The sequence below is a fragment of the Pholcus phalangioides genome, unplaced genomic scaffold, assembly GCF_987345545.1.
Source record: "Pholcus phalangioides strain wild (caught in Gottingen) unplaced genomic scaffold, Ppha-v1.0 ptg000014l_1, whole genome shotgun sequence".
Lineage (NCBI taxonomy): Eukaryota > Metazoa > Arthropoda > Arachnida > Araneae > Pholcidae > Pholcus > Pholcus phalangioides.
Window position 1 is genome coordinate 7,471,209 of NW_028301607.1, and position 144,179 is coordinate 7,615,387.

Below are 144,179 nucleotides of genomic sequence, written 5' to 3' on the forward strand. Positions count from 1 at the left end.
AATTTTTCCTACATTGTGTATTTTCCTGTAATTAATTTTCCTACATTACATGTACTTTTCTGTTTTTATTTTTCCTTCATATCAAGTACATTTTCTTGTAATTATATTTTCTGCAGTAAGTATACTTTCCTGCAAAGAAAGATAAAAAATCTGAAACACACCCCCCCCCCCTTCCTCGAAAAAATTCTACGTATGCCCATGCTTTCTTGTAATTATGTTTAATTTCTGTCAACCCCTTTTAAATATGAATCAATAGAATTAAAGAAATCTTTGGGATGAAATAAAATAGCATTTACAATGTCTAAGTCTCTTCACGCATGCCGGTTCCATGTTTCCACATTTATTCAATGTGGGGAAAAAAAAAAGAACCAAAAAAATAAATAAATAAAGCTGTCTAAATTCATTAACATTCGAGCACTTTCAAAGTGGTTTACTACAATTTCTGCTTGTATCGCTGAACTTTTGTGACAATCTTATTACTTTTGAATTTAGGAAAAACTCTAATTTCCAAAACCCTTAAGGTTTTTCTTGACTTGGTACTATGGATACAACACATCCTCAGACCGATACTTTGGGATTAGCTCATGATTAGTGGTAAGTTATTGAAAGTTGTTTTAGCCCCACTGTTTGGGATGGTCAGCTCAAGTTGGTTTTTCAATTTTAAGGTGCAAATCTAAGCCAAACTCCCATTTAACCCTTTAAGTGGCTCAAAATTTTCCTGATTAACATTGTAATTGCCACATTTGAAATTGCAAAACCTTGCCATTACATGTGTGGCTTTGTATGAAGAGAAATCTTTTTGTATTATTTGTATTGAGCATATTCTTCTTCTTATCTAACCTAGAACAATAGCTAACTCCACCCACTGACAGTTGATTGGTTGGAGGGGAATGGAAAACAGTTTCACTGCATTTTCATAGAAGACAAAATATTTCGGGGTGACAGAAATAAAGCAGATCAGGTTTGACAAGATATCTCCGGATTGCCGCTGAAAGGGTAAAAAAGGTATCTTTGGGCAGAGCAACATGGTCTATAATATTAAAAATTTAATGCATGATCAGGTTTATTTTTAATATTGTAGAATCGTGTCTGCAATGTCTTATTGATGGCCTTATCCTCTCGGCTGTTAGAATAATTGTTTATTCTACAGTTTATATCTGTTCATCTACTGTATATATATGTTTATCTTCAATGTTATAGAATGTCTGATATCATATTGATTTTGATGGTCTGATCCTCTCTGCTATATCAGGAAATTGCTTATTCTATAATGTATAAAAATTCAAAACACCACGTACATCTGCACAGTATTACAGAATACTATGAAAAATAGCATTTTCAACCTATGGAAATACAAGCAGCAATTAAAAAGAAAATTTAAATTTCAAAATATATAAAATCATGTTTATTTCTAATTGCCTTTGGGACTATGACATAGTGTGTGCAACTTTGTTTATTTATGTTAAACGTCATTCAATAACATATGACTTAATAAAAAATTTTGTGTTCAAAAATTTTTTCCCTCTCACTGTGTATAATTATTTGTACATTTCTATTATTCTCACAACCGCTCAAATATTACGTAAGCACCAATAGGGAAAAATAGGGTTTTGTATTTGCTTTTAATAGCTAGGAAGGGCGGGATTGTAATGAAGATTATCTAAGCATTTGGATAAGAACATATTGGCATGGCTTTATTCAAATCGGGTTTGAAGACAAAATCGAATATATTATCAGTTTATTGAGGACATATAACTACATTACCTTAGCTAACATTTTTTTTTTTCATAGTTTTTCTGCCTTGGCTAACGGATGCAATTAATGAACATTTTCTTTGATACAAATGCAAGCAACGACACAAATCAGCTGCATCATGAGTTGAATTTAAGCTAATCATTGTCAGAATGTCACTCGAGTATTGATTTACTCGCATCCCAAGCCCAGCTTTTGAAAATACACTAAAAATGGTATATATATATATATATATACACACATTGAGTACATGTGCTTTGCCCCCCCCCCCCTGGAAAAAGTTGAAATGATGGCCCTGTCGCATCCCATTTTTGTAATCTTTTCTCCAGATGTACCAAAACACAAACGGATGAGGGACACCTACACACTCGACTGTGTTAACACTGGCTTAAGCAGAATAAAGCTGGTGTTTGTGTGCATAGTTTAAAATAAAAAGATCTATCTCATACTCCTATAAGTTCTCATCCATTCCAATTTCAAAGCTATTCATTTTAGCGTTTGGTCAGTTTTTATCGTCTTTACATATAACATTCCTTGGTATTTTAAAAAACTTTTCTTTAAATTTTGAGCCATACCTGGAATAAATTAAACAATATTCCGTAGAAACTTATGGGAAATTGTGTTTCAACAAACAAAAGTGATTCTGGAGCGAATTTCTTCTTACAGTACTGTATCCTCATTCAGAGCCGCAGCTAGATACTTTGTCACCCAAGGCAAGCCAGAATTTTGGCGCCCCTTGCATGCAGAGGAAGCAGTTAAGGGTGAATTCGGCGCCCCTTCTGGTTCAGCACCATACCCGCCTGCCCCCCAGTTGCAGCCCTGTCCTCATTTCCAACCAAATCTAATACAGTATCTCATACAACTAGACATAATTATCAAAAATTTCCTTTTAATTGAGCATTCATCGCACTGATATAGATTTGTAATAGAATCATTCTTCACCCTTTTAATCAAAGCATTGATACGTTATTTTGGAAAATGATGCGTCAGTAAGTGGACCAGATCAAGGTGATAGCCACATTTGACATTTTAATGAAACTCACAGGGCACTAAGATATGCTACACATATTAGTGAACAGCTCAGTAAACCATGCATTGAAGATTATTGTTTAGATGAAAGGGGTTTTGAAACCAACTTGATCGATGCTCTTCTGGGCATTCAAAATGTACATGCACTATTATGGAATCAAAAAGATTTTTTTAGTTTTGCTGGCACGATGTTAGTAAAATATTATAAAGCACAATGGCAATTGATGGTTGATTCGTAGAGGTGCTCACCTCAGCAGTGCAATGTCCTGAAATCCCGATCTATTCTCCTAGGTTGCTTCAGATCAACAAGAGAAGTAACGAGGGCCCGGGGACTTACACAGGACCTACCTTTAAAGGGGGGGGGGGCACAGGTTAAAATATTTCCTCTCAACACAAGGTTTCAAAAAACATTTTAAATTTACACAAATTAATGAAAACAGTATATATTTTTCTATGATATTTCATTTTAAAAAAAATTATTTGAATTTAAATTTTTATCTCTTGGAGGCCACGAGGGGGGGGGGGTTTATACATTATGCAATTATATTATTATATTCCCCCACCCGCGTATCTCTCGAGAACGGGGAGGGCAGCCGAAGCCCCTTTGGTTAATAACGGTACTAATCTAAAATGTTTTGGCCCAGTTTACTTAATTTTGCTGACAAGTGGGGTTGGGGGAAGAGGTAAAAAAACCCATAATTTTGCTTAAAGTAATACTTGAACGGTCTATAGTTACGGCCCAACCGCTTCCTTTTAGAACTATTTTAAATTTTCTCCAGCTCTGTAGGTTTCAATCTCTTGTTTACACTTCTCTTACAGTGTTTACATCGCTTAATTCACGGTTCGAGAGTAACTCATTCCCGCTCCTCTGTGATTGGCCGAGTTCACTTAAGAATGTCGGATTTTTAGCCGCTAGTCAGTAATATAAGCTCGATGCAAGCCTCAGAATCTGTCGTCTGCTTCTCTCAGGTTACTTATTTTGGACGTCTCCTTATGTTCTAAGAAAATTACTGAACTGGCAGTTCAAACTTCCAGTTCTGTTTGTAAGCTTAGCTTGTAGGGAACCGAACAAACCGACTTCTTCTCTGTCGTCTGCTCATTGAGGGTTCTTCGTTCTCGACGTCTCCTTATGCTTAGGCTGACCATATTTCCTCAAGAGAAATACGGGACATTGGGATTCAAAATACGGGAAAATACGGGACATCGCCAATTATTGCCAAAAATGACGCCAAAACCGAACAAAGTCGCCAAATATTGTTGAAATAATGGAGAAATTACAACGACGGGAAATGCAGCATTACTGCTAATTGCAGTGGATTAAAATGAATTCCACGAGAAAAAAATTTCACTAAGACAAATGTGGGAGATTCATATACTCATTTATAGTTGTAGTTATCATAATATAATTTATAACTTGAAAATAATTTCAATCTTTGACTTCAATAAAGAATAAAAATTCAAGTAGGCTTCGTGTAAAATACGGTAAAAACCGGGACACTTTTGCTAAAAAGTCGGGACAGCCAAAAAAACAGAAAATACCGGGACTGTCCCGGGAAATACGGGACGTATGGTCACCCTACCTATAACCCTTAGTTTGCTCCTGCTGAAAATGGGAAGAAAGCTTACTTCATTAAACAATATATATATGGCATTTTTTTTCAAGGGAGATTTAGTGATTTCTAATTGTTGTTTAAACTGTTAAAAAATCACTGTGATGGGGGCGGGGGGAGGGTTGCTTTATCCCAACCTGCGGGGCTCAAATTATTATTCTTTTTTCAAAAAAAAAAGAAATTACTGCTAATTACTTCTACTCATGTTCTGTGTGATAATTTTACGAGAAATATCAGATGTCATCGACATTAGAAATGTGATACTTGGAAATACTCATTTCCCATCATTTCCAGCAGTTTTCTTTCCTATGACTCATAAAAATGTGTGAAAATTGAACATGTCCAATGTATCGTGACATGACCATTTTATTATATATTATTACTTTTTTCTTCCTTTTAACTTTTTTCCCCTACTCTTCAGTTGAATATGAAATGAGAACCTCACATTGACTTATAGATTTTCAAGGTCTTTTCTGTGGACGATTGGCATCGTGCAGTCTAGGCTTTGATTGCCTTGCTGATTGGGCAGTCGCTTAATGTTCTTTTTGTTGTTGAGACGTCTTGATCGATGTGATAATAACCCGGAAAACTTTACATTTATGTAGGAATGGGTTCATTTTGTCACTTTCGACAGGGTCACCAGTTCGCAAAGTCAACAGTCATCCAATGCTGAATATTTTTTAGAAGCATTTCAAACGCGTCGCTTTTTGAGAGACTTGAACATATGTGACCGGATTAACAGTTATATATCACCATCATTTCTAATGTCCCGTACGTTCGTGTTCGGTGTTTTCGTGCTTTTGTGTTGTGCGTCCGTCGTGACTTCGGATGAGAATGTGGACACGCCCGACGGAGGACACCCAACGGCAGTACCTTACGTGGCCACGGGTATCGCCGATGTAGCACACAATTACCAAATCTTGGACAAGGAAGCGAAGGATCTGTTGAAGAAAGTAGTCCGGAAATTGATGCCGGTCGTGATGGACGAAGTGTACAGGGCCGATCTGTCAGTCGATTGCCTCAACGGTCTTCTTAAAACCGTTTCGGGGATTAAAAAGCTCAAAACTTGGGCCCTGTCCAGTGAGTAAGAATATTGTGTGTTCTGAGAAATATATAATCATGTTTTTTTATAACTTCTAGTACAGTATTTCCATATCTTCTAGTACAGTATTTCCATATCTTCTAGTACAGTATTTCCATATCTTCTAGTACAGTATTTCCATATCTTATGCAACAGTGTACCCGATGATAATCAGTGGGTATACATAAACTTATGTATAAAAGAGATACATAAACTTCTCAGCAGCATTGACGAAACATGCCTTTCCTTTTTAACCCTTTTAGCGGCAAAGCGGAAATCAATAAACCCTGCACAAAATGACGCATCTTTTTTTTAATCGAGTAGGCTTCCTCCCGAATTTCAAAGTAAGGGGTGTATGGAAAAGGGTTCCATTGAGAAATGAACTTTACAAAATATCTTTGTGCTTTTCAAACATAGGGGCGCGGTAGCCCAGGGCGATAAGATGCTCGCCTAAAGTACCAAAGGACGTTTAGAGGTGTCGCGAGTTCGATACCCGGTTCGTCCCTTGTCAGAAAACTTTCCTGACACAGGGGTATGACAAAAAACGGCGACTTGACCCAGCACCTCCTAGAGATAGAAGGCCTCTGCAGTGTTTTCCATAAACGTCATTCAGATCGCCTAGCAAGTTTGCCACATTTTGAAACACAGACTCCTATTTCGTTTCTTCTTATTTTGGCGTACAATCTTCCTGATTGGCTGACAAATGCCGCATAGTGATTGTATGTGGGGCTTTGAAATCGCCAATTCTGAGCCCGATCATTCCTTTTCCTCGCAACGATGATACTGGCACGAGCAGGGAGTTTTTTTCCCCTGAATATTATGAGGTAAAATGGACTACTTACTGACGTCACAAGCAGACTGCGGAGGCCTTCTATCTCTAGGAGGTGTTGCTTGACCGCAGCAAAATAATTGCTACCGCAGGGAGTTTCCCCCATCGAGGAGTTAGCGCACCAACCTCTCGATGAGTATTAAAAAACGAGCCTGCCGTTCGGAATCGGCAATAAATTGTAGGTTCCGGTCTAATTAGCTCTCGCGTGCAGAAAATGACCGTGGTACGACAAAAATGATCAAATGATCAAACATAACATAAGCGGCCTGCAAGCGGTGAGATATCGTCAATGCCGCTTCAAGAGCAATAAAAGTCTTTCTTTAGCAATGATAAGCCCAGATATTTTGTATAGAGCTGGTTTTACTCAAGTAGAGCACATTTCCTTATACCTCTTACTTTGCTCCGGCTCACAGTCGCCCTTAGGGGTGTACGACAGGTGGAGGAAGGACACCGCACTTGCTGCAATAGAAGTAAACCATTTCAAACACGTCACATTTGAGAGACCTTTAAAGCTTCACTCGTATATCTTGGTGCCGTAGGTGATACTTTAACACCTCATACCCCCCATGTTCGTTTTAGCTCGTGATCGCTTGGCCAATTAAATGCATTGAAGCCATGGTTGCGATAATAGTTTAAAAGACTGGAATTATATGTGACCGAACAACAATAACGTCACTATTGTTAAACATTTGACTTTTAAGTCATTAAAGGAAAAGCTTTCGGAAAGTTTTCTTCTGTTTCCCAATTAGTTTATCAAAACCCTCAAAAAATTGTTAACCCTCGAGTGGGTTTGGTCTGTGAGACCCATGGACATGTATTTTCTCTCATTTACCGACAGGTAGCAAGAGCAATTTTCTTGAGGTTCCCGATAATTTCCTATGATTATACGCATCCTACTGCACATTTGGAGATCTTTAAGTGACGCAAGGCACAGTTCCAGAGCACACTTGACTCCTTTCTAGTGCACTTAAATGTCCAGAAACACATATCCAGATCACTTGAAGGATTCCTTGAACATTTAGAGATCACTAACGCGGTTCTATAGAGGAGAATGTTAAGGCCCGTTTACACGAGGCAAGCGTTTTAGTTGGTAACTTAATTTTTAGTTGCCAAGTACGATACAATGTATGCAGACGATAAGGGCCGTTTACACGGCTTTAGTTGGCAAGTGGTACTCCACAAACTAGGGGTTATTCAAGTATTACGTCAGCATCGATGGGGGTGGGGAGGAGGGGGTTTCCGATTTGCTGACTTTTGATGACAAGGGGGGGGGGGGTTTGGATGATGCTTACGTCATCAACCATCCTTTATGAAGATATGAAATATTCTTAATGGCATCTTATTTGGTGAGCCAAAAACGGAAAAAAAACTTTCGATAGTTATTGGGCACCTGAACTAACATTCCACCTATTGGTAAGTCCCCTACACAGCCACTTTAATTATCTGTAAATGTTTCACAGATCCTTCAAGTGCTCTGGAAATGTTTCCGGGCCGCTTAAGTGTTCTGGAATTGTGCCACGCATCACTCAAGTGATTCGTAATTATGCCGCGGATCACTTAAGTAATCTGGGAAATGTTCCGCGGGTAACTTGAGTGATGTAGAACCGCACTGGGGGCCACTTAAGTGCTCTAAAACAGTGTCGCATGTCACTCAAGGGATCTCTAAATGTGCCACGAATCGTTTACGTGTTCTGTGAAAGTGATCTTTGAGGCCTACTTCAGTGATCTGAAAATGTGCCACGGGCCACTTAAATGCTCTGGAATTGTGCCGCGGGTCATTTAAGCAATTTGTAAATGTGCCGTAGTGAATTTTTACAAAATTCGGTTTGAGAGGGGCAAGCCACATCAGATAACCTTCAGGGCCACATTTGGTCTGCGGGTCAACGGTTTACTATATATGGCTTAAAGGGTGGGTCGCAATGAATTTCTTAAAGAGAAATTCTGAGTTCTAACCACCGTTCAAATAGCATTGAAGTTAACAGAAATCGATTATAATAAAATATAAATGCATTTTTTTCGAAATTTCAATTTTTTTTAAGTGTTTGTTACATTAAAAAAATATTTCTTCTGAGGAAGGGAGGCGCACGAGCCCCCTATGCCCCCCCCTCCTCCACCCGCGTACGTTTCTGATCCCACCAATATACGTTAGGAGGTAGAGGGCAGTGATGACGAAATTTTGCTGACAGGGAGGGCGGGGGTCAAAAATGGCTGAAAATTTGCTGACGTAATACTCGAACGGCCTTGAAAGGTTTTTCTCGATTTTGGCACGCCGAGTAAGATGTCATTAAAAATATTTCGTATTTTTTTAAAGGGTGGCTGATGACGTAGGCATCATTCAACCCCCCTCCCCCTTGTCATCAAACAAGTCAACAAACCCGAACCTCTCTTCTCATCGATGCTGACGTAATACTTGAATGACCCCTTTATGCTATAGATGTTTTTGTCCTCGGGCAGAGATCATATTCCGACAAATGCGTTGTGTTGAATCTTCTGAAGAAACAACTTATTCCAAATATCTCTCGTTCACGTGTTACGCATTTCAATTGAGAATTGCATTGCGCTTCTCTTTTCTCTCTCCATCAATGGAGGAAAAATGCATTCAATTTAAATTCTATAACTTTGAGCGGGAAAAAAACTAAGAAATCAGAATTTTTCCTTATTGATATCTTTCAACTAATTCCCAATTCCATTGTTCTCTTAACCGTCGGACGATTTAGCCGATGTTATCTTATTATCGAATCGAAAACCTCGTTGGAAAATCAAACTCGTTTACCTACGAGTAAAGTAAGATGTAAATTGGCGCTGATGGACTGATAAAATTACTCTTGAACGTAGGAAATTATGTTAATGGTTCACCAAATCGATTGTGGCTTAAAAAAATGAGGAAAAAAACTGTTTCGAAAACGTTCGAATACAATCGATATCATGTAGCACCAGGAAATACAAACTTATCATGGATTAATATTGCAGTGGAGTCTCGATAATCTCCGACATATTGACGGGACTAATACAAGTTTCGGATTATCCGAAAACCAGTAGAAAAATTAATTACCTTCAGCTGAGATTGGGGGTGAAGATTTAAATATGTATACAGGATGTTCTGTTTAAATGGACCGACAAACTCAGAGGGTTGTTAGTAGGCATCAAAAGCAACAAAAATTGCAATGGAACATCGTGTCGCAAACCACGGTTGAGAGAGTGAAAATCGCGAAAAACGCTTGCAGGCATGCTTTTGATGTCTGTCGCAGCGACGAAAATCCACACTATGAGATCCTTCGGTTTGCCAACACAGGCGTCGCAGTACTAAGCGCCCATTGCCATCTGCTCGACCGTAAATCAGATGCATATCAACGTATTCCTCGTTGGTGTAGTCAGCCATCACGATACTCATTAAAACAGACAACTAACTGCTACGCGTGCTTACTACAGCAATAGCGCTAATTTACGTTGTCCGTACCGTGTGATCCTACCCCAGCGCATGCGTTTCGCAACGCTGTTACGTCAGATATGGTGAACGAACCCACGAATGCATTCAGTGATCAACTGACATCCACCTTTCGTCTCCTCTGGACTCAGAACCTGCACGCGTTTTTCGCAATATTTACCCTCCGAACGTGGTTTGCTACACCATGTTCCTTGCTCCTCTTGATGTCACAAGACTTTAGCCGCAGATACAGTTGTTTTGATCCAGGTGCACGCGCGTGCGCAATACGAGAGAGTTACTTTGCTTCGAGTTTAAAGTGTGCCCCCGGCTGTTACGTGCGGCAACTTATCGCCAAACACCAGGATGCATTAACGATTTCGCTTTTATTTTGTAGTGACTACTCGCGCGACAACATTACCATGATATATAATTTAATAGTAATTTAACATAATGATCATAATAATAATATGTAATACCGCAATGCAAAAAAAAAATCGTTTTTTGCATTGCTTTTTTCAATGCAAAAAAAGGACTACTTTATTAGTAAATACACCTGTAGGGCGAAATCCGTTCGGCGCGGTTCCAATAATGAGGTAATAGAGGTAATGAACCAAGTAGTGCGCATGCGCACAAAATAGGAGCAAGTAGTGATGTTGCCAGTGCGCATGCTTGGCATTGTGGATCAAAAATACTGTACCTGCGGCTATGTGCTACGCACTTGATGCCTACTAACAACCCTCTGAGTTTGTCGGTCCATTAACAGAACGTCTTTTATGTACAGGGTGCATAGCACGGATGACGGGGAACCGTCGATCCTAGAGATGTGATTGCAATTGGAAAAAGTTTCCAAATAACGTTTAGTAGTCAGATATGTCATTCATATTTCAAAGGTTTGTATAGTTATTAAAATAAAATGATAATATTGATGCTAAAAAAATCCATGTTTCAAAGTTGCAATATTGACTGAGATATTCGAATGCGAAAAACGGAGGGAAGTTGAGGAGGGGGGGGGGGGGCCCTAACAAGCCCCGTTCACCTGGGAAATAGAAAAAGCGGGTTTAAATCCCTCTTCAAGAATTTTCACCAACGACTGCTCTCCATTTGTTTCTTTACTGTTTACGAAGGAAAAAAAAGTCAAAAGCGGGTGCTAGAACTCCTAATGCTACCGCAATATTTGCACGTGTGAACGGGGCTTAAATGCGGAAAAATCGTTTTAACCACATATTTATCACTTTTTTTTTCTGTTTATTTTCATACTGCACACCAGTGCAACCAACCAATCAATCACCTTGTGTGACCAACAATCGATTTCACTTGTATATATATGTTACTGTAAATGTTATAAATCCGGTTATATATTATGCATAGCAAACTGGTTGTTACATGCATAATCACCGAGCGTTTTGGTAACTTTGATAAATTACCCTTTTACCTTTAATTATCACTTTTACCAGTGATTATGCATAGTACCCAAGCGTCGCGTCGTTGATAAAATATAATAAATCGTACCATATGATAATGGCTATATATAACGGTTAAATATAATAGATCGTAGTACACATGATAATTCATACCTGTATTGAGTCATTATATCGAGGCACGATCGTTAAATTCGTTATCATCATACGGGTTCCGACTGTATTCATTGCACTTACTAGACTTATTTAGAATTTTCTTCATATTTATCAAATTCACCAGTTATACTAGGGCAGCGGTTCTCAACCGGTGCTCACACGGAGCCCCAAGGACTCCGTGTGCACCTCTGTGCCGCTTTCCTGCGGCTCGAGGAAAATAAAAATGAATCAGTAAATTTGATAGATAAATAAATAAGAGAGGTCTACAGGGTTCTGCCATAAAAATTACGTACAAAAAACGGCTCCACGAATCAAACAGAGCTCCGCCATAGAAATTATATACTTAAAAGGGCTCCGCGAATCAAAAAAAGGTCGAGAACCGCTGCACTAGGGTATTATGCATAATCACAGATGAAGGCGATAAATTTCAACTATTTATCAAATTTACCAACGACGCTTGGGTAATGCAATTATGCATATTTGCCACTTTAAAAGTGATAAATTTATTAAATTTTCCAGGACTATTGGTAAGTATGCGCATAATCACAGTATACAGGGTGTTCTCTAAGTGTTAAAACAGCCTTTATCTCATCAACCGTCCGTCGTAGATGTATGATTCCAATTTAAAAAATTCTCAACGGGCGTTCAAAAATTACCCTGTACCAGTTTCCAGAATGGAAATAGAGTGTTTAACAAAACAAAAAAAGTCTAAATTGCTATACGGTCCCCCTGTGCTCTAACTTCCACTTAGAAAGTTGTTGCCCCATTTTTCCTGATGCCAACTGAAAAAAAAAATTCCATGTTTCTAAGTACGATATCCACAGAGATATTCGAATTCAAACAACGGAGGGAAGTTGGGAAAGAGCAGCGTTAAATGCGGGTAAAAACGGTATACCGAGGCCCATAGCTAAAGAATTCTTAGCTGTAAGCGTTTTTTTGTACTCGTGTCTAAGAAGCCCCCGTTAATCCAGTTTCAGTCGCGAGCCATAGCTCAAGAGACCCTGTTTCGAACGACCTATCTCGGAAGCTCCTACGGCCCATGGGTTAAGAACCCACTGCCCTGAACAGAAAGAAGAGTACGTGGTCTTCATCTTTTTGTTACAAACCGTCCACGGAACGCAAAAAGTTGAGAACCCCTCGCCCCTAAAAGGAAATAATGTTTTCTCATTGCATTTCTCTGTACATTAAATACCATATTTAAGAAAATCGTATCCATTTTCCTAGTACTCGATGCATCGGCAAAGATCCCGGAAGGATTTCTGTCTGGAACCCTGAGTGTGTTGGGTGACTACGAAGAGTGTCTGGGCGTAGACGTTGTCGAAGGCAGAATGCGGATCCAGGGTCAATACTGCACAGTCGTCGTGACCGTTCCACTGCCGGAGAAGAATCGGTTCATGTCCGCTCACATAAGGAGGCCCGAACTGTTCAACGTAACCGAGAGCGGGACGGTGAGTTTTGACACAACACTGCTATTTTTCTTATTGTTAGAATTTACAAAATCAAAAGCAATATTCAACTGAACGTAACATGTTGAGTTCGTCAGGTGGCAAAATGTCACAAAAGTCACTTTTTCCCAAAAAAAATTGAGTTGTTCGCATTCTGGTGTCTCGTTCGTCAAAATTTTGGAAGGTGGAAAAACTTCGTCCAGCTCTTTCGGTTCATGAAGAACCAACGGAGGCAAATTGCAATAAGTCACAAAAATCTACAAGGAATCACATTTTTGCAAAATATTGTTTCTAAATTTGCGCTCCTGAAATTTTGAAAAAGTGACTTATTACATTTTGCCATCTGAGCACAGATATAATTTGCCAATTCCAGATCATCATCTTCAGCTTATTCAAGTGCGATATGAGGTGCACGCAAATTTTCCAAAAAATACATTTTCGAATTTTTCAATATTCTCATATACGGTGGAACTTCGTAACGAACGTAATTCGTTCCACCGACGTGCTCGGTTATTCGAGTTAAACTTCCCCATAGGAAATGATGGAAACTCGGATAATTCGTTCCACAATTATTTATTCACATAAAGATGACTAATAAAAACGGCATTCAATCTATAATTAAACGCAATAATAATAGTATATAATACAAAATATATACAGGGTGATTATAAAAAAACTATCCCGACATATGGGCCCCTAACTATTATACCATTCACAGAAACTGAATGAAATTTTGGCATAAGGTATTTTGATGTATGCGCTCAAGAATGATATGGAAAACAACAGTGTCACTCTAACAGTTACGGTTACAGTTAGAAAATTTCGAAAATATCAAATGGCAACACCAAGTTTTTTGTATTGGAATGTGATCTCCATTGTGAAAAACCCTAAATAGCGTTCGAACGGCAACTGTAGCATGAAAATCACCGGCGGTAGATAATCTAAAAGTGAGGACAACCAATAAGGACAGAGAAGCAGCATAAAATAAAGCATTTTATTGTGTTTCCACATGACCTTGTGGAGGACTGATCAGTCTGGGATCACAGCCGAAGAAACGGTGTGACGAATGAAACGAACATTAATGCTCTGGTGCACGGCAAAGTCCTTTTTCCTTGCCTAGCTCCGGGGATTTTCGTGCTACAGGTGCCATTCCAACGCTATTTAGTGTTTTTCAGTATGGAGATCGCATTCCAATACAAAAAACTTGATGTTGCCCTTTGATATTTTCGAAATTTTCTCACTGTAACCGTAACTGTTAGAGTGACACTGTTGTTTCCCATATCATTCTTGAGCGCATACCTCAAAATACCTTATGCCAAAATTTCATTCAGTTTCTGTGAATGGTATGATAGTTAGGGGCCCATATGTCGGGATAGTTTTTTTTATAATCACCCCGTATATATATATAATGTAAATAACGCCGTAAATAAACATACAATACGGAAATTCAGTACTGTTATTTTCTTTTCCAACGATTTAAATACATTAACAACTGAATTAAATCAAGACCTGCGCTTAATCAGAAAATGGTTTCTAGGTGTAATGATTGACCCTAAATCTTTCAAAGACTAAAGTCATTCATTTCAACTTAATTTACTCCGAAATTGATTTTAATCTAAAATTCCATAGCCCAATATGTCTGTCTGATGAACCTCGACAGCCCCTGCCAAAAAAATTTCAGCAGGTACAAAATATCAAATGTCTCGGACTTTATATTAGTAGCAATTTGAAATGGAAACTTCATACACTGGAAATACCGTATATACAATACCCGTGTATAAGCCGACTCGTATATAAGCCCACCGATCCAAAAATCCTCAAATAGTCTTCGAAAGGCTTGTTGATACTCACATAAGGCTTTAAAATCGGTATTAGCCCACCTGGTACTAAAGCCAATGATATTTTCGATTTCTTTGCCTGGGCTTTTAAATTATCGGTTCTGTGGGGTTTGAACATATCCCACGCCAATATAATGCCGGTTTCTCGAACTCTGCTACAAAAGTGACTACTGATTTCTGGGGTCAATATTTTCTCATCAAAAACTGACCCGAGTATAAGGGTAGCTAAAAAACTACGTTTTATCGAATATAAATTCTATTATCTGAAACAAAAGGTAACGGCAGAATTTCTGAGAGAAATTTACTATGCGTGATTTTCTTCAATTGTCAATTATGGTATCGTCATCTGGGGAGGAGGTGATTACAAGACAAATCTACAGCCTATTTGTTCTATTCAAAACAGATGTTTCAAATCTATTTACAGTGCTCGCTCTCGAATCTCAATTTATATAATTGTAAATCTACTTCCCATCTACGACATAACGCCATCTACCGAATCATACTCTACATATATCGTAATAAATCAATATGCACACCCAAAGAGAGTCCATATCACTGAGAAGACCAAGCGAAATTTACTGCATACCCTCAATTAGAAAAGAAATATTTCGCAAACATGTTTACTACGTTGCTCCTAAACTATTTAATGCTTTACCGTTGGTAATACAGAATTTATCATTTCTCACCACTAGTTCTTGAATGCCATCCTCATGCACCTTCAGTCCCTGATCTTCCCCAAGCACACTATCTCTTCGACAAGTAGTGGCTCCTGTTCGTGAGCTACCCCCTCAAAGTCACGTTCAATAAGGCAATCAGTCCCCAGTTTTCTCAAAGCAGAATTAAAAAAAGAACCTTCAAGCGCACATACGCATGGCTGCTATGCTACATGTAGTTTCGTGTCGCAAATATTCACATTCGCACGCGTGTTGATTTTCCGAGTGAGGCACGCTTACCGGAGACTTTAGGGGCTAATATTACCCACAATTCCATAACGTGCGTCGGCGAAAGCAAAAGCCGTCAGCTCAGTTGTGATAACGTGAAAATAAATAAAGTATTAATGTCAAAATTTGTTCAAAATTCTTGCTCGTTAACCGAACCGCTCGCTAACCGAAGTTCCACTGTACTATGAAATTTCCTACATGTATTTTCAACATATATGGATGCATAACAAATAGGGGGTATAATGACATTTTATTGGTGGACCGTTGATCCTAGAGATCTACGTCCAATTAGAAAAAGTTTCCGAATAATGTGTAGTGCTCAGATATGTCATTCGTATTTCAAGGGGTTTTATATTTATTAAAATTTTAAAAAAAACTGCCTTTTTATCCCTTGTGCCCTGAAACCAATTTTTAAGTTTCTAATTCACTGAGATATTCGAAAAACGCAGGAAACTTGGGAAGAAAAAAACAGTTCTAAATGCAGAAACACCGCTTTTTTCCCCGAATTTCGTCTGTTTTTCCAATTCCAATATCTCAGTGAATATTTCACTTGGAAATATGGAATTTTGTCTGTTTGCCTCAAGAGAGAGAGATAGGGCAACAGCTTTTCAATTGGGTTTCGGGCACACGGGGACTCACAAATCATGTGGCCCTAAGGCTGGTCGTCCGCTGGCAGCGATTTGAGGCGATAAACCAGTCGCGCGCAGTTGTCCGTATTCACAAGACCTGATTCCATTGAACAGAAAGTAAGAGAAAACGTCATCCACTGCAAACGGTCTTGAGTAAGCGACATCAGCAGACGAATGAGGAACCGCGATGACTTCGGCTAGATTGGGAATATACGTGTCTTGTATTACCTGCGCATGCGCAGTATGGTTGTTTAAATTTTTCGCGCCATATCGCACCGGTTCTTTTCCTCTCCTTCGGCGAGTCTCTCTTCGTACAGGCCCGTAGAAAAAAAATTCGTTTATTGACGCAACCCCCTGTGGAGCGACCTACGGTTTGCGAGACCACTCGACCAGTGGTTCTCAACCGGGGGCCATAGGGCCCCCCAGTGGTACTGGGATATTTGAAGGGGACCACGGAAGAAAATGGTGAAAGGGGACTATGATAGGTGGTTTGGAGGGCTGCAGAGAGCTGAGAAGAAAAAATTAAGGTGTGAAGAAATAAAGCTTTTATGTTAGTGACTATACAATTACAGAATCCAACAAAACCATCCATAAAATCAAGGCTGTCTTAGGGCAAGGACCTACTCTGGCCTCACCGCCTGCATTTTGCAGCATGTTCCCTAGGATGGGGTTTTTCGCAGGTCCTAGCTAGATTTTTCACAGAGATCCCCTCCTCTATATAAAATTTATAGTGTGAAAAACAAAAAATTATAAAAACCATATCAAGCGAAGGGCTGCATCTCTGTCAGTCCCACTCTTATGAGGGGGCATGCACGGGGGGTCTCATGTCCATAAGCTTATGATATTTTGTATAGTATAATAAATTTTGAAAATAAGTAGGAAATATGTAGACTGTTTATTTCCAGCTAAGTATGGGACTACCATAGCATCACTTTGCCTAAGGGGCCCCATGATGTTGAGACGGTCCTGAATAAAACTCAGACTATTGGAGGAGCTCAATAAATTCTAGGCCAGTGGTCCGGAAGCCAATCTTCTTTGCAAAATTTTAGTTCAGTATAAATTCACTGAAAAAAATCAATTCAATACGTATATAAGATCTTCCTTCTGAAGATGAGGGTCGAAGACTCTGGATAAGACAGGGGAGCCGCGAGAAAAACAAATATATTTCAAAGGGGGTCACGGAGAAAAAAATGTTAAGAAACACCGCACTAGGCTACAAAGAAAACGGTTCTCAATCTTTCCTTAGAGCTCGTGTGCACTGAACGGGACCGCAAATGACAATGTCAGCAATCGTGTCGTCAAGAGTCTGGTCCGGCCGTCCATGTACGATTGTGCGGCTAGTCTTTCTAGATTATTTAACACTCGTCTGCATGAAGTGTAGTCGCGAATTCAGTAGCAAGTCGCTGACAGTGGACGACGTCAGACACCCTTTGTCGCCTCGACTCGATGTGGGCGGTTGCCACTCGAGTAGCCTGCTGCATGATGTCGCTTCCAATGGACGACCGACCTAATCATATCCCCTAGAAAACGCAACTTTTATATTTTCAACATAAAGGGGGTGCATAGCAAACAGGGGGTGTATGGCATATTACTGAGGAACTGTCGATCGTAGAGGTCTAATTCGAATTGGAAAAAGCTTCCAGGTAACGTATAGTAGTCAGATATGCCATTAATGTTTCAAATGTTTGTTTAGTTATTAAAATAAAATAGAAAATTAACTTTTTATACAGTTCCCGTGTTCGCTGAAACTCAATTAGAAAGCTATTGCCGTGTATCTTCTGATGCCAACAAAAAAATTCCATGTTCTAAGTGCAATATTCACTGAGATATTCGGAAAACTTGGGAAAAAAACAGTGTTAAATGCGGGTAAAACGGTTTATCCGCATTTTCCTTCACTGTTTTTTCCCCCAAATTTCCCCCTTTTACGAATTGAGATATCTTAATAAATACTACAACTATAAATATACAATTTTTTTACGGCAACAACTTTCTAGAGGGGTTTTGGGGTACACGTGAACTGTATAAAAAGTTATTTTTATTTTATTTTGATAACTATACAACCCATGCCTCTCCCCCCCCCCCACAAGGGCGGGGCTGACAGGGCTCTAGCTTTGGGGACCGGAACTATTCTCATCATTTTTCACGCTATAAAAGGACCCGTGAGGAACGCTTAAAATCCCAGCGTAGGGGCCCTGTTCCAGGTTGTGGGGGGCCGTGATACAACCCCTTGCAACATGAGTGAGTACCACACGGTATTTGGAAACTTTTTCTATTTTAAAAGTATACTACTAGGATCCACGGTTCGCCAGTAAAATGCCATACCCCGTTTGCTATGCACCCTATATAATTTACACATCAATAATTTGAACGAAATTTTCTGTAAATTTCTATTTTGAATGTAAAATGTTTTCATATCAACTCAATAGGTCATTGATTTTCTCTTGAACGTTATTCACAATGGGCACGTTGTTCCACCCAGGATGGGAGTTTGCATACCATCCCTGTGTACGGTTGACGATCTACAGAAGCTCGTACAGATCAGTGAGTATACATAAAAACTATTAGCAAGACACAATCATACATCTATGCATATTATAATAACATATCCTGACTGACTGATTCATCATCACCGAGCCGGGACCACTGAAGCTATAAATATCAAATTTGGTCAATAGCTTTGTTTCATGACGTAAAAACTCACTACGAAGGGTTTTTTCTGAAATTAGACCACTAAGGGGTGTCGAAAGGGGTGGTTCAAAAGTAACATATTGAAATATCCGAGCCAAAAGCACTATTATCATGAAATTTTTCCAGAAGTGTTATATCATGACGTAAAAAAAAGCCAAGAAGAAGCGGGTTTTCGAAATTCTTAAGAGGGTCATTAGGGGGTTCAAATGTTACATAGAAAAATCACGCTGAGCCGAAACTGCTGGACCTGTAATAATGAAATTCGGCCAAATTTGATTACGTAAAAACAAACTAAGACGGGGATTTTTTTTTTTGAAATTCGACGTCTAAGGCGGTCAAAAGGGGGTTCAATGGTAACATAGAGAAATCCCGCAAAGCTGAAATTGCTGGAGATATATGCATGAAATTTGGTCAGTAGTTTTATTTTATGAAGTAAAGACCCACTAAGAAAGGGTTTTTTGAAATTTGACCCCCTTTAAGGAGGTCATAAAGGGGGGGGGGGTTCAAAGGTTACTCAGAAATCTTGCCGAGTCGAAATCGTTTCATGGCGTAAAAACTCGCTGAGCAAAGGTCTTTCCAAAACTCGATCCCCCCCCCCCCCCCCAAAAGGGTCATAGGGTGTTCAAAGGTTATACTGAGATATCACGCCGAGTCAAAACCACGGAAGCTATTCATGAAATTGGATCAGACGTTTTGTTTCATGACGTAAAAACTCACTCAGAAGGAGTTTTTCAAAATTCGAATCTAAAGGGGTCATAAGGGGGTTCTACAGAGAAATCATGCAGAGCCAAAACCGCTGGAGCTATTTATATTTATGAAATTTGGCCGCTAGTTTTATTTGATGGCGTAATGACTCACCAACAGGGGTTTTTTTTTAGAAATTCGGCCCCTAAAGTGGTCATGAGAGGGGCTCAAAGGTTATATGAGGCAACAATTGCTGAGCCGTAATCGCCGAAGCTTCAAAATATAAAATTTCGACAGTAGTTTTAGTTTGTATTGTTAAAACTCACTAACGATGGATTCGTAAAAATTCATACCGTAAGGGGAATATGGGATGGGGGGTTCAAATGTTATATGGGGCAATCATCGCTGAAACCAAACCACTGGAAGCTATAAATAGGAAATTCGGTCAGTATTACCTATTTACATAAAACAAGTAAAAAGCTCTGCATAAAAACATCGTAGAAGCAGCAGTGATCACTTGGTGTGCCCGAGAAGAGATCTCTGGAAATGTCCGGCATCGACTTGAAAGAGCAGGGCCGCAACTAGTGGGGGGGGGCATGCGGGTCTCGTGCCCCGCGCGCTGGACCCGAGAGGCGCAAATTTCATTCTAAAATCTCTCCTTCAACATTACAAACATTACAAAGGGGGCGTCAAAATGCGCGCTTGCCCCTGGTGACCAAGCAACTAGTTGCGGCCCTGTGAGAGAGGATTGTTTCTCTCATGGACAGTTTTATGTCGCATGTTCCAGAGTGAGCTCTGCCAGCAGCCTGGTCATCGTGGCCCCAATGAATGAATGAATGAATGAACGCCAGAACTTTGCCACTGGACTTATCCCGTTGGACCTGCTTTTGAGTTGGACATTCATGCAATAACATTGATTTCAACTTTTTATTTATATCTTCTCAAGCATGAAAATTAATGTCTCCGTTTTGTGTCTTTTGATATTCAACTGCATAAATCCATGTAGGTTAGGATAGTTTAAAATTAATTATGAGCCCGTAAAAAGTGCATCGAAAAAATTCCACAGCTTTAATTAAGCCTTTTTGGCTGAAACAGGCAGAGATGGATAACTTGAAGTTCAGGGGGAGGGAATCGAAATACCCATCAATAAAAGGGTGGGGGGACTATTCATTTCCACGTTTCTTCAAATCTAGATTTGTTTATTTCATGAGTCGCGCAGGAAGTCGCCATATTGGTAAACTTAAGACACGGTTTGTATGTCCCTCAAAGAAAGAAGGAGATATCACGTGATCCACAAAGCCTCATTGAAGAAAACCCGGGCAACGCCGGGTATTATAGCTAGTAAAAAATATTTATGGTTATCTTATTCTAAGTATGGATAGCTTTTCGATTTACCCCAACATGTTTATCGTTCCTTTTTTTGTTTTTTAAGCGCGTCAATTGTGTTAACATTTACCATTCCCGGGGGTAAGCTATTCCATTTATTAACAACCGTATTGGAGAAAAATTCCCCGCGACACCACAACTTGGAGTTGTCCCTTAGCAATCGAGACTGGTGTCCTCTTGTCTCTATCGCTATCCTTTCTCTCAAGTACAACTCTATACACATTAAGTACGTTATGGGCTCCACACACACAGATTTGTTGGAAATTCTCCAGAGGAATGTGTACCACGTGCACGTACAGTTAAGTAGTAGCCTTTGCAGAGTGTCCAGGCACTTCCTTAACCAGCTCATCTCCCAGACCGCTTCCCAAACAAGAATCGGTGGGACGCAATCAGGCTCCAGCAATTAGGTCCCAAAACCAGAGGAAATGTAAAATCTCGTTAACATCACTTAGTCAGCAATATTTCATCAGCGGTCAGCGTACTACAGCGGAATGTTCGTCGAATCACTTCCATGTAGGGTTGTTGAATCAACAGCATATATTTAAAAAAAAAGAAAGAAAACCCTTACTCTCGGATCACCCTGTACTTTCGGCCGCCAGACGCATGTAAAACTTCAAAACAAAGATTAAATGCGCTAATCATGTTTCTCCGTCGTCTTTCGGATTCCGCGTTATTTCGTGAATCTTTTTTCCTCGTTTTAGATCATTATCTCCGACAGGTTGTCGTTTAAAGTAATCAAAATTGCGCTCAACAATCGGGGTTTCGTTTAGATACCTACATATTTAAAGTAGAAATTGCATGAAACAAAGTTAAATACAAATGTTTTGTCTATGAGAGGGGGGGGGGGGAAGAATGGAGTGTGTCACAAAACAATAAGTAGTTTGGAATTTCGATTTGTACAGGGTGATCATACTTAACACTTTCGGGTCTGACTGTTTGTCCTCCCTGTGAACTGAGGGTTTTTGGCAGTTTTCATGATTTGTTTTTTTAAATAACTTAGAATATATGCATCTCAACAGTTTTTTTTAACTAGAAATTTCAAACTCTTTTCTTTCATAATATAGTAATTATTTAAAGGTACTAATGATTAATTTTCAATGAGAAATAATTAAATAAAGTATGTTTTAGAGTTTTAAAAAAAAGTTCCGCTTAAGAAAACATCATTTTTTTGACATAAAATTTCAAACAATTCTGAATAAAAACTTCTCTGAATGTTGTACAAATATCTAAAAATGGTTTTTATTAAAAAAAAAATCATCTTGTCATCAACAAACATGGCTGCCTTACCTAGACAAATGTGTTTCAATTATGCTTATTTTTACATCATTTCATAAAGCTACATCCGTTTGGTGCTGCCATCTATAAGTATATATATCTATACATTATATATATACACTGAAGAGCCAGAAAAACTTGTACACCTGCCTAATATCGTGTAGGGCCCCCACGAGCACGCAGAAGTGCCGCAACACGACGTGGCATGGACTCGACTAATGTCTGAAGTAGTGCTGGAGGTAATTGACACCACGAATCCTGCAGGGCTGTCCATAAATCCGTAGGAGTAAGAGGGGGTGGAGATCTCTTCTGAACAGCACGTTGCAAGGCATCCCAGACATGTTCAATAATGTTCATGTCTGGGGATTTAGGTAGCCAGCGGAAGTGTCTAAAGTCAGAAGAGTGTTCCTGGAGCCACTTTGTAGCAATTCTGGACGTGTGGGGTGTCGCATTGTCCTGCTGAAATTGTCCAAGTCCGTCGGAATGCACAATGGACATTAATGGGTGCAGGTGATCAGACAGGATGCTTACGTACCTGTCACCTGTCAGAGTAATATCTAGACGTATCAGGGGTCCCATATCACGCCAACTGCACACGCACCATACCATCACAGAGCCGCCACCAGCTTGAACAGTCCCCTGTTGACATGTAGGGTCCATGGATTCATGAGGTTGTCTCCATACCCGTACACGTCCATCAGCTCGAAGCAATCGGAACCGAGACTCGTCAGACCAGGAAACGTGTTTCCAGTCCTGAACAGTCCAATGTCGGTGTTGTCGGGCCCAGGCGAGGCGTAAAGCTTTGTGTCGTGCAGTCATCAAGGGTACACGAGTGGGCCTTCTGCTCCGAAAGCCCATACCGATGATGTTTCGTTGAATGGTTCGGACGCTGACACTTGTTGATGGCCCAGCATTGAAATGTGCAGCAATTTGCGGAAGGGTTGCACGTCTGTCACGTTTAATGGTTCGCGTCAGTCCCGTTCTTGCATGATCTTTTCCCGGCAGCAGCGATGTCGTAGATTTAATTTTTTTACCGGATTCTCGATATTCACGGTACACTCGTGAAATGGTCGTACGTGAAAATCCAAATTTCATCGCTATTTCGGAGATGTCCCATCTCTCGTGCGCCGACTATAACACCACGTTCAAACTCACTTAAATCTCGATAACCTGCCATTGTAGCAGCAGTAACCGATCTAACAACTATGCCAGACACTTGTTGTGTTATATAGGCGTTGCCGACCGCAGCGCCGTACTCTGATTGGTTCCATATCTCTTTATTTACATACGCATGCCTGTACCAGTTTTTTTGGCTCTAATACATTTCATAGATTATGTTTAAAAACACTGGGAACATATATTTTCAGCCATTTTTTATAGCTACTAGAGTTAAAAGTTAAGCCCGAGTTTGACTCGGGCCTAGTCCCCTTGAAGAAAAATGGCATCCCGTGTCAAGCTCTGGCTTAGACCCGAAAGTGTTAATTACTCTTGCCGCATTTTACTGCCAACCGATGATCCTAGAAGCCAATTTCCAATAAGAAAAAGTATCCAAATAGAGCAGAGGTCTCCGAACTTTTTTTTTTTAGCCGCGAGCACTGCCTGTACCCACCATCAAAAGAAGAGCACCCTTACTGCGAGTTTGACATACGAATGCATGGAATCAGGATGATTGCAATCCCTCGATACACACAATTTGTACATTTGGGACATTGATCAATTGCTCACGAGCACGGAATCGGACAGGTGCATCGAGCACTCTGGGTGCTTCAGGGAGCACCGCGGTGCTCGAGAGCAACGGGTTGAAGATGCGTGAAATAGAGTGTAGACCGTGATACGTCACTCATGTTGCAAGAGTTTTGTGGTAACTGAAATAAAACTTTCTATACGGACACCCGGTCCTTAAAAACCCAAGTAGAAATTTTGTGCCCTGTCTCTTCTGAAGCCAACAAAAACAAAATTCCACGTTTCCGACTGCAATATTCACTGAGATATTTAATTTAAAAAATCGGGAAAGAACAGCGAAAATCGGACGGACAAGCTTCTTTTCCAAATTGTATGCTTTTATTTTGTAACTTGTATCGGAGATTTTTCCATTTAAAAGATATCCCAGGGAATATTGCACTTGGAAACATCGATTTTTTTCGTTCGCCTGAGGAGACACAGGGCAACAACTCCATAATTGGGTTTCCAAGCACACGCAAGGTTGCATATAATAAAAAGTAGTGTTTTTTTTTTTCATAACTGCGCAGCCCCTTGCAGCATGAATGCCGTATCCATAGGCGGAGATAGACTTGGAAGTCTGGGAGGGCGCAGTCATTATTGCTGGGGGGGGGGGGCACGATGATGAAAGCGATGTCAATTCATATATATAACATTAGATCTGTCCACTCAACTTTTTGACGCACCGTACCTCAGTTCTGGATGTTATTTGAATACTTTTTGTCTAACTGGAAGTGTGCCTCTTGGATCAGCGATTGGACAGTAAAATGCGGCAAGAGGAATGAAGCAGTCAACAAGAAACTTAATGCCGTAACTTGCATGCATTCAAAGAAAGTTAACAAATTAGTTTTGCTGCTATCGGGAAGATGATACTTCGGAGATCACTTCCAGTGCTTTACACATCTTATAAAATCCCATCTTACAGTTTCTTTTTGTATCTCTTAGTTCCTCAGCGAACAGGATTAGAGGTGGATTTCACTGTCAAAAGGTGCGAAGTCAAAACCGGGACTGTCCTGACAGATATCCAGAAAGCCATCTTGTAAGTGCTCAATTCCGTGTAATTTTGGAAAGGTGATATGAATGGGGGATCTGATAGGTCCTCGAAACATCTATCATACACTGAAGTGCCAAAAGTCTTTTTTTTTTAAACCGAGCACAACTCAGGTCTATCGCCATAGGCAATTTACTACCAAGTGAGTTGTGCCGGAAGTGTAAGCGTGTGTACCTAATAGTCTAGTGTGCGTATCTAGTGTTGTGTATGATTTTTCAGTGCTGCCATCTATATCCCAGAAGTGAAGTGAGTGATGTGTAGTGACTGAATATTTGTACTGTTTGTAGGGCTGTTGCTCTCTGTGGCGAGACTTTTTAACGGGGAGATCGGCTCGCGTTTGCCTCAAAGTTGGGAACAACAGAAAAACAACTTCAGCCGACCACCACTGTGGCGACGGTGGGGCCCAAACCCGGGTCCCCGCGATGCGAGTCCGTCACTATGACCACTCGACCACCACAGCGGCTGTGCCAAAAGTCATGGGATGCCTCTTAATATCGCTGCACTTCACCGGGTAAAAGGAGGACCCACACGATATTAAGAGGTATCCCATGACACTTTTTGGCACTTCAGTGTATTTACTAACACGAACTTACGATTAAGCATTTAATCTTAGTTGAGAATATGATAACGAAAGTGGCCGCCAACGGGGGAGTGAAACGCATTATAAAGCTCTATTCCACGGTATCGAAGGGGGGAAAAGTATCCGTTAAGGGAGGTTCCACTGTATGTTGAGATTGTGCTTTCCACTGTTGTGCGCAAGTGTGTATGGCCGCGAACAGAAACGATCCTTTAAACTGAGCATGGACCATTTCCGACATACTTGCAGCGCTTTGGACGATCATCTCACAATGCACAGAAGTGTGGTGCTACGTCTGCCAATGTCCACACACATCAGCGTTTCATTTCGGTCAGATGTCACAAAGTCAGATGACGACATTCAAAAGAAGAATACTAAAAAGTCCGATGAACTTCTCGCGCATTCAAAATTTGATTCAATTTTTAGACCGCAACCTATATTTGCTGCACGACAAGAAGGATGGACTACGGAAGAAGCAGGATGAATTTCAGCCTTCCAGACCAGTAAAGCTGATACCAGGGAGAGTCTACAACTTGCGGCCACGTAAGGGTACTGGAAATTCACGAAACTGATACGTTGTTGAACGGCGAACCTTATCGGAGATACTATAAACACTTAACATGTGAACGTGGTGAATCAATGCCACCCGTAATCCAGCTAGTCAGCCGAGGTAGCTTCGGGAATGATGAAAATCTCCTAATTGCCCAGGAGAATTAAGATGTAGAATACTTATGGAACAGGAATGTGCGCCTAGAATGAGCTAAAACACCTGGGTGTCCGAACATCGGCTGACTTGGACACTTGGACCAGGACATGTAACACGACATCGATTCGTCGTTGTACGGCCTACACGACTATAACGAACGCGGACGGACCGCCACCAACGGAACTTTGAATATCGAGTCCAGACGTGGCAAGGACGCTATAATATCAATTTAGACTTCGATTCTTAGACCATGATTTATCATAATTATTCCGTTGATTTATACTCCTGTAATTGGACTTGTTATTCTGTTATACAAATTTATATATATACATATGAATATTTAATAAAATTCCGGATGCACCCATCTTTCGGGAACGCTTCGATATCTCCTTCAGATTGGAAGCGGGGTGTGTCCGGTCCTTCAATGTTCAATGTATGTTGAGATTCATGTTAATCTGTTAACATGTCCTATGTTTTTATCTTTGTTCCAAGGATCACCTTCGGCGTCGTAGGTTTCCTTCTCGTTCTGGGGACCGCCGTTGGCATGTGGTCCAAGGAATGCACCAATGACGGAAATGGTAATGATCACCATCCAGTTTCCGATCTCCGTCGTAATTATGTCGATGATGTCACCGATAATTAATCACAATTATCGTTCTTTTTTTTGAAAGGAACCGTCGTTCAGGCACTGCGATGTTTCTCGATTACCTCGACGATCGAGAAATTGTTCACCTACGAGGCTCCGGATGACACGACGAGGTTCGTCTACGGCATCGTATTCCTTTCTTTCTTTTGGATCAACTGCGCGAACACCCTGTACTACATTAATTATGACGTCTTGGGTGAGTGTGAAGAGTGCATCACCGATTCAAATATTCTTTTATTTCTTGTACGCGTATATCCAAACACAAGTTTGGACCTCTTTACGTACAGGGGCGAGACATCTGGGTGCAGCGTGGATCGAAGAAAGACATCCTTGTCCCAAAACTCTCAACTCGCAACACTGAGAACAAGAAACGATTTTTTCCCCCTTTAACTTGGCATTACTCCACCCCCGCTACGGTTGGACGAGTAAAAAAAATATATGTGTTACGGTAAATGGGATAAATTGGTTATTATACATAATGACCTTTTTATTATTATGCATAATAACCGTTCATCATTTTTAAGCTCGATAAATTTATCACTTTTACCGGCGAATATGCATAATGCCTATGTTTTGGTAAATTTGATAAATACTTGGTAAATTCATTACCACTGACAATTATGCATAAGAACCAAGTGAAGCTAGTAAATTTGATAAACACCTTGGAAATTTTTCTGTGGTTATGCATAACGCCCTAGTGCAAGTGTTCTCAAACTGTGCGCCGCCAATTTTTGTCAGGGGGTGCCGTTTTTTGAAGAGAGTCATTGTTAAAGTGTTTTGGGGCGCCGCGGATAAACGTTGATTGGACAAAGCGCCGGGAATGCAAAAAGAATAAAAGGAGGAATAACCTATGGAATAAGTTCCAAATGAGTTTACTATGTGTGATGAATACAGTCGGACTCCGATATAATGATGCAATGCATGTATAAATTAACATGCATAGTATACCATATAGCACGATTAATCAAATTTCCCAACGACGCTTGGATACTATGCATAATCTCTGATAAATGTGATACAAATGTTGGTGCACGCAAATTTTACAAAAAACGCATTTTGCAATTTTTCAATTTTTAAATACTGTGAAATTTCCTGCGTCTAACTGTTTTTGTTCTACCAGTACTAAAAATACTTTTAAAATATTTTAATATAAACTGCTGGCAGGCATTATACACTCATGTCCATAAATTAAGAATAATTCAGAATCACACGGAAATCGAAATCTAAAGTCAAAATTTCACCTGTAGAATTATCACACACATCTGCAAGAATGATATGCAAATTTCAGGAAGCCACCAGGTGATGCCGACAGTACGTCACAATGACGAGAGTGTAAGAGGGGGGGGGGTATATAAGGAATGGAGGCAAAGAAGTAAAATTGTTCACAACAGTTCTGTAAGGCGCTCAGTGCCATAAGCGAATAGTTATGACACAGAGGACGCATGTGGATGATTTTTTACGTGGTAGAATTATCGGCCGCCTGGAATGTGGGCGTACTCAGATGGAAGTATCCGAGGGACTTGGAATTGCCCAAAGTGTCATCTCTAGGCTTTGGCAACGATTCCAAGATAACGGAAATGTCAGTAGACGTTACAGTACAGGTCGCCCCCGAGTTACAACGCCGAATGAAGACCGATATTTGGCAGAACAGATCTGCATGTTCAAACCGGAACCATGAAAGCCCAAATTTATCGGGACATCATTTTGGAACAACATGTACGTTTGTTTAGGGGTGCCATGGGCGCAGAATTTATGTTTATGGATGACAAAGCCCGTCCTCACCGAGCAAACATCGTAAACGAATGCCTTGAATCTGAGGGTATAACCCGTATGGAATGGCCAGCATTCTCACCCGACTTGAATCCGATAGAGCATGTGTGGGACATGCTTGGCCGACGAGTTGCAGCCCGTCAATCAGCTCCTACATGTGTACCGGAACTTCGGAGAGCATTGCTTGCTGAGTGGAGTGATCTTCCCCAAGATCAGACCGATAATTTGATACTCAGCATGCCTAGGCGTTGTACGGACTGTATTTCATCGCATGGGAGACATACAATGTATTAACCATCATACCAACCATGTAATAGCAAGTTTTTGTAAAGAAGATATTTTTTACACATAATCACCATTTTCGTTTCTTTACACGAAAAAAAAGGCAAAAAAAAAGTATGTCCATTTTAGGAAACGTTGTAAGCGGGAATTGTGGAAAAAAATTTAAGCGTTATATCCGGGAAAAGTTGGGGGGGGGGAATAAAATTCATGTAAAATAGTCGACTGTATATGTTAACAGTAATACTGGTCTTAGAGATTGTGCGCTGGTGCTTCAGCTGTATATCATCCGAATTTGTTGCCTGAAAAGGGGTTAAAGCTGATTTTTTCTCTCTGACTCTGTTCAATTTCAGCAAGCACGTTTAAATCCATAAGCTTCCTGAAGATGTATTTCTACGAGGTGGTGTCGAACGCACCCGCTGCGATACAGAATCTGTTTTTCGTCAGGTACGCTTTCAAGTTTATTCACACATAATGCAATATACATATTTATTGTGCATATATATATATATATATACAGGGTGTTCCATGCATTCGTAAATAGTTTAAAAATTCACAATTGAAGGAATTGGTATACGGGAATGCCATTCGCGCAAAAGGTATTTTCACGAAGTGGTGGAGGGAGAGGTTCTTACGGCACAGAAAAAAGAAATTTAGTTGAAATTTTTCGGTAGACGGCATACATATCGATCTGATTAAATATCCGAACCTTTCTTCAATCTGCTCTGGGTCTGTGACATTCGTACAGCTTCAGCCGGCGTCTCGTGCCTGAGGTAGAAGAACAACTTCACAGAAAGAGCTCTATCCAGCGGTGCTGGCATCATGATGAAAGAACTTTCATTATGTAAGCGCCAGTAATAGGAAAACTCAGAAATGAGATGTTACTCGTACAACCTGCATTTTATAGGACACTATGATTTGCACATTTCCAGTGATTTGCTTTCGCTGCACGAAAGCAAATCACTGGAAATCTCGTGCGTTGCTCCCTTATAGGCAAAAATTTGAACTATTTTTTCATGTTCCTTGAAAAAAAACCACCCACCGTGAGAATAACTTTTTTGCATTCGAATATACCGATTACTTCAATTTTTATGAATTTTCAAACGGCGAGTTTATGGGACACTCAGTATATATATAGTGGATGCTCGTTATAACGCCCCCACGTTACAGCATAGTGGCCATTTCACTGTAATGACCGGTAGGAGTGCCTTACTTAGTTACCAGTGTGGTAGAAGCACCTCATAAAGAGTACCTTACATCTTTTCCTTTCGATATAACATCCGTTTTCAAAGGAAGACGGAGAGTCATTATAACGAGCATCGACTGTATATACTGTGTATATAAAAGGGATGTTGTTTTAACAATTATGGAATAAATTTATACATGCCATGCAAAAAGTATTATATGTACGACTGGTTGGTTAATTATATTCCTACCCTTCTTCAGATTAAATGCACTTCCACTTACAAATACAAAGACCACAACAGGCAAATTCCCCGACGAGGTGGCTCATAAAAGATACCTATAAAAAATATGGATGTGAAATATAGAAAAATACAACCCAAAATAAGAGCAATCATTACTAAAAAAACAACTAAAAATTATGAGTTTATACACAATTATTATGGGCAGTTATGATATTAAACTGCCCATAAATAATCGTGGTTATCTAGTCCAAGTATGGATGATAGCTTGATTATCGATTCATTCTATTGTAAAAACATCGTATTTCTTTTTAAATGTGTCAGTTGCCTTAGAATTAACGACCCGCGTAGGTAAGTTATTCCATTTTTTTACAACCCTATTGGAGAAAGATCCCCTGCTACACCAACCTAGAGTTGTCCCTCACCAAACAGTAGTCTGCCCCCTCACCCCTTGTCGAAGTAGTCGATTGTCGGTGTATTAATCACTTATAATCCATCCTATCCATTCCGTTTAAAATTTTGAAAATTTCAATCATATCCCCATCGAGCCAAAGAATGACTTTACCAGAACGCGAAGACACCTTTTTAAGAATGAAACGGAGTACTCTATAATCGATTTTTTCACCACCGCTGGACGTTGTTCAGGAAATTTCAACCAATGAGAATCCCGTATCGGGTCCTAGTTTGCATCCAGAATAGTTTTAGCATTCAACTCTTAAGTGAACCGTAGGTTGTTCGAACCAAAATGAGCAACCATGCATTTGTCAACGTTAAAAAGTCATGCTCCCTTCATTAGCACTTGGTGCAATCATATTCAAGTTCTTCTGGAGCATCTCTCAATCGCTTGGATTCCTGACTACCCCCCCCCCATTAGTTTCACGTAATCTTCGAATTCGCTGACAATCCCATCTATACTCTGATCAAGTTTATCGATGAGAAATGAAGAATTATGAGCCCAAGGACACTTCCTTGAGGAACTCCGCTCTTCACAGCTGTCCAATCAAAAAACTCCCCGTTCACCAAACCCACTGTAACCTTTTTCTTAACTACGATTCTATCCAGTTCAACAAGTTTCCTGAAATGTCCATCTCATGCAAACACGTGAAGAGTTTATGATGTTAGACACGATCGAATTCTTTCTGGAAATCAAGATAAACAATGTCGACGTTTCTGCCTTCACCCAAAACCTTAATCACGTGATCAAGAAGCAAAGAAGGTTGATTGCATGACTTATCCTTCCAGAACCCATGCTGGTTTTCCTACAATACATCCTTCTCGTCTATCCACTTAACCAATTTTCTTTTGATGGTAATCTCCAAAATTTACGAGTACAATGGTTATATGCCGAGAGTATATTTCCTCAAGAATTCGTGTCCAAAATGCGCGGCATCGTCGCATGCAGCCAAAAAAAGTTGCCAAAAGCGAGAAAAGTTCTCATTTATTATTACAGTCGAATAGTAGGATGGGGGAATGGCAGAGCGCTTTCCAATCCACGCGAAATCAGATGCAGTTTGTGCTGCATGTGCCCGGATATTCATGAGCGTTCTTTCTGATGAGAAAGTTGAAGAATTTTACCATCATGCGATTGGTTTATAAGGTAATGGAGATGTCCCGTAACCCTGTTGGTGTCTATGGTGTCTGCACAATCTCTAAGGCAATCAGTTTGCATCCCCATCACTGCGTCTGTTTGGGAAAACGTCGTTATCGACTACGTTAGAACAACCTTGCTCATTGCTATTCTCGACAGTGGAAATTTAAATTCCGTTCGTTGTGTAGCAGGGTAAGTATGTAGATAACATGTGGTGGGGCTCCTTGAAATACCAGGCTGATTCGTTGGCCATCTTATCGTTATAGCCAATCGCTGTTTCCCATCATGCCTGGTTTTTTTTTCCAACGATGTCAGAGACATCACTTGGAGCGGCAAACCTGTTCGTGGAAACTCTTCTTTTATTGTATTAGGAATATTTTAATTTGCCCCCCTTCCCTCTCCTGCGGTATAAAATACGTCTTCGGACTCCGTTGCATGGCATTCTCAGTTTAGTGTTGCCACTATCAAAAAATTATTCTTGTGGGTTCGTAGATTGGTTTCCATTTTTCTTTTCAATGTATTCTTTTCTTTCTTTTCAGTGGGCTCATCAGTTCGTACAGAGTCATTAAAACCGACGAAGCTATTTGTGTTTGGAAATACATATTTTACCGCTTTTTGAGGTACGTTGATGGAGATTTCCTGTTTAAGATTTTCATTTACATACAGGGTGTTTCACTACAGACTCTGGAATGACTTAACTTGGAAACGGTAATAGATAGAAAGATGAAACAAGTTGTTGCGGTTCGTTTATCCCAGGGCTGGCCAACAGCCGGTGATTTGTGTGACCTGCGGCAAGATGAAAAATAATTCCAATTCACGAAATTTCGGTTAATGTAGGGGAAAAAAAATTCCCGATTTGAGACAAAAACAATTTTTGTTTTCAACACACGAACACGAAACCTCTTTAAACGCACAGGTCACGCGACTGATTTCGAAACCTACTGTGGAAGTCATGGAAGTAACAGCGGCAGATTTTCTTGCGAAATTATCTGAGGCCAGGGATGGTAATATCAACGAGCAAAATTTCTCAAAAAATTCTCTTTTTTCAAGTTCTCCCATAAAAATTCATAACAGATGTGCTGCCGTCTATTGGTAAAAGCATTCAGTAAAAGTAAGAAAAGCAAACCTGCAAAGCATTGCACGAAATTCATAATAGTAAACTCTTTTTTTTTTGCTCGATAAACGTTTCCCAAAGTGATGTTCTCCACTCTGGTTAGAGCATTAACATCCATAATTTGCCCAAAGAAAAGAAAGAGGGGAAAAAGTTTTCTTAGCAATTGAAAAAATGGTATTTCTGGAAATTATATTAATGTATAACCTGTGAGCATACGTCCTACATTACGCAGCTCCTGCCTGGACATTCCTAATGTTATTGATCTTGAACTTTCCAAAACACTTCGAAGTTTTACCAGGTCCCTCCCCCCCCCCTCCCCCGCCGGTTCATCAGAAATAGGCATTACGCAGAGATGGTACAAGAGGCTCTCCAGAAACTGTTCTCCACACAACTCTGACTATGAACATCTTCGTGAAATCTCCAATTATAATAACATCCATAATTTTAGACTTAAAAGCATAAAAATTTTTCTTGATATGTCCAGACCATATCCCCCGGTGTTTGACATGTAGTACTTGTATATGTTACTTCCAAAGCCTCTAAGCGCGGCCAATTCACGATGTGGCCGAGAGTGGCCAAAGTCCGATTTTCAGTAATGATTCGAACTTTAGAGGGTCAATCCGCAAAGTGGCCGCGGGTACCTGGCCAAACTGACTTAAGACGGCCCGGCATTTGCCAAATTCCTTTGCTTAATCGCCAATGTCTGATTACATGTCTATATATAGTAGCTGTATTGGATTGGTTCCATAAGAAGAGAGAAAATGATAATTTTCCCTCGTAATAGTGAGTAAGTGAAGTTTTGTTTCCGTGTAATGATTGTTGTGTATACTGCTGCCATCTGTCACGAATTTTTCTAACTATGCGTGAAGTGTAATGATTGTAGATTTATTTTTGACCGTTATAGGCCCGTTGCTTTCTCTGGCGAGACTTTTTAACGGGAGATCGACTCGCATTCGTGCCTCCACGTTGGGAACCACAGCAAACTAACTTCAGCCGACCACCACAACGGCCAATGCCTCTACTTTGTCTTTTCTTTCAAACCGAGCACAACTCAGGTCTATCACCATCTATGGGCGATTTACTACCTCGTGAGTTGTGCAGGAAGTGTAACTGTGCGTGTGCATCTAACAGTCTGAGTGCGTGTGTAGTATTGTGTTTGATTTTTCAGTGCTGACATCTAGAAGCGAAGTGAGTGATGTGTTATGATTGAATTACATTTGTACACTTTGTAGGTCTGTTGCTGTCTGTGGAGAGACTTTTTAACGGGAAGATCGGCTCGCATTCGCTCTTTGAAGTTGGGAACCACAGAAAACCAACTTCAGCCGACCACCACTATGGCGACGGTGGTGTTCGTACCCGGAACCGCAATGCCTCTACTGCAGTGGATGCAATGCCTTACTGACGAATTGTTCGAGATGATACAGTGTTTGAGTCGGGCGACTTTCGGGACCCGTGCCGCGACAAGGTGCGCAACTGTAGGAAAGGCGCCAGATTCCAGATGAAAAACAAAAAACGTTGTTTTCTTTGTTTTTTGGAATCGGGAGAAAGTAGGGTGTGCCAAAAAAAGGTCCCACACGAGTAGAGTGTATAGTAGAGTATATAGTAGAGTATTCTATGTCGAGTCGCCTTTACGTTTTAGGACTCGTAATGTAAACAATGACCTTCAACTGGCACCCACTAAAGAAGTCGTGAAATGAAACGACTGTGACGCCATCTGTGAGCTAAAATTGTTAATATTTTTTTAAGCCGGTGTATTTGAATCTCCAGGTCTCTTCCCATCAAACGTACCATATTGTTCATCTTTTTATCTCGAGAGAGGAGACGTGGCACAGCACCTCGGCTCGCCACAGCGAAACAGAGGGTTCAACCCAAGCCACCAAGCTGAGAAGAGTAGATGTGATAAAGGACCTGACACGGGAGAGGGCTCACTAGAGCCAACAAGCCAAGAGAGGAGATGTGGCCCAACTAATGGATCATTAGCTCACATTCGATTGTAGCATCGCACTGATAACGCGAAGATGGTGGGTTCGATCCCTCCCACATGCCATACTTTTTCTTGCCAGCATGGCCAAACCCACACGGGTAAAGAACCCGGAAGGGACAGAGCCAACGCCATCTATATCGATGGCCTCCGCGCGAAGCTCCTGACGTCACTGAAGAAGTTCATTTCACCTGCAGCCATTGGATATAGCAGTCCGGTGAATGCAATATCTTTACCCTTTTTTGCAATATAAAGCACTCGACGCCACCCAGCCCTTCATCAGGGGCAATAGCTAAAATTGGCAATTGCCGATAGGGCCTGGGCGGTGCACGGTATGAAATGAGGAAATTAGTCTTTCTATCTATCACTGTTTCCAAGTTAAGGGAGTTATTTCTGAAACACCTGGTACCCACACTGCGTAAAATACCGGGGCCCGGGATTTCAGTAAATTTCTGTTATATGGAATTTCTACAGGTACACGCCGGCTTATATAATGGCAATAGCGATGGTGATGTTGACACCCATATTCGGCTCCGGTCCCACGTGGGCCGATTACGTTCTTCCGATGTACACCAAATGTAGAGATTCGTGGTGGGCGAATGTCTTCTACGTAAACAACTTCATCGACCCTGAAACATCTGTGAGTATCAGCTTTATTCTAGAATTATTATTGATGATAATATTATAGATCATACACATGCTCAACCAGTGGCCTTTGGGCCAAATGTGGCCCTCGGAGTCACCTGATGTGGCCCGTGACCTCAGACCTGAATTTGTAGAAATGAAATAAGTTCCACATTATCAAATCATTTAAATGACATGCGATGCAGTCCCACGTAACTTAAGTGGTCCGCGGTCTTTTTTTACAAATCGATTGAGCGGCACGCGGCACAGTCCCAGAGCACTTACGTGACTGCTGCACATTTACAGATCACTTATGTGCCCCGCGAGGGGGTTCAACATCACTTAGGTAGTCCACGGCATATTCCCAGATAACTTCAATGGCCACAGAATATTAATAGATCGTTTAAGTGACGCCTCAGCCTATTATTAGATCATTAGAGGAACCCGCAGCACACTTACAGATTATTCAAGCGGACCGCGGCACAGTCCCAGATCACTCAATCCACCCGCAGCATATTTCCACATCACTGAAGTGAACCGCGGTGCAGTTTCACATCACTTAGGTTGCCCACGGCACATTCTCAGATGACTTTTAAATTATTTAGGAATGTGCCGTTCAGTGACCCGCAGCATATGAATAGATCATTTAAGTGACCTTCAGCATATTAGTAGATCATTTAAAAGTGATCCTCGGCATATTAGTAGATCCTTTCAGTGATCCTCGGCATATTAGTAGATCCTTTCAATGATCCGCAGCACAGTTCCAAATCATTCAAGCGCACCACAGCATATTTCAACTTCACTGACGTGAACCGCGGTGCAGTTTCACATCACTTAGGTGGCACGCGTCACATTCCCAGGTAATTTATGTGACCCGCAGCATATGAATAGATCATTTAAGTGACCCTCGGCATATTAGTAGATCCTTTCAATGACCCGCAGCACAGTTTCAAATCATTCAAGGGGACATGAGTGACCCACGGTCCTCTCATACCAATGAAGTGGTAAGCACTTTCCAAAAGCACCCTTGTTATAGACAGATATTTACATTGTACCTGGTATTCTCACTGAATTCGTAAACAGTTCAAAAATGCATAAGGATTGAAGGAATCGGTATATTTGAAAACAGTTATTCTCACGAAGGTGGATTATTTCTGTACAGGAAAAAGAAAATTAGTTCAAAGTTTTGTCGATAGAAGGCGACGCACGACAGCAAATCATTGCAAATATGCAAATCAGTCCTATAAAATTCAGGGTGTACGGTAAATAGTTCATTTTTGAGGTTTTCTTGTTACTTACATAAGGTTTTCATTGTTATGACAGATAAAGCACCATCGCTGAAGTTTTTTCCACCTCAGCCACGAATCACCGATTGAATCTTTACGAGCGTTTCGGACAGAGAGAAGAGATTGAAGGAAAGTTCAGGGCCAATCACTACTGTCGGACTGGCGGGCAGCGCCCTCTGTCGAGAAATTTCGACTAAATTTCCTCTTTTCCTGTTCCAAAAAAAAAAAAAATCCATATTATCGTGAGAACATTTTTTCTGCAAAAACCTCACTCAAATATACTAACTCCTGCACGCAATTTTTATGAGTTTTTAAACTATTTGCGAATTTATGGGACACCCTGTATTTCATTGAATATGACAATACGCCAATTGTTTTCCTGTTTTTACTCCGTAGTGTTTGGATAACACGTGGTTTTTCGCCGTCGACGCCCAATTGCACGTGCTGGGTTTGTTGGTGCTGATACCTTTGAAGAGGTAAACGTTACAAGTTCTGTTCACTTCGAGTTGCGTTTATTCTAAAAAATTACATGATGTGTATACCGGGAAGGTTTATAGGAAATTCACCGCCATGCAATTAAGTGAGTGAATGAACGAGTGGGTGAGTGAATGAATGAGAATGCGAATGAGTCAATGAATTAGAATCCGTGTCAATGAATGAGGATGCGAGTGAGTGATAATGTGAATGAGAATATGAGCGAGTCAATGAATGAGAAAGACTTTGATATTTTGAGCATTCAGAACAAAAGAGATGCTTTTTTAAATGAAAATTTAAAACTCCCAGTATTAATCTTCATCAGAAAGTTCGCTTCCAGCTCCATTTAAACGCGAATAAGTGATCAGAGAGATAGGGAACCTGGTGTGTTGCCATGAGAGTTAACTTTGCTTTGACCGGATGGTGTTAGACCAGCACCTCATAATGGAGACTGAAGGCCACTGCACACGCCATTTTGAAACACCTATTTCGTTTCTTCTTACTTTGGCGTAGAATCTTCTTGATTGGCTCGCAAATACCGCATAGTGATTGGATGTGGGGCATAGAAATCGCCAATTCTGAGCCCGATCATTTCTTTTCCTCACAAAGAGGGTGGATAAGCAGGGAATTTTTTTCCCTGAATATTCTGAAGGAAAATGGACAGCTTACTGACGTCACAAGCAGCGTGCGGAGGTCTTCTTAGCACCTCCTAAAGATCACCTAGAGATCACCTCCTCCTCCTCCGCACTCCCTGCTCGTGCCAGTATCATCGTTGTGTAAAAAAGAAATGATCGGGCTCAAAATTGGCGATTTCTATGCCTCACGTCCAATCACAATGCGGTATTTGTGAGCCAATCAGGAAAATTTCACGCCAAAACAAGAAGAAGCGAAATAGGATGCTGTGTTTCAAAATGTGGCAAACTTGTTAGGTTGCCATGAACGTCATTCAGTCTGAATGACGTTCATGGCAACACGTGCGGAGGTCCTCTATCTCTAGGAGGTGCTGGTTAGACGTGGTGTTTTCAGATGAACGCAGTTTATGTTAGAAAAGCAGAGAAAAATTAGAAGTTTGTTTTTCCGCACATGCTTCCCATGATGTGTCTCGCTCAGTGATTGAGCAGCATTGCATATGAGAGTGATCTCACTCTTCGCTATCCATGCAACGGTTTTCAACAGCCGGCTGATGCGAAGATACCACGTCTTTTCACGTGCCGGGTGAACACCCTAGATCACTAGACTACAGAGGCAACGGATATCTCAATCTTTCCTTGGAGCTCGTGTGCACTGAACGGGACCGTTCACGGACGGTCGGACCTAACTCAAGTCAAAGTTCACATTGAGATATTTTCGTTGCTTTTGTAGTCTAGTGGTCTAGGGCCCTGATTTAAAGGATTGTGGGAGTTAGGGATATGGTGAATATGGACTTTAGGAGTGGGGGGGAGCTTTCATCAGAGGGCAGCACTTAAAGTTGAACATTCAGGGAGTTTTTAAGATGGATTCCAGGAGAAAATGCCTCCGGGAAAAATGTGATTTATTACATCATATATATATTTTTTTTTTCCTGATTAGGAAACCGAAACTAGGATTGATCTTGTGTTTCGGAGTCATCGGAGCAAGTCTATTGGCCGTCGCATTGACTAATGTGTACTACGACTTGCCGCCGACAGCGTTGACCGCTTACATTCATCCAACGTGAGTTTATATACAGCTGTTGTTTTAATATTTGTATACGATGGAACGGATGAATTTTGCGGTATGGCTGGGTGTGTATCTGCTGTTAAATTACGTTTTAATGAATATTTGAGCGTTTTTATTGCACACTAGCTATAATACCCGGCGCTGCCCGGGTTTTCTTCAATGAGGCTTTTTTGGATCACGTGATATCTCCCTCTCTTTTTCTTGAGGGACAAACAAACCGTGTCCAAGTTAACCAATATGGCGACGTCCTGCGCGACTCATGAAATAAACAAATCTAAAGAAACGTAGAAATGAATAGTCCCCCCCCCTTTTTTTTATGGGTGTTAGGTATTTCGATTCCCTCCCCCCTGAACTTCAAGTTATCTATTTCTGCCTGTTTGAGCTTCCAAAAATGCTAAATTAATTTTAAATTAATTATTAAAGGAATTTTTTCGATGCACTTTACGGGGCCCATAACTAATTTTAAAAACATCCTAAACTATATGAATTTATGCAAATAAATATCAAAAGACAATACGGAGACATTAATTTTCATGCTTGAGAAGATATAAATAAAAAGGTGAAATCAATGTTATTACATGGATATCAAACTCAAAAGTAGATCCGGCAAGTTATTCATATTTTTAATTTTCTGGGCTTCGTATCTCCAAGTGAATTCAATATTTCAAAAATCGAGAATTAAATTTAATTTTTAAAATTATTGATGTGGCAGGAAACCCCCCCCCCCCACCACTAAATTTCCGTATTTATGCAGTTAAATCGGCAATTTTAATAGTGATTTCTGTGAGGATCACCCTTTTCCTGACCCTCAAAGCGATGATGGTGATGATTATGACGTCTATTCAAAAAGTCTCATTACTGAGAGTATATTGAAAATATGGCAAACCATTATAAAGGCATAAACTGTTATACATATACTAACAGGATTAAAGAAGTGACAAACCGTTGTAAAGGCATATACACGTCTGAAACGCATTGCTAGGGAACCACGGTAACCAAAGTAAACGTTCGGAAAGTGATTGTTGAGGCCCAAAAACCATTGTTGCCGGACAGTTTTTTGCCCATTTGGGGCACTTGCCCTGGTCTGACGAAATTTTAAAGTAGCCTATCGTTCAAGTCGGGTCCCATTTGGTATATATGCAAAATTTGGCGACGATCGATCTAAAATTGTAGATTTGTATAGAGAACATACACACACACAGACACACAGACACACAGAAAATCAATTTTATATATATAGAAGATAAGATAAGATAGATTCAGCGGTTTTTTGGTATCCATTTGAACGTTTTATTGAATATTTGAATGTTTTATTGAATATTTGAACGTTTTATTGAATATTTGAGCATTTTGATGAATATTTGAGGGTTTTTATTGCACATTTCAGCTGTGTTTTTTTGTTTTTTTTTGGTATCCATTTGAGCGTTTTATTGAATATTTGAAGGTTTTATTGAATATTTGAGCGTTTTAGTGCATATTTTGTCACATTTCAAGTGCATAGAATCCGGGCTCTAATAACAATTATCAATTCCATAACTTGTGCCTTAGAAACACGTTTTTAAGAAGAAAAAAAACATTCTCATAATCCCCGTACATACACATAACAGTGAGAGGTACAAATATATCATTCACAAAAACATTCAATTTTGTATAGTAATGTTGAACACGTACATATTTTAATAATAAACATAATAATAAACACGTACATAATTTAAAATACTTTCTACATAATCGTACGCTTGGATTTTATTGAAGGGATTATTTGTCACCTGAGGTTTCAATTGAAATTTATTCATTAATTTGGGAGGGCTCTAAAGGGTAAAAACTCTTTTGAAATAGATATTCATTCGTTCTTGGCACTTCAAAAACATGTTCAATCGCTGTTCTGCTTGTTTTCAAAGATAACCAGTCGGTGTTAATTATTTCATAAACATACAGGGTGTCCTATAAGTGCTTCATCTCATTAACCGTACGTCGTATAGGTATATAGTTTCAGTTTAAAAAATACTCAAGAGGCTTTCAAAAGTCACCACTTTTGTAGAGGGGAAATACAGTGCGTGACAAGATAAAGGATCTAAATTTTTAAACGGTCCCCTCGTCAACTAACTTCCATTTAGAAAGATGTTGCTGTCTCTCCCGAGGGCCAACAATAACATAAAAAATAAAAGTTTCTGAAGTGCACTATTCTCCGAGATATTCGAATTCAAAAAACGGACATAAGGTGGGAAAGGACATCTCAGCGAATGTAGTCCTCACGTACACGGCACAAGCTTTTTTCTAATTGGAAGTTAAAATATAAGGAGACCTATAAAAAAAAATTTAGATTTATTATTTTGGGACACACTGTATTTCCGCTATCGAGACTGGCGCAATCTAATTTTTGAATGCTTTCTTGAGCATTATTCAAACTGGAATCATACCCCTTACGTTGATGACGGTTGATGATATAAAGACCGCATCATCGCTCACAGGGGCACACCCTGTATAGCTGACGAATATTTAGAGCATGACACTGGATATTGCTGCTATTTTCACTGTCTATATCATCATATCCCTTATTTTACTGTAAATGTTGTTCAGCTATTGCTCTGATAGGCTCCACCCCTTGCACAACTTCATGTTATTTCAGCGTGAATCGTTTCTTCGTGATAATACTATGGGTTATCGTAATTTTAATATTTTCAACGTACAGTAATTCCTTGATCACTAAAGTAACGCGTGGCACATTCCCTGTTCACTCTAGTGATCTGCGACGCACAGTTCTATGTATATGCATCAAGCGGCCCGCGGCAAATTTACAAGATCGCATAAGTGACGCGCGGTACATTTCCACTGGACTAAAGTGACCCGCGATGCATTAGCATGCTACTTAAGTGACCCGCGGCCATTTCCACGTCTCCACCGCACGAGCCATACATACAAATCACTTAAGTAAACTGCAGCACTGTTCAAAATCACTGAAGAGTGTCGCAGTTCCAGTTCCTTCAAGCGGCCCGCGACATATTTACGGACCACTTAAGCGACTCGCGCGCATTTTCAGATATCTCTAGTAACCCGCGGCTTGTTTCCAGATGAATAAGTGGCCCGGGGTATATTTACAGACGCACAGAGGTGCATTTTCCGGACGCGAACCTGCACACGCACATTTGCATACCATGACTGAGTTCCCAGTCATTCTCTTTTAGACATAAAATTATGTGATATATGAAAATTATAATGATATATAATATTGATTATCAACTTATAGGGATCGAGCCTATTACTCGAGCCATTTCTCAAACAGGGTGTATACGCACTTATGCACGTACTGTTCTGGTATCATCGTCGGGTACCTCGTTGTCAAAAAGCCTTACATGAACATATCTAAGGTAAGTTTCAGTGGCAAAATAATTTCTATGTAGGTAAGACACGTGAATGCTCAGCTCATGGCCCGTGGATCCATGTGGTCCTTGGAGTCATCTGTTGTGGCCCACGAGCTCAAACTTAAACTTGTAAAAATGAATTTTGTGGTGCATAAACAGATGTCTTAGGTGACCAGCGGTGCAGTTCAAAATCACACACGAGTGACCAGCGATACAGTTCCACATCACTTAAGTGATTCGCGGTGTAGTTCCACATCACCTAAACGACTCACGATGCTGTTCCGTATCACTTAAATGACCTACAATGCTGGTCCATATCGCTTAAGTACCCCGCGACATATCACTGAAGTGACCCGCAGCACATTTCTTGATCACTTAAATGATCCGCGACACGGTTTCAGACGCATCAAGCGACGCGTGGCTTATTTACAGATGACTTAAGTGATTCGGCCCATTTCGACATCACTTAAGCCGCACGCGGCATATTTACAAATTACTTAAGTAACCTGAGACGCTGTTCCAAATCACCTAAGAGTGTCTCACATCACATTTCCGAATCACTTAAGTACCCCCGGCACAGTTCCTTCAAGCGGCCAGTCACTTTGCGGCCCTCTACTAGATTACTGAATTACCCAACGGCGCATTTTCAGATATCCCAAGTAACCCGCGGCACAGTTCCAGTTCACTTAAGCGGCCCGAGGTTGTGTCACAGGGTGTTCTGTTAATAATGGAACGACAAACTCAGAGGGTTGTTAGTAGGAACAGCAATTGCAATGGAACATCGGATCGCAAACCACGGTTAAGAGGGTGAAAATTGCGAAATACGCATGCAGGTTTCGACGTCGCGCTGGAACGACAAAAAGTACAATAACAACTACAAAAAGATTTATTTGATTAATTATTACAAGAGCTGTTGGAAGTGGCAACCGTTGACGTCATTGCGCGGTCTACAACGACGTAATTAACGATTTCCGGACGCGCTCGAAGATACCGGGTATGCTATTGATGTCTGCCGCAGCGACGACAATCCGCGCTACGAGATCCACAGGCGTCACATAAACGAATAATTTAAGGTGACTCCATAAGAAAAAGTCACACGGATTCAGATCCGGCGAACGGGGAAGCGAAAGTAGTATGGAGCAAACACGCCTCATCGGATATTGCTGTTGGTACATCCGCTGTGTTAAGCGTCCATTGCCATCTGCTCGACCGTAAATCAGATGCATATCGGCGTATTCCTCGTTCGTGTATTCAGCCATCACAATACTTATTGAAACAGACAAAACTAACTTAATACCACAATGGTGCTAATTTACGTCGTCCGCAGCGCATGATCCTACCCCAGCGCATGCGTTTTGCGACGCTGCTTACGTCAGATGTAGTGAGTGAACCCACGAACGCGTGCATTGATCAACTGGTGGCATCTACCTTTCGTCTCCTCTGGACTCAGAACCTGCATGCGATTTTCACCCTCTCAACGTAGTTTGCGACACCATGTTCCACTGCAAATTTTTGTTCCTCTTGATGTCTACTAACAACCCTCTGAGTTTGTCGGTCCATTAACAGAGAACACCCTGTATTTACAGATCATTCAAGTGACTGGCGGCGCAGTCTCAAATCACTTAATTAAATGGCCGGTGATCTGTTTTCAGACCAATGAAGTGGCCCCTTTCGTAAACGGTTGATCACACTTGATATGGGTTCTGGCATTGAAATGTCAGTAGCGATCAATTAACAATTATATCTAATGCAATAGCGACCTAAAAAAAATAATGTTGCTTTATAATCGTGATCAAGATGCCATTCCTGAAAATTGTTCGAAGAAAAAGCGCCACCTAGAAAATTATGCACCTCCAATATCAACACTTGTTCTGTTTATGTAAGCTGAATGAATGAATGAATGAATCATATTGTCATCGTTTATTTCCTTGAATTGTATAGAAAACGAGTCTTCTGGTATGGACGGTCCTGGCTCTCGGTTTTCTCGCTGTTCTGCTTTCGGTGCATCACTGGCGCATGGGCGAATACGTGTCCAATCCGCTCGGAGCAGCTCTTTACGCTGCCTTCAGCAAGGCGGCGGTGTCTGTTTCGCTTTCATGGACGGGATACATCTGCTGCACGGGCAAGGGAGGTAAGCTCGTTCCACAAACAATGTGTGTGCTCTTGTTTTTCCATCAATAATATCTTACATCGAGGTGCTGTTTAGTACAAATTTCTGTCGACAGAGGACGCAGCATGAAAGTGATTGGCCCTGTGAACCTTTCTTCAATCTCTTCTGCGTCTGAAACGTTTGTGACGCTTCAGCCGGCTATTTGTGGCTGAAGTGAAACAACTTCAACAATAGTGCTTTATGACGACCAATGTCAATCAACATCACAATGAAAACATTATATGAGTGCTAGCAACAGGGAAATTCAGAGAAATGAGCTGTTAATTGTAGAACCTGCGTTTTATACGATTCTGATTTGCATATATCTAGTGATTTGCTTTCGTGCAGCGCCTCCTATCGACAAAACCTTGAATTATTTTTTTTTTCCTTTAAAAGAAAAACTTTACCGTAAACCGCATTCAAATATAAATACCAATTCCTTCAGTTTTTATGAATTTCTAAACTATTTGCGAATTTATGACACGCCCTGTATCATACGCGTCACGGTGCCTTATACAGTCGACGCTCGTTATAACACCCATCCACGTTATAGTGACCATTCCATTACAACGACCGGTAGGATAATTCCCATACGTTTTCATATAACGACTATCCTATATGTTTTTCTTTCGATACGACGACCCTCCCAATATAACGTCCGTTTTCGACGGAACGAAAAAGAGTCGTTATATCGAGCGTTAACTGTGTAAGACAAATTAGTTACACGAAATTCTCGATATGAAAAACCTCAATTATTTGCTTAATGAATTTTGTGTGTGTATTTTGATCTAACCCTGAAATTGTATCTTGTGTCAAAGGTATGGTCAACAGCGTTTTAGGTTGGCGAGTTTTTCCAGGGATTTGCCGCTTGATGTTCATGGCCTTGCTCTTCAATCCAGTCGTGATAATCTTGATAAGTGCTTTCCAGAAGACTCAAATCAACGCCGATCATTTCCAAGTTGTAAGTAACTCGCATTACATCATTTGGAAATGAACATTAATATTTTACTTGGATTTTTCTTTTACTTTTGACACATGATTACGTTTTTTTAAACCATCTTTCTGATCAAACTAGGGGGCAGCCCCGTAATGAAAGAGAGGAGCGGAGACGGATCTAACCGCGGGGACACCGGGAGCGCGCCCTGAGCCTCGAACTCCTGAAAGACCCCGCTAAACCCCAACTTTACACTTTGAAGAGGACCCAATATTTTCTCTTTTGCGCATGCCCCCCAACCTCTCGCAAAGTGCGGGCCACTCCATTGATATGACGAGTTTTCTCCGTCACCTCGTTGAGCATTTTGTGCGGCCTTGTATTTGTCTTTGTATAAGTGTCGCGGGCCATTTAAGTGGTTTTCAACTATATCGCAAGTCGCTAAAGTTATCTGTAAATATGCGACGCGGATCATTCAAGATCGCTGGTAACATGTCGTGGCGCAGTTGAGTTATCTGGAACTGTGCCGCTGGTCCCTCAAGTGATCAGGAAACGCTCCTCTGTCCACTTTGAAGGTGTGGGAACTGCACGGCAGGCCACTTCATTAATTTGGAAATGTGTCACGGGTCCCGTAGCTGATGTGAAACTGTGCCGCGAGTCACATCAGTGAACTCGAAACTTGCCGCGGGCCGCGTGAGTGATCCGGAAATGTGTATCGCGAGTCACTTTATTTAGACATATATAATAACATGTCCTCACTGACTGATTCATCATCACCGAGCCGGAACTACTGAAGCTATCACTATCAAATTTGGTCAATAGTTTTGTTTCATGACGTGAAGACTCCCTAAGAAGGGTTTCTTTGAATTTCCACCGCCAAGGGGGATCAAAAGGGGGGGGGGTGTTCAAAGGTCGCATATCAGCCCCGTTTACATGTGCAATAAAATATCCCGGGAAGTTATCCGTAACAGGGATTCTCGCTACAACCCGTTTACATGGCGTTAAGTTTATGCCGGTATTCCCCCTGTTCTTTCCGGAAGTCGTCACTGGTTACGTACGTTGAACGGAAGTGGTTGGTTCAAGATGGCTGACGAAGGAGCTTAGAGTATTTTTCGCGGCAATGCGAGTCATTGCTCGTTAACCGAGTCCAACAATTTGTTAAGAATTTTTGCTCTTTAACTCCAAAATTTATGCTCGTAATGAAAATGTCTTTGCCTCTCATCGATTTAATAATTTATATGTGGTTTAATCAATTTACATCTTTCATCTTCATCATGTTTCAGATTTACCTCTCCACCAAATATCTGATCCCTACGTTTACAGTGGCGTGTATTTGCTACGTTGCTTTTGAAGGACCTGTCGTAGCCCTACACGAAATGATGAGGAGGAGAGGCAAACCTACAAGCCTAGGTGAAAGGTACAAAACTAAGGGACGTGAGCTCGACTGAGTCGGACAAACTGATGAAGTCTGAGAAGATCGGCCATCATCGGAGAATCATACCAAGTTCTGAAAACATGAGATTAAAAAAAAAAAAGAAAAAAACTTGTAAATTCTCTGAAACTATTACGTAAATTGTAAATGTGATAAATCCGACGATTATGCGTAATCACTGACCCTTTTGACAGATGATTACGCATAATCGCTGGATGAAACCTGGTGATCGACCAACAAGCATGTGTCATACTACGGTATCTAAATTCGCACAGTGTGTTGTTGTCTTGGCGAGTAGGCCCAACGCTCCGATTCCGTCCTGTATCACTGGAGAATTTTAGTTATTTTCTGAAATTATATTTTTTCATTAAATATGAAATTTGTATAAATTGTGAGAAATTGTTTTTGTCCATTAAATGCGAATTTTCATTATAAAATTGAAAATGGTTTCAAAAATATAAATTTTCATTAATTCTGAAATTGTTTTATATGAATTTTTACGAATTTGAATGACTAATTATTTAATTAATTATGATCTTAATTAGCATCAGGATCGTTGTGATGAATAAATGACAAGCTTTCAGATTTATGAAAATTAGGAGATTCGCATTTTTACTAATTTTCATGAAAGTTGCTAAATGTCAGCATTTAGGGAAGTTGCTTGGTGAAAGCCCGAAATGCATACGTTTACAAGCGTTTTTCGGGCTTTCACCAACTCGACTTTTACCTCCTATAAATAACCTCCTGTTATATGGGAGGTCGTGGGTTAGCACACCAACCTCTCGATATCTTGAAAACAGTAATAAATTTCGGACTACCTAAACGCCGTTTTTAATCGAAGTGTCATATTTATGTCAAATTGAAAGCAAAATTCATGTAATATTCCAAACATGATTGCAAAAAATTCCACGAATGAATCGTTTTGTTATTCTCTATGAAAGTGATAATTCCAGAATTAATAAAGAAAATTCCAGAATTAATGAAAAACGATTAATAAAAAATTAATGAAGATGATTCCAAAATTGATGAAAATGATAATTCCAGCATTTATGAAAGATAATTCCAGATTGATGAATATGATAATTCCAAAATGAATGACAAAGCGATAATTCTAGAATTAAGGAAAGAGATAATTTCAAAATTAATGGAATAAAAACTATAGAATTAATGAAAGAAAAATTCTAGAATTAATGAAAGAAAAATTCTAGAATTAATGAAAGAAAAATTCTAGAATTAATGAAAGAAAAATTCTAGAATTAATGAAAGAAAAATTCTAGAATTAATGAAAGAAAAAATTCTACAATTAATCAAAGAGAGTTTCAGTATTGATGAAGTGATAATTCCAAAATAAATGCAAGCGATAATTACAGCATTAATGAACGAGATAATTTCAGCATTGATGAAGTGATAATTCCAAAATAAATGCAAGCGATAATTACAGCATTAATGAACGAGATAATTTCAGCATTGATGAAAGTGATAATTCTAAAATTAATGAGAGAGATAATTTCAAAATCAATGAAAGATATAATTCTAAAAACAATAAAAGATAATTCCAGAATTAATGAAAGAGATAATTTGAATATTATTGGAAGATAATTCCAGAATTAATAAGTGATATTTCCAAAATTAATGAAAGAAAAAATTCTAGAATTAATGAAAGAAATAATTTCAAAATTAATGAAAGAGATATATTCAGAATTAATGAGCGATAATTTCAGAATTAATGAAAGAGATAATTTCAGAATTAATGAGAGATAATTCCAGAATTAATGAAAGAGATAATTCCAGAATTATTGAGATATAATTTCAGAATCAATGAAAAACATAATTCCAGCATTAATGAAAGAAATAACTTCAGTATTAATGAAAGAAATAATTTCAGCATTAATGAAAGAAATTATTCCACAAGTAATGAAAGAAATAATAATTAATAAAGGAAATAATTCCAGAATTAATGAAGGAAATAATTCCAGAAATAATGAAGGAAATAATTCCAGAAATAATGAAGGAAATAATTCCAGAAATAATGAAGGAAAATTCAAGAATTGATGAAAGAAATTTTTCAGCATTAACGAAAGAAGTAATTTAATTTGTTTTCATTTTTAGATGAGTTCTCTATCCTTTTTTTTAAATTTTTAAAACCCAAATTTAATTAAATAAAAAATTTAATAGCATAGGTGCTGCCATCTAATAGCAGATTTAAATGTAATACATGTTGTGAAGCTGAAGTTTAATGAAAAAAACTATATTCTTCATTCCATCCAGTTCCTTATAATCAAAGCTCATAAACTGAGCTGGATGTTTAAACTAAAAGTTCGGTTATTTTATCTGGGCATAAGGAGACATTCAAAACAAAGTACCTCGAGCAGACGACAGGGAGAAAGTCGCTTTGTTTGGTTCCTTACAAGCTAAGCTCATCAACTGAGCTGGCTATTGGAATTGAAAGTTCGGTTATTTTTTCAAAATAAAAGGAGACATCCAAAACAACCAACCTTGGAAGAGCAGACGACAGAGACGCTGAGGCTGAATTCAAACACTGTTTGTGCTGCCATCTAATCACAATATTTTCAACAACTCAAATGATGATGGAACAAAGAGCAGAGAGTTTTTGTTTTTTATATATTAACATCATTCACTTCGTAATAAATCTGAACCAAAAATAATCATTGATCATAATAGGGACAAAAAAGCTTTTACGATAATTTACTTACTCTTAAGTAAAATGTAAATTATCATGAACTTTTTTATGAGACGAAAATTTCGGCAATAAATAATTTTTAATAAATAATTATATTTTAACTACAAAAAAAATTGTTTTTTGTAGAAAGAATGTAATTATTTCTTTCCATAAAAAAATTCAGACAGTATGCATGATCGAACACATATGTGAAAATACGGATTATGTGGTCTTCCGATACTGTTACCAGATTCAAAACTGAACAAGGACGACACGTGGCACTCACCTTAGATAACGCTAATTTCCCTAGTTTTGGAAACAGATGGCGCCACACGCGACTGACGGTGAAAATCATATAAAAACGTAATTAAAGCCGGGTTTTCTTAGGCTTTTTGCGCCGCGTTGAATCGAACTGGATCATTTCGCGTCGGTAACTTTTGGTTGGTAACTTTTTGGTGACAGAAGTATTTGGCGATGGTTCATCAAAACTTTTGACGAACAATTTGCAATTTGTTTGACAAAAATTTGCGATGCTGGCGAGAAGTGGAAATTTTGTGTCGTATTTCCGACAAAATTATAATGGAAAATAGCATGCACATTTCTTATCACTTATAACTTTCACCGTCAAAGCCGTCCACATCGCTAATCGTGTTTCACAATAAAGCATAGGCTGACCATATTTCCTCCACAGAAATACGGGACATTGGAATTCCAAATACGGGACATTGCCAATTATCGCCAAGAATGACGCCAAAAGTGCACAAAGTTGCCAACTATAGCTGAAATTACAGAAAAATCGAAATGGCGGGAAACGAAGTGTTACTGCGAATTGCAGTGTGTTAAAATGAATTCCACGAAATAAAACGTTGAATAAGACAAATGAGGGAGATTAATGTTCTTATTTATAGTTGTAATTATCATAATATAATTTATGAGATGAAAAATAATTTCAATCGTTGACTTCAATGAAGGATAAAAATCCAAGTAGGCGTCATGCAAAAAACGGGAAAAACCGGGACAGTTTTGCAAAAAAGTCGGGACGGCCAGAAAAAGGAAAAAAACCGGGACTGTCCCGGGAAATACGGGACGTATGGTCACCCTAATAAAGCATCATCTTCGCTACAGGGAATAGCCTTAAATGCTGGAAACCCTGAATAATAAAGTCAAGGCAAGTCAAGACCACAAAGAGGGCCGAAGCTGTTACACTGCAACAAGTTGCAGTTGCAGTGTCTCAACGTTAAAGTTTATTGATATATATATTTATATTTTATTTATATATATATTTATATACACACACACATAATAGCATAGTAGTATTAATTGAAAAATAATTTTAAAAGTGCAATAAATGTGTTGAAGGCCACTTAATAACAACCATGGAAATGTTATCAAAAATATAAATCAGCGTTTTTTTCAACTTCTCAGGAAAAGTAAAATGTTTGAAACAATTCGACTGACCACCAAAATTCACAGCATGTTATCAGTAGGGTAACCATATGTCCCGTATTTTATAGGACATTCTCGTGCTTTCACGTAAAGTTGACTGTCCCGACTTCATTTATGCAATTTTCATGTTTATTACAACGAAGCTGATTTGAATTTAAAAATTTTACTCAAATCGTAAATGAAGGTGATTTTTATAAATCATAAAATATTTTGATAATTATGACTATAATTATTGAATTCTCATCCCGCGTGTTTGCCATGCTCAGCTATTTTTCGGTTAATTACAGTTCAATCCACCGCGATTTCCAGTATCCCGTCATTTCTCACCCCCGTTAATTTTTCAGAAATTTTAACACAGTGTGTAATTTTGCTAACATTCTCAGTGATGTCCCGTATTTTTCTTCATAACATTTTAATTTTCCATATTTTTTTAACGAAATATGATCATCATGCCGTGATGAGCGATTTTTTTTCTGTGATTTGTAGTTAGTAGCTGGAAATGTCAAAATTGAACGTGTCAATATTTTGAAATAATTGTATTTCATTAAATGTTTGATTAGGCGATGAGAAGAACCAACACATACAGATGTCGTGACAGTGATCAGTTAAAAACCGGGACGTCTGGCCACCTTTTATAAAACTAGCAAAAAACTTCTGTTTTGCACTGGATGATACGTTTTCAAATACGACCACTTATCGAAAATGCTATATATTGGTGCAGTGGAAACTCTCTTAACGGACACGGCACATTTACAGATCACTAAAATAACCCGAAGCACATTTATAGATCACTAAAATAACCCGAAGCACATTTACAGATCACTAAAATGACCCAAAGCACATTCACAGATCATTAAAAACGTCAACCCGGTTGTAACAACACCGTGGTTTTAATGGCAAAATTCCATATGTAATTCAATGTCGTTACAACCGAGTTTGACTGTATATAATTTTTTTAATATAATTTGAAAATTACGAACACCTCATCATTTAATCGCATCTAAAACACTGTAACCCAACAAGTTGAGTTACCTTCACATACGTTCGAGAGAAGAATCTTACTTGGATTACAATTTCTAATATTTTATTACATGTATATATAAAAATTCCCTTTTGACGTATCAAATGCTGATAATATTAATAAATCAGATATCTGTAATATTAATATTTTGAAATTAATATTTTTTGAAAAAAAATTTTGTTCGTGAATTATATTTTCTTATCACTCACTGATTCGGTTTTTTTACTTCAAAAAGTAAAACAATGATGTCTTTTAAGATGGCGCTTTTTTTTTTCTATCAAGAAATACTGTAATTTCCATGATTTAGCACTCGCTAATTTTTGAAAAAATGGGTAAATAATCATGTACAGGGTGTCATACTGATCACTCAGCATCAGATATCTTCAGACCCACGGACAAAAAAAATTCATCAATTCGCCGTCACGCAATTCACCGATATGACGATTCATCGATAAAGTTACATAGTAAGTGAGTGAATGATCAAGTCAGGGTTTTGCTGAATGAGTACATGAGCATTGTGCGTGAGCAAATGAGCCTGTGAGTGACCGTCTGAGCGAATTAGCGACTGTGTGAGGTAGTTGGTCATTGGGCAAGTTTAGTGAGCAGATGAGCAAATACATGAGTGAAGGAGCGGGTAAGCAAACACACGAGTAAGTGAGCAGGTGAGAAAATTCACGAATGAGTAAGCAGATGCATGAGTGAGTGAGCAGGTGAGAAAATTCACGAATGAGTAAGCAGATGCATGAGTGAGTGAGCAGGTCAGCACTTCACTCATACGGTCTGTCATAAAAATCACTTCTTTTTCTCACTCCGCAATTCATACGTTACTCACTCGTTCTGTAACTCACCTCCTCACTTGGCCATTCATACGGTCACTGACCCGCTCGCTCACTCATACAATCACTGTCTCCTAGAATCGCTTCTCAAACATTCATCTATTCGCGCATACGGTCGCTCAATCGCCCTCCTACTCACTGACTTTGTCACCCACATGGTCACTCACTCATTCTTCCGCTCTCTCGATCACTCATACGGTTATCCACTGATTCTGTCACTTACTTTATCACTATATGGTCACTCACTGCAATCAATTTGCAATAATTATTTTATATTATTACACTCGCTCGAATGTGAGAGTGAATTTTCCTATCGGTAAATTGTAAGGCGGATGATAATCTCTATCATAACGCTATATGGACATCCACGTCACATATCGAAATGCTTGAAATTATCTGTAATCCAAGGGTGCTTCCCCCGGCTCATTGGTTGAGCATGGATGCTCTAATCCAGGGGTTCTTAAACTCTCTCAGCAGCGACCCAAAATCAACAAGATCAACTTCGCGACCCATGGGACTGTTTTTTCGAAATGAATGAATCCTGTGACGCAATAAGTACACTTATAACAGGCTGTAAGCGGATTCGAATGACTCATATGCGGATCAGGGCTGGGTCGTGATTTTTAGCTCAAGAATCCCTGGCTATAAAAGGGTTTGTACGACCTTTTCTGGAATCCATTGCTAGTCAAGTTTGGATCGTTACCTACAGCTTGAGAACCCCGGGCTGTAAGAGGCTTTGTACGACCCATTTAAGAAGTCAAATTACGAATCAATTTTCGGTCATGACCCATAGCTAAAGAATCTCTGACGGAAATTATGTTTGTACGATTCATTTTGGAAAGACATTGCGAATAAAGTTTCCGTCGTGACATATAGCTCAAGACTACTCGGCAGTAAATGGGCTAATACGGCCCATCTCAGAAGCCCCTGCGACCCAAGTTTTGGTAGCGAGCCATGGGTTAAAAACCCCCTTGCTTTAAGACGGTAGCCGATGCTTAGGCAACAGTAACCCCGGCTGAGATACAAAAGATCGGCCAATGACTTTATTTACAATTCAAATTTACTTTATTTAATGCCGACATTCCACTATAAAAGTCTGATAAAAGTTCTTTTATAAAACTTGAAAAATGCAACCACTAAAATTATTGGTTGAGTGAACGTAACCGTTGGAATGAAACCGAATATGCTCGAATGTAGCCGATAACCTTATTGGATGGATTTTTCAAGTTTTATAAAAATAAATTTTCTAAAACGTTTATAGTGTAAGGATTACGGTATAGAAGTTTATTATAAGATCTTTTACAAAACTTGAAGAAAAAAAAACAACCAATAGGCCTGTTGGTTGCATTCACTCGAATGTAACCGATACGCTGACTGGTCGCATTTTTCCAGGTAACAGAATGTGGACATTCCAGTGAAAAATCTGGTACTAAAGACATAACACGAATCTTATTGTTTTTGAAAAGTCAAATTCAAAATTTTTGATCTGATCTATATACAGGAGCAATAGGCAATTTTCACCACCACACCCCCCCCCCCCCGTTTTCTTCATGGTGGCGCCTCTGATTTGACAATTCATTGGTTTGTATAATGTCTTGGAAGTTTTATGATACAACCACGTGTCTATGGCGTTTTCATGTGTCTGAATCACAATGTGTGTGTCAACTCATTTCCAATAATAAAATTCAATTAAAAAAAACAAATGAGTTTATTGGTGATGATGAAATCGAAAATTAAAAAGACATACAAAATAATAATAATAAATTCAACAATATCAAAATGATGAACAAGTTTTGAGAAAATGTCTAAAAAATTATAGTTTTTGCAGCAGCGAAATACCACTCTATACCATCATTTTTGCCTGTATTTGAAGCAGTTATGGAAGTCTATCACCAAGATGCCTTGATGTCCTAAATCAAATTTACAATAGATTTTTGTCAAAAAATTTGCAGATTAGTGTCGGGTAACATACCTTACACAAATATGTGACTATCTGAACTAATCCCACACGACAGGTCATCATTAGGTCTAAAACGTTGGTGCGGGCAGCGCAGAAACTAGTGGGGCAGCGAAAACTGCCCAGGATGGCAGTGAACACCATTATAAAATTACCAAATTTCAGAGTTTTGGGTGCAGCAAAATTATGTTTGCTCGGGGCAGCAAAAATCCTAGTTACTTAACCCTGGTTACGGGTGCTTAAAAATTTGGATAAGTGGTTAGACCCTGAGACGATAGCACTTAATTTTTGAGAAAAAGATTGGTAAGTCCACAAAAAAAGATTACTTTTAGTGATTTTTCTTTAAAAACTAATACACACGGTGGACGAGAAGTCCAGACGTTAAGTTTTCACTTTGCAGCGCGACCTGTGATAAAACATGAACTTAGCGCTACACACAAGTAACACGTCAGGATAAGAGACTTCCAGGATATTATGCGAATTTGAACTCAGGACAGGTTTGCTGTCTCCACTATGAATCAAACCCAGGACGTCTCGAAATTCTGGTCAAGCAACCTGACAATTATGGCCAACCGCTGAAGTTAAGAGAGGCTGCAATGCCTCTATTCAGGATTTCACTACCGTCTGTGTTTTAAGGGAGGAAAAGTCATGTCGCTAATATAATGTTTAGTGCACTTGCCCTGATTGCAAGAGATCCTGGGTGAAGAAAACAAGCTTTCTTGTCCCAAGTTCACCTCGGCTTACATGCAGAAATCCCTCGATTCAAAGAAAAGTTTGTTGGAAACAAAAGTAAAACATTTCAGTCTGTATACCTGTCTTATTTACTGAACATTAACATTGCACATGACTTTTTCTGTCTTGAAATGGCTCTGACAGGTAAATATTTTGATTCAGGACAAAAAGGCAGCCATGCTATACCAAGATACCCTCTAGACTTCTATACTGATTCAGACGCTGACAATAACAATGATGTAGATCAGTGTTCCTTAACTGCTGGTCCACAGACCAGTGGAAATTATCTGCCGGTCCATGAAAAAATTTCACTGAAACATTGCAGCTGCTACATGATTAAAGATTTAAAAAAATATGAAACTACGTCCCAGCGGGCAGAGACTGGGTGACTTTTCTTTTCAAGTTCACATTGGCATAACGTCCAGAAAATATCTGTTTCCTTGATATGTCTAAATTTGCTTTTTATTTCTTGCTGTCAGCAAATAATTTTTTCTCTCTGCATTTATTTATCCTTAGCTGCTCCGCAAAATATTTTTCCCCATTTATTTACCTTCTGCCAGTCCACAAATTATCTTTCATCATTTATCTTTGATCAGTCAGCAAATTATTTGTCCTATCCCTATTAATTTCTTTTTTGCTGGTCCGCAATTACATATGGGTCATTCTGACGAAATTGGACAAAAAAACGAGAAAAAAAATCAAAAACAAATTTCAACCAAAAAAAAAAAAAAAACTCTTACGGACACTTCTTTGTTTGGTGATAAATAAAATATAGTCAGCAGCGTAGTTTATTTGGCATTAATGGTGAAAAAATTCTTTCAAGTTTAGCCATGTTAAGAGATAGGCAAAATGCCAGGTCGGATTTGCCTATTTCGGGACTTGATTTCAATATTTGATATTTATGCTTGCCACTCATAACATGTTCCATATATTTTGGTAACTGGTTTTCAACTTGTGGACAAGCACTGATAATCTGCACAATTTTTTTTTTTAAATAAGAATGTTGAAAACATGCGCTTTTCAGAAATAACAGAAGTTTGTCTAAACTGAAATATGAAGTAAATACTGGAAATAATTTTCAGTTATATATTTCTCACACAAAAAAAGTAGCCAGAAGAAGAACATTTGATGAAGACACTCGCCTCTTTTTTCCCCCTTAATAAATCTAATTTGCGAAAGTAATTCATAATTCTAATTGATTTGAAGGACGTTCAAGTGATGGCTACTTCCTTTTCAACCTTCTCAATACAAAATCTGATAGGTAACAACAGGTGTTGTAGGACAATGTTTTCCAAATGTCACAAATGAGGAGGGGGATGCTATAGGAAATTTTCATTCGACTATAAACCATCGATAAAAAATATTAAAAATTATGAGAAAGTATACCAATCCCAATACTGTTGAAAAAAAAAGAATATATTTTTAAGATAGAAATTTATTTTAAAATTTGAAAAATGGGGGCTGGGGACAGCCACGAGAAAGATGTTTCCTTAACAAACTAAAAAAATCTGTTGACGAAAAAACTATAAATAGAGTGGGCGACACTTATCAGAAATAGAAATATAAATAAAATGTGACAAAAAAAGTAATAAATCTGCACCAAATATAAATATTAAATGAAAACTTCATTTGACACTATTTCGTGAGAATCACCCATAAGTTTCCTCTCTCCTCAAAAAAAGAAGTTCACAGTCTACCATTTTTGTACAGTGACACTCAGTGATGGTAACATCTTCCAGCAAAATATCCCTCTTGACTAAATTTATTCCCATGCATTCCGAAAAATGTGCTGCCATCTAGTGGCAAAAATACCTAATCAAGTATTTTACAGTAAAAAAGTATTACACTATTAATTTCTTCATATTTTTTCCAAAAAATTCTTTTGTTCAATGAACTCTCAAAATTTCCCACAAATGCTAAGAAACTTCCCACTCGGACAAATTATGGCCACTTTTTCCCTCGAATATGAGAAATTTCCCACGAGTTACCATCACTGGTGAGACTGCATGAAACATCAAGAGACTGAAATAACATTACATTTTATAAAGGTTCACACTGAAGAAGTAATCAACAGAGCGATCTTTTGATTCAGTTCAAGATTACTTCATTACACTATTATCCACTTAAAGCATTGAATACCATATCAAAATTATAACATTTATGTCAATTGAATCAGTGGTTTTGAAAACATGGGTTTGAAAGTAAAAAAAACGAAAGTTCGAGGATTGTTCAAACACTTTTCCAGGTAAAATTTAAAAATTCAAGGACATTCATAGTTGATATAACTCATGATTTTTTCAAAAAATGAAATGATAAGTTCTAAAGGTCTTGCTTAAAAAATACTATTATAATTTAGTGTACAAATCACATTTTAGCAGAAATCATTTTGGAAACAGTATTGAAACTTGCCTTCGATAAAAAAAATCAGAAAGCATTTAGTCATATTCGTAGGGTGACCATATGGCCCATATTTCACAGGAAATTCCTGTATTTTCATGTAATTTTGGCCATCCCGACTTTTTCATAAAAGTGGCCTGATATATATCCCTTGTATTTTCAACAAAGTTTATTTGAATTTCTACTCTTTACAGAAATTGTTTTCCCAACCCTATAAACTATATTATGGTAATTATGACCAGGGCCGCAACTAGATGCTTGGTCACCCGGGGCAAGCGCGCGTTTTGATGCCCCCTTGTAATGTTGAAAGAGAGGTTTCAGAATGAAATTTGCGCTCCCTCGGGTCTAGCGCTGCTCCCCCCCCCCCCCTAGCTGTGGCCCTGATTGACTTAAAATATGAATATTCATCTTATCATTTACCCATTTGTCTTGATGTTATTTTCCATAGAATTCATTTAAATCTACTGCTTCAACGCAATGGTGCTTCATTTCTGCCTTTGATGGTTTTTTTTTGCAATTTTAGCAATAATTAGTAGCTTTGCTTTTCTTTTGACAATTAGCAATTTTCCCGTACAGGAAATATGGTCAGCCTACATATATGCAACTGACATTCATTAATTCAATGGTTTAAAATATTTTGAAGCAATATCTTAAGCGCATAGGTGCCGGAACATAGGGTCTGAGGCCATTTGAGGCCCCCCTTCCAATAAATTTTGTAATGGGGACTAAGAGTCACCCTCCCCAATAATTTCTGGGGGGAAAACAATGGAATGTACCCTCCCTCTTATACGGATGCACTTGAGTTCAGTATATATGGGATGATCAGCAACTTTTGCCCCCCCCCCCCCAATTTGCCAAATTTTAAGGGGTTTTTTTTTTAAGCACAGGGATTCCTCAGGTATGTGTGACAGGCGGAGATAGACTTGGAAGTCTGGGGGGGGGGCACGATGATGATGTCAATTCATATATGCATGTATAAATTAGATCAGTCAACTTCACCTTTGATGCTGGGGTGGGGGCCCCCCACGCCCCCCGTATCTCCGCCCATGACGTGTGATCATATGTCATGTTTTGAACATTGGTTCATAGCTCAATGTTTTTTGCTCTACTCATTTCCGCTCCAGCGGCACATGGTTCAGGGAAATTTAGTTGAGGGACAAAAATCTATGAACAAAATTCACACCATTTTTTTTCAAGCACTTATAAAGCACTGACTATTATTAGAAAATGACTATTATTTTTTCAAGGACTTTTAAAGACTCAAAAATGAATTTTTTTTTTTTTCAAGGACTGTACACAGACCTTAGAAAAGGGCATCAGTCCTATGATTAACAGCATGGACTCCTCTCTTCTATAAACAACTGATTCAATCGTTCCAATTAATTTTTTCTCAACCACTGTTCAACCAACTCTAAGTCACTTAAACAATTTAATCTTTTTTCCTTTTCCCCTTTCATTTCAATTCTTCATATTACCCATTAATTTTAGAATAAACCATGTACTCACAATTATAACTTACTTTAACCAAAAAAGACTGCGCCATATCAATATACATAATAAGAAACAAAAAGAATATTTTATATGTTTTCTCGAAAAGACATCACGTGGAAAAAAAATAAAAACACAAATTCAAAACTTTGGTAGATATATCAAATCGCATTATGATGAAAACATAAACAATGGACAGGGTACAAGTCATATATATACACAAATGGGTACAAAAAATATTTATCATATTTTTAAATTTTGATGAGCGAACTGACATTTGCCAGGAGACACATACAAAGATATTCGATAGTGAAAAAATATTTTTTTTTATCCGAATTGCTTCTATTTAAAAATGGCCTATACAATGTCCAACTCAGTCTCGCTATAAAAAACGTCTTTTGTACATTTTTTTGGATATATGAATTGTTTTAAACATATTTCCACAACCACGACTTTATGACAAGCTAGGACATGACACCGAACATACTATTCCAATACACCAATAATCCACACGCTCTACCAGCACATAACAGCAATGAAGCAATAATAAAATAATAATAATAAAGAACCAGCAAAATAATAATTCTATACAAAATCATACACTCTGCAGTTTCAACAACTTAACAATTTCAATGGGAATTAAGTAATACAAGAGCATCTCATAAGTGTACAGACAGTATCAGACGGAAGCAACATCCAAAAATGTTTAACATCCAATTACAGTCTGAACCCGATTTAACAAACTGTGATTTGAAAAATTCCTTGATTTTTAATTAATTTTTCTGAAATTCTGGCAAAAATTAAGACTAAATCCTTATTTAATGAATGAAAAAGCCTCAATTTTTAAACTATCCAATTTCTTTTTCTTCTCATTTCTTGTCACCCAAAACCACAATCCAAAGATTTGACTTCTCAGAAATTGACCTTTAGTCCTTCTTTAGAGACAAATGAAAAAAAGAAAAGAAAAAAGGGACAGAAATATGTTGTTTTTTAGTGTTGAGACAGAAAAACAAATTCCGAATGTACGTGGGAAGGTTTCAGCAATTGGTATAACACCAATCTTATATATAAATGTGAAAGTATGTCTGTTCTTTATACAAATCTACAGTTTTAGACCGACCATCGCCAGATTTTGCATATATACCAAACAGGACCGTGATCGAGCCATAGGCTACTTTAAAAGCTCGTCAGAGCTAGGCAAATGCCCGAAAAACTTTTGGGCAACAATGATTTTGGGGCTTCAACAATCACTTCCAGAACGTTTACTTTGGTTACCGTGGTTTCCAACAATGCGTTTCAGACGTGTGTATATATGCCTTTACAATGGTTTCTCACACCTTTAATTCTGTTATTATAACAGTTTATTCCTTTATAACGGTTTGTAACTTTTCCAATCCACCCACTAATTGAAGAAAACCCGGGAAGCGCCGGGTATTATGGCTAGCCTATATACAGGGTGTCCTGTAAGTGCTAATGCAGCCTTTATCTTATCAACCGCCGATCGTAGAGGTACAGCTTCAATTTCAAAAATGCTTAAAAAGCGTTTAAATAATATTCGATGTGCAAGCTAGACATATCACGTCACTAACAATAGAGAACAACAACTACGATGGCAAAACTGAGAATAAAAATGTTCAACGCCAGCTGATGAACTGATTGCTTGCCTCACATCATCAACACTCTGGCACAAAGTTAAAAAATTATCATTATCTACCAACATGCGAGTTCAACTGCGAAATGATTCAGCGCTGCTATTATTTTCACATCAGTTGATCAAACTTGGCTATGGAGGAATTCCCGTAGACCCATGAACTGGACTGATTATGTTCCCAAATGGATATTGCCAGTTGTTAAACTGAGTTCAAGAACTTGCAGACAAAGTCTTCCCAAGTAATCAACAAAATCACAGAAACCATGAGTGGTTTTGTGAGAGAGCGATTCTGGCACCGAAAAATGAGTGTGAACAAGATCAACGAAAAAATCATAAAAAGTATATCCTTCGCAGTGGCAGGTATCAACCTACTTGAGCCCTGTTTTTCACACTGACAGCTTTTCGTCGCCTGTTCGCGTGTTAATAATTCCAAAAATGCATACATCTACACACTAGATGGAAAAACAAAAACTATTGTGCGATTGCCTCAAGTTTTTAATTAAAATATTTAAAAATAAAAGTAATTTTTTCTTACTTGATGCAGAAATTTTTTGATTAAGATATAATTAATAAGCTATACATATATAAATTTTTTACGGGGCGGGCAACATCGCCGGGTATCAGCTAATACCACATAAAACATTGTGCTATCTGCATGTTTAGATTGAAATAAAGAAATAGAATGCAAACTTGAAGTAACTGAAGTAACCCGCAAAGAATGGCAGGTCATTTGAAGAGAAGGCATTGTCACTTAGTGAAAAAATGACAATTTCGACAGAATTTGATAAAAATGTTATACGTATCAAACAAACTTCTATCAAGCAATTATTTCATGCATCTGGACATTATTTTGGTTTATGTGTGTTTTTTCCTTTCGATTACAATCAGAAATAATTTGTAACAGCAACCTTCAAACAAAGTAACCTTTAAAATTCGCCTTTTCAAGTGTGTTTATTTATTTACAATAATAATAATAATAACCCCAGAAGGCATGAAATGCACTTATACTGGAAGAAAAGGAAAAAAATAAAATAAAATAAATAAATAATAATAATAATAATAGTCAGTACGGGAAGCACTTCGCATACGGAGCCAGGTCGAAATCCCCAATATTGGAAGCAAATCTTGCGTAGGAGGCACATACAAGTTCTGATGGAAGACTGTTCCATATTCTTGCCACACGGCATCTATATCCGTGGAAAAAACAATCCCTTCTAGCCATTGGTACTCTTATTTGGAAGCGATGCCTACGTAGGTTAACTCGCCTGTCTATGATCTCAAAGAAAGGCTCTCTCGATGGTAGATAAACATTTTGGTGAACTAGTTTGTAGCACATCTTCAGATCCGCAGCGATTCTACGCCATTCCAGCGAGTGTAAACCCAGAAATTGAAGTCTCTGGCAATAAGATAGACCGCTCATGCCAGGTATTCGTTTAGTAATGCTCCTGATCAATTTCTGTATGATGTACGCTTGTTAGAATTTAGAAAATTATTCTTAAAAACGAATGGACTATTTTTAATCACAATTTTTTTTGGAAGAAAAAAAATGATGCTATACTTTTTTGAGACAGGACTTAGCTTTAAAATTTGTGAAGGTATTACATTATACATATTATGAAAGTCAAAATTATTACACAGGCATTTGTTGGTTATATGATTGTGTGTTGAAACTTCTTTGACTGCTGCTTCCATTCATATCTCATGCTTATTTTTTATAACAGTATTTTTAGAAAGGTGGTCTAGAGACCCCAGTGTCTGCAAGAGGTTGCTATAGGAAGGGGTTCTTAATCTATGGGTCATGACCAGGGGCTTCCAAGATGGGTCGTACAAATCCACTTACAGATAGGAATTTCCAAACTATGGGTTTCAATCCAAACATGTTTCAAGGGGCCTCCGAGATGAGTCGTAGAAATCCACTTACAGTCCTGTTATAAATGCACTGATTTTGAGAAACAAACAGTCTCATGAGTTGTGAAACTGATCTTGTTAATTTTGGATTGTAGCTGAAAAGGGGTTAAGAACCCCTGCTATAGAATCTGCAGAATGTCCCGGGTTCCCTCTGTATTTGATCAAGAAGCCCTCTGGTACATGTAAATCTAGAAAAAAAACACTGCTCTATATACTAATGAGATGCACTTATATATTGCACTACGAATTCTCCTGATTATGCTAAAACTCAATATACTTTTGAATGTTATAAAGCCTATTGTGGCACCCTTATTCCTGCTGCTAGGTTATTTAATTAAGAAAATCTACCTTTATGTAACTCACTACATAGCTGTAGGTAAATAATGTGGGGATACATCCAGTAATAAATAAATAAATAATATGAATAAATATATTGAATACAATACTTATTCATGTTGGATAAATAATGAATACACCCAATACATAACAGTGTAAAAGGCAGAATAGCACCAGACCTGACAAACAACTGACAAATTGAAAATAGCACAGGTTTCGCAAGTGAAACTTATGTTAATTAACAGATATTTTGACTACGATACAAAAAATTACAATACCAATGCAGCTGTAGGAGTTTGTGTAAAGTTGTATCGCAACTATACTTGATATCTTAGTTCAATATGGTATTATATCAAGTCAAACAATTTATTCACACAAGTATGTGTACATCCACATCTTTCTACAACTCAATTAAATAGCAAATAGTAGCAAAGTAAAATTAGATCCTAATAATTCTTTCTGCATCCATGGATGCCATATTTCATAACAAAAAGTTTCTGCACCAATCAAAAAAGGGTTCAATTGCTGAAGATGAGCACAATGAGAACGAGGACTCATTTGTGGTCCTGATACAAGACTATGGCAATAAGGTTAAGGATCACTGATCAGCAGCATTCATTAAAAATTATATGTAATTTTTTTTAGCATGGGATAAATTTACTGGTTCATGTAATCAGTAGTCACATCATGCTGAAATTTTTACAAGGAACAGATAAGCAATATACTGAACAGGGCTTGACAAAGTGACGAAAGAAATTTAGATATTAGTAAACTTGCTTGGGGAATAATCCTAGGTTTTTCCTAAGAAAAATTATCCAAAATCTGTTTTCTCCCCTGATTTTGTATTGGGGGAGCTTCCCATGTTGAAGTACAGGCTGACATGAATTTTGAAAATTTTGTATTGTCCTCAGACTTTAAATTTAGTGATCAGACATAGAAAATTTTAGGCACCAATACCTTTTAGTCCTTGTGGATGACCTAGCACATGTCAAACCCTGGAATTGACAGTAGCCATTTCACCTGATGTTACCAATTTCACATTGTTCACTTATGTTGTTGGTACCATATCTTTTGGTTTATCCACTGTGGCAATTACACTCTTAAAAATATAAAACTGGAGACTTATGTCACTTACACACTGATGCAACATCCATATTAATTTTTGTTTCGAGAAATTGTCTATGAACATTATGGTATAACATTCAAGTGTGAACAAATAAAATTTTATTCAAATTATTCAGCATTGGTTCAAAGGATCTCGCTTTTACAATCACAAGTATTTTCTAATGAATGTTTATTTATGGAATTTAAGAAGACTTTATTTTTCTCATGGAATTTATATTTTATTCTATAAAGGCATGGATGTGAGAGATGCATCGTTAACATCAAGCTCACAGATATATATATTTCACGTTTTAAGAAATATGGTATTTTTAGTGAACTATATATTTCTAAAAGTGTCCTTTTCAAAGTTTGGACATTTTCTTAGATTTAGAGAAGAATACCCAGCAAACCATTCGGAAATTTCTGTCACATGAACTCTATGCTTGTACTCACGATTTCTAGTGAAAATTTAATCACGAGTGTGTTTTATTTTGTTTTTTTCACAATTTAGGTACCAGAATAAAATGCGACCATATAATACGACTTATATAAAAATTTCAGTTGAATGTCATGAAAATTCAGAAACATATACACGGTATTGTGAGCTGTAATTTCAGTTACTGTCTGAGAGTATATGGATAAAAATTTTTTAACAAATATGTATTTTGATTATTTTCTGTCGCATGGTTATTTCATTGTTTCTTCATTTTGACATCATACACATGTGTTATGTTCAAGCATTTCTCTTATATAACGTTAGATACATGTCTTCGCTAAATAAGTTGTGAGCTTATTTTTGAAGTAATCAAATAACATAAAATAATCAAAATACTAATTTGTGGAAAATCCCTTATCATCCAGTAACATAAATAAATTACAGCTCACAATATCGCGCATATATCTTTCTGAATTTTCACGACATTCAACTGGAATTTTCATATAAGTTGCATTTTATATTTATATATATATATATATATCTGGCAAGCAAACTATGGAAATTGAAGTAGGTATTTCCTGTGTATGCCCAATTAAAAGTTACTTACTGAAAAGAATCATATTTCGTTCAATAAAGAATTATCAAATTCTGAATTTCTGCACATGGTATCTCATGTATAGTGCCAGATTTTCTGTGAAATACACAAAAATTTTTTGAAAACTCTGCATGTTATCAGCAAAAAAAACGTGATGGAAGTTTGATTTTTTTTATAGGAAATATTTATATCTTTGTGAATATGTGTGCTATCCTCACGAAAATGCACTAAGTTAGTATAATATTTTGTGAAAGTGAAAACCATTTACAGTTTTTTTAGCATACAAGGCTGATCGAAAACCTTTTCTTCTGATGTAATTTTTTGTCAGTCCCCTAAATGCACCCATGACTAAATTTTCACTGGGAATTGTGAATACAAGCATAGGGTTCACATGACGAAGATTTCAGAACGATTTGCCCAGTATTTTTCTAGAAATTCGAGAAAATGTCAAAACTCCAAAAAGAACACAGACTTTTGAAATATGGTTGCAGCTGTGTGGGGCAATATTCAAAGTAAAGGTAGCGTACACAAAATTTATCATTCGAATTAACATAGAGTATGTGCGTTGTATTTGTAAAAACTTACAAAGTGAAGAAGGCTGTGGCATTCAGCGGGCAATTTTTGAACTGGCTCAGTAAACAAAGATTTCAATGAAACATATAAAGACACTTGTGGTCTTAATCTTTAACAAGATAAAAGTTTCCTGGGCAGTTTACCATCATGTTTTGAAGTTTAATCGTTGAAAAACTAAATAGCCAAACACAGCCCAAGAAACTTTTAGAATTTTCAGTCTCAATATGCGTGTGGAATAAAAACTTAAATGATTGCTCCATTTTATTTGTATCAAAATATATTATATATATTTTTTGAAGAACGATCAATAAAAGACAAAATATGCTCTTCCCTTATTCTATACACAGTACACATTCAGTTAACTATTTTGGCAGTTATATAGTTTCAGGCGATTCACAACTTGAGCCAGACTGACCTTTTTTTGTGAAACGAGAGTTAGGGCAATGAAATTGTTAGTGATTACAGGGAAAGTTTTAAGAAAATCAAATTCACGTAACAGATCACAGTAATATCATACACACAACAACAATGGCAGTTTCATGCCAAAGAAAGAAAATCATCCGGGTGATTATTTACGTTTTTTTTCCCTTAGTATGAAACAAAGAAAAAAAATCCTGTACAAACTATAAACGGCATGGGTAAAATTCATGACAAAGGTTCCCATTGGATTAGATATTGTACTTTGCCACAGGAATCTATACGCTTTGCTACAACATCAAAATTTTCACACTTCACGATACGACTGGGAACAATGAAACCGTTTTTCGACGTGGAATCTGACGTGCGTGAGTTTTGGTCCCTTCTCGTCTTTGACGATACACTGATATTTTGGTTCATAAGGAACTTGGAATCCTGTGCACCGCTCGGACAAAAATCACCATTAATAACCCCATTCAATGAGAAATGCTTGCTACTACTTCGTGTGACGCGTTGATTTTGTTGGAGTTCAGACTTTCTAGTTCTCTTTCTAGAAATTTTGTTCGAAGACTCCTCACCTGACGAGGTCACTGATGCTGAACAAGATGTTGATGACTTACTGTTTGAAGACACAGAAGAGTCGTCCATCAAAAATGGGTTATTCGGCCCATCAAAACTGGAGGGCTGGGGAATGATGGTGTTCAGGCTGACACGAGATAAGGAAACATCTTCACTGTCCGAGAGATCTACATTTGCAGTTGGGGACTCTCTAGTGATTGTTTTTGATGCTCTTGGTCGAAGTCTTCTGTGATGAAGCTTTCTGCTTTGTTGCTCCTATTAAACAAAGACAATATTAGAAAAGTAGCCTGAATCTGATAAAACATTTAAATGCATTTCTGTGGCACAAATACATATGAATTCACAATTTAAGTTAACTTCTTAACTTGAGATCTTTGTAATCAAGAATAAAATTCAGTGACTTATGAGCAAACAATATGTGGCTATTCACCTACATGTATATGTTACGGCTAAAGTCTGAAGTGCGGCCACTTTGAGGAATCAGCGAGCCAAAGTGAAATGACCAGGGTATGCAAAATTCATAATATTTTAAAAAAAATCAGATTTTTTTCTATTAAAATTAACTGGCTGCTTATTAATTAAAACAAATCTTGTTAATCATTAAGAATGCATATTTTCAGTATCACCTAGCAGCTTTTTTCTCCTAATCGCTCAAATTTAATTAAGCATTAATGAATAATCTACAAACAAACTACAAGCAAAAAATACAAACACCAAAGAGCTGTGTTTATGTAACATGAAAGGTCACTGAGCCCAAATTAACTTCATAGGTTAACATCATAGAGTTCTTTTATCCAAGAGCCCCTCCCCCCATATTAAAGAGAATTAGTGGTGGCAACTCAATATCACATATATGGTGCAGACAACTCAATTCACTCGATGCACATCCAATGGGCCATTCTGCATCAAATAAATAAAACAAATTTTATTGGCAAGATTGTTTCATGCACAATTAATACGTGTGTTTGCCAACTTGCATGATGTTGCTTAAGTTGCTTATAGTTTACACATTTTCATTCTCTCACAGATGTAATGGGGTTTGGTAGACTCCATTTGCATAATCACATAAATGGTGGATATTTGAGTGTTTCAGTTCAAATAACTAGTGAACCATAGGTGATAGGAACATACTTTTTAAATAGAAAAGTTATTGAAATAATGTGTCCATTTTGCATTTCTCCTACTAGGGGATGTGTGTGTGTACAGAGATACAAAATGTAATTTTCTACATGTCCCTGTCATCAAACTCCCAATTAAAGAGTTGCTGGTCTTTTTACATGCGATATCAACTGAATATATTTGAATTTAAAAAATTGCTGAAAATGAGGGAAAGAGCTGCATCTGAAGCATATGAACAGCATAGCACAAGCTTAGCTTGACCCTTAGCATATGCTGTTCTTATGAATTCTTATTTTATTATTATATTATTCTCAGCTAGTATTGCATTTAGAAACATATGTTTGTTTGTTTTTTTTGGTGGTGGGGGAGGGGGGGAAGCAACAACTTCTTTCTAATTGGAAGTTAAAGGAAAGGGATGGGGAAGGAGGAAATTTAAAAAAATTACATTTTGTATCTCAGTACATATACAGGCCCTAGAAGAAGAAATGACATCGACATATCTAAAATGGGCACACTATTTGAATACATTTCCTAGTTGAGAGTGCGCTTTCATAACCAATGGTTAACAAATATTCAAGCTTAAACTAACAAGTTTTCACCCTGTATGTTGAGCAACATCAGTATGTTGAAATGTGTGAAGGAGATGACACATCACACTGGAATATTAGTGATTTTGTGTTTAATACATCAAGGATTACTGTAAGTCTAACGGCGGCGGAGCCGGGGATGCTGTGAATGCTCGAGCACCCACTGTAATTCATGGGACAGGTGTCTAAGCACCCACTAAATTCATTCAGAGAAATCAAAATTTCCTACGTAAAGAAAGACTGAGCACCTGCAAGTTCCAAACACTTCCTGAGGCCATTGTGTAAGTCATATGTTCCGCACAAACTGTGAGCCATTGTGAAAGGCAGATAAAGATGGTGTGAAATGAAAAATCAGATAAAAATTTATTACATAAACCCACGTATTTTTAGATAAAATTACCATAACAAATGCTCTGGTCATCTGAAACAAGAGAAAATCTGTAAAAATTGTAGCAAAACCACAACAAAAACACACAATGTAAAACGATGAAAAATGATTGAGGGATTGCAAGAACATTAAACCCTAGATAACTAAGCATTCGTCTAATAGACTACCTAATAGATCAGCTACAAAATAACACTAATTTAAGTTTAGTTATCTAGGGTTAATAAGCTATTTTAAAACCAGAACTAGTTTTTTGAACGCTGAGGTAAAGAGGCTTATTTTATATACGATGGTTAATCGTATAAAAGACAATATATATATCATAATGAGAGACAATCAAATCTTATAACAAAATAAAAATCCTGAATTTAAAATCAGCCTGTGATGAAATTAAAAAATGCTGTTTGATATTAGCGAAACACTTAATTTATGTAGCAGTTCACACTGCATTTCTTATGCATACCGTGCCAGACTTGGATTTTTGTTGCTGATGCTGCTCATCTATCTTCTTCTTTTTATCACTCTCCCTTATGCTGTTCTGTCCAGAAGTGTCACAATTTTCCACAGGAATATGAGGTGGCATTTTTCGTGCTTTCTTCAATGGTTTTTGTACCCTTTAAGAAAAACCATTCATGATAAGTAAAGGAATCATCTAAATGCCATTCATGAGACACAAAGGCATGAGTTCATGTGAACAAGTGCTTGATGAACTCTCAACTAATTTCAGCTTTAGAATCATACAAAAACCTACTGATCCGCTAAACAAAATCTGCTCTGAATAATAATTCATTTTCTCCTAAACATAATAATAGTATTATTAATATATTAAAAGTATTACTCCTAAATACATTACAAGAAATATATTACTTGTATTATTTCGAAGAACGAAGAATGTGTGAGTGATATACTACCAAAGGATGCAAAAAGCCATAAAAAAACAATTGGAAATGCAGTCAATCGTTTGGCGTATCAGTGATTCTCCCACATGAGATTCTTCTGAGATTGATGTATCATCCTGGAAGGGGAGGTGGCAAAAGCTTTCGCTAATGGTCCCGCAGACCACCACAATTCTTTTTTCTCTGTGGTCCAATTGTTTAATCAGTGGGCTTGAACCAGCGGACCACTAATGATTGAACATTGACTTGAATCATTTCTTAAACTACTTTGAAGAAAATTCTTGTCGTAGAAACAAATCGATGAAACAAACAACTCTGGAGATCAACTTGATTTTGTTGATATAGCTACATGATTACAGAAACCTATGGACAGTGTTTTTGATTGAAAGAGAGGTTCATAGACAAATTAGAATCTATTCAAAATAAATCTGCCCGTTTCATTCTTAACTGTTGGTTATCCTCTGCCTCCATCACTGAACTCAAGCGCCAACTCAATATGCAACCGCTTCTTACCCGTAGATATGTCTCTCGACTATCTTTCCTTTTTAAAATTCGCCAATGCCATTTTCATATTGATAATTCAAATTTTCTGATTCCAACTTCATACTTTTCAAAAAGAATTAACCATTCACAAAAATTGAAACCCATCTTTGCATCCACAGATTGTTTCAAATTTAGTTTTTTTTCTCGTACAATAACGGACTGGAACAACCTCCCGCCAAACATTATTGATTGTACAACAGTATCTGATTTTCTTTGCAACATCAATCGTTTCTGTCTAACTTCACCTCCGCATACCCATGTATAGGCTTCAGCCAACCAATATTGTATAAATAAATAAATAAAAATTCAGTATAAAATTTGATGCAAGATGTGTATGCAATCTGGTGTATTCTATCTAAAATAGATGTCAAGAAAAACGTGTGTCCCCAGTATAATTTTTATTTAAAAATGAATAAATAAAATAGACTTCTCAAAATATGTAAATGTTTGTATGACTAAAAAATTAGATAAAAACATCAAGAAGTACTTTGGAATTTTGTCTTTGACTTTGCACTTGTCTTTCTTTTTCTTTCTGCTGAGGAAATCGTCTAAGACTTGATCTGTCAATGGGCCTGTTTCCGGAACAGAAATGGCAGGAACTGGTGGAGGAACTCGTGAAATTAGACCCCAGATGAAAGTTTTCTTCTTCACTTCTTTGCCACACTTGAAACTGGAGCAAAAGCAATGAGGAAACGAAATGTAAGTTTGAATGAAACACGAACTGGAATTCTCCCCCTCCAATCAAATATAAATTGACATTAAGTAATTCAAAGATATTTAAACATGTTATAAATTTAAAGACAAATAATTTTTTTTCCTCTTATCAATAGTTTACACACATTTCTGCTCTACAATGGGGGGGGGGGGACATCTCAGGACACTGCAGTTAAAACCTACAAACAAATAAAACCGTCAGATGGAGGACTGTTGATGACAACTGTTTACTATTGGTCGTCTGGAAAGTTTGCATTTGTATTAATTGAGTCTGATTGGTGTGCCATCTGTTGTGTTCAGAACCTTGTCTCTGCTGTGATCGATAAAGTTTGCCCAAGTTGGTGATATATAGGTGGCGTATTTCTCCTATCGTTAATAAGAAAATCTTGTGGCACGTTCTGGTGAAATACCTCTCAAGAAAATTCAGATTAGAATAGTATGTTGCTTTTTTTGAGAATGGAAGCTTCCTCCGAATCAAAATTATGTGATGGTTGCCAACAATGTTGGACAATGACAGAACCATTTGTAAGTCCTTATTTGACATATTTTCTGTGTTGGCAATCCGCACATTGAGGTTCCTCCTCGTTTGACCTATATGACCAGTTTTGCATGGGATGAAATACAAGTATATATCAAGAGTCTTTGGCTGGCGAGGATAGGATCTTTGAATTGGGAAAGGTGAGTTTATGAACTAGTTGGACATGGAGGTCAAATTTCTTTAAAATGGATGAGAAGCTTGAAACTCAAAGAATGAAAAGGAAGAACAACAATGTTGAGGAACTTTTTTGAGTCAGCTTGAAGCAAGTTGGTGGTAATTTTTCTGAAGATTATGCCCATCCCCCACCCCCCAGCTTTAAAAAAAATCACTAAAAATGATATATATGAATACATACATATATTGAGTATATGTTCTTTGCCCCCCCCCCCCACCCCAGAAACAGTTGACATGATGGGCCTGGTCGCAAAGGATATTCAGCTCGTTCTGGGGAGAGACTGCATCACTGCAAAGTTTTGGTGCGTGATGAACGATAAGTGGAAGGGGAAAAAAAATTTTCACTTGTCTATAAAATGTATTAAAATATTTTTTAATTATAACCAGGCAGTTTCTTTCTGGATAATTAAATAATTATTCAATCAATTTAATTAATGTAGTTAATAAAATTATTATGAATTAGAGAGAGAAAGAGAACATACTATTATGAACACTGAATTAAATTTTAATGCATTGAAAAGTTTTTGCAGTTGGTGGAGAAAACCATGCAGCATATTTTCAACACAAAAAAACCCAAATTGCCAAAGTTGATTCAAACATCATTGAAAGAAATTACCGTATATAATCGTGTATAAGAGCCGAGTTTTTTTCTGGAAAAATTTGTTCCTCAAGTGGGGGGGGGGGGGGGTCAGCTTATACTTGGGTCAGTTATTGATGAGAAAATATCGACCCCACAATCAGTAGCCATTGTTGTAAAAGTGATCGAGAAACTGGCATTATTGGTATGGGATATGTTCAAACCCCACAGAACCGATAATGTCAAAGCCGAGGCAAAGAAATTGAAAACATCATTGGCTTTGATACCAGGTGGGCTAACGTTGAATGTGCGGCCTTTAGATATGAGCATCAACAAGCCTCTCAAAGACTATTTGAGGAATTTGTGGATTGAATGGATGAGTTCCGATGATAAAGAAACTACAAAAAGTGGTGCCTTGAAGAAACCTCATATTGGCCTAGTGTGCCAATGGGTACAAGCGCCGTGCAATTCTGTTTCCACCAAAATTATCATCCGATCCTTCAAAAAGTGTTGCATCAGCAATGCGATGGACGGAACTGAAGATGATATCCTCTTTGAAAGAGACAATGGCGATGACAGCCCAAATAAGGATAAAAACGAAGATGCCGCACCCCCTATGATTTTTTTTCACTGAAATGCATGGATTTTTTTGGGGTTGGCTTATGCACGGGTTTTCAATTTATTGCGGTTTTGGTGGTCCTGAAGTGGTGGGAGTCGGCTTATACACGAGTATATACGGTAAGTCTTTTTCAAATAACTTAAATCACGCACCGACTTTTGCTGCCTTGTAATATTTCTAGCATTTTTTGTTTCTTCTCATCTATTGATGATCGTGTCAACTCCTGAAAAATACCAGTTAGTAGCTAAATAAAAATTCATTAATCATATTTATAGTTCAAAACTTTTCCCCGATTCTGCAAACATTATTTATACATACAAAGTTCCCTCTAATTTTTACCTTTCATCACATTTAATTCCAATGAGTACAGTGATACCTCTACTAATGAATGGCTCAGCCTACAAACTTTTTGAGTGACAAAGATTTTCTTTCACAGATGTTTTCTACCTCGGCTAACAAATGTTTTACTTCATATATATGGATGCATGCACTGGCATAAAACAGCAGCGCCGCAAGATAAATTTCCATGCCAATCAAAATTAATCCAATGAGTAACTGTGTGGGTTTGTCGCATTACTTTATTTTTACATCAGAATCACTCTCCAGATATACCTGTTTTTCACTTTCAAAGATATCGAGCCATTTCATGTAAGATGAATGATCAAGCTTAGAGAAAATGCATTAAAAAAATAGCCTCAGACTTGAATAATTTTAGTGGATTCTGTATGACTCTTAATACCAAACTGAAGAATGTGGATTCTAAGAACTTATATTTTTCATCTGTGTGTTTGTGGGAGAGAAATGAGCTGACTATATCGCACAGCACATCACCTCACACACTTTTTTTTCCACTATGGCTAAGCGAACCCAAATGCATAGCATACATGTCAGATAAAAAGGCGTTACGTTTTTCATCTCCCTTTAAATTCTCCTTCACAAAATAGTGTGGAGTGGTTTATCAAGGCCTTCAGTCAGTAGTTGTATATTTTGCAGAATTTTTTAATGTTTCATGAAACTTATCTTCAATTTTTAAGCTGTCACTGGAACAAATTAAGCTGGAAAATTATGCTTTAGTTAATAAATGTGACTCACAAATTATTTTTTTTAGCCAAGGTATCACTGTACTTCAATTGAATTGAATGAATACTTATGAATTCAAATAATTTTGAGCACTGAACAAAAAGAAAGACTATTAAAGGGTGATTATACCTCTCCTTTCACTTGCAACTGAGACCACTTGTCTTTCAAGAAATTCATGATTGTCGAATCCAACTCAAAATACTTCTTATTGTGAATAATAGTCAGATTGAAAAGCACCAAATGTGCAACATCTTGCCTAAATGATAAAAGTTAAGATATAAGAAAGAGGAGAGCCAAATATATTTTATTACATTACATCACAACACACTTGAAAAAAAACTTTTTCTTTTCTCAATGCAAGCCAATCCATCAAAACAGATGATATGACAAACAGCACAAATTATACAAGCCTTCCCAAATCATTTGCGCAGCAGATATCTCTGCAACTGGTGACTTCAGAAACATACTTTCAATTACAAAAAGTTTTTAAATGAGGTACAGTTACTTAAAATCTCAAAATTTGTTTGAGGAACTATATTTTCCTCAAACCTCCTTAGGGGTCATATACATAAAAAAATAAAAATTCATGTTTTAAATGCATTATTTATTGAGATATCAAACATAAAATCACTAATGTTTTGGCAACTTATCACTGTGATGGTAAGTAATTATCTGTTTTGATAATTGCAGATTTACAACTTTGAATTCAAAATTAATGTTTACCAATTTGTGAACAACAATCTGTTTCAACTATTGTGAAAAATGCTGAAAACTTCAAACTCGAATATTTCTGTAAATATTGCATTTAAAAATATGTAATTTTTTTTTAAATGACTTTCTTGAACTGCATTTATATTTCACTAACTGGACGTTTTAGCACACAGGCTCTGCATAAAAAGTTGATTTTTCTATTTCTTCATGTATACGGCACATTGGAAAATTTTAAACATTGATACATTGGACATTTTGAATAACTGCATGTGATTTGAAAACTTTTTGTAATGGAAAGCATGTTTCTAAAGTCAACTGTTGCAGAGCCATCTGCTGGCGCAAACAATTTGGTGTATACCGTAATTGCTGACCACTTTGGGACTAAAAAATATATGCAGATATTTGTGTGAAATAAAAATTTGGTTTTTTTCTTAAATTTTGAAAATTTTCAATATACAAGTAGAACACCTCTTTTATAGCCAAATAATAATAATACCTTTTTTAAATTTTCTCAATAGTAACCCCCTTCTTTTACAGAAGAGTTTTTCTGTCTCGCTGGTGTCCGCAAAAGAGATGTTTTACTGTAGTATCTCTGCAATATATTAAATGTATATATAACTGTATGATAAAAAAAAATATTGACATACCAACGAAGCGGAAGGCGCCTAATAAACTCAGTTCCTTTATTACAGATAGCACAGACAAAAACGTAAAACCTGTCACCATAAAGAAGTGGCTCATCGAGACATTGCAAACAACCTGAAGAATCAACAAAAAAATAAGAACCAATTACTATAAATGCTGTAATCCAGTGCTGAACAAATCACAAAAGCTAAGTGTCAGAACAATATTTTAGGCACCAAAAAAAATTTTTACCCAAAGATCCAAAATAATGCTTGTTTTGACTTTTTTCAGGACATAGCACCCCAAAGCAGAATGTTTTGCATTTTTCTGCAATGAGCTCTCGGCTGACTGGAAATGCTCTGCAGTAAAAATCACCATAATAGTGTTTTCTACACTTTTCCAGACTGTTCTGCACAGTAGTAATGATTTCCAACATGTACCAATTTGTTAGAATGTGTGCTTTAGTAGTAATAGCACTGATTGTTCTGCAACATCTCTGCAGATTTCAGCATATTCTGCTTTGGGGCATAGTAACCCTCTTTCATGTTGGCAGATATATGCTGCTAGAAATTCCAAATATTTTGTGCCACTCTCAGCCTGCAATTTAGTAATAAGTAACAACACAAAGAAAATTTTAGGCGCCTCCAAATACCAATTTTCTAGCAACCATGACAACCTGGCGCCTGGAATTTGCCCAGCCCAGCAATAATCTATGAAAAAATTTTATACTGTAGTATAATTCCATATACAATCAGAAGATGATGATTTCAAGGCTTCATGATGTGTTTCCAATTTGCACAATGTTACTTATTGTTTTTCATGGTACAGTCGTAGTCCAATTTTATGATCCAACACATTTTTACTAATTAGTCTTCAGTCCTAAACAATATGCCATTTCTTTGGCAACACCTTTCACACTTACAGAATTTTCATTTGAAGCAGGTTCAAGTCTGCTTGGGTTCATGGAAAACAAACATCAAGTATCACACTTCATGATATTTGTATTACAGTAAACTTTTGATAATCTGATCATGTGTTAATCCGCCCATCTGGTATTTTTTAGGCAGATTTTCTTCGAGTATAGAAGAGGGAAACATGTCATTGTATGTCTGTGCGCAGAAGTTTATACTGTGTGAATGGGCTTTCTCAACTGACTTCAAGTAATCAGGCGATTTCAATAATTCAGCACACCCTGACCTGTTACGTGCCAGATTAGCAAGTCTACTGTACTTTGCAGGAAATTTGTTTTCTGCCTTCAAAACTTTCGAAGTACACTTTATAAGAAAGAGTTTGAGAAAGGCAACAGATGAAAAATGAGATACTGTACAAACTCATAACACTTAATTCATAATACATGAAGGATAAACTACACTATATTACAAAACCTACTCACCTTCGTGGAACCATTGCTTACACCTCAGACATTGCAGCATTTTTGAATGCCACCTAAAATTAAAATAAAGAAACAAACAATTTTTGCAATGCTTACAACACACAAAGACGAGCACAGTTAAAATTAAACCCTCATATAAGGATATATCGATAGGTGTAAAGAGATAGAAAATAATGCATGGGGGTGGAGAATCAGCCTCAATTGAAGACAATTTTGCGCTTATGGGATACATAAGTATTATAGTTACATACTAGCTAGTAGCTAATGTGAGAGGAGTATAATCATTTTTCCCCCCACAACTTTTTTTTTTAATTTTCTCCCTACTTACTCTCCGGGACCTCCACAATAACAATATGTCTGCTGATAGTTCACTCTGTGCTGAGTATCCCATGTCAAGGACTGCATCTAATGAACAAATGAAACATTTGTAAATAAAACTAATTATTCTTAATTACAATGAACATCCATTGCACAAACAAGCATGCTATTCATATAAATTACTACACGTATATGACAAAAGAAGCAATGTACACTTGAAATCAAATATCTTGACTTCACTTTTTTTTTGTCACTGACCCGAACTTTTTAAATAATTTAAAAAGTTTGACAAAGTTTACAAAGGTTCTACTGTAAATGAAATTTAAAATTTCATTTACAGTAGAACCTTTGTAACTGAACATTTATTATTCCCATGGTTGGCAGAATACTCAATTCAATGGGGAAGAAAACTTTTTTAGCTTGACACAAGATAGGTATTCCCCACTTAAGTTGACTATGATTCTTACTGCATCATCACAACTAATTTTTAAAAAATTGTTCATGCGTTGGCCTGTCAATAAATTTTCATCACATTATTCTATGATGACTTTTATTTCAACATCTTTCCATTGGTTGAAGATTCTCCTTTACACATTGGGATAGGGTCACTTCTCAATGTTTTGGAATCAGAAAATTCGACCCGAGGACTACAAAAAAATCACAGATAGCTGTACATGAATCTGCGTGAATGATATCTGCAATTTTTGATTGAGGGATGGTTGAGTGAGCTAGATTGAAATTTTCAAGTTCAAAAAAAATTTCCCTTATTTTCGAAAAATGCACTGCTCATTCAAAAGAGAGAGAGTATCAGATATTTCAACACATTATACTTTTTTCACTCCTGAGATTATTTGGAAAGATCTCATAAAAAACTGCAAATAACTGTTTTTTTTTTTGTTTTCTTGTTTTTTTTTTTGCTAATTAACAGATAATGAAATAGAATTGTTCAACTACATATAAGAATGCAAGAATTCTGCACTAACCAAGGATTATTAACAAACAAAAACTTACTGATTAAATAGAAACACCTGATTAAAGTATACGTGTGGTCTATTGCACTATATACAGTAGATCAGAGACCTGGACCATAAAAAAGAGAGATACAAAATGATTCGAAGCACTGGAGATGTGGTGCTGGAAGCAAATAAGCTGGACATTAACAAGGTCAGCTTCACAAGTAGCAACACAGGTTGGAGAAAATCGCCATAATGTTTTCTGGCACAGGGGATTGCTGTGAGACGTGATGGAACACAGAATTGAAGGGAGAAGGTCCAGAGTCACCTGGTTCTCAACTCTACACAATGGACCAGTTATAACCAACCAAAGAGCAAAGCCCAAGACAAAGATGAGTGGCAGCTGCTCAACATGGGGTGAACAAGTCTTAGGACTGATGTACCATTGGTGATGATGATGACATGCACAAATATTTGAAAACTGTGACAAGTGAGATTAAATGAAACCTTGCTAATTTGACATCCACTTAAAGTTAACATTTTCATAGATAGTTTTGGGGTGTCGAGTTATTGAGGTTCCACTGTATTTAGTGCTATAGGCAGACATGCCAACATTGGCTTGAAGCTTGCTCAATAATTATGAATATTCAGCTTTGCCATGGGGGGGAGGGGGCTGGTACCCCTCTAGTACAACATAATCATAGTACAATAAAAAATAATCACTCAAAAATTTATTTTTTTTAATTTTAATTGAAAGTTTATTTTATTAAAGCACCTCATTGGCATTAGAGAGCTCAGGCCATGAGAGCCCCCCCCCCTCTCCTGAAGCCATTTCCGAGGTCACTGAGTCCCTTAATAACTCATGAATATTCAATCCAATCACGACCTGCATACACCCTTGTGGGCCATATATACGGACGTCTAGAAACCTCAGACCCCTCTCTCCATCCCCGTTTTCTTTGTGTCAGAGCTCCTGCGGCACTTCCCGTGTTGCAGCCGTCCGTATAAACTACAGACAATCTGTAGCAGTTAGCAACTCTGCCATGAATCTAAGCCATGGTGTTGCGATCGGGGTTGTAGATTTATTATCGTTCACTAGTATATTTTTGAAGGCCCGAATATATGTGCCTTCGTAGAAATCTAGATCAACTGTGGACTTGACTTTGTGAAAAACTCTCGCTTCTTGAAATTTGAATTTATGGCCTTTTTGCCAACAGTGGAGCAGTGATGGTCGATTTTTCACATTCCTGATTCTTAACACAGGGAGCGTGTTCATTTAATCTTGCTTTTATGGGTCTCCTTGTCTGTCCTATATAAACAAGAGAGCAATCACCACATGGAATGTAATAGATGCCCCATTGTTTATTCTGCAGTTATAGCATCTTTAGGGGGGCATGAAACCAAAGTTTTTAGTGGGCACATCTAAAAAAAAAAAAACACACACACACACACAACTTTGGTTTCATACCCCCTAAAGATGCTATACCGCAGAATAAACAATGGGGCATCTATTACATTCCATGTGGTGATTGCTCTCTTGGTTATATAGGACAGACAAGGAGACCCATAAAAGCAAGATTAAATGAACACGCTCCCTGTGTTAAGAATCAGGAATGTGAAAAATCGACCATCACCGCTCCACTGTTGGCAAGAAGGCCATAAATTCAAATTTCAAGAAGCGAGAGTTTTTCACAAAGTCAAGTCCACAGTTGATCTAGATTTCTACGAAGGCACATATATTCGGGCCTTCAAAAATATACTAGTGAACGATAATAAATCTACACCCCCGATCGCAACACCATGGCTTAAATTCATTTCGAGCGGGAATTACAAGAAAATTTGAATGCACCAATCGGATAGCTCTATTCCGCAAACGTCCAATCAGGACAATGCATTAGTATCTCACGCAGGCTCACAGCTTCATTCTGACCACGACGTTTGAAGTGAACAGACGTACTTCTTCCGCTGAGCAACCGAGCGTTAAGATTTGGCATTCAACCCAAGTGGGAAACTCGGTCAGCGAGACTAGTGGTTAAATTTTTCCTCTGAAGACGGTACCCATTGGTATTGAAATGCATTAGGACTTTTATTATTTTTTGTGTATTTGCCTTATTCGTTCGTGTCTTCTCAATATTCTTGGGCAAAGTTGATCAACTCTTCTATATAATGAAGATGTTTGATTAGAAATTAGTTGAAAAATTTGTGTTATATTTATTTTTATTACTTTTTTTTTTTTTTTTGTGCATTTATTTCATTACAAGTGATCAAAATGACATGGGAAAGCAATGCAAAATCCAAGGAAACTGGAAGAACTTCATTATATCCATGTTCATCATAACTGAATGTATGAAGTAATACAGAATACTTCTTTACTTACATCATATGGTAATGTTTGTTTCATGGCCATCATCAGGTAAGCTATATAAAGAAGGGAGAAAAACCACAATTAATAACGAATAATTATACAAATATTGAAATATTTTACAGGTTCTAGGGGAAAGTTTTACAGCTTGCATTTTTATTTCATTCGTGACTTTTTTCTAATCAGTGATTTCACTGACACACTATAGCACATCAAATACCCAAAATACTTGAACATCATGTATAAAAATTTAATTAAGAAATTCTACAGTAGACTTTTACTCAGTAAAGTTCTTCAAAAACATGGGTTCCAGGACAGTTAAAAGTAGAGTAACATCATTGTTCTAATAGTTCAAATTAACTTTTGAGTGTTTTAAAAAAAAATTCAATTCAGACATTTGATCACACAAATCAGTTTCATAGTCAATGAAAGGAAGTGCATAAGGAATAAACAATCCTCTACACATTGAAACATTAAAAGATTTCCAAAATGGACTTACCCTTGGGGCCTTTCTTCACTGCACCACCTTTCTAAAAAAAAGGCAATAAAAAAACAGCTCAGAAAATATTAGGACAGTCTTGAACATGACAGCAATAAAAAAATTAATTCATGTTTCATGATAACTTTGTATTAGCTTTGACTTGAATGAATTCAAATGAATTTGTAAAAAAAATAAGAAAAATACAGTTATTTAATTCACCAATTCAGGTTTCCCAATTTGACCACAATCATGTTAATAAGATTTATAATAAACGTCTGTAAATAAATGCCATGTTCTGTAAATTATGCATAATTTTTAATTGGTTTGGTTTAAAATGTTAACACTTAATATGTGTTTTTTTAATTTTAGGGATGGGACGAATAGTGATTTGGCACAATATAACAGAATATACCATATATATGAATACTGAATATTTGAAAAAAAAATACCAATACCGAATACCAATTTTCTTAAAATTCATCACAATTATAAATAAAATTGGTGTTTTTAATTACAAATAAAATTATTGGTAATTTCGAATGCTATTGAATTTCAATTATGCAATTCAATATTTAAATAAATATTTAAAAACTGGTAACTGATTTTTATTGCCTCAATACTGACAACCAAATTTATTGACGATACATTATAATGCTAAATATTGCTTTCAGACTCAATTTTTTTTTCAACGCTCTTGTTATAATTTTATATCTTATCAAGGAAAATAAATGTCTCTCAACCATTATTAATTCTCAAATAGTAAATGCATCATAAAATTCGTGACTTATTTTCTTATTTTTCCTCTTTAAATGTTTTTTGCTTCTTTTGCCTCTCTCAGTAGCTCAATGCGTATCTTGTCCTAGATAGATCCTTCAGTAATTGAACTTGTATATATAATTCATGCTCACTTCTTTCTTATTGCAGTAGGATTCTATTTTCAGTTTCAATGGAAAATTGCCATTTCACTCTTATCACCTCAAAGACTTACCTAGTATTTCAAGCAGAAGCCACTGAAGGCCCCCCCCCTCCCCCAATCTTCTGTCACTGCTTGTTGACAGATTCTTTCAATATTGGGATATTTCTCGTATTTCTCGTTTCAAACTGGAATATTTTTCTCTCAGCAAGTTGTGGTTCTTGATCAGCTTTAGCAAGGAAAGTGTCCATGGCAGAAATTAAAATGTTTAGTTTAAGTCGCTAAATATTTGTATCTGCTTTTTGAGGTTTCAATCTTTTACCGGCCCAATTAAGGTTTGAATTGATTTTTTAAATATTATTTTCCCTTCTGATCCTTTAGTTTAGAGATATCAACATAAAATTCATGAAAAAAAATTTTCCTATACGTTTTCTGGACTTGAGCATGTCCATAGAAACAATATTGAAATTAAAAACAAAATTATTTTTCTTGAAAATAGGCTATTTAAAAAAAAAAATCTAACTTGAGGCGTAAGAGCTGAAATGAATGAAATTTTTGTTTCATAAAATAAGTTTTGAATATAACGCATTCACGGGGAAAAAAATCAAGTGCTTTCATATAAGGAAAATATTTTTTCTAATTAATTAAAACTGACTGATGTTCCTAATTGGGAACATTGGCTGTAAAAAGATTAAACAAATTTTAGATGGACGATTGTAATGCAGCTGAATATCTGTAACCCTGTGTGTTCACAGTACTGTCAGAATGTTCTTCAAATTTAAAAAAAAGTTCGCTCATGTTCAAAAAACAAAGCAGTGTTGTAGAGAAGGAATATGAAAGATTGACCTATTAAAAAAATTTTTATCGGGACTGAAAAGCACAACAGACATGCTTCCAATTTCTATCTTTTTTTGAAAAAAAGATCACTTCAACTACCAATTCCACACAAACAAAACTCACCAGTGTTTTTTCAGTGAAAAATGAATACTTATTTTTTTGAACTCGTAAAGAATATTTTATTTTCATTTATGATGTGAAGAATTAAACTTCCATACAAGATGACAATACTTTGGTTTCCATAAGCATGTGGAAAAATTTGAGAATTTTGAAAAAGGTAATATTTTTGCATTATTCAAATACGTAATTATGTAGCAAATAAACATTTGATTAAGAAAAACATGAGTAATAAATTTTCATGATGGAACTTATTTCAATAACTAAAATTTGTTTTTTTTGCATGAATGCATCAATGGGGAGACAGGAATCAGTGCAGCCACGGCATACTCCGTTTAACGAGTCACTCTGCTTACGAGGTCGTATTTTTTGTCTCCCAAAAGTGACTTATTAACAAGGTTTGATTCTATTAGGCTTACACATCTAAAGTTTAAAAATTTTACAGCATAACTGTGTTCAAGTTTTATGTTTGGGATTACTTTTTTTATGAAAGGTAACATTCAAAGTTTGAGAAAAAAAAATTCATTCATTTGAAAAACATGTGAGCAGATTTATCTTTATCACTCAAGTAGAAAGTAGCCACTAGGTTTCTATGTAACTTACTTTGGTTACACTGGCAAATACACATGTCCGACATGTCCATCCAGAATTTGGCCTTAGAGCACTTGATTCAATTTTGGGAACATGACAAAACTGATGATAACCTTAACAGTCAAAAGAAAACATACATCAAACACTGTACCCTAAATATATGATAAATAACTGCATTAAAAATTTTCATTTGATTTCTTCAAATTAGTTTATTGAAATCAATCAAGTTCTTAAAAATACATATATATATATAGAAAAATCCTACATGATGTTGACCTCTGTGATAATAATTTCCTATATAACTATCAGTCTCTAGTCCCAATGATCTTTTCAGTGTTGATATATTCCATTGATATTGATAACTCCTGTATAACATGTTTGTTTGGCTCCTTGAGTATCATTATATAGACATTTTAATGTACAGTTGAATCTAATTATAACGAACTCCAACAGACTGGAGGAACCACTTCGTTTTAACGAAATTTCGTTATAAAGGAATCTATAACAGTATTCATTAAAACTGGATTCGACTGTGTTTATCAAAAAAGTGTAGTAGTAAAAAATAGTAAATTGTATTGAATCAAAATGTGACCTTTCAAGCAAGGTGTTCTTATAGTAATTGCTCAAATACAATTTAATAGCATCTGTAAATGTAAAACCTTCAAAACATTTTCATGTGTGATATATACAGGGTGCATAGCTAACTTTTCTTGCCGAAATTATTGGCAAACCGTTGACACACGAGCCATATTTCTCATTAGAAAAAGCATCCAAACAATGTGTAGACCTCAGATACATTGTCAATACTGCAAGGGGTTGTATAGTTTTTGAAATGAAAAATCTAAATTTCCATTGGGAAAATCCTGTCCTCAAAAACACAATTAGAAAGTTGTTGCCCTGTCTCTCCTGAAGTAAACAAAAAAAATTATGCGTCTTCAAGCGCAATATTCACTAAGATATTTGAATACAAAAATTTGAGATAATTTGGGCAAGAACAGCATAAACGAGTGAAATAAGTGTTGTCTGTTAGTTTTTATACTGTTTTTTCACAACTTTTCTTTGTTTTTTGAATTCAAATATCTGAGCGAATATTGCACTTTGAAACACGTGGAACTTTTGGTTAGCTTCAGCAGAGACAGGGCAACTTTCTAATTGAGTTTTGGATGACAGGGTGTCCATATATAAAATTATTTTTTTTTATTTTGGTAACTGAACAACCCATTGCAATATAAATTATGTATCTGAGTTCTACATGTTATTCTCTCAGATACTTTTTCTAATTGAAAGTATGCCTTTAGGATCCGCATTTCGCCAGTAATTTGCACTGAGTTAGCTATACACCCTGTATATCTGATATTATGTAAATATTTCTACCATTACTATTACAAAAACTCAAAACAATTGTATGAAGTATAAATATTAATAACTCATTTGCATACCGATAGAACATTTACTGCACACTACAATTTCATCAGGATGTTCAGATGTGGATGTATCACAAATAGTGCATATTACCTCATAACTTGTAGGAGCACCTGAATAAATAAAAGAGGAAAACCATGAAACTTAATGGTTTTAAAACATCCTAACTATACATATATACTGAATAAATGCATATACTGAAGAAAAAGCATAAAGAATAGAATACAGGGTGGGCAAAGTCAGCATAAACTTTAAAAATGAATAAAAACCGGAAAAATAACCGAAATAACAAATGGTTTGCAGAGTTAGTATCACTAGGTCACTTGAGTTTTTTTATACAGGAAAATAACTATAGAAACAGCTGATAGGTGGCGCTGGTACAAGCAACTTTGGTGAAAATATGCAAATGAGACGGTTCAATTAAGAATTTGCACTCCTAATCCCCAACCAGTTTACCATTGTAAATCGTGTATGTGGAGGCTGCATTCTGCCATTGCTGGATTTTTGGCTCGCCTGCAATGTGTTATTCCCTGTGGTGGTGGTCACGTGGAACATATACTGCTGTAACAAACGATTTGGAGGCATTCTCTTCGTTATTTGCTTTTTTTTTACTTGTGTACGTTAGCGCTACCTATCAGCTGTTTTTTTAGTTTTTCCCCGTCTTATAAAAATTCCAGTGACCTAGCGATGCTAACCCTGCAAACCGTTTATTTCAGTTATTTTTCTGGTTTTTATGAATTTTTGAAGTTTCTACGGACTTTTTACCCACCCTGTAGTTTGACAAAACATAAAAAACAAACGAATGTAAACAAGAGGAGACTACAACAAAGAATAGGCACCTTCTAAACATTCCTCTGGAGAATTTCAAATGAATTGGTGCAATGCATTATCCGTAAAAAGATATTTCTTGAAGAGTAATTTCAATCTGCTTCAACATTATGAGAAATATTTTTGTAAAATGAGTGGTATTTTTTTTAATTATTGAGAAATAACTAAAATAATTTGAAAAATCTCAAATTTAGGAGGTTTAATTTCGGAGTATTATCATTCCGCAATGAAATTTGGAGTAAAATTGAATTTTGGTGCATATTGGTGAACACTGAATTGGTGCAAGCTGGAAAGTCTGTGTGTGTGTATTTATTATGTGTGGCTCTAATGCATTTATGCCGTCATCTACCGTCTATACTGAAAATGAAGGTGGTGAATAATAAATTTTCTTATTCAGACATTGAGTATCATGTATCATATTGTAATAAATAACTAAGTAAGTATCATGTTGAAGTCTGCCTTCTCTCTGTGGTCACACTTTTTTCAGGCATGGATCAACAGCAGACCTATACTTACTTGAAAGAAATAAATAAAATGCTCTTGGCTGAAAAAAATTCTGTGGAGCTAATAATACATTGTGAAAAATAATTTCAAAGCATTAGATTAGTACTTTTTTTACAGTACAGTATAGTTTTAGTGGCAGCTAATTACCTTTGTGTATGTCTTTATACAATGCCCAGTATTTCGAACCATCTTCAAACTTCACTGCACAGCGGCTATATTCATCCTCAACCTAGAAAATTCAAATGACATTAATAGTCATATTGAATGGAATTGAATGAATAGATATTTTATAATTATATTCAACAGACTATGCAATCACAAATTACAAAATGTAGGAGAACAAAGATCCCAGTGACATATGAGTGCATTTTTTGATTGGGTTGCTGTATTTTAAGAAATATATGACATCCATATTTTGCTATGGCATCTTTTTGTGAGCCACCTCATTGGGCTTTTTGCCCATTGTGGGCTTGTATTTGTATTCGCAAGAATATACCACCTTAACAATAATAAATAAACAACAGCTTTGAGGAACCAAAAGTTTCATTTGTTATAAGCCGGGTTCGATAACATGTGAAGCAATATAATTACACACCTTGATGATATTTCCCAAATACAGAAGTCCATCAGTCCACCGAACCAAGACGTCCGAACCTTCACGGAACTTTTCCTTTGTTGGTGCTTCATAAATTGATGACTTCTCTGTGTATAATAGAATGTCTTTCGAGTCTTTCCTTGAAAAATGCCAATAATCATCTTGTGTGTTCTTCAAATAGTTGATGGTCCTGGATTCAATATCCTTGAAGTTGGTGGACATCTCATTCTGATTAATAATAAAAAAATAATAATAAATATATCCAGGGTATGAAAAAAATTATGATTTAAAAAAAAAATCTGTTTACACATAAAAATAAAATTAACTTACAGCTTATTAATTAAAACAAATCTTGTTAGTCATTAAGAATGCATATTTTCATGTCACTTACTCTCTCACCTTTTTTTCACCTAATCTCTCAAATTTAATTCAACATTAATGAATAAACTACAAATGAGCTATAAGTAAAAAATATGAATACCAAATTCTGTGATTACACAACATGAAAAATTGTTAAGCCCAAATAAACTTAATGGACTAACATTTCTCTCGTAGTGAAAATCGCTTTTATCCCCTCCCCCTTTAAAGTGAATGCCTAGTGGTGATTCAGTATCACATAGTGTGCAAGGTTTCTCAATTCACTCAATGTACAAACACAGGTCATTCAACATTAACTAAATGGGAAAAAACTCATTGCATTGACAAGATATTTTCTTGAGCAATTGATGCATGTGGGTCATTCCAGAAAAAAGTGTACATTCCACATTTTTGAAATGAAAAATTCAAAATAAAATTGATCTCATATTATAGCCAATGATTTGAAGTTTAATATTCATAAATATTTTTCACTTTTGTTTTGTAAAAATATTTTATTTTTTGGGTTTTGTAACTGAAAGGCATGGATTTGGTCCACTCTGTTACGAAAACAAATATCCCTGTAAAAAAATAAATATTATTATTTCTGCTGTTTTATCTCTTAAAATAATGAAATCAACTTATTTCTCACACACATGCTAAAAAAATGCTTTTTTTTTTTCTGTTGTTTTGGTGGTTTTTTATGATTTTTTTCAAAATAGCACATGGAAAAGTTTTTTTTTTTCATAGGGGTCATTCAAGTATTACGTCAGCATCGCGGGAGGGGGGTTGGATTTGCTGACTTTTGATGATGGGGGAGGGGGGTTTGAAGGTTGCTTACATCATCAACCACCCCTTTTTAAAGATATGAAATATTCTAAGCTGCTGACAAAATTTTGCTGACGGGGGTGGGGGGTAAAAAATGGCTGAAAATCTGCTTATGTAATACTTGAATGGTCCCATATATTTAGCAACTTAAAATCAAAACTTTTTATTTCTGACAGACAATAGGTTGCTAATTATTAATTTAACATCTTAGTTTGAAGTGTTCTCAAATTTTTTTGTCAGTGAACGGCAGAAATGCTTCTTGTAACAGAGTGGACATCATTGTAACAGAGTGCACAAAAATGTTTAACTCAGAGAAAGATGTTTCAAATATTCTAAATAGGCCATGCAAATACACTTATTTTCTCAAAACATTATACACAAAAACAAAATGTGATAGGTGACCCAGAGACTCTCCTCTGTAACATTTGAAAAATGTCTGCCACATAAGCAAATTCTAAAAACACATCCCCCCCCCCACACACACACATAGTTTGAATTATAGTCTGGTAAAATTGTTAAAATCTGGCCAAAATGGGCAGTGGACTTGCTCTCAGCTATTTATTATATATTAACAGGCTGATTTTTCTTTATTTTAAAGTTTTTTTATCTTCTGAAATTGAATACTAATTTGATGTTAGTATAAATCTCATGTTTATGCCTCTCACATTAGTGATCCAGAGTGAAATGGGGAAAGAATAGAAAATCTTTAAACAAATATAGAAAGATAATGGTTCTGTCACAGAAAATGCAGAATGTATTGTCATATAACGACCTTTACTCATAGAACAGGGGTCACGGTTGGTCTGGAAAGACCTTTATTCATACTACAATGCCCCTTATGACACATCTCCCTGGATCTGTGTCAGACCGTGATTTTAAAAATCTGTACTACTTTAACTCCGTATTTAATGGAAAAAATAGCATGAATGTAGAATATGGTAAAGGGTTTAAATTGAATAGATAACTTATTAAATTTAACTTAAACCTTCAATACTTTTTAATTAAGAAAACTTGACTTTAAATCAGTTTCCCTTCTGCTGCGTTGCTTGTTTTTGGAAGAAACACAGAAATAATAAAATCAGAAACATTGTCATCCTTCGACTCTGATTCAGCAATCACATTAAGAGAATTTTAGGGACCAATACCAACTTTCCTGACGCGACGTGACTTGACACCTAGGATTTGTCAAGCCCTGCATTGAGTTAAATATAAAAATGGAAAAATTTTAACCTTTAATAAAGGTTTTTAAAGAGAAAACAAGAAAAAAAGAAAGTTGCTAACTTACTGATTGATCATCGCTACTTACTAGAATAAAGGCAATAACAAATAATCACAAGAATGAGGATATCACTTCAACCAGAAACGTACGGCAATTATCTTGCGCCAAATACAAGCAGCTAAAAACAACAGTGAAAACACATTAAACTAAAATATATTAATAATACAGTGGATCACGCTTATAATATTCCTAACTTCCTGCTTTGTACGACTCATTTCGTGGTCCCAACTCTTACTAATACTCATAGACAGGGCTGGGCAAATCCAAGTTGCCATGTCACCATGGGAAAATAAAAAATTGCTATTAGAGCCTAAAATTTTCTTTGTGTAGTTACTAAGTTACAGGCTGAGAACAGCACAAAATGTTTGGAATTTATAGCAGCATATATACCAACATATGGATGCGGGTCCCCATGCCCTAAAAAAGTCAAAAGAAGCATCATTTTGAACCTTTTTTCTTTAGGTAAACATTTTTTTGGAGCCTAGTTTTTTGCAATTTGTCCAGCAATGCTCATAGAGATTTCCTGTTCACAACATTTATTCATGACAGTTTTTTTCACAAAACATTATAAGGTGGGTCCACTGTAATAACACATTTTTAGCATAAATTAAACAATTTTTTGATATAGGTAAACATTATGGGCTGAGATAGACGAGATAGATTAATGAACATCTTTTGGTAACACATCGAAAATACTATCAGATGTTAAATCAATGAAAATGTGTGATACTGATGAGATTAGATTTGTAACTTTAGAGAGGGATATTCAGAATTCTTTGTTTTGCCAAAACAAAATTTATTTATTCACACTGTTTTGATCACTCATTGACCTGGGCTTTTGCTCTCTAGATCACTCTTTGGATCACTCACATGCTTGCTAACTCCCTAGATCATTCTTTAGATCACCCACATGCTTGCAAACTACATAGCTCACTTTTTTTTTTGGTTATCCACATACTTGCACACTGTTTTGATCACTCTTTTGGTCATTCACATGCTAAAACAGTGTTTTGATCACTCACTGACTAGGTCCCTCACTGTTCTAGGTCACTTTTTGGACCTACTCAGACATTTGAAAACTGTCTAGATCACTCTTTTGGTTGCTCACTCACCTGATCCCTTGCTCTCTCGTTGACTTATCGATCACTTACATGCTTGCAAACTCCCTGGATAACTCTTTTTGTTGATTCACATGCTTGCTCACTGTTTTGATCACTCCCCTGTGACCAAGTCCTTTGCTCTGTCACTTTCTGAACCCACTCACAGGCTAGCAAAACTCTATAGATCACTCTTCTGGTCGCTCACTAACCTCATCCCTTGCTTTCTGGTTCACGCTTTGGATCATTCACATGCTTGCAAACTCTCTATATCAAACTCTCTATCACTCATTGACCTAGTCCCTCCCTCTCTAGGCAGACGCGAATTTATGCTTTTATAGCCTATGAACTAAAGAAATTTTGCTTCTACTTCCGTTCTATGAATTTTCTTGACCACTCACATTCTTCAAATTTACCACCCTCACTGTAGCCTGCTTAGCCTCCCTCCCCCAATTGATATATCCCCCCCTACACATCACACTGAATATAATAAGTAAAATTTCATAGCCTATTGGCTTATTCGATCAAGGTTATGGTCATTTTTTGCCCATTTCCAATCACAGAATGAATAATCATAACAGTAATAGCTCTTGGAATGGAACCTTTGTGGAAGGGGGCCTCCCTCCATACCATCTTGGAATTTTTTCCACTCGGAAAGTCCCCTTCCCCTATATTTGAGGGGGGGGGGGGGTCCCACCTCCACTTTGATGGGTTTGTTTTCAAGAGGGGGAAGGACCACCCTTCCCCTCGTGAGTTATCCGGGAATATTAAGCTGAATTATGATGTTTAAAATTGATAGATTATTCTTTATAGGAAGTTTTAAAACCATACGTTTCAAACGCATCCAATTATGTGCACATTAAACAATTTTATTTAGGTTTTTATACGAAAAAAAGTGATCTCAGGGAAAACCGTTATAAATAGCGGATATTGGCAAGTGGGGGGAAAAAAATTCAAAGCTTAGCCAACCGCGGCATATTTGAACATCCAATCACGTTTAAATAATCAATATAACTTCGAAGCATTTTAAGGATTGCAATATAATTAATAAAATTAGTTAATTATAGTAATTAATATTGTGTTTTCTCTCACCTTCACCACCTTCACAATCTTTCACAAGAAGTAAATATCGCGGCAGCGTCGAGCTTAGCTACTGAACTCCACGATAATTATCGTAACTTTTAAGAGGAGATTCGTAAACGAAATTGAAAAATTTTACTCTTTTTATTTTAAATTTTAAATATTTATAAAATTACGAATTTTGAAAATTGAAAAACTAGAGAATCTAATTTTGATTTATATTGAAGATTTCATGTAAAAATGTCGAAAATTTTCTGTAATAAGAATTACCAGCATTTAAAGAAGACAACAACTACGATGATGAGAAATTCAAAAAATATGGAAGTCAAGCCTTATCGAAGATGAATAAAAACAATAGTTCATTGCCAGTAATTATTGAATTTGGGTGCGTCTAAATTTCGATTCAAATTTAAAATTCACGTGAATCCATAAAAAGAGGTTTATTTTGTGCGTTAAAATGCAATATATTTTACTATTATTTTGTAAAATTTGTTGATTATTTGATGTTTATTTTCATTTAAAGTATTTTGTTTATATGATATACGCAAACATTAGGTTTCAAACAGTCCTTATTAAAATCAAATACTCGTTATGCAGTAAAAGAATCAACATTTCAACTAAAAATAATTACATTTTTTACCTTGTAATCACTATTTTTTTCATTCATGAGTTTTATATCTGTAACTTACACTGTGATTAGTGTGAAGGTAGCTCGTTTCATCAAAGTTGCAATGAAATGAGCACAGTGATTAATGGATGCTTTTAAAGTTCTTGATCTGTTGAATTTAGGCGAAATTCTGGTTTGAAGAGGTTCTGGCCAAGAGGCTAATTGGGGGGGGGGGGGTTAAAGGTGGAAGGTGATCTAAAACAGGGTCTTTCACCTTGCTACAAGCTAGGGCCACACTCATGTTCAGCCTGGCATTCGTGAAGCTTGCCCCCCTCCTGGGATGAAGCGGCATAGGTTTTCTACACACTGGCCCAATGTTCTGTCCTGATGATGAGTAATAGATTGATTATTGTGCATTAGAAATAACTATTTATTAAAATGAATGCTATGCATAATTTGACAAAAATTGAGCACATTTGCTATCTGTTGTGACACGGCAAGCGGAAGTGTTTCTCTTGGGGGTTTCTCGCCAAGCGAGGTCAAAATCTTGTCAAGTATGAGCAGCTTTGGCTATAAAGCACAATTTCCAAACCTTTTTTGTCCCATCACCCCCCCCCCCCCTTCAGAAATTTCTCCCATCGCTCCCCAGTGCAATCTAACCCATAGAATCCTATGTTATACTCATAGCTTCTACTGCCCCTCCTCTGGAACATTCCATTGCCCCCGGGGAGTTAACATCCATGTTTGGAATCACTGCTATAGAGCATCCCCCTCCCCCGTAATTTAGTTGAGATTAAGAGAAATATTGATGCAGTACAAATATCAGATGTATACAATGCGATAAAAGAGGTACAGCGCAAACAATATATATATGAGATATGGTGCAAGAGAGAGAAAATATATAAGAAATGTGGTATAACAAAAATAATGTATGGAAATTATACATGACATCAGTAACATTTGGAAATCAATAGACAAGCAAAAAAATATATTTTTAATAAATTTTCTTAAATAAAAATAAATTATTTTTCCTTGGCATGTTCAGAACATAACATTTGCTTCCAGAACATAATATGCCAATGCATGTTGTGATTATTGTTGTTCGACCAATGTGTGGCGCAAACGATTGGAAGAGTGGGAAGGAAGATGGTTCATTGACTGGGTGGGGAGATGGAAGGTCCTGGTGGTTCTCTTCAACCAGCCTTCCAATACTCAACGCCTGAGTGGTAAGATACTGTCTACCACCATGAAGGTTGCCATCCAGTTCACAGGTTGAATCCTGGAGATAAAATATAGATAAAACAAGTTATTTCTCCTAAACTAATCTGAACGACCACCAATAGATGGTGCCTTCATTTTTTACCTGACTTGATTGATAGTGAATTGCCGTAAGGTGATATGGTCAGAGTTAGTGTGGGATAAACTTTAGGCCTATCCTGTAAAATAATATCCTTCCAATGCCTTTCAGCCTCCAACATTTGACTATCATTGCCCAATGGTGGAATAGCCACGCTACTCGCCAGGGTCGTAAGTAGAAGGGAGTAACTGCCCCGGGCAGCAAAATTTAGGTGGGAACAAAGAACACGTTACAAAATTATATAATTTTAAAAGTATAGGGACAGCAAAAGAATGTTTGTCCCGGGTGGCAAAAATCTTAGTTATGGCCATGCTACTCGCCCATCACCAACCTTGGAATATATTGGGGCTAGACAGGCCCTGGCTTTAGCCAACCCGTAGTATCCCATGTTTTATGTGGTGTCTGCACTCCCTCCCTGTCCCATTGTCCTTTGCCTAGGGTTGATATTGCCCATTTCAGGAAAAGGATCTCTGGAGGGGGGGGTCGAAGTTGTTTGGTTTGGTCAATCAAGTTCTTCGTCTCTTGTCCATGAAATAAATCAGGCCTAGCATTGAACTCCCATGAGAAGAAAATTATTACTGTTAGGCGTACTTTTTAGAGTTCATTTGTTTTGCTTTAATGCAATCTACTGAATATGTGTGATTAATGATAACCAGGATAGAGTTTTTACCAGAATAGGAGCCTAATGCGATAATAATGAGACCACAATGTTTGATTGTTCACATGGAAAAAAGTGTTTTTTGTTTTTTTTTACAGCTTGCGGATAATACAGAGGAAATTATGCTATGTTTCTCTGACGCTCATTCACTAGAGCCATAGTAGTAAAGTCTAGCAGTGAAGGGAAAATCAGAATAACTTGCTGTGTATGCTTACTTGCTCAGTCAGCTATATAACTTTTTAGAAAACAAAATATTCTTATGTGACCTATGCTATTCCCTTCTTATTTCCCTACTTTGTATTTTTCTTCGTAATTTTTTTGGTCCACTAAGCATATATGCTATAATGATTATAATCAGAATATTTTTGTTCTATACAGTGGAGGCTTGGAACTCTTGTTTGAAAAAAAGAAAAAACATGAAGTCAAGCTCCCGGCATCAGATGAAAAATGTGAGTTATTCTGCGCATCTGGAAAAATTGCTGTATATGTTGTGTTTAAAATTTAATATTTTTTTTCAAACTTTTAAAAGTTTACTACTTATTGGTAAAGTTACTTGTGTGGTGTTTCAAATGTAAAAACTATGCATATGTTTGATTTTTCTGTACATATGTGACAGTTGAAACACATCTACAATGAAACCCCTCTTCATGGTTATCCCTCTTTTACGGCCGGAAAATATAATTGTATTTTTTTTTTTGTTTCAAAGCTCGTAAATAACAACCTCCCCCCCCCCCCCCAAATGTAGTTACCTCCTCTTCTCCTCTTTTACAGACATTTCCCCCCTCCCCCCGCAAGTGGCTGTAAAATAGGGGATTTCACTGTGTATAGCAGGGGTCGTCAATCTTTCTGACATAGTGGGCCATATAACTCATAAAAATTATAAGATGAAAATCAGACTCAAGTGCTTAACGTAATTTACATTGATGTCTTCACAGAAGGGTCAAGAGGGCTCTGAGTTTAACAGGGGCTCGGAATTGTTGAAGGCTTGTATTTATTCTGACATTAATTTTTTTTTTCCATTATTTTCAGTTTTAATCTTCCAAAATAATTTTTTTTTTCCACCAGAATGTTCTCTTTCATTTGGCTCCAAATGAAAGAGAACCTTAGCCAAATTGACACACCATAAAAATGTGGATTCTAAAACAACTTATATCAAGATGGAAAAATAAATCAAAGTTGTAGCCCTACCACTTTTTCCATCTGATTTCCCAAATTGCTACAGTTGATAAAAAGTCAGGGGGAACCCCGATTCAAGGGCAATGCATAGCATGCCCGTCTCTGACAAACTTTATGGTTCTCATTCGTGAGAATACTGAGAATATAATTCTGAAAACCCTGTCAGTTGAAATTATATTGTGATTGGAAACATTCCAAACATCTGAAATTTTTTTTTTTTACTTTAATGTTTATAATAAAGTAGGGTTGGGTGCCGGTAAAAACCCAAAAAGCGGAAAAAAACCAGGCAAAAATTGATAAAAATTATTTTTTTTTTTTACTCAAGCTTAGTTTTTCAATTATGAAATATTCTTTTCAATATAAAAACTTAAAAAACATGTGAAAAGACTATTTATTTATTGAATTGAAAACAAATCCAATTTGTTTATTCTTTGAATTTGAAAAATGAAAAATTTTTATCTGACAAAAATAGGCTACTTGCTTTATCCAAGTAAAATATGCATCATCCAGATTTTTTATTTAAAAAAAATTCATATGTAAAAGACTCTTTATAGAACTGAATCAGATAAATCCAATTTTTTAATTCTATGAATTTTTGCCACTGGCAAAAATGTGGCAAAAACTATTTTTACCGTGGCTTTTCCCACTGCTGCAAAAACTTGCCAACCCTGATTTATAAGAGATGAAAACGAATACTTAACGTTTTTGATTGCAAAAATAAATTATCAGTGAATGTTATAATTTTACTTAATTTCCTCAAGGCAAAGTAACTGTTATCCTCATTTTGTGTTTTGATCAATATTTCAAAATCAATTGCCATGATATCAAAGTCTGTATAGATGTCTGTATTTCGATGCATAAATTGGGTATCAATTACTGATTGCGTTTCAGGGACCATCCGATTGCTAATCACGTGGTTGAAGGAAAACCTACTGAAGGAGAGACCTGAGTTTTTCATTCAAGGCAATAGTGTGTAAGAAGATCAAACTTTCTGAAATTTTAGTTTTGAACAATATTTTGTGCTTTTCTCCCATTTTCTACTCTATTTTCTATGAGACCTAGACTTGTTTTTCAGGTTTCTGCCTTTGACGAGATTTTTCATTTTCTTCATAAATCCAAAACATACCCATACTTCCTATCTGAGCCATCTTCGGCCATTATAGTTAAACTGTTCAATATCATATTTTCATCCATATATCTTTATTTTTTAAAAAATTATGTGCACTCACACATTGTCTTAACTAACGGACAGCTTCTCTATGTAATTTCTTAATATCTAAGTTATGTTTGACTGTTATTCATTAACAGTTAGTTGGGTTATTCTGAACACATAATGTTGTGTCACCAGAAATTTTTTATACAAATTATATTTCGTTTTGCAACTTTTTATTTCCTGCTCCTATATAGATCTCAAATTATTACATCTTTGCCTGTCTTCTATCATTTTTTCCACAAATTTTTAAAATTTACTGTAATAATATAATAAAATAATTTTTCTTAACAAAATACCTTTCTCTGCTGTTCTGTTTAGTCTCATCATGGTTATTTTTGGCACTCAAAGCTTCTTAAAAAAAACCTACACCTATGTTGCTGCTTTTTTTAAATTGGATCTTGGATGGCTTCAAGCCCAAAACATTGTTTGAACCCTGTGTTTATTAGGCTAGAAACTGAAATAAGCCTTTTGATCAAAGAAAAGAATGTTATCGGTTGCCGTAATAAGATGCTGTTCCAGAAGGAATTTCATGTTTGCAAGACAATTTTTTGTTCCATATGTTTTCGAATCTATTTGGAGGTTTTGATTGATATTTGAAGGGTAAAAGTGGTAAACACATTGTAAATGCCAAAGGGGGAAATCGTGAAAAACTGGTTTTGTAGCCTGTAGAGACGTTCACATTTGCAATCTTTTCACTTACACTTTTGAACCACTTAGAGAACTACCAGGAACTTTTCACACTGACGGCATTATGAAGTATTGCTCATTCGACAATTCAGCATGAAAAGCAGTGTTTGACTCTTTTTCTTTTCTTTTTTTTAGCGCTTACAGCATTTATCATTTTGTAAATGCAATTTTTTTATTAAGATTATTTCTTTCATTTTATATATGTGTTTTTTCTCTCTTCCCCAGGAGACCTGGTATTCTAGTTTTGGTTAATGATTCAGACTGGGAATTAATGGTAAGTTGATTGATGGCCACCACATAGGCGTCTGTGTCATTTTGTCGAACCACTCACTGGTTGAACAGTTTTGTCATGTTATTTTGTTAAAATTGTTGCTTGTCTCTTTGAAATTGATGCATAAAAATTCAAATCGTTCTCTCTCCCTATCCCACGACATTTCTGACAAGATTTTTACCAGAATATTTTTCAGTATTGTGTAGCATACATGTACCTCAAAACATTCCTCTGAGGCAGGGGTTCTCAATTTTTTTGCACCCATGACACCCGTTTCCCTAATCAATGCTTATTTGTGGCTCCCTCTAGAGCAATTTAACAATGAATCTCTTCGAAAAACCTTTGTCTGGGCTGCTACTTCACGGCACCCATGACAAAGGTTGACAGCACACAGTTTGGGAACCCCTGCTCTGGTGAATTTCTAACGAGTTGGTGCAAGCTTGAACATGTGTTCTGAATGGTCTTTTTCTTAATGTTTAATCTACATGTTGCCAGAGTTAGTTAGTTTTTGTGCATTTCAAATTGAAAATGACAGGTGCCTGGATTTTCATGTTATGTAAGTATCCATTCGAAGGTAGACTGGCTTCAGTGACTTTGGAGTGGGTAAACAGTGCTTCAAGTTATCAAGCTGGTGATATAGCTGTTAAGTTGACGAGTAGAATGGAATCCCCAGTCTTTGTTAAATAGGCACTATGTGCATGGTCTCATAAACCTTTTTTTCCTGGTTATATACTCAACTAAAATACTTAAGAGCTAAATCAGCACCTCCTAGAGATAGAAGGCCTCTGCACTGTTTGCCAGCCATAAACGTCATTTAGACTACCTAGCAAGTTTGCCACATTTTGAAACACAGCATCCTATTTCGTTTCTTCTTATTTTGGCATAGAATTTTCCTGATTGGCTCACAAATACGTCAGTAATTGGATGTGGGGCATAGAAATCACCGATTCTAAGCCTGATCATTTCCATTTTTCACAGCGATGATATCGGAACGAGCAGGGAATTATTTTCCCCTGAATATTCTGAGGGAAAATGGACTACTTACTGACGTCACAAGCAGACTGCGGAGGCCTTCTATCTCTAGGAGGTGGTGGCTAAAATGCTTGACTACTTGGATTCAAATTAAAATTTAGTTGACTACTAAATTACTCAACTTGACGTAAATAGGCCATTATGGTAGACACCTTCAGTGATGATAAATTGAGCGCCTTGTCTTACCAGATATGACTGAAACCAAAAGTATGCTGGTATTTACAGCAACTACAGGTTCATGCTGCATAGGACTTGGAGCTGTGAATTTATCACAGAACAGTTGAATGAGCTATTTACAAAATTTCTCTTTGAAAAACCCGATCCACATATGTAACGCTCTCCAAATAAATGAACAACTTTAGGTTTTCTTTGCATTTCAAACACGCAGTTTTATACATTTTTATTTTTGGGGTGTAAGTTTATGGCCTGTCACCAATCCTTTATGTGGTTGCTCTAAAATGTCTATTTATTTTATTGTACTTTCAGGGAGAACTAGATTATGAAATCTGTGCCGATGATAACATCCTCTTCATATCCACGCTGCATGGAGGATAAAGTTTCTGCATTCACTTTCCAATCATTGATCAAATTAGTAAATGAAAAATACTGTAATTCAATAAACTTCGCAATCTGGAAAGGAAAAAAAAGTTTTTTATTTCACTGAAAGTTTTATTTTCTGTCTAAAAACTGCCTTGCTCAAGCACCAAAATGTCTGAAAGATTGAAGCTCGTTTCTGCTGGTCGAGAGGTCAAAGTGTGGGAGTGCTCAAAGTATGCTTTGTGCTATTCTTATGGCAGTGAACTTTCTACAACGTTTCGTAGTGTGCATTGGAGTCCTGAGTTTAATTACATCATCAGCACACCTAGTTCTGCTAAGTTTTCATTGCTGACGTCTGTCAAAGGAGCAGCTCTGAGTCATTACAACATAGATACAGGTTATGATAACACAGTCGCTTGTTTTACTAATGTGACGGGTAGACACATCGGCATTGGAACAAAGATCGGTAAGGTGTCGCTCTGGGATGTGAAGCACAAGAAACCCATCAAAACATTCTTTTGTGATAAGAGTGAAGTAAATAGCCTCCGGTGTTCCTGGAATGATTTGTTTATGGCTGCTGGCATGGCAAATGGCAACATCGTTCTTATGAACCTGGGAACCACGCAGACTTCTGCACCGTTTCCATGTGCTCCCGGTCAGTCGATACACAGCTTGCAATACAGCTATGCAAAAAAGTACCTTGTTGGGTGCACCACTGAAGATGGTTCGGTGTATCTATGGGATACAAATGGCAAACGGCTGACTGCCAGTTTCCACTCTGCCCATGTTGCTTGTGCCACTGGCTTATGTTTCTCGCCCACAAATAATTTGCTGTTAACTACTGTCGGACTCGATAAGAATCTGATATGCTATGACACAGAGAGCAAGAAGCCAGTGAGGACTCTAGAGTGTGAGGTTCCTTTGACCTGTATCGATTTCAAAGAAGATGGATTCACTCTAGCAGTGGGAACTATGCGGGGTACTATTCTAATATTTGACCTCCGTAACCTTGTATATCCTTTCCAAACAATTCCTGCTCATATGGGTCCTGTCAATAGTTTATACTATCAAACTAATATTATTGCTGCTGCAGAACAGGAGAAAAACTTAAAAAAGGGCAGTTCAATGAGGTCTGATACAAAGTCATCAAAAACTTTGAATTTTAATGAGGTTGAGAGCAAAAGCTGGTCAGCTGGTGCCGAGAGTGTTGTAATTAGTCTCGATAAATCTAATGCTAGTACCACCACCACCAATAAAGACAGAGTGAGTTTGACATCCGAGATATTTTCACCCTTGAAAGATCTTTCTGGTATTTCTCCCAATGTTACTTTAGCGTCTGAAGGTTCTGCTCCATCTAGTAGTAATAAATTAGTGAAGCAGTTCAGAAAATCCTTACCACGGGAAAATTCATTAGCTGTCGTATTCTCACCATTGGAAGAATCAAACAAGAGTCCTAAAGAAACGTCACCTGGAAACGATCCAGCTCATATTGGAAGATTGTCTTTTTCTGAATCACCCAGTCCCAACAGCTATAGCCTTCTAACGGCACGTACGTGGCGTAAACCAGAGAAAGATTCATCAGGTCTTTCCTTCACTACTAAAGTGACATCCCCATCCTCAAATCTCAGTCCTAATAAGTGGCCCACGGAGAAACCTACATTTAATACATCTGCTAACTGCATGCCTGATTTGTCCTGCCTTACTCTGAGAGGGATGTGCTCTTCAAAAAATGCCACAAGTGCCCCAGATTCGAATCAACCTGGGGTCCAAAACTCTGCCGCAACATTAACACCTGATGATTCTCTCTCTGCAAAATCTGTCACTGTGACACCACCGTCCCTGGATGACACCAAAGCCTGCGATGTAGGTCAAGTTGAAGCGAATGTGTCCGAAAACGACATAAGCAACAGTAGAATCAATGGTGCCAGCAAAACTATCGCTGGGGATATCGACGGTGGTTTCATAGACGAGGGCAAAGGTACAAGTGTCCAGAATACTCCGCTCACTCCTCAAGCTTTTCAGACCGAATACATGCGTCAGCTCATCATGGATGCCATGGAGGAGCACACCGACAGCATGCGGCGAGATTTCCATGCTTATCATGTTCAGATGTCCAGGCAGTTGGAGAAGCAGAAAGAAGATCTTGAACAGCTTTTCAAGAAGTATTCCGTTGATGCCGATCTTTTGTCTGAAGTCGTGAACTTGAAGAAGGAGAATAATTTTCTCAAGCATGCCTTTAGATGATTCGTTCGCTAGATTATTGAAACTTCTTGCTGAATGTTGGATGCAGGTATTTATAGTGTGGTTAATAAATTGTTATTGTCAGAGCTTTATACATAGTTCGTCCCACATACATTTTAACCAATTATGAAGTTTGTTAAAGATATAGTTGAGTTTACATCGCTGCTACTTCATATGTGTTTATCAATATATATTGAATAGATTGTAGAAGACTTCAAAGAAGAGATCGGCATATACAAGTTTCGCTCTTTTCAATTTAAGACTGATTATTGTTAGTAAAGTTGTATTAACTGTGTCGGAAATGGCAAATGCATGAAATCGGGTAGTCTATTTTATGTATGATTTTAGAGAGAGAGAGAGAGAGACATACAAATATAGTAAAAATGAACATAATTTATCAATTTCATACGTATTCAAATAATTATGGTTTTTTTTAAAATTTTTCTGTAAAACTGACCAAATATATTTGAATCAAGCTAAGTTTCAAAGCAATGTTGAATTTTATTGTGTTAGTTGCAGACCTTTTATCTATGTAATTGTATCTCTTACACATATATAGCTGTAGCCAGGGTTGGCAGTTTTTTTGACACCTGGAAGTTTAAACTAGTGTCCCCCCCCCCCGAAACAGTCGAAATGACGGTCCTCATGGTTCCCAACCTTTCCCCCCCCCCTTGTATAATGTCTTATCTGTTAAAATTCAGGGTTTTTTTCTGCAATTGACTACATTAATTATCCAATAATTGATTTCTATGAATTCCTTTACTTGTTGTTCAATGTCTTTTTCGGCTATGACAAATATTTTATTTTGGCGTCATTGTTCAAAAAATTAACTCAAAAACAAAAGTAAAAAACACTATTTTTTTAACTTTTTTTTTTAGGTTTGGAAAACAAGATTAATAAGTGAAAAATTATTCCACTATTTAAATCATTAAGTGAAGAACTCTGGTCAACTTTACTGAATAGTTCACTTATTGATTGCAGTTGCAAAAACTATAATATTTCTTTGACACATTTGATGTTTTTCCTGAGTCGTGCTCATGACAGTATCAAATCTAAGCTCAACATGCTTATAACATGAGGTACCAAATGTAAGCAAACCATGAAATAGCGTAAGTAAATAATGGTATTTTCTCTCGACCGAAATTTAAAACAAGTATGATCGCTAATCGAAAAGAAAAAAAGAAACTTTTACTATGCAAAATTCGTATGACATTTCTATGTGTGCAGAAGATAAAGCGTGAAAATATTGTTATAATTCATATTTTTATCATTTTAATTTTCATGAATGATCAGTCAACATGTAATTTTTCTTTTCATCTCGCACCCCCAAAGCCGGTTGAGAACCACTGGTTTAAACTGCCACATGAAAAACCTCAAATATTACATTTCAATGTAAAAATTCCAATTGAAAATAAATATGTTAAATGTGCATGTAATGTCTAAAATGGGATCACTCCTGTAATATATTAGTTAAGACGCTATAGAATTAATTCCTTCTATAGAATCTAAGAAAATCAATACAGCTCAATATGATATTCAAATAACTTTTCCACTCTAGAATTATCTTAAGCAATATAATTATAATCATCTACACTCTTCTTTTTCCAACAAATAATTGCCCAAAAATGCTTTCATGCTATAAATATGCAAAGGTGAATTTTTGTTATTGCTAAATAGTATAGAAAACTAAATGTACTGGAAACAATGTTCTTACTGGGCATAGCAGTAGCAAATTTCTTTCAACCAAACATAAAATTGAAGAACTGACTAATGTGCAAAATGATTCGACTCTAAATTAGACACCAGAAGAAATTAGCAGATGCTTCTCAGTGTCTATGAGATATGGTCTGAAGAAACTCCCCACCTTCTTAGTGCAAAGAGTAACAATGTCTAACCCTGTGATTTAGTGGAAGGGAATTGTTTTTTCAATTGATGCTGTATCCCAACTTGCGATACTTTGGCTAACGAGTCCTGCTAGCTAACCTTCAATCAAAAGAATATTTTCAAACTTTGTATTTGTACTAAGAAATCTTATGAATGGGAATAAATGAGTAAACCCAGTTATATGTATTGTTGATATTAGAAACTATGCTGTAACTTACTTTTGCTACGGAATAGAATCGTGTGCAGACGATAAAATTTAGAGCATAAAAACTAATATTCCGCCTTAATTACTGTAACAAATTAATATTTTGAACTGTAAAACATTGTATTCTGCTTGAAAAATGTGTGTTTGTTTTTCAACGTATCTAATAAGAAATTATTTTAATACATTGATTACAGTTTTTTAACGCTTGTATTTTTGGCGTCAAAAACCCAACCCTGGCTTTAGCATCTGGAAAATACGCTTCTTCTGATTTCTGCTGGAAATATGATTTCACTATTGATCTATTTACCATATTCCCTTGCATTAGCTGGAATGACATAAAAAATCAGGGGACACCAGTTTTTTGAATGTAAGAATCTGATCCATGCCGTGAAAAGTGAGGTTCAATAAGGATCATATGATACATTTAAAAAACTGATACCAATCTTTATCAAATTGGAGTGAAACAATAGCTTTCACTGTAGCAAATGTGTGTCTAAGCATTTGATAACAATTTAAAAAAAATTAAGCATTTACTTATTTTCTGACCTAATTATTGCCATCCTAATACAAAATACACATGCTGTGTTTTGCACGTTCAGAGATTGATGAAATATTCAGTCTCTCTTGTATTACAATATTATGCTTTGCAGTGAAATTCATTAGTTTTTTTGCTAATCAAAGAATACAAAAATAATTTGTAGTCTACAAGTAATGAATATGCTTAGTATCCAACATTTGCTATAAAAACCAAGATTTATACAGTTGACTCTCATTTTTACGAACCTGCACAGGCTTGATAAATAGTTCCTAAAATTGAAAGTTTGTAAATGGGAGAGACAATGGAAAAACAAATTATGGTGCCTACAGACTACTCTGATGTGATGTTGGACCACATGGTAATGTGTGTGATGTGAAGTTCCACCTATGAGTCTTCTGTAGGTATGTTTCCACTGTGCTGACGTGACACATCATTACAATGTGGTCCCATGTCATGTGAGATTAGTCTGTAGACATCTCGAGTCACTCACCTCTATTGTTGACATTTTCCAAAAAAATCACTTATATTTGTTCCGTTCAGAGGACCAGTTTATAAAAAATAGAGTGTTCATAAATCTGAGGTTCATCAAATTGAGTGTTGACTGTAGTATAGCGAAAGCAAATGTGAAATTCAAATTATCTTCATCAGAAAACCCTAAAATGCAGAAATCATACAAGGTTTAAATCAACCAATTCAAGAATTTTCTGGAATCTGTGACTCAAATTTTACCGAAAATACAGATATTCTAGGCATACTGATCTCCCTTGCTATTTGCTGGCTAATGCAGGGAAATGTGGTTGTTTGAATATCCTGAAAGTTTTTTTTTAATTTTGCTGGGTGAGAAAAAATCCCCTGTTCAGCAAAAAACAGATGTTCCTGACTTTCTGTGGTGGTAGTGTGAATGATTTTAAGATGTCTAAAAATGACTTCGAGAATTCAGACAGCATTAAGTTCTTGAGGGTTATTTTTCTGCCTCTGTAGCTCCATCTGTTCTGTAAATTATCTGGTAGTGGCATTTGTTAGATTCTTTATATAAAGGAAGTGCTCCGTAAATCTTATTTTCTCATATTTATATAAATATGTTATGATAAATTTTGTTTTAAGGCTTCGTGCTGTTAATGAAAAAACATTTTGTTTAGAGTTTCTCAGTGGCCTAGAATTTATGGTACTCATTGGTTGCAAAGCCCACAAATTTTCAGTGACTTTTATGTCACTTGTTGCCAACTCGGATATTGAGAGTTTTAACAAACCTTTCTATCATCCAAATCAGTGCTGGCTACATTTTCTTCTATCCAGAATCAAATAAACAGGATTCAGGAACCAGAAAAATAATTGCCAACGCCCAGACCACTGGACGGTGAAAATCCCAGCTATTATGTCTGCATCATAGCTTTTTCACCTAACTGTAATATCATCTCATGACTTTTATTGTGGAAGCGTTAACTAGATGTTAACTGAAAATGATAAAATAGCCAACAGATGTATAACAGGTTGTGCAATACATTAGATTTCATGTAATGTGAACTACAAATTTGAAATTTTGCTAAAGCTCGTTAGTATTCAAGTGAAAAGTCTCTAAACATTTATAGGGGGCCCCCCATATCCGATACGTACCAAATTCAGATACAAGACTAAATGTATTTAACATTGAAACGCATAGAGCAAAAATAATTGTTAATTGTTTGAAAGGACTTCAATGTCACCGTTGAGTACAATTTGTTCTGCAGACTTATTGTTCTGAAATTATTGGAATTCTATCTGCGATACGACATGCAATAATAAATATTTATTCGAGCAAGTGTTGCGTGCATCATTCAAGTGCTGCCTCACCCTGTTATCCAAAATGTATCGCACGACATGTTATTGTTTTTAGCCGAGCTCAGTTTAAAAAAATGTTAGAAATATTGTTGGACACCGATTTTAAATGTAGTTGAAGTATATAAAAAAAGATATTTATTGATGTTTTGAATTCAATGTTGCCATCACAGCCTGTGTTATCTTGATGTAGTGAAGTAGGCAGCCTTGTAGAGAATCTGAGTTTTAATCCGTCAAAATATCTGCTTTTTTCGTGTTCTCAAATTAAAAATTCATGTTAACATGGGTAAGAAGTTCAATGTTATCATGATTATATGTGTGCCATCTATTATGAATTTCTCAAGTTCTCTGGAGTTTTAACAACCATCATCCAAATTTTATTACCACATTCAAATCTCCTATCGACTATTAAATATTCTATGAATGATGTTGGTATTATTTATGTTGTTTTTAGCATTTTAATTTGGTTCTTTTAAAATATCAGTGTCTCCTCCGTATGTGTATGTTAAGTTTTGAGGGCGCGCTTCTTGTGTGGTGTGGATGTAAATTTTGCTTGATTTTCCATATAGTTTCAGTTTAACTATTTTGTATTTGTGCAGGAATTAAGAGCTCTCACAGAATGGTGATACCACTTGCAATTTGGTTATATATTTGAACAATTACATTCTTGCTGACCCGAATCTGGTAATATATTTGAGCTAATACCATTATTGTCAATGCCAATAATTATTCCCACCAACAGCTGTTTATGGGTTTGTTGAGTTGTCTAGATATTCTTTGATTCATACTGCCTCCAGGATATTTTGGAACGCTCCCAAATTTCTACTCCATCTCCTGGACTCCTACTTTTGGGGAACAATATTCCCAAATGATGACCTTCCCTCCACCAACACCAAAATGATGTGATGTGTAGTGTGTAGATTGTCTTCATTCTGCCAAAACTTAAATAAATGTGTTATTTTGTTGAAGAGACAAATTTTGTAAACAGCCCGAATCAATTCAGCAAGATAACTTTTTTTTCCTATTTTGTATCACTCTGTTTCGTATTGGAGCCAGATGGCAGTTTCTTGTTGGCGTAATGTTTATTTGGGATTTTCTTCCGGGGTGGGGGGGGACTGTGATTTCATTTAGGAAAAATTTCTTTTCTTTAGCAGGCCTTCTTTGAGACAGTGTTTCTCATAGTGTGTGTCGTGGTTCCGAGGGATTTCACCAACCTTTCTCAGGGGTGTTGTGTAGAGATGGGACGAATATTTGGCTGCTATTCAACCTATTTGGCCCTTTTGCCAAATATTCGGTTCAGCGGAATATCTGCGTAAATCTGAGCACAACAAACTAATTAAAAAAATTTATATTGGGGTTTTTTCACATAAATTAACAATTTACTGATTATATTTTATTGTGTGATGCATACCTATCCATTTCTGTGCAAGAGGTTATATCAAGGCGAATTTCTAATATAAGTAAAATAGGAAGCTGAAAATAGAATCCTACCGCAATAATGTGGAAGTGAGCATGAATTGTGCAAAATTCACTAACTGAAGAATGTACCTAGACAAGAAACATATTGAGCTACTGGAAGGGGTAAAGAACATCTAGAAAGGTTATAAGTAAATCGTGAATGTTATGATACATTAAAACATACATAACATAATACATTAATACTTGAGAGTAAATAATGGTTGACATTTTCTTAATTAGATGAAAAATTGTAACAAGTGTTGAAAAAAAAAATTGATTCTGTAGGCCTGAGCATGGCCCCCACATCCTGGAGCAGGGCCACTGGGCTGGGATCTTTCGCAGCCCCCCCCCCCCCAGTCAGACATTTCACGGGCCTTTCTATAGTTAATTTATGGCATGAAAAAGCAAAGAATGATGAGAATTGTCCTGGGTCCCTTGGCTGGAGCCCTGTCAGCCCCGCCCTTGGGGGGGGGGGGAGCCATGTCTGTAAGTACAGTGACACCTCTGCTAACGAACACCTTGGCTTGCAAACTTTCCGGCTAACAATGATTTTTCGTGATTTTTCTGCCTTGGCTAACAAACATTTTTTCAATGATATGAATGCACGCACTAACATAAAATATCCTTGTTGTGAGCTGAATTTTTGCACCAATCATCAGAATTAACGTCACTTCAGCCTGATTATCTCATGTCCAACTCATACTCTTTTTTCAGATGTACCTACACTTCTGTTTCTGAAATTCTTTGAACCATTTCATATAAAATGGCAGATTCAGCAAAAATAGAAAATGCGTTGAAAAAAAGGTGGTCTATGTTTTAGAGCATGCGTTCTTTCAGTGCAAGACTCATCGAGCTGAACAGTCTAGATTATATTTCCCATATATATGTATCAGAATCAGAAATGAGCTGGCCAAATCACAAATGGATGGGGACACTTATCAACTCGATTGGGTTGTGTCAACACGAGCTTTAGTAGACTAAAACTGGTGTTGGTTGTGAAAATAAAAAGATCTTCAGCATCTCCTTTGTGTTTTAAAAACTCATCTTTAAATTTTCGGCAGAAGCTAGAAAGAATCAAACGATTTTCCCATACAAACCTGCCGGAAATCACATTTCTGCAAACAAATGTGATTCTAGAACGAACCATCTTCGTTAGCCGAGGTATCACTGTAATATTAAAATGAAATATATCATCGTTAAATTTGATCGTCAGTATCACGGCAACAAAAATATTTTGGTTACTAGTTTTTAATAACTAAATAATATAATAAAATTAATTAAAATTCAATATCATTTGAAATTGCCAATAATTTTATTTTCAGTTAAAAATAATTTTATTTATAATTTTGATGAATTTTAAGAAAATTGATATTCGCTGAGACATCAACCAAGTATTTGGCCAAATCACTATTCGTCCCATTCCTAGTGTTGTGGTTTGTGTTGCCTATTTATGCTGCCTATTATTAGTTCTTTTATGCAGGAAAATATCTAACTATTGTGGGAAGTCGCAGATGAACCATGAATTGGGCAAGGGAACTACGGTTGACGAAAGTTTGAGAACAGGACAGTTGCTTTGGGAAAGGGGGGGGGGGAGAATCCTTTTATTTTCTCATTGTCCTAATGAAGTCAAAATTTCCCGTGCCCAAGTGGCATGGTGGTAAGATGCTCGTCTACCATCGTGAAGGTTGTTGTCAGGGTCCCGGGTTCAAACCCAAGGGAGGATATAAATAAGATATTTTCCCAAACGAACTCGAGGCGATCACCGATAGACAGCACCTTCACTTCCAACCCATCTCACTAATGGCAGTAAATTGCAATATAGCGATATGGCCAGAGTTGGTGTTTGGTGAAGTAGTCAAAATTTGCCTACACATTTACTATGAACACACAATAAATCATATCAAGACTAAACTTCTGAAACCATTCTAGTGTTTCATGCCTATGCATATTTTTTTGTCTTATCTCTTACCTTAAAAGAAAAGGTGGAAATTCTGACGCTGTATCATTCTTTCAATTCCAAGGCTTGATCTTTTCTGACCAAGATCTTGATGAAAAATTCTCAGTCATGTAATATATTAATTTTGAGTCATTTTCAAGCGAAAGACAAGACAAATTGATGAGACCATATTAAGTAAAATAATGCACTCTCCACAAAATCCTAGCTGTTGACATAAGGGGATACAGACTCCTTGATCTGGAGAATCATGGAGGGGTGTATATAGTGAATGGGGGCAGCTGCAAATGTCCACCTCCAACCTACAGCAATAATATTTTTTCCACTGGTGTGGGGAAGGTGCCTACATTCACGTATGGCTGTTGGTGGCAATGGCCCTCCACATACTGCAGCAGAGTTCCAGCATGAACAGGTCTCCCATTTGAGAAAGTCTCTGCAGAGAGCAGGCAGACCTGCAACATGATACTGACATAACGTGAAAATTTAAGCATTTCCATCTTTACTTCAGAATATGGAAGACAGGTGGCCGCACCAACATGAAACAAGCACATCTCAGCAATATAAATACATTACAGCTGTACATTCAGAACACTCATTCTCTCTCTCCGACATGTGCCGATTTGTTAGAAATTCTGTAGGGGAATGCGTATGAGGATGTGTACGGTTAAGAAGAAGCAGCAGAGTTCCAGGAGCTAGACCTTTTTTAATGAGTCCTTCAATTGTGAACTTAAAGTGTTAAAAAAATTAAAATCGTCCTGGGCTGGGGTCATGTTGGTGACACATCGCCAAATTTCGAGTAGTACCACTATTTTGTGTGAGTATTTCATAAATTTTGTTCAGCGATTTTTTGATGTATGTATAGCTTATGGTTGCCGAAATAAAATCTGAGGCTCAAATCAGTTGTAAGTTTGTTGATATAATTCTGTAAATATCTCCGCTGTTGTGTTATTTGTGAATTTTAAATGTTGTAGGCCTGGTTGCGCTTTCTGTGGAAAGACAGAAAGCAACCAGGAAAGCATTTTTTGTAATGAGAGATCAACTTGCATTCATGCCTTGAAGTTTGAAATCGAATTTGGCAGAGAATGGTGAGAGACCACTCAAATATTCAGTGTTTCGTCAATCGCTGCTTGTTAATAGAAGAGTGAAAAGTAGTAGTTGAATGAGTGAGATGTTTTTTTTTACATAATCCAGAGGCTCAGATTACACTATAATAGTTTGATAAGAGATCTTTTTTAAAAATATGCCAATAAGCCCATATTTTTCTCAGCCACCTCATTGGGCATTTTGTTTGTTGTGGCCTTGTATTTGGCTACATTCACTCGAAGATAGGGGCATTTTATGGGCAAATTGTTAATCCTAGACAGGGTAGATTAAGATGTTGGAAGGCCCTAAGCACTTAAATGATTTTGGTGCCCCCTCTATATGTATATTTTACACAATGTTGAATCTATGAATGGGGGAAAAACATCTAATGAAACTTTTATTTCATAACTAACTAATCTAAGACCAGCAGTGGATCCAGAAATAGGGTGGAGAGTAATCACCCCTTCCAAAATCCAGATAATATGGTAAAACTTGGCCTGTCCCGTAAAATACAGGACAATCCTACAATCTTACGCAATTAGCCACCCCTCCTGACTCATTGCTGTAGATCCGTGACTGTGTCTAAGGTTGAATATATGATCTGGATATTTCTGAGCACTCACTTTATTCATTTGAAAGCTCAAAGTCTTTGATAGCATCTTTAGAACTAATGCTACTTACCACATTTGTGTCTATATTTAGTAGAGATGAGCCATCATATATTTATACCACTTTAATCGAGGAAAAATAGACCCTCAATCAAAAAGGTATTTTTTCCACATTATTTGCTTCTTAATTCAACGCATCTTAAATTTTCATTTCAGTGTTTTGATTCTAGCTTTGAAATTACAATGTTAAACTTTATTGGTTTTTCCATCCCCAAATTCAGCTTGATCTCTATACTTTTCTTGATTAAAACTTCTTATGAAAAATTTGTTAAAAGATTAATTTTTAAAATTATGCAAGATAGAGACATGCATGTCAATTTTGCATTTTTTTTTTAATTGCCAAAATGCACGTTTTCGAACTTTTTTTTTTTTTTTTTTTTCAGATAGACCATGGGTTTACTATATAGGGTGGCCTCTGTTAATTCGCCCTTCAGCTCATCAACTATTTGTCGCAGAGGTATGGTTCCAATTGGAAAAATGCCAAAAATATGTCCAGAAACTACTGTTTCAGTTTTGAGAATGAAAATACAGTGTCACAAAAATAAAAATTGAGTTTACATGGACACCGTCCTAAAAAACCCAATTACAAAGTTGTTGCAAATACAGAAATCTGCGAAAAGTTGGGAAAGAACATCGTAAACTAAAGGACAGGCCTCTTTCCCTCATTTATGCTGCTCTTTCCCAACTTGACCTCCGGACTTAGAGGAGGGGTGCGGTCGCACCGGGCCGCAATTTCTTCAAAAGAAACCTCTTCCTTTCTCGGCAGATGCTTTGGAAATTTTTGATTAAAATTTAATTTATTTCCCATTAAATTATTATTGACTGTGAAAGGAGGGGTTTTCAGTTCAAAGTCCCAACAATATTTTTAGTGGTATTAGGTATGGCAGTAGCTTATTTCTAAAAGAAAAAAAAAGTTTTATGCAGGTGGTCGCATTCCTTATCCCTTGAAAAGGTCTGGCCTTTCTGCCGTTAAAGAATAACGGCTATATTAACCAAAGAAAAACATGCTTAGAGCATCAAACAAAAATGGAAACTAGAGAAGATATCTAGTACTTTTTTCCCCTTGAAAACCTCCCCTCTCAGAGTTACCATCTGGTATGGAGGTACCAATAGTACGCACAAGGTGAATGTTTATAGTTTCATTCGGCGATGCTTCCAGTATTGATGTTCCATAGTAGACTGTAGCATGGATATCCCTAGATGATTGACCCGGAGCGAGGCAGCTTCGACTGTCCTCTGGAGTGTTAATTGCATGCCTTCCTGGAAACCTCTGAACTGTCATGTTTCCCTAAGGAGGCTTGAGAATTTTTCAGTTTTAAACATTAACATCTGAATCATTCGCTCATATTCCGGAAGACGGATATACAATGTGTAAATTCTAAATTTTGACAACTACTGAGCTTCTGAAAAAAGTAAGATGTTTCTCTCTGATTTTTTTTCTCAATCTAATTATTCACCTAGTACAGTACCAACATTAGAGACATTTTGTTTCATGAACAGAGCCGGATCTTGAGTCCTGCGAACTACGCGGCCACACAAGGCGCCAACTGAAAAGGGTGATTTTTTTTATCACCAAAACATCATTCGCTTACACTTGAAAAATGTCCAGAACCGATCCTGTTCATGAATAGAGATTTCATGCACGAAAACATTTAAGAGCATAAATTTCCGAACATTTAGGAAGTAGGCTACGTTGCTTACAGCCCCCGGTAGTTCATTGCCTACTATTAAATAAATTATATCCGAAGTTTGGGCTGATTGCAGCTAGTGTTGTTAATATTCGACGCAACCTATTCCAAAGCGTCTTTTTGAATTTCGAATTTGAATATTCAAATATTGAGATTGCAATCTTGCATTTTGTTTGTGGCAAGAAATGGTTCAAACAAGTAATAACATCGAAGAGCTCATATACAGTGAATCCCACTTATAGCGCTTTCCAAAAACTCATGAAAAACGTTGTTGGTTGGAAAACGTTTTAAACGGGAGATTTCAATAAGTGTTAGTGAAAGTTAGGAGATCACGAAAATAAGTCGTACTATGAGCGAAAAAACTTTTTAAATGGGACCGTTAAGCGGAATATATATGCTGTAGTAATTTTAAATTAATCTACATTTTTTTTCTCTCTCAAATGTACTAACGTGTTTCAGAATGTTTTTCTTTATTTTTGTGAATTCCACATCCCCCTCCCCACATCCTGAAGCAGAGCCCCGCGCCTAGACTGAGATCATTAACGGGCCCTAAGCTTGCAAAAGCTTACAAAATAATATATATAAATAATATATATATAAGCTTACAAAATAATATACTCATTTTGCATGATAAATCTTTTCAAGAGGTTCCAATCAAGTCTGCCCCGGGGCTCGAGAAGGCACGATACGTCCCTGGGTGGACCCCCCCGTAGGCTCCTTCCCGTAACAGGGTCGATGCTTGGTCAGCCGAGCAAGATCACATTTTGGCGCCCTTTGTAATGTTTGGTGGCAGCACTGGACCCGCTTGCCCACCCCCATTATTTGCGGCCCTTTCCCGCAAGAGTAGGCAGGACTGCAACTAGATGCTTAGTCAACCGGGGCAAGGACGCATTTTGATGCCCCTCTGATTCGACGCCCGGGTCACAAGACACGCTGCTTCCGAAGGCGGAAACTAAAGGGGAGCAGACACGAGACGATAATCATTTATTTTGTGTATTTTTCCACATTATAAACTTACTGGGGGGGGGGGGGGGGAAGGCATGAAAAGTTTGACCTGGAGGCGTACCAGAGATTCCAGCCCAGGAGCCATGGTTTTTATAAATTCATAGACTAATGAATATCCGGTAAAAAAGTCTGACACAGCGACCCTGCTTCGAGAGGGTGAAGGAGGGACCCTGATGCACCAATATGCGTTAAAAAAGAGTGACTCGAGAAGAAATCTACTTGTGCGGAACCTATTTTTGGTGTCCCCTGCCCACGTTTTTTTTGTTTTCTGTCGACAAAGCTCACTTTTTCACAACTCGAATTTCGCACTCCTTAGAACAGTGCCCAAGTGCGGATCCAGGCGCTCGCCCCTCCCAAGAGCCGAATAATATGGGAGAAATTTGTCAGTCTCATGAAATACGGATGATCCACTGCACCTACAAACAAAGTCGCTTCCCCGACACATCACCCTGTATCCGCCTGCCTTCACTCCATTCGAAGCTGAAGATGTCTGCCACGGCTTTAATCGCAGCTAAAAATATGTCTCGGCTTCATTAACAGCTGAACATACCTGCCTTCGTTCCATTCGCAGCTGAAGATCTCTGCCTAGGCTCTATTCGCAGCTGAAGATGCCTGTACCTCCGAGCTGAATATTTCTGCCTCCACTCATTTCGTAGTTTAAGATGCCTGTCTCAGCTTCTTTCGCAGCTGAATATTTCTGCCTCTGTTCCATTCGCAGCTGAAGATATTCACCTCTACTCCATTCGCAGCAGCTGAAGATATTCACCTCTACTCCATTCGCAGCAGCTGAAGATGTCTACCTTCGCTCAGGAACGGATCCAGGGCTGGGGGCGATAGGTAAGAACCGAGTAATATTGGAAAATTTTCTTGTCCCGTAAAATACGGGACGATCCGACGAACTTGCACAATTCGCTTCTCTCGACACATCGACCTGGATCTGCACCTGGCGGTGCCCCATACAGCCGCGCAAGTCGCACGGTCAAAGAACCGTCCTCAGTTAAGAACACCGATTATGATTTCTTTTCTGAATTGTTTCCAACTCTGCTTCAACATTACAAGAGGGTGCCAAAATGCTTGCTTAACACAACTGATCGAACCTCTAGTTGTGGCCCGGGTCTTAAGGTGGCCTTGATGTACAAATGGGTAGGGACAGAAAGGAATCTCTGCCCGCGTGTGGGATCTATTTTTGGTGCCCCCTATGATGTTTCTCAGCTAAAGTTTTTTTACCTTCCAACTCGGATTTGGCACCCTTTCCTAGAGAGGTGCCCCATGTGGCTGCACAAATCGCACGGCCTCTGTGGGGGCTGAAAGGTTTCAGCTTAGTTTCTTATAATTTTTGTTTTTTTCATACTATAAATTCTTTATCGAGGGACCAATGAAAAATCTGGCCTCTAAGGCCCCCAACAAAGATCCCAGCCTAACGACCCCTGCTGTGGGACGTGGGTGCGATAAATGCATCCAGTCTTCCCGTCATAGGCGGTGATTGACTTGGAAGTCTGGGGGGGCAAGATGATGATGATGTCAGCTCATATATACAATAGGTCAGTCGACTCCCCCGTATCTCCGCCCATGCTTCCCGCTAAGCCAGTACGTCCAAGAGATTGTATCTAGGAAGTAATGAGTCCCGTATGTACTGGGTAACACGAAATGTTACGCCGTCCACCAATAGCAGTTTTTTTTTTGCCTTGTAGCATTTGCCGCGAATTCACAATAGCACTAACAATTTTAAGGGAATTAAAATTAATTTAATACTCTAGAATACTTTGACATTCATTTTTAAAAATATTGTTGGTGCTGCTATCTACTTTCAAATTCAGAAGTGCCTAATGTGGTGATGACAGCGATAGAATGACCATACATCCCGTATTTCCCGGGACATTCCCAGTTTTCTTCCTTTTTCCAAATGTCCCGACTTTTTGGCAAAAGTTTCTTGGTTTTTACATGACGCCTACTTGAATTTTTAATCTAAGTCAAAGATTGAAATTTTTTTCAATTATTATTGAATTTATTTTTATAAACTCATAAATTATATGATAATCACAACTACAAATAACAACGTTAATCTCCCACATTTGGCTTGGTGAACGTTTTATTTCGTGGAATCCACTGCAATTTGCAGTAAAGCCGGGTTTTCCTAGGAATAGGTTTCTTGCGCCGCGTGAACCGAATTTCGCGCCGGCAGAAACGTGTTACACAATTACGCTACGCGTTTGTTTTTTCCTAGCATGACGCATCAGATCAGAGGGCGGCTATATTATAATATATGGCCTTGGCATCAACTACTCTGTCGTCTGCATGATCCGGTTGGAAGGGAAAGAAAACACACGAGTGAACAGAATATTGGCAAATCCGCGGCGCACGATGCATTTGACTCCTCCAGAAGCAGTCGGCCAATCACGCCCAACGTAAAGCGCTGCCGTGAGGTGTATTGCGATCTGTAGGAAAACAGTCATGCTGCTTTTCTTATTGGTGAGTGGACGGCGTGTCGCGCTGGGCGAATCACGTCTACTCCTAGGAAAACCCGGCTTTATGCTTCGTTTCCCGCTATTGCGATTTTCCCGTAATTTCAGCGATATTTGGCAACATTGTTCACTTTTAGCGTCGTTCTTGGCAATGTCCCGTATATTGAATCACAATTTCCCGTATTTCTTTCGAGGAAATATGGTCAGTTTACTCAGTTATTGAAAATTATATTCTTCATTCCGCTCTGCTCCTTATAAACAAAGCTTATATACTGACCTGAAAGATCAAACTTCCAGTGCATTAATTTTTTCAAGTCCCAAGGAGACATCCAAAACAAAGAACCTCCACACAAGCAGACGGCAGGTAAGATCACATAAAAAGTGAATTTTTCCACATTCTACTGTATAGTAATGTGCTGCCATCTAAACTTAAATTTAAAAGTGACTTGTGTGGTGATGATGAAATTTAAAGTAAAAAAACTATATTCTTTATTCCACTCTGCTCCTTGTAAGCAAAGCTCATAAACTGAACTGGAAATTCAAACTAAAAGTTCGGTTGTTTCATTTGAGCATAAGTAGGGTGACCATACGTCCCGTATTTCCCGGGACAGTCCCGGTATTTTCTGTTTTTTTGGCCGTCCCGACTTTTTGGCAAAAGTGTCCCGGTTTTTCCCGTATTTTACACGAAGCCAACTTGAATTTTTATTCTTTATTGAAGTCAAAGATTGACATTATTTTTCAATTCATAAATTATTTTACGATAATTACAACTATATATGAGAATATTAATCTCCCACATTTGATTGAACGTTTGTCTTTCGTGGAATACATTGTAATCCACTGCAATTTGCATCATTTCCCGCCATTGGGATATTTCCGTAATTTCAACAATATTTGGCAACTTTGTTTGGTTTTGGCGTTGTTTTTGGCGATAATTGGCGATGTCCCGTATTTTCCCGTATTTGGAAACGCAATGTCCCGTATTTCTCTCGAGGAAATATGGTCAGCCTAGGTAAGGGACGTTTAAGGAGGCGAGGAATCTCGTCAATGCCGCGGCACTAGAACTTACCGGTGCGGTCTTTGTGACCGCTATATTGCAAAAATTCGTGACTCCGCTGTAAATGTTGATATATTTTTAGATTAAACCAAGTGCCATGAGAACTAAGGTTGCCTGTCTTGAAATATTGTAGTGTATGAGGGTTTTTCAGGAGGGTAACGGGGGCCCCCCGATCTCGTTCACAAAATATGATGTTTTCATATTTTTCCGAATTTACACTGCTCGTATTATTCTTTGATTTCAAAATTTCGGAATGTAAGTTGCTCCACAACAATCAAGTGACCCCATCCAATAAGGCAAAGGGTCACTAGGGCTGCCATAATTTTCGTATATAAGAAATTCGATAAAACGCGCGCTTAGGGCGATACGTGCATTGCTTTGTATGTTCATGGATTATTCGGAGCACGTGTCACAAAAATTCTTGGGGATCGAGTGACCTGAACCCTTAGGGTACCGCCACCTATGCCCCGCCCAACTGCCCCCCCTCCCAGCTGCGGCAGTCACGAGATTTTCCGTTAGAAGGTAATAATTTCAGGTCACCTGTTTGATTTGAAGCCCAGGGCTCCGTCGGGCCTATCCATTAAGACGCCAATGTGGGAATGTAGATACCGCAGAATGACTTGTTGTGTGGCCCTCGAGGTTCATACATTTTTTTAAATTTTTTTGGCCCACTATGCTGAAAGATCCGCGGATTGATAACGGCAAGTAAAGTCGCCAATCACAGTGCAAAAAATTATCAAAAGCAATTAAAGTCACAGCACAAAATATTGGCAAAGTTCAAGAAAAGTTGTTAATTACAACCAAGAAAATTTCAAAGGCAAGTAATTTTGCCAACCACAGCCAAAAACAATTTTAAACATTCAATGCCTTCGCCACTGTATAACTATTTAGGAGGTATGCATGCCATGGTCTTGAAGCATGCAAGGTTAAGAGCTACTAGAAAGGATTGAATGAATTAAGGAAAAAATAAATTTGAGTGACACGTGTACAAGTTTTCATCAGAGACGGATTTATGGTTATGCCACCTATTGGCCTACACGGATTTTGCCGCCCTTCTCCCACTCCGATTTTCTTGACTATTCTTTCCTCGAATTCGCCTGCCCCCGCTATATATAACGCGCTTTCTCTTTCCACTCGTGCAACTTCACCCATGTCTCTAACTCACTCTTTTTGTCATTTCTATGTTCAGACACTATCTAGGTCACTCTTTTGGTTACTCGCATGCTTGCTGACTGTTTTGGGCCCTTACATGATTGCACACACTCTAGGTCACTCTTTTGGTCTCTCACTCACCTGGTCCTCGTAGCCTTCCTCGTGCTCCCATGCTCACACACACTGTCTAGGTCAATTTTTTGTCTCCCACTGACCTGGTCCCAGGCTCTTTATTCGATCCTCCACCCCATGCGCACACACACTTTAGGTCACACTTTTCGTCTCTCACTGACGTGGTTCTTGCTCTCTAGGTAACTCTTTCGGTGTTCACATGCTTTCACACGCTCTAAGTCACTATTGTAGTCATTCACATGCTTACACACGCTCAAGGTCACTCTTAGGTCGGTCACTGATCTGGTCCCTCGCTCTCTAAGCCATTCTTTTGGTCCTTCACTCGTTAGTATCTTCACTCTCTAGGTCACTTCTGATCCCGCGCTCTCTAGGTCATTCTTTTGGTTGCTAACTGATCTGGTCCATCGCTCTCTAGGTCTCTCTTTTGGTTGCTCACTGATCTGTTTCTATACGGTCACCTGTTTCATCACTCACTGACTTAGTTCTTCACTCTCCAGGCAGAGGCGAAGTTATGGTTTTAAGCAAGGCGGCTCGTGAAGGAACCGTGTAGGCACGCACCCCACGGAAAATTGTTATTAATTTAATTATTTAAATGAATTCAACTTAATAGAATTGAATTTTTTTTTTAATTTTTAAAATGAGTTAAATAAATTAAAAAAGAACAATTTTTTTAAAACCATTAATAAAAAAAAGTCCCGTAAAATACGGGTCATATGGTAAAGGTTCGGCAGCGCTTTCCATGGAGAGAGCTCTGTATTCTTCTTTCCTCTTTGGTCGCTTTCCGTCGCGCGCCTTATGAGATACCCCTTTGATAGTATAAAAGCCGGAGGAAGGGGAAGGGGGGGAAGGTGGTTATAGTACACTGAAAAGCCAAAAAAACTGGTTAACGTGCCTAATATAGTGTAGGGCCCCCGCAGAAGTGCCGCGACACGACGTGGCATCGACTCGACTAATGTCTGAAGTAGTGCTGGAGGTAATTGACACCATGAATCCTGCAGGGCTGTCCATAAATCCGTAGGAGTAAGAGGGGGGTGGAGATCTCTTCTGAACAGCACGTTGCAAGGCATCCCAGATATGTTCAATAATGTTCATGTCTGGGGATTTAGGTGGCCAGCGGAAGTGTCTAAAGTCAGAAGAGTGTTCCTGGAGCCACTTTGTAGCAATTCTGGACGTGTGGGGTGTCGCATTGTCCTGCTGAAACTGTCCAAGTCCGTCGGAATGCACAATGCACATGAATGGGTGCAGGTGATCAGACAGGATGCTTACGTACCTGTCACCTGTCAGAGTCGTATCTAGACGTATCAGGGGTCCCATATCGCACCAACTGCACACGCCCCATACCATCACAGAGCCTCCACCAGCTTGAACAGTCCCCTGTTGACATATAGGGTCCATGAGGTTGTCTCCATACCCGTACATGTCCATCAGCTCGAAACAATTGGAACCGAGACTCGTCAGACCAGGCAACGTGTTTCCAATCCTCAACAGTCCAATGTCGGTGTTGTTGGGCCCAGGCGAGGCGTAAAGCTTTGTGTCGTGCAGTCATCAAGGGTACACGAGTGGGCCTTCGGCTCCGAAAGCCCATATCGATGATGTTTCGTTGAATGGTTCGCACGCTGACACTTGTTGATGGCCCAGCATTGAAATCTGCAGCAATTTGCGGAAGGGTTGCACGTCTGTCACGTTTAATGATTCTCGTCAGTCCCGTTCTTGCATGATCTTTTTCCGGCCGCAGCGATGTCGTAGATTTAATTTTTTACCGGATTCCCGATATTCACGGTACACTCGTGAAATGGTCGTACGCGAAAATCCAAATTTCATCGCTACCTCGGAGATGCGATGTCCCATCTCTCGTGCGCCGACTATAACACCACGTTCAAACTCACTTAAATCTCGATAACCTGCCATTGTATCAGCAGTAACCGATCTAACAACTATGCCAGACACTTGTTGTGTTATATAGGCGTTGCCGACCGCAGCGCCGTACTCTGATTGGTTCCATATCTCTTTATTTGCATACGCATGCCTGTACCAGTTTTTTTTTTTGGCTCTTCAGTTTACAAGGATATTATGATTATTTTGGGCACGCCAATAAAAGGCGCTGCAAATACTCATGCTGCCATCATTTTCTTTTAAATCTGTTGTATCTTCTAACTTAGAATATATTTGAATAAATAATATATAATATTTTATAACTTTATCGTAGGAAGTGGTACACTTTTTAAATTAGAGTATAATATTCGGGCGTCTTTTTTTGTGTAAAGGATTATTACATTTTTTTTTTAAAAATAAGTAATTTTGCGTTAAGCAAACTAATCTAGTTGATAGAAAGAAAAGAAATGAAATTCCAAATTTATGGTTTCATTAGTTTTTAGAATTTCGGGAAGGGTCCGTTTCTTAAATCCAGAATTTTGCGAAAGGTCCAGAAAACGGGCCAAATTGTGTCTGGGCTCTAATTCCTGATACTGGAAGAAGAATATGAATTTGCAGAAATCATTGCCGATGATTTTCAACGTTGTTAAGACAAGACACCGCTTAAGCTCACTACGCAAACTTTTTTTTACGTAAATGTTGCGTTGATAGAGCGCTGTTATTTTTGTAGTGCATAGGTATACAGATAATGTGAAAAAATAATTAGGTAAACAAAAATGGATGTTTTCAATGCAGTGCAATACTTTACTAATTGTAAATAGTACATGTACTCAGGGCCGGGATTGGGGGGGGGGGGGCAGAGAGGGCCATTGCTCCGGGCGGAAACATTTAGGGGGAAACAAAGACGCCATTATATAAAATTATCGGATTTTAAATTGGTGGAGGCGGAAAAATCATGTTTGCCTCGGGTGGCAAAAATCCTAGTTACGGCCCTGCATGTACTTCACTACATATCATCACTGATAGACGGCGGTATATTTTTGGAAATCTGCGAGCCGCAGCTAGTTTTAAGTGTGGCTCACACGTTACTACCAGTGGGCTATGCAAATTTTGTCCTCCTTTTCCCATTCTACTACTTTTCTTGACCACTCATTCTCCAAATTAGCCGCTTCTCCGAACTTACCGCCTTGGCCGTAGCCCGCTAAGCCGCCCTCTAAATACGCCACTGGTTTTGATGTCACTTTTTTCACGAGGTCACTTTTGTTTGTTTCAGCATAGAATGTCCATAACAGGGTGGGCCATTTCATGCTCGTGTTCACAATATTGCACAAAGCGATGTTTGCTCAAGAGACTAACTACACACAAATCCCATTGGAGCGAGAATAATGTCTTCGAAACATTATTGATATTAACATTTTTACTTCGTATACGGAAAAATAAAATAAGTATTGGTAATCTTCCGCCCATATTTTAATGAGATCGGGATGACTTCAGGTGAGTCCTAACGCCAAGTACGACAAGGAAAATGGCGGCGTAACGTCAACAAAAATCAATTGTTTTCCATCCGCCGTTATGAATAATGTATGAATGGATTGGAAATGACCATTACACTCGCATGCCGTAACAACATAAACACAGAACTTCCGTGTTTTGAATTGAAATATCGATTCCAACTCCATAAATCTGATTGTCTAATATAGTCCACACACACCGTTTAATGCTATCACATTCGGACCTTGCCAATAACTTGCGAAAACGAAACGGTTAATGGACTACTAATTGTAAGGAAACATATTTTTTTCTAGATATTATACTGAGGTGAACTCGGATAGAAAAGTCACCCTGTCTCCGCCGGGACACGGACCCAGGCCAACACCTACTAGAGAGTTTTCAGTGGGTGTTGCCCAGGCCCTCTTGCATACCAGGCATGACTTTTCTTTCCGATTTCACCTCAGTATAATATCCAAAAATATCTGTTTCCTTGATATCTTGGGCTGAGAAAAAGCCGTCTATATCTCTTAGGCCGGAATTACACTATAAAAGTTTGATAAAACTTACTTTATAAAACATAAAAAACGCAGCTAATAAGACAATCGATTGCATTTGCGCGAATGTAACTGGTACGAATGTTGGTTGCATTTTTCAAATTCTATAAAAGAACTTTTATCAAACTTTTATAGTGTAATCGCGGCCTTAGTTAATGTAAGGTTCGCACCACAGTTACGTTTAGACATGGAAGTTTCTCTGATTCAGAGCAAATGTCAGGTAATGTCTCCCCCTATAAAATTCCGGTCCAATCTTCTATTTTTCACTAATATTGTTAGTTATAGTTTGGCTTGCGTAGAAAGAAGTCAAGTTTGTGTAAACTTGGGACGCTGTCCCACGTTAGGTGCATTAATGTGCGCATAGTGTCCATGTTCACAATCCGTTTTAGAGAATTTACATGGGTGAAACAGACGTGTTCTCATTTCCTAATGTTGATAACATTGATGAAGTTTCGATAAAAATATTGTGAGCAGCGTCCAAAGAGATCACCATACTATAATGACTCTGGAATCACAAAAAAGTCCTATATCCCACTTTTAAGGGATAGAATATTTTTAGAATTGTGTGGTTTGCGAACGGGAAAACTCTTCGAATAAGGAGGCAGCAGTATTGAGAATCCATTGTACGTCGTACACCGACACACTTAATAAAATTATGCGTGCCTTACATCACACATGCTCAACCGATGGCCCGCGGGACAAATGTGTCATCTGATGTGGACCGTGGCCCTAAACCTACATTTTGTAATGATGACTTAAGCGGTACATTGCTAGAACACTTAAGCGACCCGCGATGACGATTCAAATCACTCACCTCGCACGCGGTATATTTCAAAAATAACTTAAGTTACCCGTGACACATTCTTAGATCACTTTAGTGACCCGCGGCATATTTTCAGATCACTTGAGTGAACGCGGCACAGCTCCGGAGCATGTAAGCGTACCATGCGTGAATTTTAGATGTTGTAGGTCATGTTTTGCTGTCTGCGGAGAGAAATTTTCACTCGACAACGCTTTCCTTTTTAGAGTTTGTGACAACTTCATCCATATGGTTGCCAAATTTAGCGGAAGTAATGCGTTTTAGCAACAATAGAGGGAAACGCATTGTTATCGAAAAAAAAGTGAAACAACAGCATATGGGACCAGCAATTCTCGTAATATTAGTGATTGCGTAAAAAATCTGCGAACATGGAGGTCTGCAACTTTATCCGCAGAAGGGGAATAGTGATTGATCATCTGTGGTTTTCAACTTTTGGTTGAATGTGGACGATAGATGGCAGCAGCTTGCGCAAAATGAAATTTCTTGGGGGGGGGGGAGTTCTAGATATGTGCCCAGATGTATACGTTACGAAAAATGTGATAAATGAGTAATACATAATAACTGGTTATCATGCCATACTTACCAAGCATTTTAGTAAGTTAGTTAAATTTATCTCTTTTACCGGTGATTATGCATATTATCCAAGCGTCGTTGATAAATTTAATAAGTACTAAAAAAATTATAATTTTACTGGCGATTATAAGCATAATACCCAAGCTTCGCATCGTTGGTAAACATGTTAAATCGTACTATCCGATGGTAATTCACGCATATATTATATCATTATATCGGGGGTATGATAGTGAAATTTGTTATCTTTATATAGGGGTCCAACTGTATTTCATCTCACTTACTACACTCATTTGGAATTTTTTCCATCTTTATCAAATTCACCAATTACACTAGGGTGTTATGCATAATCACAGGTAAATGCGATAAATTTCAACTATTTATCGAATTTACCAGCGACACTTGGTTATTATGCATATTCGCCGGTAAAAGTGATAAATTTATCAAATTTACCAAGACGATTGGCACGTATACATAGTAACCGGCTCGGGTATGCCCGTGTGTTAGGACGGCATTGCTCGGCAAAGGCGGATTTATTTATTGATTTATTGTTAAATAAATTTTTCCGCCTCTCTTCCATTCTACTAATTATTGCGGCCACTCCTTCCCCAAATTTGCCACCACCTCTAAACTTGCCGCCCTGGGCTATGGCCCCCCACCCAAACGAAAATAAGCCACTGCCTAGGCACTTACTTACTATTTACCCAGCTTATATATACATGACAAAATGAGGAAAGAACGTGATGCTTTTGAATTTGCCTCCTTATAAATTGGGTCAAGATGAAAGCTAGTGGCGGGAAAAGCTATATTATTTGTTGCCTAAACTATCGGGGGGTCAAAGTTCACTGAAGATTATCCGCTATCGGTTTAATTGGTGAAGAGGGGAAAAGAGGCTCTCAAATCTGTTATTGTGTGTGAGAAACAATTCCAAATATATTCCTACGTAGACCGGTAATGAAAATGGTAACTTCGAAAATGATGGTTAGAATATAATCTGGTTTCTCTGGCCTGAGTATTCACATACTTTGCGTGATTGGGACTGGGATTCGTTTTTAAGGACAAGAAGATGGGCTTACGATACCGCTATTTCACAGCGGCTTACGGCTTCGCGTTGCTGTTCATGTTGAATTTCTATCGAGTGAATATCGGCATAGCCTTACTCAAGATGACAAAGAATTCCACAGGCGAGGAGCGATGGAATGAAACAGATTACGACGATCAGGTAATCGCCCGTTTATCAGTTTAATTCGTTTGTGAAGATTCGAAAGTTTAATTTTTTGACGTGAATACGTCTTTTAAATCACGTGACGATATTGGGAGCGTTCGCGTGAATTTTCGTGACAGAATTCTTTAAACGCTCATATATTCAGGAAGTACCAAACGCGAGTTAGATGCAGTGATATATCGTCACATGCACATGACAAAGGTGCACCCAACGATATCACTATCGCTATAAAAATACAGTGAAATCTCCCCCTTGAACGGACACTCCCCGTTAACGGACCCTTTTCTGATTCCCCCGATCAGGTGGAATAGGGATTTAATCAGGCCCGTCATTCGGGGGGGAAGGGCGTTGCCACCCCCGGCTTTTTATATACCTATATGCATACATTGAGTACATGTTCTTTGCCTCCCCCCCCCTCCCGGATTTAATGTATTTCACTCCCCGTTAGCGGACAGTAAAATAAGGCGAACACTAACAATTCAAGTAAGATTATGTTTCATTCCGAGTTCGTATTGGTAACTATCGTAAATCGTCAATTGATTTTACTGATTATTTTAGTATGATCAACTGAACATAGCTATGGTCCAAGATGGTGAATTCGAATGGTAATGTGTTGGTTTAGTTCGTTGAAACGAGTGAAGAAAATTAATGAAAATTAGTAAAAATCCTTAAGTAAACTTTATCGCAATAAAAAGTGATGCTGATAAAGAAGTAAATATAGATTGTGAAAGTATATATATGAGTGTTGTAATTAAAAAAAACTCAAATGCACAAGAAATTGATAAGAGATTTGGTGGCATCAAGGGGCACCTTTAACAGCTTGATCGGGCGTCGAAAAAAGTCATTTATTGTTTCAAGCGGAAAAGCAGGAAAAAAATTCGGTATTATTTCCGGAACATCTCGGAAATAATACCGAACATTCAAAATGAGTAATTTCTGCTACGTACGGGAATGACGTCGCGAGCAGATTACAAGTTCCAAAATCATTGAAAGATTTAGTCACGGATAAGATAGAGATAATCTCAGAGAAAGAGTATATTAATATTCAACAATGACGTGTAAAACAAAACAAAAAGAAAAACACGGCAGTTGACGCCCATTAGATTCTTCATTGATTGTTTGTTGAAGCTTCATTATCTGGAAATCATTCAAGAGCTCTTGTAGGCCTTGAATAATTTCCAGATTATCCGATGAATCTCGGATGTGTAGCCTACACATAAAGATAAATAAAGAAAACTCAACCCCCCCCCCCCTCTAAACACTATCTTGCAAACAGCGGAGAAACAATGTACTACATCTATCTAGTATTATCGCATTCACGGAAGTAAACATTCAAGTTGAAAAACACACACAAACTATTTTGAGAATGGTAATCTCAATGGTATTTCAAATTATTTTTAAAGTCAGCAGAAACAGTGGAAAATGTAGGAGAAAAAAATCGTGTCGACATTATAATATTAACAAATACATAAGCATAAGGCTTGCAATTGGCACCAAATGCAAAGCAATCATCCAATAAGCATAAAATGATCTCCGCAAGGTTCGAGAGTTCGATAATTTACGCTGACTTCTCTCACGTTAATTGGATTTTTTCTTTTTCATCTCGTAGGAATTTTCCTCAACATTCAGGTGGTTAGGTAATATTCAGGGTAGATACTATCGACCACCCAATAATAACACACGTGATTCCTTGCGAATAATCAATATAGAAAAGTGTTTTCCGTTTTAAGATCGGACGAATATTAAGGGAGTTATAACGTTTTGAAATTTTGTGACGTGTCTGTTTGGCAAGTGTCAGTTACGTGCCAAACACCAAACAAAAAGTAATCCATGGGTTGCCTCTAATTGAAAATTAAGTGAAGTATTCACAACCCCGTTAGAAGCCAAGTTCCGTTATTTTCTTCCACGATTGGCGCTTTTTCTTCTTCGTGTAGAACGATGTTAACCTTGTTATTATGCCTTACCTTCCCCCACTATATTGGCAAATTTATCATCAGGTTTGAAAAGCTTTAGAGCCGAACGAAATCTATTATAGTTCGTTTCAGGTTAACTTTGCAGTGAAAGGGAAGCTACGAGGGAACCGCATCACACGTTGCTATGACAACGAAAGCCTTTCAACCAATGTATCGATGCGCAGTCGCGGTAAGATATAGCTGATTCTCGCCAATCTCACTGAGGAAAAATCTTTTTTTTTATGCATAATGGTGATAATTTTTTTTTCTATTTTAAAATTCTTAAACGAATAAAGATCGATTCAGAACACTATTTTTCCAGTATTCATTTTCAATCATTCAAAAAATTGAAATATTCTGCATAAATGATCATCGTAAGCCTCCGATATATGGGAACTATATTTTGCGGCGAAGGAATACACTCTCTACCTTTCTCTGCACTGCAAAGTTAACCTGAAACGGACTATAGAAAACTTTTTTTTGGCCAAAATGTGGGTTGTTTTTTTGTTTTGTTTTTACTTTGCTGTGAAGTAACATTTTTTGAGGGGGAAAGTGCAAGGAAAGGAAACTGGTTTGCACAGCTTCAGCTTTATTGATCACACTCAAGGTTACAGCATTGGTATCAGTTTAAAAACGCCACATTATACGTTTGGTGCACGTTCGATGGATTCGACTGTAATTATTGGTGTAATTATTGGGTGGTCGATAATAGCCTCCACCCATAGCCAGGGCCGCAACTAGGGAGGTGCAGGCGGGTCTGGTGCACCGGGCGCAGGGCTAGTGGGGGCGCAAATTTCACTCTTTAACCTCTCCTTCAACATTATGAGGGGACACCGAAATGCGTGCTTGCCCCGGCTGACCAAACATATAGTTGCGGCCCTGCCCATAGGACACTAAACAATTCAGTCATTCAAGTTAATTGTATGTCTAGTCGGTCGTGATCCACCCTGTATATCGCTGTATGCTAATAATTTATATAATATAGTCGAATCCCGTTTTAACGAATATCGTTATAACGAAAATCTCGTTTTATAACGAACATTATTCTAATCCCCTAGATAAGTTTGCGTAGGAATAATGCAAATACCTGGAATTCCTTTATAACGAAATTTCGTTACAGCGAACTGATTTCTCCGGTCTATTCGTGTTCGCTATGACGGGATTCGACTGTGTATCACATAACATTATTTTTTAATATTTTACTAGTGAATTAGATAATATTTCCGCGCAAAATAGTGCACTGCAGAGTAAAAATAATTTTGCCCAGGTTTTCGGGGCAATTATCCCACTGTGCGACCTTTAAATATACGTAAGTCGAAAATGTTCATTATGGCGACATGATTGATAAATATTTACATGCAAGTGAGGATTGTATCAATATTTTTCAGGGTGCCGAGTACTTTGATTGGAGCCCAGAGACTCAAGGGCACGTCTTGGCAGCTGGGCACTTGGGATATGTGTTTCTGCAGCTTCCGGCAGGACGATTGGCGGAAAGATTCGGCTCTAAAATTCTGATGCTCTCCGGGTTAGCTTGCTCTTCATTGGCCAATGTGTTGTCACCATATGCGGCTAGCGTCGGTCCAATATGCCTAATCGTCGTTCAGCTTATCAAAGGGTTCGGAATGGTGATTTATATGCAATTTCATTGATTACTAGCTATAATACCCTGCGCTGTAAGGGTTTTCTTGAATTACTGTGTGGTGGCAAACCATTATAAAGAAATGAACTGTTACACACTGGCAGCGTTCAAGAAGTGACAAACTATGGTAAAGGCATATGCATGTCTGAAACACATTGCTACGAATCCTGGGTAACCAAAGTAAACATTGTAAACGTCATTGTTGAGGCACAGAAATCATTGTTGCCAGACAGATTTTCGCCCATTTCGAGCATTTGCTCAGCTCTGACGAACCTTTTAGGAGCCTATCGTTTGAATCGGGCCCTGTTTGGTATATATGCAAAATTTTATGATGATGTCTAAAATTGTAGATTTTAACGGAGAACATACACGCAAAAATCAATTTTATATACATAGTTAATGCGGCTGTTATATTATTTGTAAACAGCTTATGTATACAGGGTGCCCCATAAATTCGTGAATAGTTTGAAATTCATGAAAATTGAAGTGTATTCGAATGTGGTTTGCGAAAATGTTATTCTCACGAAAGGGGATTTTTTTTGTTTTGTTTTGGTACAGTCAAAAAAATTACTTCTCATTTCTGTCAATAGAGGGTTGTTTCAACTATACGAAGCAAATCACTGGAAGTATGCAAATCAGAGTTCTGCAAAATACAGGGTGTAAGATTAATAGTTGATTTCTGAATTTTTCTGTTACTGGCACTTGCATAGGGTTTTCATTATGATGTTGACTATTGGTGGATAAAGCGAAGATCTTTCACCTCACTCACGAATCGCCGGATAAAACTTTACGACGTTTCGGATATAGGAGAGATTGGAAAAAAGGTTCAGGTCCAATCACTCCTGCCGAACAGGTTTCCAGCACCCTCTGTCGACAAAAACTTTGAACTTTTTTTTTTCTGTATTGAAAAAAACCCCACTTCGTGAGATCAACTTTTCCGCAAACAGAATGCACATATATACCACTTTATTCAATCCTTATGAATTTTTAACTACGAATTTATGGGGCACCCTGTGCATATTAAAATTGAAATTTCTCAAGACAGCATTCGCTTAGTTATTCTAAAGAAATGATCAGGAAGGTGCCAGCTATATATGAAAAAAAATATCTTTTCACATCTCCTTAAGCTTTTAAACCATCTATCGTAGAATAGTAATTGCAATTGCAGAATATATTAAATGGCAGCCAGATCTTGGATGTGCCATTTAATTCACAGGGAAGCTTATATATATTACGGTAAATGTGATAAATCGGTTATTACCTACCCACTTGTTCATATTCACATACTCGCCCTCTTGCTAATTCACTCACTCTTAATATCACTTGCTCACTCACCCATTTGCTCATTAGCTTGCTCACTCATCCATTTGCTCATTAGCTTGCTCACTCACCCATTTGATCATTAGCTTGCTCACTCACCCATTTGATCATTATCTTGCTCACTCACCCATTTTATCATCAGCTTGCTCACTCACCCATTTGCTCATTAGCTTTCTCACTCACCCATTTGCTCATTAGCTTGCTCACTCACCCATTTGATCATTAGCTTGCTCACTCACCCATTTGCCCATTAGCTTGCTCACTCATCCATTTGATCATTAGCTTGCTCACTCATCCATTTGCTCATTAGCTTGCTCACTCACCCATTTGATCATTAGCTTGCTCACTCACCCATTTTATCATCAGCTTGCTCACTCACCCATTTGCTCATTAGCTTTCTCACTCACCCATTTGCTCATTAGCTTGCTCACTCACCCATTTGATCATTAGCGTGCTCACTCACCCATTTGTCCATTAGCTTGCTCACTCACCCATTTGATCATTAGCTTGCTCACTCACCCATTTGCTCATTAGCTTGCTCACTCACCTATCCACTTGCTCATTCACCAAAATATACTCACTCTCTTTCTAATTCATTCCACCGCTTATCCACCCACTCACTCACTTATCCACCCAACCTATCTCTTGCTCACTTACTCTCTCACATTCGTGCTTACTGCATGCTCATTTTCTCACCCCCTCGCTAGGCCAATAGCTGTAGCCGATGAGTCGTTTGTCGGTGAATTTTCCCAGCGGTGGCTTTTACTTCGGCGAATAACCAGGCGGTGAACTTGTAGCAGAAGAATTTTTCGAACACGCAAAAGAACACAAATGTAAATGTACTTGCGATAGCAGTATGTCAGTATCCACTGACTAAAAGCTAGTTGCGTTTACTGCGTATGTTGTTTGCCTTCATATTGTTTTCATCGATCTTTGCAGGGTGTCGTGACGCCGGGTGTTTCGTGCATGATCGCAAGTTGGTTCCCCAGGCAGGAGAGACGTTTCGTGTACTCGTTTGTGTATTCCGGTACGTTGTTCGGTTCGTTCGTCGGTGGGACTCTCTCTGGCTTCCTATGCGAGTTATCTGTCTTGGGAGGATGGCCACTAGTTTTCTACGGCTTCGGTAAGTTGGTGATTTTCACGTCTGGTGCGCCTTTACTCTCATAAACGATATTTTTTTTTACTTTGTTGGGATCACGCTTTCGGCGATTTTTGTGAGCTGTTTCGTATTCTGACTGAATTTCTTCCTTCTTTCCCCGCCCCCCACCCCTAAAAACCGAGAGCTACTCCGGCCTATCACCATGTGAAAATTGCAGTCGAATCCCGTTTCAACGAATACCGATATAGCGAAAATCTCGTTTTTCGGTAGTTAACAACATCGGTTTTTTTTTGTGCCGCGGGTCACTTGAGCGATCTGGATCTTTACTAATACACCACGAAACCACATATATGTTTTGCCCACATTTCTCTATGGAACTTTTAACGAATGAGTAGGCCTACATGTTGGAGTGCGTCGTTATGTGTAGTATATTTGTGAAAAAAGAGGAAAAAATTATTCTATTATTGTTTTTATATACAGTCGAATCCCATTATCGTTTAAGTGTTCTGGAACTGTGTCGCGGGTCACTTAAGTGATCTGTGAATTTGAAACGTGGAATTTTCTTCGTGTTGGCCTCAGGCAGCACCTCCTAGAGATAGAAGGACTCTGCAGTGTTTGCCATAAACGTCTGAACCACAGAATCCTATTTCGTTTCTTCTTATTTTGGAGTAGAATCTTTCTGATTGGCCCACAAATGCCTCATAGTGATTGCATGTGGGGGCATAGAAATCACCAATTCCGAGCCCGATCATTTCTTTTTCTCACAACGACGATACTTGGCACCGAGCAGGGAATTTTTTTCCCTTGATTATTCTGAGGGAAAATGGACTACTTACTCACGTCACAAGCAGAGTTCGGAGGCCTTCTATCTCTAGGAGGTGCCGCCTCAGGACGCTAATTTTTTAATTGGAAGTTAGAAGAATACGGGGGTGGGGACCGCATAAAAACTTGGATTTTTTTTATTTTGTGACACACTGTATTTTCAATGTCAAAACTGGTACAGGGTAATTTTGGTCTGTTTGGTCTGTTTACGATGGACAGTTGATGAGATAAAGGCCGCATTAGCGCTTACAGGATACCCTTAGTGTTACTTATTAGATTTTTCTTTCGTGATACGTTTTTAAAAGGTAGGTTTTAACAACTGGCTGTTGCGAAGATGAATTTTTGGAAAGAGAGAAAATTCAACTGTCTTTGCGGCTAATCGAACCCACGTCATTTCACTTTCCGGGTGAACGCCCCCTAGACCACTTTTCTTTCTTTCAAACCGAGCACAATTCAGATCCATCAACATCTATGGGCGATTTACTACCTGGTGAGTTGTGCCGGAAGTGCAACTGTGTGTGTGTACCTAACAGTCTGAGTGCGTATGTAGTGTTGTGTTTGATTATTTTAATGCTGTCATCCATTTATACTGTTTGTAGGTCTGTTGCTCTCTGTGGCGAGACTTTCTAAAAGGGGAGATCGGCTCGTTCTATATTACAAAGGCAATGAATCTCTCGATCCTTTCCTTGGAACTGGTTTGCACCGCTCGGTGGCAGCGTCAGCTAGTGATGGTAACTCGTGGGAAATTTCCCATATTCGTGGGAAAAATTGGCCAAAATTTGCCCAAGTGGGAAATTCCTTAGCATTTGTGCGAAATTTTGAGAGTTCGTCAAACAAAAGAATTTTTTGAAAAAAAAGAAATTAATGCAGTGCAATACTTTTCTATTGTAAAATACTTGATTACGTATTTTCCCCTCTAGATGGCAGCACATTTTTCGGAATGCATGGGAAAAATTTAGTCAAAAGGGAAATTTTGCTGGAAGAGGTTAACATCACTGGCGGCAGCAGTTGTGAGCTGGTCATGCCTGGCCATTCATGTACACTCCCTTTCAGTGCAAGCGAGCTCCAAAGAAAGATTGAGATATTCGTTGCCTTTGTAGTTTAGTTGGTCTAGTGCTCTAGGGCGTTCACACCCGGAAAGTGAAAGGACGTGGGTTCGATTTGCCGCAAGGACAATTGAATTTTCTCTTTCCGAAAATTCATCTTCTCAACAGCCAGTTGTTAAAACCTTTGTATGGATAGCGGAGAGTGACGTCATGCTTTATATTGGGCTGTCGTATTATGGTTTATATTTGACATTCATATTTTCACATTTTGCACATTTTTTCCCGAGCGAAAACTACAACAAATTTTCGTGCCAAAGTGTAGATGTGATTCATATTTTTTTCCGATCGAAAAATTAAAGTGTTTGCACCATTTCAATTTTTTGTGAATAATCACAGTCGCCACGTTAGAATTTCTTTGCTCCATCTCGGGCATCCCCCAAAAAGAAGGTTTGGTGGTAAAGAATCGCTATAAAAGGGCAATGTTTGACTCTCGAGTGACTGTAATGTTTTTTCAGGAGCATTTGGTATGGTGCTGACCGTGTTGCTGTTCCTGTTCATGTACCAAGATCCGGAATTGCATCCATCCATAAGTGAATCCGAAGTGAAATTCATACTCGACGGAAGAATGAAATCAAGTTCTTCCCACGTGAGACCAAATTCTATTTCCCATTGACTTATCAAAATACTTTATTCACTATTTTTTTTGATTAGCGATACCTCAGCTAACGAACACCTCAACTTACGAATTTTTCGGCTAACGAAGACCTTTTTTTCGTGGTTTTTCTGAATCTGCTAACGAATACATATGCGGCTAACGAACGTTTTTGTCGACATCGATGAACACGCTAACCTAACACAGCCACGTTGTGAGCTGAATTTTCGCACCAATCATAATAAGAATTACTGTCACTTGAGCAGGGCCGTCTTAAGAGCATCATGGGCCCCCGGGCCAAGTGATTTCACTGAGACCCCACCTTTTCTGCGGTCCCTCTTCTCTTGAGACCCCCGGGCCGTGCACGGGTGGGCCCATGCATTAAGACGGCACTGCACTTGAGCCTGATTAACTCATGCCTACCGCGGAATCTTTTATACCAGATGAACCTCAACTTCCTTTCGGAAAAGTTTTGAATTATTTCATGTGAGGGAAAGATTCAGCTAATAGATTCAGCTAGATATTCATTAGAAATAAAATGAGCTCATGTTATCATACATGCGTTCTTTCGGTGCAAAACTCTTAGCATCAAACTGAACAGTTTGAACATTCTAGGACAGAGGTGCCAAGTTTTTTTTCAAGTCGTGCCATAATCAAGATTGTTGTCGATGCGAGTGCCACTCTATGAATTTTAACATGCAGACTACATACGTCCCGTTTTTACGGGACATGGTCATTCTCTCCGTTCCTGCAAAATATTCTATAATTTTCCTTGAAAATTTTCGCTCTTTTAAGATCTAAATTGTTTCTATTTTTGAATTATAAATTCGATCATCTCTACACAGATTGTGTATTTCCTTAGACCGGTCGGAAAGTTCATCTTATCAACACCATGGTAAGCATAGACAACGGAACCTGAGGATTCGAGGTGCGACTCAGGGTGCTTGGGCTCCCAATAAACTTCGTAAGAGGACTTAACCCCCCCCCCTAATAATTCATGTATATGCAAAGTAATTGCATTATACAATGCATGTTCCCCATGCGAAAGATCCTGAATCGCGTACACATGGAACGTCCAGCAACTAGTACGCCCAAAAATGAAAAACCGAACAGAAACGCATTGAATACAAAGTCATCACATACTTATTATTTTAAGAGAGCCTGTGCTATACGAAATGTAGGTTTGGCAACCGATACAAGACCATCGTTCATAAGGGGAGTGTTTTGAAGTTGGAAAGAATTTATTTTGGGTTTAAACAACAAAACACACACACACAGAATTTCTTTAATTTTTCAAAGCGTACCATGGCTGGCACTTGGGGCACGCATGCCGCGGGTGGGCCACCCCTGTCCTAGGACATTATCTTTCCCATCTGCACGCATCAGACAGAGAAATAAGCTGATCAACTCACAAATAAATGGGGGACACCTACGAACTCGACTGGGTTGTGTCAACACCAGCTTCATTAAACTAAAGATGGAATCGGTTGGACACATTTGAGTGTAAAATAAAGAGATCTTCATTATCACATTCTCCTTCGAATTTATCCAATTTTGAAGCTGTGCATTTGTGCCTTCGGTCAGTTTTCACCTTTTTTATAGCGTTTTGTTTTTGGTGTTTTTACCATTTCACGCATAAGCTTTTGGCAACAAATTTATATTATTCCTATTTGACGAATCGGCGATGAATCTGGTAACCTCGTCCTAACCTATCCGCACATTAGAGAAAGAAAAGGGAAAGGGAAAAAATTCATAGAAAAGGGGAAAATTATGATGAAATAAGGTAAAGGTAAGAGTCCTTTTCAGAGGGTCTTTCAACACCCTCAGCCTACTTGTTCTCTTTCATTCTTACATGCATACACAGTGTCGCACAGTCGACTGATGGTTTTCGAAATAGGGATAGCAAGAAAATGGTGTCAGATATTAGTCATTCTTGTGGAATATGAATGTGCGAAGTCGAGAATTTCACCTACGACATTCATGTTTCAAGGGGTTGTACAGTTATCAAAATAAAAAAGAATGTTTTTATATCTATACGCTATGCCCAATACCCGAATTAAAAAGTTGTTGCCCTGTCTCTCCTGATGCCAACAAAAAATTTCCACGTTTCCAAGTGCAATATTTGCAAAGAAATTTGAATTCAAAAATTGGGGGGAAGGTGGGTAAGAACATCAAAAACTAACGGGCAATGCATCTATCCAAACTTTTCTCCGATTTTTGAATTCGAATATCTCTGCGAATATTGCACTTCGAAACGTGGAATTACTTTTGTTGGCATCAGGAGAGACAGGGCGACAATTTTGTAATTGGTTTTTTGGGCACGGAGTGTCCACATAAAAAGTTTTTTATTTTTATTACAGCAACTGTACAACCCCTTGCATCATGAATGACGTAGGTGAAATTCCGGAATTCGCACATTCATATTCCGCATGAATTACTTTAATGTCTGTCACCGTTTGCTTGCTATCCCATTTCGAAAATCGCCAGAAAGAAGTGAGGACCGTCAAAGAAGTGTTGATTGTGGGACAGTGTGATACGTGAGGGAAAAAAACATTAACAAAGGGAAGAAATTATTAACAGTGAAGAAAGAAAGGAGGGAAAGAAAAAGCAACTTCCGTGGAGATAGGGTTACTATACAAAGCCTCGCGATGGTGAAGAGATAGGAAAGAAAACACACAGAGAACTTGTTTGAATAGATTCCACTTGCATTTGGACGCAATGTTTCGTCCGTGATCATAAAGAGGTAAAAAATCTGTCTTTGAATTTTGAGCAGTTCCTGGAACGAATTTTACGATTCTTCATAAAAAATCTATGAGAAATCGCATTTCGGGTAACAAACGTGATTCCCAAACGAATTATCTTCGTTAGCTGTAATGCATATATCACTGTAATATAATTATATTATACCCCCTTGTTTGCTTGAATAAGGATGTATGAAAAAAAAAATTAAATGTATGAACTTGATTCCGTTTGTTTTTTGTTTCAGAAACTCCCCGTGCCCTGGAGGAAGATCCTTTTCTCCGGACCATGTTTGGCAGTTTTCTACGGCAGTTTCGGCCAGTTCTGGATATCGTTTTACTTCATCGGTGTACATAACCTTTATCTCGGGAACGTAGTGAAGTTTTCCATCTCTGAAGTAATAATAACTTTCTGTGTTTCGACGTCTTCATTTCGTTATAAGCAACAAAATTGTATAGATCAGGGGATGCACAACCTGCGGCCCGACAATGAGTTCCAGTTGAAAATTATCAATGCACAGCACAACACGATAAACACCTAGCATGAGCTTTGAAGACCGTACACACCCCGCTTCCCATCTAGGAGATATATCGAAGCGTTCCCGAAGGATGGGTGTATCCGGAAAGTTTTGTCAAAATCAAAGAAACGTGGTCACCTGAGACAAAGGCAGAAAAATATAAAATAAATAAATAAATATCCTCTTGGAACATCAGCAATCGTGAATTTGGAATCGTATAACGGATAAATAAAATACTATATAAACAATCAAAGCCAATTGGCTATCTCGAAATTACAAACGTGATTAGTGCCGAGTAAACCCAGCACTTACTAGAGATAGAAGGCCTCTTGACGCTGCTTGTGACGTCAGTAAGTAGTTCATTTTCCCTCAGAATATTGAGGGGAAAAAATTCCCTGCTCGTGCCAGTATCATCGTTGTGCGGAAAAGAAATGATAGAGCTCAGAATTGGCGATTTCTATTCCCCACATCCAATCACTATGCGGTATTTGTGAGCCAATCAGGAAGATTGTACCCCAAAATAAGAAGAAACGAAATAGGAGTCTGTGTTTCGATATATGGCAAACTTGCTAGGTAGTCTAGATGACGTTACAGATTAACTTGGCAACCCGTGCGGAGGCCTTCTATCTCTAGGATGTGCTGGCAAATCACGCTCAATAACCTGGCTTGACCATATTTCTTTCATGGAAAATACGGGATATCGCCAAAAGAAATTGTTGAGGCAAGTAAAGTTGCCACATACGGAAATAATTTTCAAAGGCAAGTGAGAAGTTGCTACTAATCACTAAAATTTCTGCAAAATCACCAACAGCCAACAAAATGATTGTCAAGAAATGAGAGGTCAAAATTTAATTCACCAAAAAAGTCGCTTGTGTTTGACGAATACTGTATGTGGGATGAATATATTTATTTGACTATAATTAATTATGAGATAGTCATAATTATGATAATATAACTTATAAGTCATGAAAATAATCGTATTCTTGATTTAAAAAATTCAAATGAGTCTTGTAAATAGGGGAGTGGGTAAACGTGACAAACGTGATGCTGGCCTCCTCCCATATCTCCGCCCATGCGTAGGGGGCTAGGCTGGACCTGACTACTTTATGCAAACCAACTCCGGTACCGGCATCCACGTGGACATTTACCGTTCCATGTTCGTCTATGGTTGAATAAGCGAGAAAAGCAGGAGTGACTATTTCCTGTCCTATCCCTTCAGTAGGTTCTGCATCTTACTCGGTTTCTGAGATTCAGACTTGTCGGCTAAAAAAAACGCAATCAGATTCATCACTGCTTGGATGGACGTTCTTCTTATAGTTCTTTCTTCTACGATTCCGTCCCATCTGATTCGTTGTAGAGGTACTCGGAAGGGATTGGTCCTTCTCTATCAAGTGTGGTTCACCAACGGCTTCTCCTGGTGCCGCTTCAGTTCTCCGTCTTCTTCTGTGGGCCCTGGCTGCAGCGTAGTATCATTATAATTTGGACCACCTCCGGCCTCCGAACTTGATACTAACGCGCCTTGGCATCTTAATGGCCTCTAAAACAAACACGAAAAGTGCACGATATTCGTGACTGCATTCGTAACTTTTAAATTTGCGTATAGTGGATTGTAATTTATTGTGGAGTAGTATTTTTACAACTTAGCAAATTTTTTTTCATGCTTGCTTCTATAATTGGGCCGTGTACTTCCCCCCACCGAATGAAAAGACAATGATTCCCCTAGGAAGGGTGACCAGATTTCGCGGTTTTCAGCTATTAAATTCATTGTCCCGAAAATGCCTGGCCACGGTAGAGGGCTCAGCCGAGACACATAGCCTAGCAGAGAGGAAGTGAATATGGCCGATTTCCAAAAAAGTATGTAAGAATACGAGAATTTTGTGAAATTTTTGGTTGGCAAAGTAATACCATTTTCACCACGCTTTCTGGTTGCAACATTGCCAAGATATATCATTAAACGTGAATTTAACATAAAATTTGCATTTAAAAGTGATTATGAAAGCGAATTATGCAGTATATGTCATATCAAGCAAAACAAGTACACTGCTCAAAACAATTAGGGGAGCAAGCAAAAAAGTGAAGAAAACCGTGCGAGACAGCCACGTATTGGCATACAATGGATAGTACACGCGTATCAATGCGCAATACAGAAAAAAGACGTAAAAACATTTGGAATTAAGCTTTAATCCTTTGAAAATATGGGAAAAACATGAAAAGATGATTTAGGGCAACAATTTGGTTACATGTAAACGATAAAAAAAAGTACTGTTTAGACATGATGCAGGAGTTTTAATAGGGCGCGTGGTCTCCTCGAACAGCTAAGACTGCTGTTTGCCATGGATGCGATGAGGTTATCGATCAGACTTTGGGGAATACTGTTCCACTCCTCAAGAAGTGCAATCTGCAAGTCTCGGACAGTAACAGGCGGCCTTGGTCGCGCAGCAATGCGTCGTCCAAGCATTCAGGTCAGGGTGGCCATTCCATACGCTGTATTGTTTCAGCTTCAAGCATGTTCTCCACCAGACGAGCTCTATGCGGTTGGACATTATCATCCTGGAAAACAAAGGAATCTCCAATGGCTCCAGCGTAAGGGATGACATGAGGTCGCAGTATCTCGTCTGCATACCTTCGGGCCGTCAAAGTGCCATTCCGAATGATATGCAGGTCCGTACGTCCGCCTATGCTGATTCCACCCCATACCATCCAACCAGCTCGTCTGCATTGTGACCTTTCACGAACGAATGCGGGGTTATTTCGAGTGCCCCTGTCCCTCCATACCAGAACACGTCGGGTGTCACACTCCAGACTGAATCGGGACTCGTCTGTAAACAGCACTTGGCTCCAATCATGTTGCTCCCAATCTCGATGTTCAGCAGCCCATCTTCTTCGGGCCGCACGGTGGCGTGGGGTCAACAGAATGCAGACCATTGGCCTACGTGCATAGAGCCCTCCCTCATGAAGCCGATTACGTACTGTTTGGCTGGACACCCTTCGTCCTGTTGCCAAGAGCAACCGTCTTTGCAGCTGCGTAGCATTCTCTGTTCTGTTTCGACGGGCTGTTAACCGTACATACCGGTCATCAGTTGCTGTAGTGGCGCGTGGCCGACCTTGCCCTGGTCGACGTCTAACATTTCTTGTTTCTTGGAATCGATTCCACAGCCTTGCAACAACACTTCTGGCGACTCCAACAGCGTCCGCGACACTACGTTGTGTTTGCCCGGATTCCAGTCTGCCTATAAAATGTCATGCCATGGATTCCGGTAAATCACGTTGTTGAGACATCCTCAAGTCACCTTGTCTCAAAAATCGAATTTCACAGTTACGGCAGTAAAACAGACGTTTCTGCAACATCCCGATTTCTGCCCTTATCTCTCTTTTCTGGTTTTTGACGTCATGAACTTTGATTTGCATATGAAGTTTTCTTCTTCCGTTTCCTGCTAGGCTTTAAATTATGGATGATTTATTTTATGTTACTTATCGGTATACATCTTTGCGTAATTTTGTTAAAACCATGTGCTCCCCTAATTGTTTTGAGCAGTGTAGTTTATACTTACTTTTGAATGAATATTCAAGACGAGACACTTTTGCAGACTACCAATAATTCCTATTCTACAAGGTGAAAACAAAAACGCAGATAAAAGACCTGTAAACAACTGGTCAGAGGCTGAAAACGTGTGAAAAAGTCATCATTCAATAATGACTTCTCTGTGCGATGAAAACATCAGCGTCTCTATCAATTGATTTAAGAAGTCGGTAGGGAACAAAACATCATCTGTTGAAAAAACTGGCAAAGTTGTCCCGGTTGACGGTTCTTCCCATGCCGCATGCATTCGTGACCTTTCCCATTTGATCAATCTTGGTTATTGATCATCATAATCATGACTTGACGTAGTATGTGATGAACTGAAACACATCTCCGATGAAATCGGTGTAATATCGCTTTTTTAATATTATTTCACAGAATGGCTCTTTATTTGCGGTGGGTGCTCTTCTCAAAGGTATAATCACTTGTATCGCAAGTTACGCATCGGATGCATTGCACAGGACAAAGAACATCAATTTGAATACAATCAGGAAAGGAAACAACACTATAAGTAAGTAAGTAGATCCATAAATATGGGCTCTCTTGGAGCTTAATGATTTCTTTAACCAAAGAAATTATATAACAATTTGTTATAATATTGTTGTAACAATATTATGCTCAATAATGAACATAATATTGTTCATTATTGAAATCTGAAATATCCATTCACGGTTTTATTTTCCTCCAAGGTTGTGTGCTGTTTTCAGCGTTTCTGCTAGTAATCTACTTTGTCGGCTATGATAAGACAGTGAACGTGATCTGCTGTATAGCTGCGATGAGTCTTTTAGGATTCGGAGTTCCTGGATCGATCACCGCTCCAGTGGAAATGACCCCGAATTTTGCTGGTACGACATTTTTAAGAAATTATGCAGTTCACACACGCGCATACAATTCTTCAAATTATACACCGTAAAAATCGGTTGAGATTATGCCAGGATTTGAGGTATTTTTCAAGCCATTTCTTTATTTACCATTGGTTGAAATTGGTGCAGAAAGATAGATAAGGGCATCTCAGCTTTTCATTTCGGAGTAGTTGGGGTATTTACTTTATCTGCGGCAGAATCTTGTCCCATGAGTGGGATGACATTAGGGGATGACAAAAGGAAACTTCTGCGTTCCCTTTTTTCTTGGGAGCAGATATTTTATTAATAATTTGCCCCCCCCCCGTCCTATACCAAAGTTCATCAGCCTTTTCTGGACCTCTTTAAACCTCTTTTCTGGACCTCACCTAAAACTTTTGTTCTCACCATACAGGAAACACAGGTGGTCATCAAATTGATGTGCATTTCGAGTTATTATGCCCCACCGGACATATAACTTTTTTTTTTTAATTTGTCCAGCCCTGCTACACATACTTTAAGGATCCACAACTTCCTCTGTTCCATACTAGAGTAGAATCTCTCGATAACGGACACCCGTGGGACCAAAACTTTTGTCCGCTAACGGAGAGTGTCCGCTATTGCGGAGGTCCGATACCTATTATAACCTCGTTCACACGACTTTCACATTTATACGACCCCTGACTTCGGTCGCAATTGGTTCCAATGTATATGTTATCGTGTGTAAAAATGATACACCGGTGGTTATGCATAATCATCAATCATCTCTATAAGGATATTTTGATTGAATTCCACTGTGCATTTATCGATTTTACCGGCGATTATGCGTAATAACCCAAACAGTCTGATAAATATGGAACAATTATAACCTTTTTTCTCTTCATTAAACCCATTTATTATTTTTATCCGTACATGGTACGTGCAATACACATATTTTGCAATAAAAATCAAATTGAACTAAAATAAGTGTGAAGAAGAAATAAACATTATCAGTTAGTTATGTTGCCTTTCTTCACATGTATCGACATGGGCAAACAATACCAACATTACCATTCGAAATCAGCATCCTGCACCATAGTCATGTTCATTTAATCGAGTAATTGACGGATTATCATATTTACCATAGACTGGGATTATACATAATCAGCTTTGAGTATGATAAATTCTTGGTTTATGGACAAAAATTGACAAATTAGAGGTCGGAAAAAAAAATTAGTTTGTCTAATTTTACTGTCCGCTATCGGGAGTGTCCGCTAACGGGGAGTGAAATGCATTAAAGTCCTATTCCACGGGAGCGGGGATCCGAAAAGTGTCCTCTGACGGGGAGTGTCCGTTAAGGGAAGTTCTTCTGTACTGTTTCAAAGTCAAAAACTGTAAATTAAGATTATTTATTAAATAATCTAACAGATGTATTTTATTTTCCAGGAACTTTGTCGGGAGTGAACAACACAATTTCGGGATTAGCCCCATTTCTCGTAGCTCTAGTTGCCGGATATTTAACGACTAAAGAGGTGAGGGTGAAAAAAACGACACTTTTTTGCATCATTTCATATTTAAATTTAGAATTTGTTAGCGTGGCTTTGGGCAAGGCCATACAAAGTGAATAGAAGTTTCAACTTCTCCACATATTGGACACGGAGGTGAATATGCGTAGGATTATTAGAATGTGCTACAATTCATAAGCTCTATACTCGTTTGTTTCAAAATATTAGAACATCCCAAAAACTCGCGAGCGCAGTTCATGAAATGCTCAAAGTTCGGAAGAGCCGATATATATACAGTATAGTTGTTGTAATTTGTGTTTCTATATTTCTGAAACATATCGGTGGTTAAAAATTTGCTTATAATGGATTGCACTTTATTGTTCAGTAATTTTTTTACAACTTAGAAAATTGTTTTTGGTGTTTTTATAATTGGATAGTGCCCGCTTCCCAATGAAAAGACAATGAGCTCCTAAGTAGGGTGGCCAGATGTCCCGGTTTTTCGCTAATACTATCCCGAAAAAGGCTTTTGGGATTCGTACTTGTCTCGGTTTTTCTTTGCGCAATCAAAGATCGAATGAAACAGTAGTACTCAGGTAATGAATAAATGGATGCCTTTCTTCAACGGATTCTCTGAAGCCATAATTACTCCCATAGAGACAATGTTCATATCGACTTTTCTTTCTTAATCGAGTAATACGATTCACACGGTAACTGTAAATGTATATCAACCACTATGTACATATTATTTTATTATAGATGAAACGTTTGAAGATCATGGAAAATATATTACTAGTTGAGGCCCCGTCATAGTTGTCAAGTTGTCACTATCAACAATTAGCAATAGATTCCATCACATGAATGCATAAGCAAATTACCAACTAGTGTAAATTTTTCATACAATCTGGTCTGTTTTCTACTAGTTTATTATGAATTCAGCGAGAAATTGTCAATTTTATTGCTGTGAATAATGTACGCAAGTGTCACTGAATCTGACATAGTGGCGCTGCTCACATCTGTGACGTTTTTCAGCGTCATCAAATTCGAAAAATAATCGAATCCTCGTTCGCGTGTTTTGAATGAAACATCGATGCAGTTCTTTTTTTAATGACAAAATATTCATTTACAGCAATTGTTGTCGGAATGGCGGAACGTGTTTCTCATAAACATTGCGGTGGCTCTTTCAAGTGCGGCCGTCTTTCAGTTCTTTGGTTCCGCTGATGTCCAGCCGTGGAATGGACCAGTCGACGACACGAAGAGCACGGAAGCCAAAAAAACAACAGCTGATCAGGACATTCAGGAAACAGGTCTTTCGTGTAGCGCAATTAAAGAATGACTAATATCTTATTTGTATTGTACGCATACCTAAGATATATCGTACCTGCAAATGGCCGCATTTCAAACGAGTTT

The 144,179-nt window shown here is 37.8% G+C and overlaps 5 protein-coding genes across 6 annotated transcripts in view; 4 read left to right on the top strand and 1 right to left on the bottom strand.

Moving 5' to 3' along the window:
• Window positions 1-4,902: 4,902 nt before the first annotated feature.
• On the top strand, window positions 4,903-47,929 carry LOC149078065 (nose resistant to fluoxetine protein 6-like). Its single transcript, XM_089241655.1, has 15 exons — window positions 4,903-5,471; window positions 12,524-12,747; window positions 18,579-18,693; window positions 24,850-24,943; window positions 26,731-26,816; window positions 26,910-27,080; window positions 29,287-29,380; window positions 32,485-32,565; window positions 35,515-35,680; window positions 37,347-37,426; window positions 38,994-39,116; window positions 42,370-42,490; window positions 44,426-44,615; window positions 45,452-45,594; window positions 46,848-47,929. Exons 1-15 carry the CDS (start codon window positions 5,156-5,158, stop codon window positions 47,010-47,012), a joined length of 2,169 nt encoding a protein of 722 aa, XP_089097781.1. The 5' UTR covers window positions 4,903-5,155; the 3' UTR covers window positions 47,013-47,929.
• Window positions 47,930-65,778: 17,849 nt separating this feature from the next.
• LOC149078066 (PHD finger protein 19-like) lies at window positions 65,779-91,758 on the bottom strand. The gene is made up of 16 exons (XM_089241656.1): window positions 91,684-91,758; window positions 89,522-89,612; window positions 87,034-87,261; window positions 86,586-86,667; window positions 85,124-85,219; window positions 83,697-83,797; window positions 81,245-81,275; window positions 80,761-80,801; window positions 77,441-77,517; window positions 77,113-77,165; window positions 75,743-75,854; window positions 74,514-74,640; window positions 73,457-73,527; window positions 71,170-71,352; window positions 69,707-69,857; window positions 65,779-67,407 (listed from the first exon to the last, which is right to left on the bottom strand). Exons 3-16 carry the CDS (start codon window positions 87,253-87,255, stop codon window positions 66,802-66,804), a joined length of 1,953 nt encoding a protein of 650 aa, XP_089097782.1. The 5' UTR covers window positions 87,256-87,261; window positions 89,522-89,612; window positions 91,684-91,758; the 3' UTR covers window positions 65,779-66,801.
• A 215-nt stretch (window positions 91,759-91,973) lies between these two features.
• On the top strand, window positions 91,974-99,295 carry Urm1 (Ubiquitin-related modifier 1). Its single transcript, XM_089241657.1, has 5 exons — window positions 91,974-92,056; window positions 94,672-94,742; window positions 96,361-96,442; window positions 97,595-97,643; window positions 99,159-99,295. Exons 1-5 carry the CDS (start codon window positions 92,013-92,015, stop codon window positions 99,225-99,227), a joined length of 315 nt encoding a protein of 104 aa, XP_089097783.1. The 5' UTR covers window positions 91,974-92,012; the 3' UTR covers window positions 99,228-99,295.
• An 85-nt stretch (window positions 99,296-99,380) lies between these two features.
• On the top strand, window positions 99,381-101,453 carry LOC149078068 (protein NEDD1-like). The gene has a single exon (XM_089242093.1). It carries the CDS (start codon window positions 99,381-99,383, stop codon window positions 101,451-101,453), a length of 2,073 nt encoding a protein of 690 aa, XP_089098219.1.
• Window positions 101,454-124,727: 23,274 nt separating this feature from the next.
• Window positions 124,728-144,179, top strand: part of LOC149078069 (putative inorganic phosphate cotransporter) — a 19,521-nt gene continuing 69 nt past the window's right edge. The window contains exons 1-9 of one of the 2 annotated variants that reach the window (XM_089241658.1): window positions 124,728-125,080; window positions 128,424-128,660; window positions 130,934-131,117; window positions 133,477-133,607; window positions 136,600-136,749; window positions 140,828-140,960; window positions 141,139-141,294; window positions 142,714-142,799; window positions 143,899-144,179. The exon at window positions 143,899-144,179 is cut by the window's right edge and continues 69 nt beyond it. In XM_089241658.1, coding sequence (XP_089097784.1) covers window positions 124,925-125,080; window positions 128,424-128,660; window positions 130,934-131,117; window positions 133,477-133,607; window positions 136,600-136,749; window positions 140,828-140,960; window positions 141,139-141,294; window positions 142,714-142,799; window positions 143,899-144,105 — 1,440 coding nt within the window. In that variant the 5' untranslated portion in view covers window positions 124,728-124,924 and the 3' untranslated portion in view covers window positions 144,106-144,179. Of the gene's footprint in view, window positions 125,081-128,423; window positions 128,661-130,933; window positions 131,118-133,476; window positions 133,608-136,599; window positions 136,750-140,827; window positions 140,961-141,138; window positions 141,295-142,713; window positions 142,800-143,898 lie in introns of those variants that run through there. The other variant, XM_089241659.1, reaches the window with a different exon arrangement.

Excerpts from the sequence above, each read along its gene's own strand:
- LOC149078065 (XM_089241655.1), top strand. The coding sequence starts at position 5,156 with ATGTCCCGTACGTTCGTGTTCGGTGTTTTCGTGCTTTTGTGTTGTGCG. Across the intron at positions 32,566-35,514 it reads ATATTTTACCGCTTTTTGAG|GTACACGCCGGCTTATATAA; the intron begins GTACGTTGATGG and ends GAATTTCTACAG. Across the intron at positions 37,427-38,993 it reads GTGCTGATACCTTTGAAGAG|GAAACCGAAACTAGGATTGA; the intron begins GTAAACGTTACA and ends TTTCCTGATTAG.
- LOC149078066 (XM_089241656.1), bottom strand. The coding sequence starts at position 87,255 with ATGTCCACCAACTTCAAGGATATTGAATCCAGGACCATCAACTATTTG. Across the intron at positions 77,166-77,440 it reads TATTGTGGAGGTCCCGGAGA|GTGGCATTCAAAAATGCTGC; the intron begins GTAAGTAGGGAG and ends TTTTAATTTTAG. Across the intron at positions 74,641-75,742 it reads AGGCGCCTTCCGCTTCGTTG|GCAAGATGTTGCACATTTGG; the intron begins GTATGTCAATAT and ends TTTATCATTTAG.
- Urm1 (XM_089241657.1), top strand. The coding sequence starts at position 92,013 with ATGAATAAAAACAATAGTTCATTGCCAGTAATTATTGAATTTGG. Across the intron at positions 92,057-94,671 it reads CCAGTAATTATTGAATTTGG|TGGAGGCTTGGAACTCTTGT; the intron begins GTGCGTCTAAAT and ends TGTTCTATACAG. Across the intron at positions 96,443-97,594 it reads TTCATTCAAGGCAATAGTGT|GAGACCTGGTATTCTAGTTT; the intron begins GTAAGAAGATCA and ends TCTCTTCCCCAG.
- LOC149078068 (XM_089242093.1), top strand. The coding sequence starts at position 99,381 with ATGTCTGAAAGATTGAAGCTCGTTTCTGCTGGTCGAGAGGTCAAAGTG.